The sequence below is a fragment of the Bufo bufo genome, chromosome 2 (assembly GCF_905171765.1).
Source record: "Bufo bufo chromosome 2, aBufBuf1.1, whole genome shotgun sequence".
Taxonomy (NCBI): domain Eukaryota; kingdom Metazoa; phylum Chordata; class Amphibia; order Anura; family Bufonidae; genus Bufo; species Bufo bufo.
This window is the reverse complement of record NC_053390.1, coordinates 686,895,499-687,039,190: the sequence shown is the minus strand read 5'-3', so window position 1 is coordinate 687,039,190 and position 143,692 is coordinate 686,895,499. Positions and strand designations below refer to the sequence as shown.

Here is a 143,692-nt window from a genome sequence, read left to right as displayed (position 1 = left end):
ATGAAATGAGAGTGAGTCTTGATGGGCCAGATGGATGGGCCCGTGGCTGGATTGGTAAAGGGCAGAGAGCTCCAGTCCGACTCAGACGCCAGCAAGGTGGAGGTGGAGTACTGGTTTGGGCTGGTATCATCAAAGATGAGCTTGTGGGGCCTTTTCGGGTTGAGGATGGAGTCAAGCTCAACTCCCAGTCCTACTGCCAGTTTCTGGAAGACACCTTCTTCAAGCAGTGATACAGGAAGAAGTCTGCATCCTTCAAGAAAAACATGATTTTCATGCAGGACAATGCTCCATCACACGCGTCCAAGTACTCCACAGCGTGGCTGGCAAGAAAGGGTATAAAAGAAGAAAATCTAATGACATGGCCTCCTTGTTCACCTGATCTGAACCCCATTGAGAACCTGTGGTCCATCATCAAATGTGAGATTTACAAGGAGGGAAAACAGTACACCTCTCTGAACAGTGTCTGGGAGGCTGTGGTTGCTGCTGCACGCAATGTTGATGGTGAACAGATCAAAACACTGACAGAATCCATGGATGGCAGGCTTTTGAGTGTCCTTGCAAAGAAAGGTGGCTATATTGGTCACTGATTTGTTTTTGTTTTGTTTTTGAATGTCAGAAATATATATTTGTGAATGTTGAGATGTTATATTGGTTTCACTGGTAAAAATAAATAATTGAAATGGGTATATATTTGTTTTTTGTTAAGTTGCCTAATAATTATGCACAGTAATAGTCACCTGCACACACAGATATCCCCCTAAAATAGCTAAAACTAAAAACAAACTAAAAACTACTTCCAAAAATATTCAGCTTTGATATTAATTAGTTTTTTGGGTTCATTGAGAACATGGTTGTTGTTCAATAATAAAATTAATCCTCAAAAATACAACTTGCCTAATAATTCTGCACTCCCTGTATATAAATAAAAAAAATTAAAATAGCAGACTGATGTACCAGCCCTGAAAAGGGCTTTTTGGGGTGCTGTCAGGATGTTGTCCTTACAGCAGATGAGTCTGTGAACACAGAACACTGCCCTAGCTAACGCTTTCCCTATTGAATCAGCAGCAACAGCACTGTCCCTCCTCTCACTGAGAATGCAGATTCCGAATGAATCTAAAATGGATGCTGTCCAGGAGGTGGGAGGGTCTGGGAGGGAGGGTCTGCTGCTGATTGGCTGGAATGTGTCTGCTGACTGTGAGGTACAGGGTCAAAGTTTACTCAATGATGATGTATAGGGGGCGGACCGAAGATCGTATATGTTTGCCCGCCGCGGCGAACAAGCTATGTTCGCCGGGAACTATTAGCCGGCAAACTATTCGGGCCATCACTAGTCGACTGGTGAGAGCATTCCACAGAGCTCATCCTGATAAGGTTGGTCCTGGGTGCCTGGAGGTCACCCGTAGAAGGGGGGGTACTGTCACACCAGTGACAGGTTTGAGAAGATCTGAAAGATTATCTGCTCATTAGTGATCTGACAGCATCTTTTGGTTTCACTTTGTCTTTGTGTTGTTTGTATGTCCACACCTCCTGTTCAGGTGTGGATCATGTGACCTTTACCTTCCCCTATTTAGTTGGACTCCACTCATCACTCCTGGCTCTGGATAGCTTCATTTGGTGTTGAAAGAGCTGGGGTGTGGTTCTAGTTGAAGTCCTGATCATCCATCATCCATCATCCTTAGAAGTTAGGTGTTCCTCTTGTTGTGTTTTGTATTCCTCCCCCCCCCCTCTGTTGTTTACTAGGCCTCATTGAGACGCTGGTTCCTTCACCAGGGAAGGAGCGGGTTGTCTCTGCCCGGTCATAAGTCTAGGGCATCTGAGGGCCACCAGGGTTTTCTAGGTTCCTGTGTATGGGCATCTCTACCACCGAGAGGTGCCCATACGGATAGGAATTAGGGCCAGGAGCAGGGTTTCATAGGTGGTGACCCTTTTCCTTTCCTAGCGGGGAGGCCTAGTGTCTTTTCCCTTCTATCTTATTGTCTTTTGGTGTTCTCTCCTACTACATTCGTGACACCACCTGCTGGTGAACAGGGAAAATGACAACAATAATTTACATTTCACATGGTTTATGCACATTTGTGAATGACATAATGTAAAATCATATCAGATGACAAGGTTAAGGCTCTTAACAGATAGTAGCGGGGTGGAAGAGTATAGTAACACAACTCTGGGGTGTTACACATCCTCCACATCATCTTCCACCCACTCTTTACCCCTGCACTCCTTGTCGGTCTGCAGACTGCAGAAAGCTGCAGCAGTTGGCACCTGTGTTTTGTCATCATCAGAGACGTGCTGCGGTGGTCTTCCCATGTCCTTATCCTGAAACATAAGTGGTTGGGCATCAGTGCACTCAATCTCTTCCACTTCTGGTGCAGGGCTATGTGGATGACCCACGGAAACCCTGCCAGCAGAGTCATCAAAAAGCATAACAGACTGCTGCATGACTTGGGGCTCAGACTGCTTGCTTGATTTGCAAGGGGGTGAGTTGAAAGACAGATGGCCATGGGCTGTAGGTGCCAACTCTGATCTTTCAGCAGGTGACTTGGTGGGAGACAATGCGAAGGAACTGTAGGCACTGTCAGCCCCCCAATCTACTATAGTCTGTAATTGTTCTGGCCTCATCATTCGTACTGTCCTAAATGCAGTGTAGGCCGCAAATGTACTTTCTAGCGCAAAAGATGAGCATTTGTCACCCAACAATGTAACAGACAAATAAGTAAAATGTATTTCCCTGTCTACTAGGTAGAGCAAGGGTATATAAAAGCCAAAAATTGGTGAATTTTACCTGACAATGTAACAGACAAATTAGTGAAATGTATTTCCCTGTCCACAATGTAGAGCAGGGGTATGTCACAGCAAGAAATTTGGGATATATCATCCAACAATCTATCAGACAAATTAGTAAAATGACTTAAAATAAAATACATAAAAATTAAAAATGTTAATCTTGATCTATGAGGTGGAGGTCCATATGGAGTAGGAGGTTGAGGAGGGGGTGGACGTAGCCATGTAGGTGGAAGCGGTGGTGAAGGAGGAGGAGGTAGCCAACACTGCATTATAATTATTTTTTGTTTAAATTAGGGTACACCCCAAAAGAGTGGGAAATATCAAAAATACAACAATGAGCAATTGCGCTGGAGCTAGTACTAGCTTCAAGTACTACATTAAGTACTAGTAAAGAGATATTGCAGCAGACTGAAGAGATTCAAGAGATACTGCAAGAGATTGGCTTAGAGTCTCCAACTGGCTCATCTGTGTTGTTTTTGCTGATCATTGCTTGAGAAGAGGTAAGGAATTCGGTCAGCTGTCCTAAATGCAGTGTAGGCCGCAAATGTACTTTCTAGCGCAAAAGATGAGCATTTGTCACCCAACAATGTAACAGACAAATAAGTAAAATGTATTTCCCTGTCTACTAGGTAGAGCAAGGGTATATAAAAGCCAAAAATTGGTGAATTTTACCTGACAATGTAACAGACAAATTAGTGAAATGTATTTCCCTGTCCACAATGTAGAGCAGGGGTATGTCACAGCAAGAAATTTGGGATATATCATCCAACAATCTATCAGACAAATTAGTAAAATGACTTAAAATAAAATACATAAAAATTAAAAATGTTAATCTTGATCTATGAGGTGGAGGTCCATATGGAGTAGGAGGTTGAGGAGGGGGTGGACATAGCCATGTAGGTGGAAGCGGTGGTGAAGGAGGAGGAGGTAGCCAACACTGCATTATAATTATTTTTTGTTTAAATTAGGGTACACCCCAAAAGAGTGGGAAATATCAAAAATACAACAATGAGCAATTGCGCTGGAGCTAGTACTAGCTTCAAGTACTACATTAAGTACTAGTAAAGAGATATTGCAGCAGACTGAAGAGATTCAAGAGATACTGCAAGAGATTGGCTTAGAGTCTCCAACTGGCTCATCTGTGTTGTTTTTGCTGATCATTGCTTGAGAAGAGGTAAGGAATTCGGTCAGCTGTTTGCTATTGTGCGTTTGCTAATGAGCCTAGCTCACTAAGGTGTTACATTTGTTGCTGGGGGAGGAGTTTGGGAAGGAGTGTGTGTATATATAGAGACAGACTCATTAGCTGGCCTAATTCATTAGCTTCAAGTACTACATTAAGTACTAGTAAAGAGATATTGCAGGAGATAGTCAGGAGGTAGGCTGGAAGGTGGAAACAATACAAAAAAAAAGAAGGTAAGATTTGTTTGATTTGTTTAATTTAAAGTTACAAATTTATTTTTTTATTTTTTTATTTTTTTTCTCCTCTTTAAAATGGCAGACTTGGTTCAGTGCAGGAATTGTTGTGCATTTATTTCATGTTCCACTCTTTGGAGATTCGGATGCTGTCAGATCTGTAGACAGTTCTCCTTACTGCAGCAGGAAATTGCATTTTTGAAAGCTGAAATATTTAAATTATCTGTTAAACAAACTCCAGCTAGGACTGCTGCAATGCCACTGCCACAGAGGACCCCCAGAAATGGCAGATGGGTTAATGTAGGTTCTGGAAGTCTTAGAGTGGTGGATAGAAGACATGTCCCACAGTCGGTGGTTCTCCATAATTCATTTGCAGCACTCTCAGAATGTAAGGACAACATGGATATGGACTCAAGCACAGAGGGTGAGAAACCATCGACTCCTATGTCTAATGTATGCAACAAAAAAGATAAAGTGAAGTCTCAAAGGATGCAGCTGTTGCTGGGTGATTCAATCATAAGAAGTGTGGAGCTTAAAGAAAATGGTTTTGTGAGATGTCTCCCTGGGGCTACTGCTAAAAGAGATAGAAGACGTATTATTAATATTGTTAAGCAAGCAAAGCAGGAAGGGGACGTGGATGTTCTTGTCCATCTAGGGACAAATGACCTGGCTTGCAATGAAGTGTCAGAGGTGAAAAAATCTTTTATCACACTTGGTAATGACGTACAGGATTTTGCATCCACCATTTCATTTTCTGAAGTTCTGCCTGTGCATAATGTTCAGAATGATAGGCAGAGGCGCATAAAGGAGTTCAACATATGGCTTGGTAAATGGTGTCAAGAGCAAGGATTTGGCTTTGTTTCTCATGATAGCTCTACTTGGAATAGAAAGGAACTGTACAAAAAAGATGGTTTGCATCTTTCTCTCAAAGGAACAAATGTACTTAGTGAACAACTCCAAGAATTTGCGAAAGAGTATTTAAACTAGGAAGGGGGGGGGCAAAAGAGTGAAAATAAAAGAGTCCAATTGCCCCCCGAAACAATGCCAGAACAGGTCAGAAGCACAGAGGTTAAGAAATGATAAGCTCAGAGTCCTGTCTACAAATGCTCGCAGTTTAGGTAAAAAAATCAATGAACTTGGGTCAATAATGGCATCTGAGAATGTAGATTTAGTGGCTGTTACGGAGACATGGTTTAATGAAAGAAATGACTGGGACATAACCATACCAGGGTACTCTTTATACAGAAGAGACAGAGAAGGCAAGAAAGGAGGAGGAGTGGCCCTGTATGTGAAAGATAGCATTAAATCTAACCTAATACAAGTTGGTGAGGCCAACATAGAGTCAGTTTGGGTTACGTTGCAGTTTGCTAACCATGCAGTAACTCGTGTAGGTGTGATATATAGACCACCTGGTCAAGTTAAAGAACTAGATGATCTACTAGTTGAAGAAATAGCTAAAATGACAATGAAAGGAGAAGTTATCATTATGGGAGATTTCAATCTTCCGGATATAAACTGGAAAACCAAAATAGCAAGTTCTACCAGGAGTACAGATATTCTAAATTCCCTACTGAGGTTATCTCTACAACAAGTGGTTGAGGAGCCAACCCGGAGGGAGGCCATTTTGGATTTGGTATTCACAAACGGGGATTCGGTATATGATGTCATTGTAGGCGAAACCTTGGGATCTAGTGATCACCAGTCAGTGTGGTTTAATATAAGAACTGTGAAAGAGTCCCACCACACAAAAACAAAAGTTTTTGATTTTAGAAAACCAGACTTTTCAAAAATGAAATTAGTCATAAATGAGTCCTTATCAGACTGGAACGGATTACATGGAGTCCAGGAGAAATGGGACTACTTAAAAGGTGCATTATTGAAGGCAACAGAAAATTGCATTAGACTTGTCAGTAAAAGCAAAAAAAGGAGGAGACCAATGTGGTACTCAGCAGAAGTGGCCCAAATCATTAAAAATAAAAAGCTTGCATTTTGTAATTATAAAAAAAACCAGAGCAATGAAGATAAGGAAATCTACAAGATTAGGCAGAGAGAGGCCAAGCAAGTTATAAGAACTTCTAAAGCGCAGGCAGAAGAAAAACTAGCTCAGTCTATGAAAAAAGGGGATAAGACATTCTTCAGATATATAAATGAAAAAAGGAAATTAAAACAAGGAATAACTAAATTAAAAACAAAGGACGGAAGGTATGTAGAAGAGAATAAAGGGCTAGCCGACTGCCTTAATGAATACTTCTGTTCAGTTTTTACAAAAGAAAAAGGAGAAGGACCTCCACTAGAAAGAATGACTATTAAATCGTTTGATGCATGTATCTTTACAGAGGAAGATGTTCTAAGTTTGCTGTCTAAGGTGAAGACAGATAAGTCACAGGGGCCTGATGAGATACACCCAAAATTATTAAAAGAGCTTAGTGGTGAGCTGGCAAAACCGTTAACAGATTTATTTAACCAATCATTAGTAACAGGAGTTGTCCCGGAAGATTGGAAATTGGCAAATTTCGTGCCCATTCACAAGAAAGGTAGTAGGGAGGAATCGAGCAACTATAGACCAGTGAGTCTGACATCAATAGTAGGCAAATTAATGGAAACCCTATTAAAGGATAGGATTGTGGAACATCTAAAATCCCATGGATTGCAAGATGAAAAACAACATGGGTTTACTTCAGGGAGATCATGTCAAACAAATCTTATAGATTTTTTTGACTGGGTGAATAAAATAATAGACGGTGGAGGTGCAGTAGACATCGCATATCTAGATTTTAGTAAGGCTTTTGACACTGTCCCACATAGAAGACTTATCAATAAACTGCAGTCATTGAGCATGGACTCCCATATTGTTGAGTGGATTAGGCAGTGGCTGAGTGACAGACAACAGAGGGTTGTAGTCAATGGAGAACATTCAAAACAAGGTAATGTTACCAGTGGGGTTCCACAGGGATCTGTACTGGGACCGATTTTGTTTAATATCTTCATAAGTGATATTGCAAAAGGCCTCGCTGGTAAGGTTTGTCTTTTTGCTGATGACACAAAGATATGTAACAGGGTTGATGTTCCTGGAGGGAAACGCCAAATGGAAAAGGATTTAGGAAAACTAGAAGAATGGTCAGAACTCTGGAAACTGAAATTTAATGTGGATAAGTGCAAGATAATGCACCTGGGGCGTAAAAACCCAAGGGCAGAATATAGAATATTTGACACAGTCCTGACCTCAGTATCTGAGGAAAGGGATTTAGGAGTAATTATTTCAGAAGACTTAAAGGTGGGAAGACAATGTAATAGAGCAGCACGAAATGCCAGCAGAATGCTTGGATGTATAGGGAGAGGTATAAGCAGTAGAAAGAGTGAAGTGCTTATGCCGCTGTACAGAACACTGGTGAGACCTCACTTGGAGTATTGTGCGCAGTACTGGAGGCCATATCTCCAGAAGGATATAGATACTCTAGAGAGAGTTCAGAGAAGAGCTACTAAACTAGTACATGGATTGCAGGATAAAACTTACCAGGAAAGGTTAAAGGACCTTAATATGTATAGCTTGGAAGAAAGAAGAGACAGAGGGGATATGATAGAAACTTTTAAATACATAAAGGGAATCAACTCGGTAAAGGAAGAGAGCATATTTAAAAGAAGAAAAACTACCACAAGAGGACACAGTTTTAAATTAGAGGGGCAAAGGTTTAAAAGTAATATAAGGAAGTATTACTTTACTGAGAGAGTAGTGGATGCATGGAATAGCCTTCCTGCAGAAGTGGTAGCTGCAAATACAGTGAAGGGGTTTAAGCATGCATGGGATAGGCATAAGGCCATCCTTCATATAAGATAGGGCCGGGGGCTATCCATAGTATTCAGTATATTGGGCAGACTAGATGGGCCAAATGGTTCTTATCTGCCGACACATTCTATGTTTCTATGTTTCTATAACAATGGCTGAGTAAGGCCGGTATACATGTCTACTCTGCACAAGGTACAGACAAGTCCTGTGGGATCCATGCCTGGTTTATTTTAATGAACGCGAGCTTGTCCACATTGGCTGTGGACAGGCGGCTGCGTTTGTCTGTGATAACGCCCCCTGCCGTGCTAAACACACGTTCAGACAATACACTGGCTGCAGGGCAGGCCAGCACCTCCAAGGCGTAAAGGTCAAGCTCAGGCCATGTGCCCAATTTGGAGACCCAGAAGTTGAAGGGGGCAGACCCATCATTCAGTACGTGTAGGCGTGTGCACACATACTGCTCCACCATGTTGCTGAAATGCTGCCTCCTGCTAAGACGTTCCATATCAGCTGGTAGTGCTGGTTGTTGTGGCGTGCTGACAAAGCTTTTCCACATTTCCTCTTCCTCCTCCTCTGCCTTGTGCTTCCACTGTGCCCCCGCTGTCAGGTGGGAATGCCACCAGCAATCTACCAGCGTGCGCTTGTACTCGCGCATCTTACGATCACGCTCCAATGACAGAATTAAGTATGTGTCACGGCTGAGGATGGGGGAAACCCTCAGCCGTGCGATGCCAGAAGATGGATGGTCGATGCAAGGCCAGGACAGGAATCAGGGAGCAGGTCACCTCCTATCAATCCCTAATTCTGACCCTGTCTCCTAGCCGTATGAGCCGACCCTGATGGTGGGAAGGCTCATACTCCGGAACCTTGTAGTCCCTTCTAGCCCTCAGGGTGGCCCTGGACTAGGAGCAGGGTAAGACGACCTGTTCCTTCTAGATATGGAGGAACAGGAGTCTCACTGGTCAAGCTACAAAGAAAGGGGAACATGAACAGCTTATGGCAATGGTAGGTAAATGCAACAACACAACACCTACCTGCCACAGACACAGAGCCTGGAACCTATGTGTAAGTGCTGCTGTCCACAAGAACTCAAACGGACACAGCACACTCCACACCTCACACAGGAACTCAGGACCATAAGCTGCAATAACAAGGAGACCAAACACACACCTTCATAACACCATGTAACATAACTTATGACCACAAGGGTGGCTCCCACTGGCAGATGGTATATCACAGGAGGATGACTCCAGCTAGCCATGGCTGAAGTACCCCTCAGACTACTGATCTAAACTGAGGCTTTATAGCCCATGTAGCCACACCCACACACAGACACACCCAGTGCACACATACTAGGAAGGAAGTTAACCCTTCCAACACAAGGCAAGGGAAGACGGCCACTTAAAGAGGAAGTACACATATAAACACAGACTTCACCTGTTGCCGCGGGCAACGGCATGCGTGGCAACCATGTCCTGGGGATCAGCCAGAAGGCCGAGACACTGCCACCACATGCATACAACACCAAACGTAGTCACGGGCAACCAAGTGAGAGAAAATGTCACTAAGCACACCATAGGCCATGACAGTATGGTACGTTGTCCTTGTAACGGGAATCCAGCAGTGTGGCCACCCAGTAATCAGCACAAGTTAGAATGTGGCCAACTCGGCGGTCATTGCGGAGACACTGCAGCATATAATCGCTCATGTGTGCCAGGCTGCACTTTAATGCCTGGTCATGCAGGTTGTGCTCAGGTTTAGAACGTTTATGCCTCGCTTCAGTCTCTGATTGCACAGCGTGCAAATCACTCGCGTCTTGTCGTAAGCACATTGTCTGAAGAACTGCCACGCCAGGGAACTCCTTGGAGCTGGCTTTGGTGTGCTCGGTCCCTTGGTGCGGTGGGCAGTAGCAGGCGTACTGTCTAGGGGACGGCCGCTCATTTGTGTACCCTGCTCCCTCTTCTGCTGTGCTGGTGGATCTGTGCGACCACCGCCTCTTCCTATGAACTACACAGGTCACTCGCATGACTTTGATTCCATGTGGGGTCGAGGACTAGAGATGTCGCGAACATAAAATTTTCCGTTCCCAAACGGTGAATGGGAATTTTCGCAAATGTTCGCGAACAGGCGAACCGCCATTGACTTCAATGGGCAGGCGAATTTTAAAACCCACAGGGACTCTTTCTGGCCACAATAGTGATGGAAAAGTTGTTTCAAGGGGATTAACACCTGGACTGTGGCATGCCGGAGGGGGATCCATGGCAAAACTTCCATGGAAAATTACGTAGTTGACGCAGAGTCGGGTTTTAATCCATAAAGGGCATAAATCACCTAACATTCCTAAATTGTTTGGAATAACGTCATTGAAGGTCTCTTCCTCCACCCAGCCACGTACAACACCAAGGGTCCCCGAAAGGTGACAACAAGCCCCCTGGGACGCCTGCTGTGGTTGGTCTTCCACCTCCTCAAAACTAATCTCTCTGTGTTGCCTCTCTCTGCATTATTATAAGGTGTGTTATGTTGTTCTATTCTTATCAGTTTAATCCCTGTTACGTCCCCTATCAGGGGACGTGTAGATGGCATTGATTTTAGGAACGGGGAGATGGAAAAAGATGCTTGGTCGGTCCTCCTACTTCAAATTTGGGGCACTGCGCGTGCAACCTAATGTGCCACCAGATAGTTGTGGTGTGTTATGTTGTTCTATTCTTATCAGTTTAATCTCTGGTACGTCCCCTATCAGGGGACGTATATATGGCATTGATTTTAGGAACGGGAAAATAGAAAAATATTCTTGGTCGGTCCTCCTACTTCAACTTTGGGGCACTGCTCGTGCAATCTAATGTGCCACCAGATAGTTGTGGTGTGTTATGTTGTTCTATTCTTATTAGTTTAATCCCTGTTACGTCCCCTATCAGAGGACGTGTATATGGCATGGATTTTAGGAACGGGGAGATGGAATAAGATGCTTGGTCGGTCCTCCTACTTCAAATTTGGGGCACTGTGCGTGCAATCTAATGTGCCGCCAGATAGTTGTGGTGTGTTATGTTGTTCAATTCTTATCTAATCAGACGCCTAGGCAAGGGGGTGACTTTGTGACATTGGTTTTTTATGCTCAAAAAAGTCCTTGACAGACACCTGACTGTGGGCAGATGAGCAGGAACTGCTCAAGGCGAGAGACGGAGTGGCGGATGGTTGAGAGGGGGCAAGGAGGACAGCAGTGGTTGACGTGGCTGAAGATGCTGGACCAGGAGGAGGATGGCGGCTTTGAGTTTGTGTGCTGCTTGTACTCGTCATCATGTGTTGATCCCATAGGCGTTTGTGATGTGCGATCATGTGCCTTCTCAAAGCAGTTGTACCTAGGTGGGTTTTGGACTTCCCACGACTCAGTTTCTTTTGGCACAGGTTGCAAATGGCATCGCTGTTGTCAGAGGCAGACACACACAAAAAATGCCACACTGCTGAGCTCTGCAATGACGGCATTCTGGTGGTGGCAACAGCATGCGTTGATTGGCGTGCTGTCTGGCTGACCCCGGGTGCCGATGCATGCTGTCTGACTGTGCCACTAGCTCCTTGCAACGACCTCCCCCTGCTTCCAACTCGTCTCCTCCTCCTCTCTGTCTCCCCATCTGAACTTTCCCCCTCTTCTTCTTCTCTTCGAGTGGGCACCCACGTGACATCTACGGATTCATCGTCATCATCAACCGCTTCACTTGTATCTGACAACTCAGCAAAGGAAGCAGCAGCGGGTACAACATCATCATCATCACACCGTACGTCCATGTGTGTAATGCTGCCTGACTGAGACATATCCCTGTTATCTACATCCTCTGGCAATAATGGTTGCGCATCACTCATTTCTTCCAACTGATGTGTAAATAACTCCTCTGACAGATCAAGTGAAGCGGCTGTGGTGCTAGTGTTGGTGGTGGCGGCAGGCGGGCGAGTGGTAACTTGAGAGGTGCCCAAAGCTGAGCTGGAGGAGGATGGTGCGTCAAAGTTCCAAGCGGAAGCTGTAGAAGATTGGGTGTCCTGTGTTAGCCAGTCAACTATGTCCTCAGAACTTTTCGAGTTCAAGGTACGTGGCCTCTGAACACTGGGCATTAGTCTAGGGCCAAAGGGAATCACAGCACCACGACCACAACGGCCCCTGCGGGGTGGCCTGCCTCTGCCTGTAATTTTTTTTAGATTAGTTAAAGGGAACCTGTCACCAGTTTTATGGTGTCCTAACTAAGGGCAACATAAATAAGTGACTGATTCTCTTAGCCCAATGCTGGGTCACTTTATTTAATTGACCCAGTCAATCTGCCAACATCTTGTATTGAAAAGCTCCAGCTGATAATCATGAGTCATGAATATTCATGAGCTCCTGACTCTCCCCGCCCACCTGCTACTGAATGACAGTTTGTTTCCATCCAGCAGCAGGTGGGCAGGGGAGTGGCTATAGCTCTGAATTAAATATATGCTGGACTCAATGACATCACGCCGGACTCGAATCAGCTCATTGGCATGCGGCATCTTTGTGTGTATATTATGAGGTAACCATCTGTCACACCAGTAAGTGAATACATCTAAGGTACTTTTTAGTAGTTAATGATTGTATATAATTAGTTAGATTATAATCAAATATCCACATGACAGGTTCCCTTTAAGTTGTACTATGCTGAAGTGACACTATGCACTGCACTGGGCCTTAAACACACAAACATGTGTGTGTAACTGACTGCTATTTATTCAGTCAAAATTGTTGTTTTTCTTTAAATGGAATCGAATGTGACACCAGATATGAATGGCGCTGAAGTGACACTATGCACTGCACTGGGCCTTAAACACACAAACACGTGTGTAACTGACTGCTATTTATTCAGCCAAAATAGTTTTTTTTTCTTTAAATGGAATCGAATGTGACACCAGATATGAATGGCGCTGAAGTGACACTATGCACTGCACTGGGCCTTAAACATACAAACATGTGTGTGTAACTGACTGCTATTTATTCAGTCAAAATTGTTGTTTTTCTTTAAATGGAATCGAATGTGACACCAGATATGAATGGCGCTGAAGTGACACTATGCACTGCACTGGGCCTTAGGCCTCATGCACACGACCGTTGTGTGCATCCGTGGCGGTTGTGCCATTTTCCTTTTTTTTTTCGCGGACCCATTGACTTTCAATGGGTCCGTGGAAAAATCGGAAAATGCACCGTTTTGCAGCCGAGACCGTGATTCGTGTATCCTGTCCGTCCAAAAAATATGACCTGTCCTATTTTTTTGACGGACAACGGTTCACGGACCCATTCAAGTCAATGGGTCCGTGAAAGAACACGGATGCACACAAGATTGGCATCCGTGTCCGTGATCCGTGGCCGTAGGTTAGTTTTTATACAGACGGATCCGAAAATCCGTCTGCATAAAAGCTTTTTCATAGCTGAGTTTTCACTTCGTGAAAACTCAGAACCGACAGTATATTCTAACACAGAGGCGTTCCCATGGTGATGGGGACGCTTCAGGTTAGAATATACTAAAGGAACTGTGTACATGACTGCCCCCTGCTGCCTGGCAGGTGCTGCCAGGCAGCAGGGGGCAGCCCCCCCCTGTAGTTAACACATTGGTGGCCAGTGCGGCCGCCCCCCCCTCCCTCCCCTGTAGTTAACTCATTGGTGGCCAGTGGGCCCTCCCCTCCCCTGTAGTTAACTCATTGGTGGCCAGTGGGCCCCCCTCCCTCCCCTGTAGTTAACTCATTGGTGGCCAGTGGGCCCTCCTCCCTCCCCTGTAGTTAACTCATTGGTGGCCAGTGCGGCCGGCCCCCCTTCCTCCCCTGTAGTTAACTCGTTGGTGGCCAGTGGGCCCCCCCTCCCTCCCCTGTAGTTAACTCATTGGTGGCCAGTGGGCCCCCCCTCCCTCCCCTGTAGTTAACTCGTTGGTGGCCAGTGGGCCTTCTCCCCTCCCTCCCCCTCCTAATTAAAATCTCCCCCCTATCATTGGTGGCAGCGGAGTGTACCGATCGGAGTCCCAGTTTAATCGCTGGGGCTCCGATCGGTAACCATGGCAACCAGGACGCTACTGCAGTGCCGGTTGCCATGGTTACTTAGCAATTTGTAGAACCATTATACTTACCTGCCTGCGAGCTGCGATGTCTGTGTCCGGCTGGGAGCTCCTCCTACTGGTAAGTGACATGACCTGTCACTTACCAGTAGGAGGAGCTCCCGGCCGGACGCAGACATCGCAGCTCGCAGGTAGGTAAGTATAATGGTTCTACAAATTGCTAAGTAATTATGGCAACCGGGACTGCAGTAGCGTCCTGGTTGCCATGGTTACCGATCGGAGCCCCAAAAAACTCCGATCCTATGGTATATTAACTCCTGACTTTACATTAAAAGTCAATGGGGGACGGATCCGTTTGAAATCGCACCATATTGTGTTAACGTCAAACGGATCCGTCCCCATTGACTTGCATTGTAATTCAGGACGGATCCGTTTGGCTCCGCACGGCCATGTCCGTGGATCCTCCAAAAATCAAGGAAGACCCACGGATATGAAAAAACGGTCACGGATCACGGAAAAACGGGTTCCGTTTTTCCGTGATCCGTGACCGTTTTTTCATGCGGACTGCAAAAAAATACGGTCGTGTGCATGAGGCCTTAAACACACAAACACGTGTGTAACTGACTGCTATTTATTCAGCCAAAATAGTTTTTTTTCTTTAAATGGAATCGAATGTGACACCAGATATGAATGGCGTTGAAGTGACACTATGCACTGCACTGGGCCTTAAACACACAAACATGTGTGTGTAACTGACTGCTATTTATTCAGCCAAAATTGTTTTTTATTCTTTAAATGGAATCGAATGTGACACCAGATATGAATGGCGCTGAAGTGACACTATGCACTGCACTGGGCCTTAAACACACAAACACGTGTGTAACTGACTGCTATTTATTCAGCCAAAATGGTTGTTTTTCTTTAAATGGAATCGAATGTGACACCAGATATGAATGGCGCTGAAGTGACACTATGCTTTGCACTGGGCCTTAAACACACAAACACGTGTGTAACTGACTGCTATTTATTCAGCCAAAATGGTTGTTTTTCTTTAAATGGAATCGAATGTGACACCAGATATGAATGGCGCTGAAGTGACACTATGCTTTGCACTGGGCCTTAAACACACAAACACGTGTGTAACTGACTGCTATTTATTCAGTCAAAATTGTTGTTTTTCTTTAAATGTAATCGAATGTGACACCAGATATGAGTTGCGCTGGTGACACTATGCACTTGCAGGGCTGTGAGCCTGACACACACGCTGGCAGGCAGGCAACTGCAATTTGATTACACAGGAAAAAAAAAAAAAAGCAGACTGATGTTCTAGCCCTAAAAAGGGCTTTTTGGGGTGCTGTCCTTACAGCAGAGATCAGATGAGTCCTTCAGGACTGCAGTGGACACTGAATACACTTGCCTAGCTATCGATTTCCCTATTAAATCAGCAGCAGCTACACTGTCCCTCCTCTCACTAAGAATGCAGCTTCCAAATGAATCTAAAATGGATGCTGTCCGGGCGGTGGGAGGGTCTGGGAGGGAGGGTCTGCTGCTGATTGGCTGGAATGTGTCTGCTGCCTGTGAGGTACAGGGTCAAAGTTTACTCAATGATGACGAATAGGGGGCGGACCGAACATCGCATATGTTCGCCCGCCGCGGCGAACGCGAACAAGCTATGTTCGCCGGGAACAATTCGCCGGCGAACTATTCGAGACATCTCTATCAAGGACCTCATCATCCTCCACATCATCTTCCACCTAGACTTCACCCCTGCCCTCCTTGTCGGTCTGCAGACTGCAGAAAGCCACAGCAGTTGGCACCTGTGTTTCTTCATAATCCGAGACGTGCTGCGATGTTCCTCTCATGTACTCATCCTGAAACATAAATTGTTGGGCATCGGTGCACTCAATCTCTTCCACTTTTAGGGCAGGGCTATGTGGATGGCCCTGGAAAATCCCTGCTAGCAGAATCATCAAAAAGCAGAAGAGACTGCTGCATGACTTGGGTCTCAGACTGCTTGGCTGATTTGCAAGGGGGTGAGGTGAAATACTGATGGCCATGGGCTGCAGGTGCCAACTCTGATCTTTTAGCAGGAGACTGGGTGCGAGACAATGTGGAACTGGAGGCATTATCAGCCACCCAATCTACTATCGCCTATACTTGTTCTGGCCTCACCATTTGTACAGCCGCATTCGGCCCTAACAAATAACGCTAAAGGTTCTGTCGCCTACTCGCACCTAAGGAAGGTGTTTCACTTGTGCGTGTAGCTGGCACAGATCGACCACGTCCTCTCCCAACAGGAGCTCCACCAGCAGCACCATGACGGGGGCAGATCCCTTTTTTGACGCTCTCTTCATTCTTTGTGTTGACCAACCAAACTAACAAATGGTTTATGGAAACAAATAGACTCAATGAAGAGCCACCCTAAGAATGCACATCCAACAATAATCATAGGTAATAAAAGTTTATATATAATGTTTATTAGACAACTAAAACAAACAGACACATTAAAAAATGGTATACAATATGAACAACGTGTCGACACGTTGTTCATATTGTATACAATTTTTTAATGTGTCTGTTTGTTTTAGTTGTCTAATAAACTTTATATATAAACTTTTATTACCTATGGTTATTGTTGGTTGTGCATTCTTAGGGTGGTTCTTTTGGCTCTTCATTGAGTATTTGTTACCGTATCAGATTCTAAACCACTCCTTTGCACTCCCTGTATTATTTGTATTTATTGGTGTGCCCCCTCCATCCACATTTCATAACAGATGGTTTATGTCGGGCGATTAACAATTAACAATTAAGTTCACTGATAGTAAGGCAGTGCTGGTGTCATAAAGAGGAAAAATTTCTTGAGGTCACACAACAGTGTGACAGGCGACTTTTATAAAATTACCTAACGGTCACAAAAAAATGTTAATTTGCCAACCAACAATGTAACAGCAGTGTTGACTGGTTGAACCGGACTGTCAGAAATGCAGCAAAGGCCGCAAATGTATTATCTTGCCCAAAATGAGTGTTTTTTTTAAATGCTAAAATAAAACAGCAGTATCTAACGCTTGTATTGGACTGTCAGAAATGTAGCTAAGTCTGCAAATGTATTATCTTGCCCAAAATGAGTGTTTTTTTAATACCAGAATATAACAGCAGTATCTAACGATTGTATTTGACAGTCACAAATGCAGCAAAGGCCGCAAATGTATTATCATGCTACAAAATGGGTGTTTTTTTAATATCAGAATATAATAGCAGTATCTAACGCTTGTATTGGACTGTCAGAAATGCAGCAAAAGCTGCAAATGTATTATGTTGCCACAAAATGGGTGTTTTTTTAATACCAGAATTTAATAGCAGTATCTAACGCTTTTATTGGACTGTCAGAAATGCAGCAAAAGCCACAAATATATTATCTTGCCACAAAATTGATGTTTTTTTAATACCAGAATATAACAGCAGTATCTATTGTTTGTATTGGACTGTCAGAAATGCAGCAAAGGCCGCAAATGTTTTATCCAGTCATAAAATGGGTGTTTTTTAATACCAGAATATAACAGCAGTATCTAACGCTTGTATTGGACTGTCAGAAATGCAGCAAAGGCCGCAAATGTATTATCTTGCCAGAAAATGGGTGTTTTTTAATACCAGAATATAAAAGCCGTATCTTTTTTTTCAATATTTATTTATTTTCCTTTTTTTTTAAAAATACACAATGAAATGAATAAACATTACAATAGCAAACACATCTGATACAGGATACCCCTTATGGGTAATGATCAACTACCATATAAAAAAGGTCAGTATTCTGCATAAATTATATATATCCTAATAAATTCTAAATTAATAAATAGAAACATAACTATGACCACCCCCCCTCCACCCCTATTGGCTGTCGTCACTGCAGCTCTATCAACCACAGCTATAAATACGGTTTAGATTGTGTCTAAGCAGTCTCGCGTGCCGCCCCCCCGTTCCCTTTCCATATCTTCATAAATCTTAATTTGTCTCATATACTGAATCCATTCATTTAGGGAGGGCGGGGAGACAGAACCCCAATGTTTAATTAAGATAACTTTAGCCACCATCAGACCCCTCATCCAGATCTGTCTGATCCGGACAGGAAGTACAGGGTGGGCCATTTATATGGATACACCTTAATAAAATGGGAATGGTTGGTGATATTAACTTCCTGTTTGTGGCACATTAGTATATGTGAGGGGGGAAACTTTTCAAGATGGGTGGTGACCATGGCGGCCATTTTGAAGTCGGCCATTTTGAATCCCACTTTTGTTTTTTCAATAGGAAGAGGGTCATGTGACACATCAAACTTATTGGGAATTTCACAAGAAAAACAATGGTGTGCTTGGTTTTAACGTAACTTTATTCTTTCATGAGTTATTTACAAGTTTCTGACCACTTATAAAATGCGTTCAATGTGCTGCCCATTGGGTTGGATTGTCAATGCAACCCTCTTCTCCCACTCTTCACACACTGATAGCAACACCGCAGGAGAAATGCTAGCACAGGCTTCCAGTATCCGTAGTTTCAGGTGCTGCACATCTCGTATCTTCACAGCATAGACAATTGCCTTCAGATGACCCCAAAGATAAAATTCTAAGGGGGTCAGATCGGGAGACCTTGGGGGCCATTCAACTGGCCCACGATGACCAATCCACTTTCCACGAAACTGTTCATCTAGGAATGCTCGGACCTGACACCCATAATGTGGTGGTGCACCATCTTGCTGGAAAAACTCGTGCCAGCTTCAGTGCATAAAGAGGGAAACACATCATCATGTAGCAATTTTGCATATCCAGTGGCCAGTGGCCTTGAGGTTTCCATTGATTCATCTAAAGGCAATTGTCTATGCTGTGAAGATACGAGATGTGCAGCACCTGAAACTACGGATACTGGAAGCCTGTGCTAGCATTTCTCCTGCGGTGTTGCTATCAGTGTGTGAAGAGTGGGAGAAGAGGGTTGCATTGACAATCCAACACAATGGGCAGCACATTGAACACATTTTATAAGTGGTCAGAAACTTGTAAATAACTCATGAAAGAATAAAGTTACGTTAAAACCAAGCACACCATTGTTTTCTTGTGAAATTCCCAATAAGTTTGATGTGTTACATGACCCTCTTCCTATTGAAAAAACAAAAGTTGGATTCAAAATGGCCGACTTCAAAATGGCCACCATGGTCACCACCCATCTTGAAAAGTTTCCCCCCTTACATATACTAATGGGCCACAAACAGGAAGTTAATATCACCAACCATTCCCTTTTTATTAAGGTGTATCCATATAAATGGCCCACCCTGTATAATCTGTGATTTTAAAGAATTCCCCCAGATTCCTATTCTCCCACAGAGGGGTGAAAGCAAAAGTGTGGGAAACTTTAAGTATAATCTTAAGCTTGTTCCAGACCCTCTGTAGGGTCCATGGTATCAATAGGGACTTTCTCAAACCCAAATAACCAGATTCCAAGCAAGTAAAAATATTCTCTAATGGTTTATCCATAACCTGTGTCAAATATTCTGCTAGTAAACTCTCTTTAGAATTACAGCATCGCTGCATTTGTGCACATAAAAAATATCCTTGAAAAAAAGGAAATGATAACCCACCCTCCGACTCTGACAACCATAGATATCTTTGTTTTATTCGCACCCTCTTCCTTCCCCATATTAGATCGTTAATAAGTTTCTCCAATCTATGGAAAAAGATATCGTCGATCCAAACAGGGGAAGCACACATCGGGTACATCACAATAGGCAAAATGATCATTTTAACCAATGCTATTCGATCAGTCTGTGCTAATATCAGTTTCTGCCAGGCACTAATTTTAGACTTAACTTTAATCAATACCGGGGCCAAATTAAGCTCATAAAACCTATCTATAGGGACACCAATCCTAACCCCCAGATAGTCCAAGGTTTCATTGGGAGAGAGAACCTGACCTCCACTACCCTCATCTACGGCCTTGCGGTTTAGCGGGAGGAGCGATGACTTTGTCCAGTTAATCAGATAACCCGAAAATCTGCCGAATTCCTCTATTACTTCCATCATATAAGGGAGGATTTTCTATCCCTGATCCAAAAACATAATAACGTCATCGGCGTAAAGGCTTATTTTGTTGCTCACTCCCGCCACCCCAAAGCCGTCTATGCGGTTATCCAAACTAATCTTACAGGCTAACGGTTCAATAAATAAAGCAAAAAGGAGGGGGGGAAAGGGGACACCCCTGTCTCATCCCTCGACGCATCATCACAGGAGAAGAATTAATACCATTAATATTAATGCAAGCTGTCGGCTGTTCATATAACATTTGGGACATTTCTATAAATACACTCCCCAGACCAAAGTGAGACATGGTAGACCACAGAAAAGACCACTCCATCCTGTCGAACGCCTTTGCAGCATCTAATGATAGGATGGAGAGGTCCAAACCACCCCCAACAGAGAGATGCAAGTACACCCTGTAAAGACTCATCTGTATTTGCCGCCCCGGAATGAACACAGTCTGGTTTGGATGGACCAGAGAGGCAATAACCCTCTTCAGACGATTAGCCAAAATTTTTGCAAAGATTTTATAATCTGTATTTAGGAGCGATATGGGTCTATATGACCCCACATCGCACCCATCTTTATCCTTTTTCAAAACCAAGGTGATCACTGCCTCTCTGAATGACGGAGGTAATGAACCAGATAAACAGGAATCATTCAAGACCCGCAAATAAATGGGGAGAAGCGAATTGGCGTGATACCTATATAGTTCAAACGGTAAATCATCCGGACCTGGGGAGGAGTTATATTTCAACAATGGGAGAGTCGATCACTACTCATCCAGAAGAATGGGGCGATCCAGCATGTCCCTATCCTGTGGGTCTAACTGGGGGAACCCCACTTGTTGTAGGTAATGATCCATATCATCCCATCTAGGAGTAGGATCGGACTGATAGAGAGCGGAGTAGTATTTCACAAACTCCTCCTTAATCAACTCTGGGGACCTCACCCCATTCCCTCTTGAATTCCTAATCTCCCTTATACTACAGTAATAGCCTCTCTCTGGTTGGCAACTAACCGAGCCAGAAACTTACCCGTTTTGCCCGATTCACAGAATCGGTTTTGACCTTGAAAAAGAAGCTTATGTTGAGCCTTACTATACACAAGTGTCTTAAAGGGTTTCTGTCACCCTGCAAAACTCATTATTTTTTTTTGGGATAGTTAGATTGCTCATAGTGCGATATAGCAGAATATAATGCTCTTACTTACTTTCATGCGGCCGATTCTTTATAAAACGAACTTTTATAATATGTAAATGAGGGCTCTACCAGCAAGTAGGGCGTCTACTTGCTGGTAGCTGCTGCAGAAATCCGCCCCCTCGCCGTGTTGATTGACAGGGCCAGCCGTGATCTCCTCCTCCGGCCGGCCCTGTCAGTAATTCAAAAATCGCGCGCCTCTGGTCATTCGGCGCAGGCGCTCTGAGACGAGGAGGCTCGTATCCTCAGCACTCCCTCAGTGCGCCTGCGCCGATGACATCACCGAAAGAGAAGACGTCATCGGCGCAGGCACACTGAGGGAGTGCTGAGGATACGAGCCTCCTCATCTCAGAGCGCCTGCGCCGAATGTCGCGAGGCGCGCGATTTTTGAATTACTGACAGGGCCGGCCGGAGGAGGAGATCACGGCTGGCCCTGTCAATCAACACGGCGAGGGGGCGGATTTCTGCAGCAGCTACCAGCAAGTAGACGCCCTACTTGCTGGTAGAGCCCTCATTTACATATTATAAAAGTTCGTTTTATAAAGAATCGGCCGCATGAAAGTAAGTAAGAGCATTATATTCTGCTATATCGCACTATGAGCAATCTAACTATCCAAAAAAAAAATAATGAGTTTTGCAGGGTGACAGAAACCCTTTAAGCTGTAAATTGGCCTCCTTTAACAGGGTTATATGTTCTTCATTGTGTTGAACAGCTAGTGCAGCCTGCAAGTTCCTAATTGTCTCTGTCAGCTGTTGCTCCTTTTGGCGAAGTTTGAATCTATACCTGTTAATCTTTGTAAAATATAGGCCCCTTATATGCGCCTTCAATGCATCCCATACATAGTGTATATGCGTTGAGCCTATATTGATGCACCAGAATTCCTGTATATCCAGATCAATTAGATGTTGCTCCGCTATCACATCGAACCAGTGCAAATTCAATTAAAAAATTCTACCTGGAGCTGGAAGATCCACCTCCCTGAACGATAGCAGGACTGGGGAATGATCTGAAATTCCATGAGGTTAATACTTCATTTTTACAATTTGATGACTCAAATTTCGACTTACAAAAGCCATGTCTATACGTGACATTGAGCCATAGGACTGGCTAAAGCAAGAAAATATTTTCTTATTTCCATAGAGGTGGCGCCAGATATCAACCAGCGCCAGCTCCTGGCAAATAGCGCTCAAAGGAGATCCAGTCCTGCCTCGCTCAGCGGAGGTGGAAAAGCGGTCCAACTCAGGATCAAGGACAGAGTTAAAGTCTCCAGCTACTAATAGTAAGCATTGATTCTTTGTAGCTATATATTTAGATAATAAAGCAAAGACAGTTGGTTTGAACGGTGGAGGAATATAAATAAACGCTAATATAATCTGCTGCCCGTTCCAGAAGCCATGCAAAAAAACAAATCTCCCTTCTTTGTCAATCATGTTATCAACCGGTTGAAACTCCATCCCACGGTGAATATATACGCTGACCCCTCTTCCATAAGAGGAAAAGTAAGCGTGATATTCGAGAGCAGCCCATTTTCTTTTCAATATATACAGCCTATCTATTGATGCATGTGTTTCTAATAATACCACAATTGCCGGCAAATGACGAGCCACCAGGTCAAAAACCACAGTTCTCTTAACTCTGTCTCCCAACCCTCTCACATTCCAAAACAAGATATTACGCTATGTATAAAAGAGAATCCCACTCTCCCATCTAGGAGCGAGACACGTGGACACATAGCACCAGTGACAGCCAATCCCTCCCTTATACCCACCCCCAAAAACCCCACTACATGGTTAATAAGGTATAACACATTACCCATCAACCTCTTTCAAACCACCCAAACCCCCCCCCCCCGCCTAATTCCCCCCCTAGCCTCCCTCCTCCCCACGTTTACATTCTGTATTATAGCCCCATCGAATCCAGCCATTGAACAACATCCACCTGTGCAGAAAAAAAACGAACAGAGTCATAGTGAACAACCCTCAGTTTTGCCGGGAACAACGACGAATACTTAATATTGGCCACAGCCAATCTATTTTTAACATCTAGAAAAGATCTTCTTTTAGTTTGGGTCTCTCGCGAAAAATCTGGATATATCGATATTAAATTAGTATCAAAATGGGTATCCAATACTTCTCTTTTACGTCTAAGGCCCCAATCCCGATCCTTTGAACAGACCAATTTCGCCACAATTGACCTAGGTGGAGCCCCTGGAGGTTTTTTGAAGGGGATTCTGTGGGCCCTATCCACACAAAAAGTAGATGAATCATGATCTGGACCTAGTTTTTCAATCAGCCATTTTTGAATAAAATTTGCAGGATTATCCTGTTCTACCCCTTCTGGGAAACCCACCAATCTCAAGTTGCATCTACGGGACCTCTCCTCCAGATCTATCACTTTCCTTCTGAGCCAAAAGCGGCCTTGATCTACCTCTTCTAGTCTCTTTTTTAATAAACTGTTCTCCGAGGTAACAGATATAACTGCTGATTCAAACTCCTTCACCTTCAGTCTCAATTTTGTAATTTCATCCCTAATTATCGTAACATCTCCTTGTACTACTGAAAGGGAGGAGGCCAGCTCTGCAACTGAGGTACTGGTGGAATTGACTACTCCCAATATATCTGAGAGTTCTTTATTAATAATATCCAAACCTTCACTCTGGGGAATAATAGATTTTGAGGTACCTAGTTCTAGCTGGTCCATATTAGCCTCTCCCGACTCAGCCTGTGGAACAGATCTCTGGACGCCTACCCTAGTTTTAGGTGGTGGTGACTTAAAAAATCTGTCTAATCGACCCTGGAGGCTACCCCCTAACCCTCCTTTCGGCGAGGGTACTCCTCCAGATCTACGGCACTTAGGCGGCATCCTATAGGACCCTCAAGGTGTGATCCAAACGTATAATATACCCCCAGAAAAAACTAGTATTAGTACAGGACTATATAGACTATAAAGGAGTTTCCAATACCAGACCCACTAATAGCACGGACCGGTATGACAAAAGCCCAACATTCACTGTAAAGACCCAACCAACCTATATCAAACTCAGGGTTAGATACATGTTCCGCACACAGGAATAACATAAACTGAGTGCTTATAGAGGTTGGCACATACAAAAGCTGAGTACATAGTAGAAAAGAACATATAAGCTGAGTACATATAGGCTAGGTACATATAGGTTAGGTAAAGATGTACATATAGGGCAGATACAAGCAGGGAGTGGAAGAAAAGGATTAGTATGCATGCATATACCCTCCGGCAAATGTAAAAGTAAGGGATGAAGCATACAGGGAGTGCAGAATTATTAGGCAAGTTGTATTTTTGAGGATTCATTTTATTATTGAACAACAACCATGTTCTCAATGAACCCAAAAAACTCATTAATATCAAAGCTGAATATTTTTGGAAGTAGTTTTTAGTTTGTTTTTAGTTTTAGCTATTTTGGGGGGATATCTGTGTGTGCAGGTAACTATTACTGTGCATAATTATTAGGCAACTTAACAAAAAACAAATATATACCCATTTCAATTATTTATTTTTACCAGTGAAACCAATATAACATCTCAACATTCACAAATATACATTTCTGACATTCAAAAACAAAACAAAAACAAATCAGTGACCAATATAGCCACCTTTCTTTGCAAGGACACTCAAAAGCCTGCCATCCATGGATTCTGTCAGTGTTTTGATCTGTTCACCATCAACATTGCGTGCAGCAGCAACCACAGCCTCCCAGACACTGTTCAGAGAGGTGTACTGTTTTCCCTTCTTGTAAATCTCACATTTGATGATGGACCACAGGTTCTCAATGGGGTTCAGATCAGGTGAACAAGGAGGCCATGTCATTAGATTTTCTTCTTTTATACCCTTTCTCGCCAGCCACGCTGTGGAGTACTTGGACACGTGTGATGGAGCATTGTCCTGCATGAAAATCATGTTTTTCTTGAAGGATGCAGACTTCTTCCTGTACCACTGCTTGAAGAAGGTGTCTTCCAGAAACTGGCAGTAGGACTGGAAGTTGAGCTTGACTCCATTCTCAACCCGAAAAGGCCCCACAAGCTCATCTTTGATGATACCAGCCCAAACCAGTACTCCACCTCCACCTTGCTGGCGTCTGAGTCGGACTGGAGCTCTCTGCCCTTTACCAATCCAGCCACGGGCCCAACCATCTGGCCCATCAAGACTCACTCTCATTTCATCAGTCCATAAAACCTTAGAAAAATCAGTCTTGAGATATTTCTTGGCCCAGTCTTGACGTTTCAGCTTGTGTGTCTTGTTCAGTGGTGGTCGTCTTTCAGCCTTTCTTACCTTGGCCATGTCTCTGAGTATTGCACACCTTGAGCTTTTGGGCACTCCAGTGATGTTGCAGCTCTGAAATATGGCCAAACTGGTGGCAAGTGGCATCTTGGCAGCTGCACGGTTGACTTTTCTCAGTTCATGGGCAGTTATTTTGCGCCTTGTTTTTTCCACACGCTTCTTGCGACCCTGTTGACTATTTTAAATGAAACGCTTGATTGTTCGATGATCACGCTTCAGAAGCTTTGCAATTTTAAGAGTGCTGCATCCCTCTGCAAGATATCTCACTATTTTAGACTTTTCTGAGCCAATCAAGTCCTTCTTTTGACCCATTTTGCCAAAGGAAAGGAAGTTGCCTAATAATTATGCACACCTAATATAGGGTGTTGATGTCATTAGACCACACCCCTTCTCATTACAGAGATGCACATCACCTAATATGCTTAATTGGTAGTAGGCTTTCGAGCCTATACAGCTTGGAGTAAGACAACATGCATAAAGAGGATGATGTGGTCAAAATACTCATTTGCCTAATAATTCTGCACGCAGTGTATAAAATGATAACAAATCTGGAAGCATATCAGGGAGGCAAATAAAACTTTGAGATAGTTAATTCCACTGAAGCACATCTCAGTTTCCACCCCCCTGGAACAGGTCTCACACAGAGACCACAGCTTTAAAGGCAAGATGACCTAATTGTATCAGGGACAGAATCCAAAGGTACGCTTGCCCTTTTACCCCAAACAGCAATAAGGTTCAACTTGAAGCAATTCATATGCGCTGAGATAGCTGTATAACCAGATGCCTTGCCAGGTAGCCAATTGTTATAGATTTCAAGTACGCCGGAGCCCTCACGGTCTTACCATGGAAGGGAAAAGCCCAAAACATCCACTCAGCCCAAAGAGCGACCCCATCCAGGCCACAATGGGCAGGCAAAGCAAGGCACCTGACAATCAGTGGGCATCCATGGAGACTTCAACGGGCGTCCATCAATGACCTCATCTCCTCCCAAGCACAGGACACAGGGCAGCAGGAGCAGGCTTCCACAAAAGACTCCCAGAGCACCAGAGACCTCATCCGCCGACGACCATAGCTGCTCACCACAATACCAGGTGTAAAGGCACCACAACTCCTGCTCGTCCAATCCACGAGACTTCCACCGCCTTCCACCACCGGCCGCAGGTACGTTACCACCAGGAGCCAGGAACCATGAAGCGTGCAAGAATACTTCTCAGTCAGCCAGCCGACTCCCCCCTGTCACAGTCCAGCCAGGTTACCACCAGATTACTACCAGGAGCCATGAAGCGTACAAGAAGCTTCTCAGTCAGCCAGCCGACTCCCCCCAGTCGCGATCCAGCCAGGCGAGATGCGAAATGGAGGGTACCTTGCCACACCTGCTATTGGATCAACTGCACGGCTATCCGGTCAACTTTTCACCGGCTACACTCGGCGTTCCTCATCAGAGCAGGAGGTTGGGAGGGAGGGGAGAAGAACGGCAAGAGGAGGAGCGCGGCACGCACACCTATGGCATGCCGCTTCGCTCGATAATAAAAGCCGTATCAAATGCTTGTATTGGACTGTCAGAAATGCAGCAAAGGCCACAAATGTATTATCTAGCCCAAAATGTGTGTTTTTTAATACCAGAATATAACAGCAGTATCTAACGCTTGTATTTGACAGTCACAAATGCAGCAAAGGCCACAAGTGTATTATCTTGCCCAAAATTGGTGTTTTTTTAATACCAGAATATAACAGCAGAATCTAATGCTTGTATTGGACTGTCAGAAATGCAGCAAAGGCCACAAATGTATTATCTTGCCCAAAATGGGTGTTTTTTTTATACCAGAATACAACAGCAGTATCTAACGCTTGTATTGGACTGTCAGAAATGTAGCAAAAGCTGCAAATGTATTATCTTGCTACAAAATTGGTGTTTTTTTTTATATCAGAATACTACAGCAGTATCTAACGCTTGTATTTGACTGTCAGAAATGCAGTAAAGGCCGCAAATGTATTATCTTGCCCAAAATGGGTGTTTTTTTAATACCAGAATATATCAGCAGTATCTAACGCTTGTATTGGACTGTCAGAAATGCAGCTAAGGCCGCATATGTATTATCTTGCCCAAAATGGGTGTTTTTTTTATTCCAGAATATAACAGCAATATCTAACGCTTGTATTTGACAATCACAAATGCAGCAAAGGCCGCAAATGTATTATCTTTCCCAAAATAGTTTTTTTTAATGCTATAATATAACAGCAGTTTCTAACGCTTGTATTTGACAGTCACAAATGCAGCAAAGGCCGCAAATGTATTGTCTTGCCCAAAATGGGTGTTTTTTTAATACCAGAATATAACAGCATTATCTAATGCTTGTATTGGACTGTCAGAAATGCAGCTAAGACTGCAAATGTATTATTTTGCCCAAAATAGGTGTTTTTTTAATACCAGAATATAACAGCAGTATCTAATGATTGTATTTGATTGTCAGAAATGCAGCAAAGGACCCAAAATGTATTATCTTGTAAAAAATTGTTGTTTTTTTAAACCCTGAATATAACTGCAGTATTTAAAGATTGTATTTGACTGTCACAAATGCAGAAAAGGCCCCAAATGTAGGGTCTTGTAAAAAATGGGTGTTTTTTTAAACCCAGAATATAACTGCAGTATTTACAGCTTGTATTTGAGTCTCACAAATTAAGCAAAGGGCCCAAAATGTAGGGTCTTGCAAAAAATGTGTGTTTTTTTTTAAACCCTGAATATAACTGCATTATTTAAAGCTTGTATTTGACTGTCACAAATGCAGCAAAGGCCCCAAATGTAGAGTCTTGCAATAACAATTGTGTTTCTTTAAACCAGAATATAACTGCAGTATTTACAACTTGTATTTGACTGTCACAAATTCATCAAAGGACCCAAAATGCATTATTTTGCAAAAATTGGGTGTTTTATAAATGCTGAATATAACTGCAGTATTTAAAGCTCGTATTTGACTGTCACAAATGCAGCAAATGGCCTCAAATGTAGGGCCTTGCAAAAAATGGGTGTTTTTTTAAACCCAGAATATAACTGCAGTATTTACAGCTTGTATTTGACTGTCAAAAATGCAGCAAAGGCCACAAATATAGGGTCTTGCACAAAATGCGTGTTTTTTTAAACCCAGAATATAACTGCAATATTTAAAGCTTGTATTTGACTGTCACAAATACAGCAAATGGCCTCAAATGTAGGGCCTTGTAAAAAATTGGTGTTTTTTTTAAACCCAGAATATGTAGAGGCTGGGTCACATGCTGAACTGGCCAATCACAGCCATGCCATTAGTAGGCATAGCTGTGATGGTTTCTAAGGTCACAAGAGTTAAACGCTTGTTAATTGGCTGCTCTGCAGCCTTTCAAAAAGTGCCATTAATTCACCGAACACCGAACTCGATCCCAAACTTTTACTGAAAAGTTCGGGTTCGGGTCCGGGGTTCAAAAATCCTAAAGTTCGCTACGAACCCGAACTTTACAGTTCAGGTTCCCTTAACCCTAGTGATAACCAATGAACCCCAGCAGTGACAGCAGAGGCCCCCCAACACTAGGTACTGAAAGCCAATATCCCAAGTTACACCAGAGTGCTACTCCAATAGTGACAGCTAGTGTCTCACCAACAGTGACAACTAGTGTGTCTCCAACAATGACAGCTGGTGTCTCTACAACAGTATCAACCAGTTTCCCCCAACAGTGATAGTCAGAGTACCCCCAAAAGTGACACCCGAGTGCTCCCCCAACAGTGACACCCGAGTGCTCCTCCAACAGTGACAGCTAACGTTTCCCAACAGTGACACCAGAGTGCTCCCTCAACAGTGACAGCTAATGTCCCCCAAAAGTGACAGCCAGTGTCCCACCAGCAGTGACAGCAGGAGTGCTACCCAATAGTGACAGCCAGGGTCCCCCCAAAAGTGACACCCGAGTGCTCCCCCAACAGTGACACCCGAGTGCTCCTCCAACAGTGACAGCTAACGTTTCCCAACAGTGACACCAGAGTGCTCCCTCAACAGTGACAGCTAATGTCCCCCAAAAGTGACAGCCAGTGTCCCACCAGCAGTGACAGCAGGAGTGCTACCCAATAGTGACAGCCAGGGTCCCCCCAACAGTGACAGCCAGAGTGCTCCCATCTGATGTTTATAACCAAGTCCTCTCAAGCAGGATGGTGCTGGGGCCCCTCATTGTACAACTGATACAGGGACTGAACTCTACCCAGTGACTACCTGAGCAGTCTTCTCATGGTGCTAGAAGACCAGACTGCTGTTGACACTGAGGGACTATGGAGGACATTACAGGCCAGGAGCACAGAGACTGCTGTGATGTCTCCTGACAGCGGGAGCCTGGCTTCAGTCAGTGATCTGGAGCACTGCATCAGGGCAACCTGTGAGATCAGACAGGCTGTGCTGATACAGCTCTCTGAACCAAGGAAAGTCTCATGTGTAAAAATATGCATGACACATTAGATAGTAAAATTGCCTGTACATACGCCTATGATGCTTGTACAGGCATTATTGCACCTCTGGGCCCCAGGATGACTTTCACTGGTGGGTCCTAAACACCCTAGTCAAACACCGAATATGGCATAGTAGCAACTTCATATTGGTGTGTAATTAAATATATTATGTAAAGTAATGTAATTTTGCAGATTTTATGACAGATTCAAGGAAGCATAACTTGCAAATCAGATGACATATAACTGTATAAGAGCTGTAACTGCAAAACATATTTTTTACACCAGTGGGCTATTTATCCACTGGTGTAAAGTAGAACAGGCTTTGTTGCCCATAGCAACCAATCAGATTTCACCTTTCATTTCTCAAAGGGCTGTCAAAAATGAAAGGTGAATTCTGATTGGTTGCTATGGGCAACTAAGCCAGTTCTGCTTTAAACCAGTTTGATAAATGACCTCATAAGACTTTTTTAAATTCTGATTTAAAATGACAGGTGAATCAGTTACTATGACATTATGCTTCCATTACATTAGAATACAAAGCTAGGATTCCAAAGCAGTACCACCACTGTGCTACACTGTACATTGATAAATAGGCTACATCAATCCTAGAAACATGTATTGTTTGTATAACAATGCTTTCTATATTAGATTAATCAGCCTCCATCCAGAAATTTTTTGGAATGTAAAGCCACTTGACTAATGCATTTTAAATAGTGTAATAGCACTGCATTAGATCTTACTGGTTTTAAATAGGGAGTAGCAGTGGGACACATGAATTGAATGGCTAAACAACAGTAATTAAAGAGCACTTTGTTGCTTTAAACAGACAGGAAAAAAATCAAGACAATGGAGCGTTCTGTGGCTTAGTGCAGATGGTACCTTATCATGCTGTTCTCCAGCACACTACAAAGTGACATAGTTCTTTCATTCTAAAACCCTTAGGCGATCATGTTATTTAAAATATCAATATTTGAGAAAAAAAGATTTGTGCTCTTACTCATTTTGTAAACTTATTGAATATTCAATCATGCCAGTGAGCAGGGAGCATAGAATGTTGTGCAACAAAACAATATAAAAATGTTTGTTTTGTGTATCATATGCATAGTTAAGTTAAAAACCTCCCTATGAAGAATATACACTTCTCAACATTAAAACCACCAAGAAGGAAAAGTCATGGATTTATGGAAATCACAGAATCGATAGACAATTTAATGATATGCAAATGATAAAAATTTAAACAAAATATTCAAAACATTTCACCTTGTTCAGTATGTACATGCACTTGCACATCTTGTCATGCTATCAATCAGGTTATTAATGGTTATCGGGGGGGGGGGGGGGGGGGGGTTGGTTGCAATACAAGGGTAAAACATGTGTTTTACAATCTAGTGAGTATGGTTTTAAATCTCTGAGAAAAATCACCTGAAATAATAGGTCGAAATCTGTTGCAGGCTATCTCCAGACAGTTCAAGTGTTGGTGTGGGGAGGAATAATCTCATGGTAGGTTGAGAACTTGTGTTTTACACTACAGAAAGCCTTTTTTCTGAATCTACGTATTTGAACGCACATAAGATATTAGGTCCAAATCTATTACTGGCAACAGGGTTTCATTATTCCCAAATAAATTGTCAATATCAGTTTCTCTAAGTTCCAGAAAGCTGACTTGCAAACTGTTCCTTATTTTTTGTCTCTGTGTACATTAAGCCAGATGTCTGGAATATGGAAGTGTTCCTAATAAAAGACTCAGGGCTAGACCTTGTCCTCCCAGAGCCAGAATGTGGTTATTAGCAGCAGCAGCAGCCATCCAGGCAGTAGTAGTAGTGTTATGACTAGAGATGAGCGAATTTCTCAAAAATTTGATTTGGCCACTTCGCCAAATTTTTCGAAAAGATTTGCTTCGATCTGAATATATATACGAATTACATTAAAAAACGGCTATTTCTGGGCTGCAGAGAGCCTTTATAGAGGTGTAGAACACTGTGCCTTGCAGTAACACGCATAGGGAGTCTGCTGTGGTAGTGAAATAATACTGTGAGTCAGTATGACATGCAGATGTCAGGGGTTGCTCTTAGAATCACTGCGTACTTCACTTATTTGGGCAGTCATGGGGCCAAAACTGACCAAAAAACTTAAGTATCAACTCAGCCTTACAGGTCGATGTTAGCTCCAAGAAGAAGCGCATTCCTTTTGACACCCTCATCAGCTGATTCCACATAGATGTCTACAGAACCTGTTCTATTAAACGCTTATACAAGTAGAGCCCCCCTGACAAAGTGGAGAGGGTGTCAGCAGTAAGTTTGTGTTGACGTCACTGATTAATTTGCTGATTAATTTTCCCTTCCTCTGATCTGTCAGAACAATTACCCACAAAAAGCGGATCCTGTCTGTGGAGCATACACCTTCACTCGGTCAGCATTTGCTCAATAATCCATCAGTATTGCTAGTGCCCAAAAAAACAGGAGTAGATCTAAAACAGAGATGACATGTGAATAGAATATTTGCACAGAGTATGGAGGTGGCAGCAGCATGAGTAGTCAAACAAAACAATGGCTGATCTTAGCGAGACCAGCTACAGAAAACACTGTGGAGCCTCATTTAAGAGTCTTGACACAGCAATCCAAAGTGAAAAGCTCCCTGGGAAACAGTTATATGCAAAATAGTTGTGGAGCCCCAGGTATGGGTCTTTAACACAATGATAGCCAGAAATCCCTCAAAAGAAGGAAAACCGAGCAAAGGGGTGTCCCCATTGCAGAGATCACCAAATCCACCATATTAAGTGGCCCCTATGTCAAGATCCCGCTCTTTTACAAGCTGTAAGGATGTGACGGGAAGGCCTAAGCCAGTTATCCATCCACAGACAGCTGTTTCGGGGTGTTGCCCCTCATCAGCTGTTTCCCAGGGAGCTTTGCACTTTGGATTGCTTTGTCAAGACTCTTAAAAGAGGCTTCACAGTGTTTTCTGTAGCTGGTCTCCCTAAGATCAGCCATTGTTTTGTTTGAGTAGTCTCCGAGGCAATGCTCCCGGTTAGTCAGAATCCTACTCCACACTGATGAGGGGGCAACACCCTGAAACAGCTGTCTGTGGATGGGTAGCTGGCTTAGGTCTTCCCCATCACATCCTTAAAGCTTGTAAAAAAGCTGGATCTTGACATAGGGGCCACTTAATATGGTGGATTTGGTGATCTCTGTAATGAGGACACCCCTTTGCTCGGTTTTCCTTCCTTTCAGGGATATCTGACTATCATTGTGTTGAAGACCCATAACTGGGGCTCCACAACTATTTTGCATATTACTGTTTCCCAGGGAGCTTTGCACTTTGGATTGCTTTGTCAAGACTCTTAAAAGAGGCTTCACACTGTTTTCTGTAGCTGGTCTCCCTAAGATCAGCCATTGTTTTGTTTAAATTGTCTCCAAGGCATTGCTCCCGGTTAGCCAGAATCCTACTTCACACTGATGAGGGGCAACACCCTGAAACAGCTGTCTGTGGATGGATAACTGGCTTAGGTCTTCCCCGTCACATCCTTAAAGATTGTAAAAGAGCGGGATCTTGACATAGGGGCCACTTAATATGGTGGATTTGGTGATCTATGTAATGGGGACACCTTTTTGCTCGGTTTTCCTTCCTTTGAGGGATATCTGGCTATCACTGGGTTGAAGACCTCTGAACCCTCTCTAGCTCTGCTATGTCTGCCTTGTTCACAGGAGCCCAGAACTGTACACAGTGCTCCATGTGTGGTCTGACTAGTGATTTGTAAAGTATTAGGACTATGTTCTCATCACGGGCATCTATGCCCCTTTTGATGCAACCCATTATCTTATTGGCCTTGGCAGCAGCTGCCTGGCACTGGTTTTTACTGCTTAGTTTGCTGTTTATTAAAATTCTTAGGTCTTTTTCCAAGTCAGTGGTACCCAGTGTTTTACCATTTAGTATGTACGGGTGTTTTGCATTATTCCTTCCCATGTGCATAACGTTACACTTCCCAGTGACGGGAAGACCTAAGCCAGTTATCCATCCACAGACAGCTGTTTCGGGGTGTTGCCCCACATCAGCTGTTTCCCAGGGAGCTTTGCACTTTGGATTGCTTTGGCAAGACTCTTAAATGAGGCTCCAGAGTGTTTTCTGTAGCTGGTCTCCCTAAGATCAGCCATTGTTTTGTTTAAATTGTCTCCAAGGCATTGCTCCCGGTTAGCCAGAATCCTACTTCACACTGATGAGGGGCAACACCCTGAAACAGCTGTCTGTGGATGGATAACTGGCTTAGGTCTTCCCCGTCACATCCTTAAAGCTTGTAAAAGAGCGGGTTCTTGACATAGGGGCCACTTAATATGGTGGATTTGGTGATCCCTGTAATGGGGACACCTCTTTGCTCGGTTTTCCTTCCTTTGAGGGATATCTGGCTATCACTGGGTTGAAGACCCATACCTGGAGCTCCACAACTATTTTGCATAGCAGCATGAGTAGGCCACAGAGTGGCACAATGACTAAATATGGAGGTGATGGCAGCATGAGGAGATGACAGAGCGGCACAATGACAGAGTCTGGAGGTGGCAGCAGAATCAGAAGGCCACAGAGTGGCACAATGACAGAGTGTGGAGGTGGCAGCAGCATGAGGAGACCACAGATTGAAACAATGACAGAGTGTGGGGTGGCAGCACCATGGGGAGACCACAGAGTAGCACAACAACTGAATAGGGAGGTGGCGGCAGCAGCAGCATTAGAAGGAGGCAACGGAGTGGTACAATGACAAAATCTGGAGGTGGCAGCAGAATCAGGAGGCCACAGAGTGGCACATTGCCAGAGTGTGAAGGTGGCTTCACCATGAGTAGGCCACAGAGTGGCACAATGACCGAGAATGGAGGTGGCTGCAGCATGAGGAGACCACAGAGCGGCACATTGACAGAGTCTGGAGGTGGCAGCAGAATAAGAAGGTCACAGAGTGGCACAATGACTGAGTGTGGAGGTGGCGGCAGAATGAGGAGACCACAGAGTGGCACAATAACAGAGTCTAGAGGTGGCGGCAGCATCAGTATCAGGAGGAGGCCACAGTGTGGCTCAATGACCGAGTGTGGAGGTGGCAGCAGCAGCATGAGGGGACCACAGAGTGTCCCAATAACAGAGTGTGGAGGTGGCAGCAGCATGAGTAGGCCACAGAGTGGTACAATGACCAAGTCTGGAGGTGGTGGCAGCATGAGGAAGCCACAGAGTGGCACAATGACCAACTATGGGGGTGGCGGCAGCATGAGGAGACCAAAGAGTGGCACAATGACAGAGTGTGGAGGTGGCAGCAGCATGAGGAGACCACAGATTGAAACAATGACAGAGTGTGGGGTGGCAGCACCATGGGGAGACCACAGAGTAGCACAACAACTGAATATGGAGGTGGCGGCAGCAGCAGCATTAGAAGGAGGCAACGGAGTGGTACAATGACAAAATCTGGAGGTGGCAGCAGAATCAGGAGGCCACAGAGTGGCACATTGCCAGAGTGTGAAGGTGGCTTCACCATGAGTAGGCCACAGAGTGGCACAATGACCGAGAATGGAGGTGGCTGCAGCATGAGGAGACCACAGAGCGGCACATTGACAGAGTCTGGAGGTGGCAGCAGAATAAGAAGGTCACAGAGTGGCACAATGACTGAGTGTGGAGGTGGCGGCAAAATGAGGAGACCACAGAGTGGCACAATAACAGAGTCTAGAGGTGGCGGCAGCATCAGTATCAGGAGGAGGCCACAGTGTGGCTCAATGACCGAGTGTGGAGGTGGCAGCAGCAGCATGAGGGGACCACAGAGTGTCCCAATGACAGAGTGTGGAGGTGGCAGCAGCATGAGTAGGCCACAGAGTGGTACAATGAGCAAGTCTGGAGGTGGTGGCAGCATGAGGAAGCCACAGAGTGGCACAATGACCAACTATGGGGGTGGCGGCAGCATGAGGAGACCAAAGAGTGGCACAATGACAGAGTCTGGAGGTGGCAGCAGCATGAGGAGACCACAGATTGGAACAGTGACAGAGTGTGGAAGTGGCAGCAGCATCAGGAAGCCACAGAGAGGCACAATGACAGAGTCTGGAGGTGGCATCAGCATGAGTAGGCCACAGAGTGGCACAATGACCGAGTATGGAGGAGGCTGCAGCATGAGGAGACCACAGAGAGGCCAAATGACAGAGTCTAGAGATGGCGGCAGCATCAGCATCAGGAGGAGGACACAGAGTGGCACAATGACAGAGTCTGGAAGTGGCAGCAGCAGCAGCATCAGGAGGAGGCCACAGAGGGGCACAATGGCCGAGTGTGGAAGTGGCAGCAGCATGACAAGACCACAGAGCGGCACAATGACAGAGTCTGGAGGTGGCAGCTGCATGAGGAAGCCACAGAGAGGCTTAATGACAGACTGTGCAGGTGGCAGCAGCATGAGGAAGCAACAGAAAGGCACAATGACAGAGTGTGGAGGTGGTGGCAGCAGCAGCATCAGGAGGAGGCCACAGAGTGGCACAATGACAGAGTGTGGAAGTGGAGGCACCAGCATGAGGAGACCACAGAGTTTCCCAATGACAGAGTGTGGAAGTAGCAGCAGCATGAGTAGGCCACAGAGCGGCACAATGACAGAGTCTGGAGGTGAAAGCAGAATTAGAAGGCCACAGAGGGGCACAATGACAGAGTGTGGAGGTGGCACCAGCATGAGGAGACCACAGAGTGGAACAATGACAGAATCTGGAGGTGGCAGCAGCATCAGCATCAGGAGGAGGCCACAGAGTTGCACAATGACCGAGCGTGCAGGTGGCAGCAGCATTAGGAGACCACAGAGCGGCACAATGACAGAGTCTGATGGTGGCAGCAGAATCAGGAGGTCACAGAGTGGCACAATGACAGAGTGTGGAGGTGGCAGAAGCATGAGGAAGCCACAGAGAGGCGCAATGACAGAGTATGGAGGTGGAAGCAGCATGAGTAGGCCACAGAGTGGCACAATGACCGACTCTGGAGGTGGCGGCAGCATGAGGAAACCAACTTAAGGCAACAACAGGCCATGTCACAATGACAGAGTGTGGAGGTGGCGGCAGCAGCAGCATCAGGAGGAGGCCACAGAGTGGCAAAATGACATAGTGTGGAATTGGCAGCAGAGCAGTGGGTGTAAAAAAGGCCCCCATTTTGGACAAGTAGCAAAGGTCCAACAAGTTGGAGAGGCAAAAATCATCCCTCTGCAGAATGGTGACAATTGGGCTGTTACTACGCAAGCAAGTAAGCATGCATCTGGCCATTTGTGCAAGTGACTCGGAGGGACTCCTGCCTCCATCTCCACTTCATACTTACAAGGTGTGTCTGGGTCCTCTGTCTCGTCTTCCTCATCGCCCTGTAGCTCCTCTGGCTGCTCCTGCTCCTCCCCTCCTGTCACCTGAGTAGAAAAACCACCCATTTTGCTACACATTGCCTGTGCTCCAATGTCCTCTTCCCCCTCCTCCTCATCTTCCAGTTCAGCCTCCACAGGGCTCATGTGACCGTGAGATCTAGGTGCCACGTCTCCAGTCCCCTGACCATTGTTACCACCATCTGTTCCAGGACATGTAGCAGTGTAATTACGTTGTTCATCACGTAGTCCTGGCGACTGACAAATAACGTGGCATCCTCTAAGGGCCTGAGCAAACGGCAAGTGTCACGCATGAGCTGCCACTGGCTGACATCGAAGTTACACAGGGGAGTACTCCTATCCGCTTGCATCATCAAGAAATCGTTGATGGCCTTTCTCTGTTCGTATAGTCGGTCCAACATATAGTAACATAGTATATAAGGCCGAAAAAAGACATTTGTCCATCTAGTTCGGCCTGTTATCCTTCAAGTTGATCCAGAGGAAGGCAAAAAAAACTGTGAATTACAAGTCAATTTTTCCCACTTAAGGGGGGGGGGGGGGGGAAATTCCTTCCCGATTCCAATAAGGCAATCAGAATAATTCCCTGGATCAACAACCCCTCTCTAGTAGCTATAGCTTGTAATATTATTACACTCCAGAAATTCATCCAAGCCCCTTTTTTATTGTACTCCCCATCACCACCTCCTCAGGCAGAGATGTTCCATAGTCTCACTGCTCTTACCGTAAAGAATCCTTTCCTATGTTTGTGTACAAACCTTCTTTCCTCCAGACGTAGAGGGTGTCCCCTCGTCACAGTCACAGTCCTGGGGATAAATAGATGATGGGAGAGATCTCTGTACTGCCCCCTGATATATTTATACATAGTAATTATATCTCCTCTCAGTCATCTTTTTTCTAAAGTGAATAACCCTAATATTAATAATCTTTCAGGGTACTGTAGTTGCCCCATTCCAGTTATTACTTTAGTTGCCCTCCTCTGAACCCTCTCTAGCTCTGCTATGTCTGCCTTGTTCACAGAAGCCCAGAACTGTACACAGTGCTCCATGTGTGGTCTGACTAGTGATTTGTAAAATATTAGGACTATGTTCTCATCACGGGCATCTATGCCCCTTTTGATGCAACCCATTATCTTATTGGCCTTGGCAGCAGCTGCCTGGCACTGGTTTTTACTGCTTAGTTTGCTGTTTATTCAAATTCGTAGGTCTTTTTCCATGTCAGTGTTACCCAGTGTTTTACCATTTAGTATGTACGGGTGTTTTGCATTATTCCTTCCCATGTGCATAACCTTACATTTGCCAGTGTTAAACCTCATCTGCCACTTCTCTGCCTAAGCCTCTAATCCATCCAGATCCATCTGTAGCTGTATAGTGTCCTTTTCAGTGTTAATTACTTTACACAGTTTAGTGTCATCTGCAAAAAATTATATTTTACTGTGCAAGCCTTCTACAAGAAAATATATTGAAGAGAATAGGGCCCAATACTGACCCCTGAGGTACTCCGCTAGTGACAGTGACCCAATCTGAATGTGTACCATTAATAACCTCTGTTTTCTATCATTGAGCCAGTTACTTATCCACTGTGGTAAGGTGAACAGAAAAGTGTATGGTAAAGTCCTGGAAGGGGTGTATATCCCGCCCAGCTTCCTCAACTGGGTGAGGTGAATAAAATCCAGGACAGGTTTTCCCCTAGCCTGAGGGATCCCCAGCTGAAGCCAGCTGGGATCATCAAGGGGAAATAAAGCACAGTCCAGGCTGTCAGTCTGAGGAGAGGAATGCCTGGAGAAAGCCTGGAGAAAGCCTGGGAAGATGGCTGCGCTGCTGGCTAGAGAAGCCGAGTTCTCTGTGTGACCTGTGTTCAATAGGTGAGCTAGGATCTTCACTGTATTAGCCAGGGCCCAGACGGGCAGATGTTTATTTCAGTTTGGTTTATGTTTTGTGGTGCTGGTCCTTCACCTTACCCAGTGAATTATAACTGGGACTGCCTGTATTGCCGGAGTGTGATAAATAAAGCAGCATTTGGACTTTAACCCTGCGGTCTGCAAGAGAATCTGTCATCGCCGCCCAGCCTGAGAGTTTAACCCCTTACAATTGGTGTCGGATGCGGGCAAGCGTCCCTGCTGAAAAAGGCAACAGTCGGTTGCTAAGGGCAACGGCGTGACAGTAAATGATTTAATGTCCTGGGTGAAAGCTGCTGCAGCTTTGCAAATTTCACCCAATACCATGGAGGAAATTATGAAACAGCTGGTTCAGGCTAACTTAAGGCAACAACAGGCCATGGAGCAACAGCAGAGGTTGCATGCAGAGGATAAAAAGAGACACGAAGAAGCCTTACGTGTCCAACAACAGGCTAATGCGCAGCAACAACAGGCTATAACGCAGCAACAACAGGCCATGGCACAGCAGCAGGAAACTAATCGTTTGTTGATGGAGCATATTGCTGCAATAAGAGAGACTGCTGTAACTCCAGCCCCACAAGTGGAGGTAAGCCCCCCAGAAACTTTGAATGTGAGGAGGGTTGTGCAGTGGGCCTTGCCAAAACTGACACTTGATGATGATATCGAGGCCTACCTGACCGTATTTGAGAGGGTGGCAGAAAGAGAGAGGCTGCCAATAGCAGAGTGGGCAGAGGTCCTTGCGCCCCTTTTTGTCCGGCGAACCACAAAAGGCCTACTATGACCTCAGGGAGAAGGATGTCCGGAACTATGGCAAATTAAAAATGGAGATCCTGGCTCGTTTGGGCGTTACATCAGCGGTTCGTGCCCGGAGGGTCCACACGTGGAGCTACACCATGGACAAGCCTGCCCGATCTCAGATGTTTGACCTCCTCCATCTTGTACTGAATTAGCTGGAACCTGAGACTTCTACACCAGACCAGATTGTGGAGAAAGTAATGGTGGATCACTACTTTAGAGCCCTCCCAGCGGAGCTGCAATGGTGGGTTGGACATGGAGACCCCAAAACTGCAGATCAGCTCGTAAACCTGGTGGAAAGGTTCCTGTCGACTGAGGACTACCTCCGTGATGTCCCTACCACACCATCACCTCCCCGGAGTGCCCGACCTGTGTCATCTGTGAGTAAGAGAGTTCCGGTTGTTGGGGGTGCGTGGAAGGGTGCAAGAGGAAATAAGGCTCTAGAGGTTGGGCGTGGGCATAAGACTGAGTCTCCTGGGCAGTCCGGACCCGGAGAGGTTTTCTCACCTAGAAGACCTGGGGCGACCCAGTGCTGGAGGTGCCGTGAGTGGGGACACATTGCTGCCTATTGCCCTCTGACCTCAGAGCCCATGGAGTGTGCCGGGAGCCGGAGACAGTCGCTGTATGCGGTGCCAGTGTGTGCGGCCTCCCCAGGACTAGAGACTGAGCCGCAGATGTGTACCCTGGTGATAAATGACTGCTCCGTCAGGGCTCTGTTGGACTCCAGTAGTCTGGTCACCTTAGTGCATGCCAGCTTCGTGGCTGGTAATTATGTGCCGGACAAAAGAGTAAGTGTGCTGTGCATCCATGGGGATGCAAAATCATACCCGGTGGCTTGCGTTAAGCTGGAGACTCCGGCTGGGACTGTATCCTATGAAGTCGGGGTCGTAAAAAGACTTATGCATGATATGATATTGGGCCGGGACTTCCCCTTGTTTTGGAAGTTGTGGGAGAAGAGAAACATTCCTGCAGAATCTGTGCCGTCTCCTTTAAATAATCATTGCTATGAGGGGCCCATTGAATCCAATGGTTTAAAGAAAAGACCATTGAAAACAATGGTGCTGATAAGGTGCAAAAGGAAGATGTCATGGTAACTGCAATGTTTGATGAATATGCAGGGTTATGTGACGAACCTGATAATGACACTTTTTCATTGCAGGTGTTAGCTGGTGAAGATGAAGCTTCCCCAACTGGGGAAAATGTGTTAGACTTAGGGGTGTCTCGGGGTAACTTTGGTACAGAGCAGTTGAGAGACCCCACTCTCATGAGTGCTTACGAAAATTTTACCGTGATAGATGGTGTACCACAGGTACCAGAAGCTGACCAGAAATTTCCGCATTTTGCCATGAATGGAAACCTGCTGCATCGAGTTAATAAATGCAACAATGAAATTGTGGAGCAGCTTCTGGTGCCAAAACCCTATAGACGTATGGTACTAGATCTTGCACATAACCACATACTTGAGGGTCATTTGAGTGTTAGCAAAACACAGGAGAGGGTATTACAAAGATTTTTATGGCCTGGAATATACAAGGAAGTGGAAATATACTGCGAGTCCTGCCCAACCTGCCAGATAAGTTCCCCGACCTCACATTTCCGGAGTCCCTTGGTGCCTCTTCCCATCATTGAGGTACCTTTTGAAAGAATTGCTATGGACTTTGTGGGTCCCATTGTTAAGTCAGCTAGGGGGCACCAGTATATCTTGGTTGTGTTGGACTATGCCACACGATACCCAGAAGCGGTACCCTTGCGAAACATGGCGTCCAAAAATATTGCCCGGGAATTATTTTTCATGTTCTCCCGCACGGGGATCCCTAAAGAAATTCTCACGGACCAGGGTACCCCCTTTATGTTGAAGGTCATGAAAGAGTTGTGCAAGTTATTCAAAATCACCCAGATACGTACCTCGGTGTACCACCCACAGACAGATGGGTTGGTCGAGAGGTTTAACAAGACGCTGAAACAAATGTTAAAAAAAGTAGTAGAAAAGGATGGTCGGGACTGGGACTGCCTCCTGCCATACCTTATGTTCTCTGTTAGGGAGGTGCCTCAGGCTTCTACAGGGTTCTCACCATTTGAGTTGCTATATGGCCGTCACCCGAGGGGTTTTCTCGATGTAGCTAAAGAAACCTGGGAGGCTGAGGCTACTCCCTATAAGAGCATCATTGAACATGTAGCTGACATGCAAGACAGGATAGCGACAGTAATGCTCATTGTTAAAGAACATTTGCAAAGAGCCCAGGAGGCTCAAAGCAAAATTTATAACAGGTCTGCCAAGGTAAGAGACTTTAATCCCGGGGACAGGGTCCTGATACTAGTTCCCACTGTAGAAAGTAAGTTTCTGGCAAAGTGGCAGGGTCCCTACGAGGTTGTGGAAAAAGTGGGCGAGGTGAACTATAAGGTGCACCAACCAGGAAGGAGAAAACCCTACCAGATTTACCACGTAAATCTGATTAAGCCATGGAAAGATCGGGAGTCATTGGTGGCCACACAGACCATGAGTAAGGAGGTGTCTCCACCAATTCCTCCGGTAAAAATGAGTGAGGCATTGTCAGTACCCCAGAAACAAGAAGTAAAGGAGTTTCTACAGAAAAATAGAGGAAGGTTTTCTGACCTACCAGGCCGTACCCACCTGATAGAACATTCCGTGAGAACTGAACCGCACAGTAAGGTGAATCTAAAGCCCTACAGGATACCAGAAGCACACAGAAAAGCAGTATCCTCTGAGGTCAGGCGCATGCTTGAGCTAGGGGTCATTGAGGAATCTACCAGTGAGTGGTCAAGCCCTATTGTCTTAATCCCGAAACCTAATGGGACTTGGAGATTTTGTAATGATTTCCGGAAGCTAAATGAGGTATCAAAGTTCGATGCGTACCCCATGCCCAGAGTAGACAAACTAATTGAGAGGCTTGGGAAAGCAAGGTACATCACGACCCTTGACCTTACAAAAGGGTATTGGCAGATACCATTATCAGATGATGCAAAAGAAAAGACGGCATTCTCCACTCCAGAGGGGCTGTTCCAGTACACAGTGATGCCGTTCGGGTTACATGGAGCCCCTGCTACATTTCAGAGGTTGATGGACCTGATCTTAAAGCCACATCGTGACTTTGCTGCCGCTTACCTTGATGATGTGGTCATTTTTTCATCTGATTGGAGAAGTCACCTCTGGAAGGTACAGGCCGTTATAGACTCCATTAGTGATGCTGGCCTAACCATAAACCCTGAGAAGTGTGCAGTGGGTCTAGAGGAAGCAAAATATCTGGGCTACATTATTGGTAAAGGGCTGGTTAAACCCCAGATCAATAAAGTAGAGGCGATACAAGACTGGCCTAGGCCCTTAACGAAGAAACAAGTCAGGGCCTTCCTTGGCATGACAGGGTACTACCGCCGATTCGTACCGAATTTTGCCTCGATGGCAACACCATTGACTGACTTAACGAAAGGCCCTAAGTCAGTAATGGTGAAGTGGACCCCAAAGGCAGAAAAGGCCTTTCAAAGCCTAAAGTCCGCTCTCTGTCAACAGCCGTTGCTCATTTTCCCGGATTTCAGAAAAGAGTTTCTGGTCCAGACTGATGCATCTGAGACAGGCTTGGGAGCGGTCCTGTCACAAGTGATAAATGGGGAGGAGCACCCAGTGATGTACCTAAGTAGGAAGTTGACCCCAGCAGAGAAAAATTATGCCATAGTGGAACGAGAGTGTCTAGCCATTAAATGGGCTCTGGAGTCACTTAAATATTACCTGCTGGGTAGGAAATTTCTGTTGGTAACAGATCACGCTCCTTTAACTTGGATGAAACAAAACAGGGAGAAAAACGCAAGAGTGACCAGGTGGTTTCTCTCCCTGAAAATTTTTAATTTCAAGGTTCAACATAGGCCGGGGAAATTACAGGGGAACGCAGATGCTTTGTCCAGGATACACTGCTTGTTGGCTAAAAATATCCAGACCTCCGGTCTGGAGAAGAGGGGGGGAATATGTGGTAAGGTGAACAGAAAAGTGTATGGTAAAGTCCTGGAAGGGGTGTATATCCCACCCAGCTTCCTCAACTGGGTGAGGTGAATAAAATCCAGGACAGGTTTTCCCCTAGCCTGAGGGATCCCCAGCTGAAGCCAGCTGGGATCATCAAGGGGAAATAAAGCACAGCCCAGGAGAGGAATGCCTGGAGAAAGCCTGGGAAGATGGCTGCGCTGCTGGCTAGAGAAGCCAAGTTCTCTGTGTGACCTGTGTTCAATAGGTGAGCTAGGATCTTCACTGTATTAGCCAGGGCCCAGACGGGCAGGTGTTTATTTCAGTTTGGTTTATGTTTTGTGGTGCTGGTCCTTTACCTTACCCAGTGAATTATAACTGGGATTGCATTGCCGGAGTGTGATAAATAAAGCAGCATTTGGACTTTAACCCTGTGGTCTGCAAGAGAATCTGTCATCGCCGCCCAGCCTGAGAGTGTAACCCCTTACACCACATACAGACGTTTTCTCTCAGTCCGAGCATTCTCATTTTATATACTAACCTTTTATGTGGTACAGTGTCAAATGCTTTGGAGAAGTCCAGATATACAACATCCATTGATTCGCCGCTGTCAAGTCTAGAACTTACCTCTTCATAGAAAATGATTAAATTAGTTTGACATGACCGATCCCTCATGAAGCCATGCTGATATGATGTTATTTGCTTGTTTTTATTGAGATCCTCCAAGATAGCATCTCTTAGAAAACAGTTTTCCCACGACAGATGTCAAACTTACCGACCTATAGTTTCCGGGGTCTGTTTTTGCACCCTTTTTGACTATTGGCACCACATTTGCTATGCGCCAATCCTGTGGAACACTCCCTGTCAGTATAGAGTCTGTAAATATCAGAAATAAGGGTCTGGCTATGACATTACTTAATTCTCTTAGGATACGGGGGTGTATGCCATCTGGACCTGGCGATTTGTCTATTTTAATCTTTTTAAGTCGCTGTTGTATTTCTTCTTGGGTCAGACAGGGCACTTTTAATGGGGAATTTACTTTTACATTCTGCATTTCATCTGACAGTTTATTTTCCTCAGTAAATACAGTGGAGAAAAAAATATTTAATAGCTTTGCTTTCTCCTTGCCGCTCTCTGCAACTCACCCGACATTGCTCTGTAAAGGGCCGACACCTTCAGATTTATACTTTTTACCATTTATATAATTGAAGAACATTTTAGGGTTAGTTTTGCTCTCTTTGGCAATTAATCTCTCGGTCTGTAGTTTGGCTGCTTTTATTTGTTTTTTACATATTCAATTTTTTTCCTTATAGTTTTTCAGTGCTTCCTCGCTACCCTCCTTTTTTAGTGATTTAAATGCTTTCATTTTGTAATTTATTGCCTTCTTTACAGTTCTATTTATCCACATTGGTTTCTTCTTTTCTTAACCTTTTATTCCCATAAGGTATGTACCTCTCACAATTAGATTTTAGTATGCTTTTAAAAATATCCCATTTTGTGGCTGTATTTGTCCCAGTTAGTTATGCCTATGGCCTGTCTTAGTTGGCTAAAGTTTGCTTTTTTGAAGTTTGATATTTTTGTTCCTCCCTGTAGAAACCCTCTTTTAAAGGATAATTGGAAGGTTATTACTTTATGGTCACTATTTCCCAGGTGTCCCCCAACCTGCACATCTGTTGTTCTGTCCGGTCTTGTTACGGCTGTATGTGAGCAACAAGAGTATACACAGTAAAAAGAGCTACTGACCGGACCCAAACTAGGGAGGATAAAGGGTGACCCCTGTCAGACCCTCAAAGCTCTCCCTATGCTGCTAAAGCACATGCCCGGATCCAAATGGCGGAACGAGGCATGCCCACGTACCTAAGACTGATGACCACTGTAACCCCTACAATAGTGGAAGGGGCACGTCTACCGGTGCCCTGCTCAGAATATGGAGGGAACCGTGGCCACCTCAGATCCAGTCAGAAAATAACCAGGTACACAACAATGTCTGCACACTTAGCTGAAGGAGCTGCAGCCGCAGAGAAGACGGATCCAAGGACAGCTGGCAATATCCGGAGTGCTTGCTGCAGCAGAACACAGGTCCAGTGAACTGATAGCTACAAGTGAAGATACTCAAGCAAGAGCTACAACTGAAATGAGAAATATAATCCACGCCCTACAATAGGAGGAGGGGTGATTTAAAGGCAGGGAAATCAACCGCAGGAGGAACAGCTGGGAGGAAGGAAACAGAAAGTAAAGACTTCATCACAGGGGCAGAGAAACAGAGCTGTGAGAACGTCCCAAAGCTCTGGTAGTGACAGTACCCCCCCCCTCTACGGGTGGACTCCGGACACCCAGGACCCACCTTCTCAGGATGAGCCCTATGAAATGCCCTGATGAGGCGAGTGGCTTTAATGTCCGACACCGGAACCCACATCCTCTCCTCAGGACCATAACCCTTCCAATGAACGAGGTACTGAAGAGAACCGCGGACAATGCGAGAGTCCACAATTCTGGAAACCTCAAACTCCAGATTGCCATCAACCAAAATCGGAGGAGGAGGCAAAGAGGAGGGTACCGTGGGCTGGACATATGGTTTTAAGAGAGATCTGTGAAATACATTATGTATCTTCCAAACCCGTGGAAGATCAAGACGGAAGGCAACAGGATTGATGACTGACAAGATTTTATAAGGCCCAATAAACTTGGGACCCAATTTCCAGGAGGGAACCTTCAGTTTAATATTTCTTGTAGACAACCACACCAGATCACCCACATTCAGGTCCGAACCAGGCACACGTCTCTTATCAGCCACACGCTTATACTTCTCACTCATCTTTTTAAGATTACTCTGAATCTTTTGCCAAATGGTAGACAAAGACGAGGAAAATCTCTCCTCCTCAGGTAAACCAGAAAGAGCCCCTCCCGAGAATGTCCCAAACTGCGGATGGAACCCATATGCACCAAAGAATGGTGACTTATCAGAAGATTCCTGACGACGGTTGTTCAGAGCAAACTCAGCAAGAGGGAGAAATGAACACCAATCCTCCTGGTTCTCTGCCACAAAACAGCGCAAATATGTCTCCAGATTCTGATTGAGGCGCTCAGTCTGACCATTCGACTGCGGGTGAAAAGCAGAAGAGAAGGACAGCCGAACCCCCAGGCGAGAACAGAAAGCCTTCCAGAACCTGGACACAAACTGCGTGCCTCTATCGGAAACAATATCAGAGGGAATGCCGTGCAATTTAACAATATGGTCGACAAAAGATTGCGCCAACGTTTTAGCATTGGGTAAACCAGGGAAAGGTACGAAATGAGCCATCTTGCTAAAACGGTCCACCACCACCAGGATCACCGACTTCCCTGAGGAACGAGGAAGATTCGTGATAAAGTCCATGGACAGGTGTGTCCAAGGACGGGAAGGTATGGGTAACGGGAGAAGGGAACCTGAAGGCCGTGAACGAGGGACCTTAGCGCGAGCGCACGTCTCACAAGCAGCCACAAAACCCTCCACCGACTTACGAAGAGCCGGCCACCAAAATCTCCGAGCAAAGAGATCTACCGTGGCTCTACTCCCGGGGTGACCAGCAAGAACCGTATCATGATGCTCCTTGAAGAGTTTGTGACGTAGCTCAGGAGGCACGAACAACTTCCCAGAAGGACAACGGGCAGGTGCCTCAGTCTGGGCAGCCTGGACCTCGGCCTCCAAATCGGAATATAGAGCAGAAACAACTACCCCCTCCGCCAAAATGGGACCCGGGTCCTCGGAGTTTCCTCCTCCTGGAAAACAGCGAGAGAGAGCATCAGCCTTCACATTTTTGATCCCAGGTCGGAATGTAACGACAAAATTGAATCTGGAGAAGAACAGAGACCATCTGGCCTGTCTCGGATTCATACGCCTGGCCGACTCCAAGTATGCCAGATTCTTATGGTCGGTAAAAACGGTGATAGGGTGCCTGGCCCCCTCCAACCAATGGCGCCATTCCTCGAAAGCCAACTTGATGGCCAACAACTCCCTATCTCCCACATCATAGTTTCTCTCTGCCGGGGAGAGTTTTTTAGAGAAAAAGGCACAGGGTCGCCATTTGGCAGGAGAAGGGCCCTGGGACAAAACTGCACCCACACCCACCTCGGAAGCATCCACCTCAACAATAAAAGGTAAGGAAACATCGGGATGCACCAAGACGGGAGCAGACGCAAAACTCTCTTTAATCTTAGAAAAGGCTGCAAGCGCCTCCTCCGACCAAGAGGAAAAATCCGCCCCCTTTTTGTCATGTCAGTAAGGGGTTTGACAACAGAGGAATAATTCAAAATGAACTTTCTGTAATAGTTCGCAAAACCCAGAAAGCGCATCAATGCCTTCTGATTCTCAGGAAGCTCCCACTCAAGTACAGCACGGACCTTCTCCGGATCCATGCGAAAACCAGAAGCAGAGAGGAGGAAACCCAGAAATTGAATCTCCGATACCATAAAAAGACATTTCTCCAGCTTGGCGTACAATTTATTTTCCCGCAGAATCTGCAGAACCTGAAAAAGATGATCCTGATGGGTCTGAACATCAGGGGAAAAAATCAAAATATCATCAAGATACACCAATACAAATTTCCCCATTAAATGGTAGAAAATACTATTAACAAAATGCTGAAAGACGGCCGGAGCATTCATCAGGCCGAAAGGCATAACGAGATTCTCGAAATGCCCGTCAGGGGTATTAAAGGCCGTTTTCCATTCATCCCCCTCTCTGACCCTGACCAGGTTGTACGCGCCTCTCAAATCCAATTTGGAAAACACCTTGGCCCCAACAATTTGGTTGAAGAGGTCCGGGATCAGAGGAAGGGGATAGGGATCGCGAATCGTGATACGGTTCAGCTCCCTAAAATCTAGGCAAGGTCTCAGAGAGCCATCTTTTTTTTTAACAAAAAAAAAACCCGCGGCCACAGGTGACTTTGAGGGACGAATATGCCCCTTATCGAGACTCTCGGAGATATAAGTTCGAATTGCGATTCTTTCCGGTTGTGAGAGATTGTAGAGGCGTGCTTTTGGCAGCTTGGCGCCGGGAATGAGGTTAATGGGACAGTCAAACTCCCGGTGAGGAGGTAGCTCCTGAACACCGCTCTCGGAAAACACGTCCGAGAAATCAGAGAGAAATGATGGCACAGTTTTAGTAGACACCTCTGCAAAAGTCGCTGTGAGACAATTCTCTCTACAAAAGTCACTCCACTCATTTATTTGCCTTCCTTGCCAATCAATAGTGGGGTTATGTCTAGTGAGCCAGGGTAACCCCAAAACTAGAGGAGAAGGCAATCCGTTAAGGACAAAACAAGATATATCCTCCACATGAGTGTCACCCACAGCTAGCCGGACATTGTGAACAATGCCCCTCAGAGATCTCTGTGAGAGTGAATAGCAAAAACAGGTATATCCTTTTCTAATGTGCAAACCTGAAAACCATGCATGGCTACAAATTGAGTGTTAATAAGATTGACGGCCGCTCCACTATCGACAAAAATCTCACAAGAAATGACTTTGCTCTCTAGCGCCACCCTGGCAGACAGGAGAAAACGGGAACTGCAGGTCAGAGGAAAAGCATCAATTCTTACATCAACTTTGCCCAAAGTAGCAGATGAAGCAGAATTTGATGATTTACCTTTTGAGGTTTTTCTCTTATTATCGCTCTTAGTACAGTTCAAGAATCTCCTAGACGGACAAACATTTGCCAAATGACCTATGCCCCCACAACAAAAACACACCATACTCTGAGGACTAAATCCTCTTTTATCAGGGGCAAGTCGACCTAGCTGCATGGGCTCCTCCTCAGAGGGGAGCGAGACAGGATGAGGCCCCTGCACACTGAATGAGTCCGCACCATTGCCCCTAGACTGACAATGGCTGGACAGAGAGGTCTTGTTTCTTTCTCTTAGACGCCTGTCAAGGCGTACCGCCAATGACATGGCAGATTCTAAGGACGTTGGTCTCTCATGGAAAGCAAACGCATCTTTCAATCTCTCTGAGAGACCATGACAGAACTGACTCCGGAGTGCAGCATCATTCCAACCTGAATCAGCTGCCCATCTCCGAAATTCAGAACAATAAAGCTCCGCAGACAGTATGTTCTGGCATAAAACACGTAAGTTAGATTCGGCCAGAGCAACACGATCCGGGTCATCATATATCTGCCCCAGGGCCACAAAAAATCTTTCCACGGATCGAAGGGAGGGATCCCCTGATGGCAGCGAAAAAGCCCAAGTCTGAGCATTACCCCTGAGCAGGGAGATGACAATCCTCACCCTCTGCTCCTCCTTACCAGAGGAGTGGGGACACAAGCAAAAATGGAGTTTGCATGCCTCTCTGAAGCGAACAAAATTCTCACTGCCCCCGGAGAACGTTTCCGGAAGTGAGACCTTTGGCTCGCAACAGACTCCATGAGCTGGAGCAGAGCCCAATGCTTGAAGCTGAGTCATAGATTGACGGAGATCCGCTACTTCCAAAGAAAGACCCTGCATGCGGTCAACCAGGCCAGAAAGCGAATCCATGTCAAAAAAGGACGGTTTTGGTGGATTATAATGTCACGGCTGTATGTGAGCAAAAAGAGTATACACAGTAAAAAGAGCTACTGACCGGACCCAAACTAGGGAGGATAAAGGGTGACCCCTGTCAGACCCTCAAAGCTCTCCCTATGCTGTTAAAGCACATGCCCGGATCCAAATGGCGGAACGAGGCATGCCCACGTACCTAAGACTGATGACCACTGTAACCCCTACAATAGTGGAAGGGGCACGGCCACCGGTGCCCTGCTCAGAATATGGAGGGAACCGTGGCCACCTCAGATCCAGTCAGAAAATAACCAGGTACACAACAATGTCTGCACACTTAGCTGAAGGAGCTGCAGCCGCAGAGAAGACGGATCCAAGGACAGCTGGCAATATCCGGAGTGCTTGCTGCAGCAGAACACAGGTCCAGTGAACTGATAGCTACAAGTGAAGATACTCAAGCAAGAGCTACAACTGAAATGAGAAATATAATCCACGCCCTACAATAGGAGGAGGGGTGATTTAAAGGCAGGGAAATCAACCGCAGGAGGAACAGCTGGGAGGAAGGAAACAGAAAGTAAAGACTTCATCACAGGGGTGGAGAAACAGAGCTGTGAGAACGTCCCAAAGCTCTGGTAGTGACAGGTCTATTGGTTAATACTAAGTCCAGTATGGCCGTCCCTCTAGTCGGGTCCTGAACCAGTTGGGAAAGGTAATTGTTTTTGGTTATTGCCAAGAACCTGTTTCCATTATAAGATGTACCGCTTTCAGTCTCCCAGTCTATATCTGGGTATTTGAAGTCCCCCATAATAACCACCTCATTATGATTTCCCGCCATGTCTATCTCGTTTAGCAGTAGATTTTCTGTGGACTCTAGTATATTAGGTGGTTTATAATAAACTCCTATTAGTAATTTATTATTATTTTTGCCTCCATGTATTTCTACCCACAGTGACTCCACAGTTCATGTCGCTCACTTATATCTTCTCGCACTATGGGCTTTAGACAAGACTTTACATAAAGGCAGACCCCTCCCCTTCTCCGGTTTTGACGATCCTTTCTAAACAGACTGTAACCTTGTACATTAACTGCCCAGTCAAAGCTATCATCCAGCCATGTCTCAGTTATTCCCGCTATGACATAGTGCTCTTCACACATCACTAATTTCAGTTCACCAGTTTTATTAGTCAGGCTTCTGGCATTAGTATACATACAATTAAGAGGTTTATGTATTTTTTGTATCCTACACCTTTCCTTCTAAACTGTTCTAGTCCCTTCTTCCATTCCTCCCCCAGTCCCACTACCTTGCCCCCGGTCTCTATCTGCCCGATGTTCCTATCCTATAACATAATTACCCTCCCCCGATTCCAACAGGTGGAAACTTAACATATTAGCATCTGTTAGGGGGTGCCGTTATGCTGCTGCAGCTCAAGGAGGGTGTGCTTTGCAGTGTAAGAGTGGCAGAAGTGCATGCAAAGCTTCTTGCCCATTTTTAGGATGTTTTGCAGATGGGTGGAAGACTTCAGGAACCTCTTGTCAACCAGATTGAACACGTGTGCCATGCAGTGCACATGGCTCAGCCTTCCTTGATGCAGCGCCGACACCATGTTCTTCCCATTGTCGGACACCATCGTTTTGATTTTCAGTTGTCGCGGAGAAAGCCAGAATTTGAATCACACAGAGCAGTTCCTCCCTTGTGTAACTCCGTTCGCCAAGGCAAATGGGATGCAGAACAGCATGACACTGCCGTGCCCTGCACATTTGGTATGCTGGAGGAGCATTGTGCAATGTCCCTGCAGTGGAGGCTGAGGACATGGTGGTGAATGAGGAGGCAGAGGCGGACATTGTCGCAGGACCAACGGCGTGACAATGTAGAGGCGGAAGCTGCATCACCCGGCCAAGTTGCTGATGTGGCTGTGCAGGAACCAGACTTTAAAATAAAGGAAATTGTGTTATTCTCTCATGCTAGATCTTTAGCTGCAGTACCAAAAAGGAAGGTAGGTCCTCACTTCCTATAAAACATGTAAAAAGTGTATATATATACAGTACAGACCAAAAGTTTGGACACACCTTCTCATTCAAAGAGTTTTCTTTATTTTCATGACTATGAAAGCATCAAAACTATGAATTAACACATGTGGAATTACTGTATATACATAACAAACAAGTGTGAAACTACTGAAAATATGTCATATTCTAGGTTCTTTGATTACTGCTTTGCACACTCTTGGCATTCTCTTGATGAGCTTCAAGAGGTAGTCCCCTGAAATGGTCTTCCAACAGTCTTAAAGGAGTTCCCAGAGATGCTGAGCACTTGTTGGCCCTTTTGCCTTCACTCTGCGGTCCAGCTCACCCCAACCCATCTCGATTGGGATCAGGTCCGGTGACTGTGGAGGCCAGGTCATCTGGCGCAGCACCCCATCACTCTCCTTCATGGTCAAATAGCCCTTACTTTCAAAGTTTTCCCAATTTTTCGGCTGACTAACTGACCTTCATTTCTTAAAGTAATGATGGCCACTCGTTTTTCTTTACTTAGCTGCTTTTTTCTTGCCATAATACAAATTCTAACAGTCTATTCAGTAGGACTATCAGCTGTGTATCCACCTGACTTCTCCTCAACGCAACTGATGGTCCCAACCCCATTTATAAGGCAAGAAATCCCACTTATAAAACCTGACAGGGCACACCTGTGAAGTGAAAACCATTTCACGGGACTATCTCTTGAAGCTCATCAAGAGAATGCCAAGAGTATGCAAAGCAGTAATAAAAGTAAAAGGTGGCTACTTTGAAGAACCTAGAATATTACATATTTTCAGTTGTTTCACACTTGTTTGTTATGTATATAATTCCACATGTGCTAATTCATAGTTTTGATGCCTTCAGTGTGAATCTACAATTTTCATAGTCATGAAAATAAAGAAAACTCTTTGAATGAGAAGGTGTGTCCAAACTTTTGGTCTGTACTGTAATATATATATATATATATATATATAATATTTTTTTTTTTTTATTGGTCCACGCTGAAACAACTTTGATAGAAGATTGCACAAAAACTACAGATTTTTCAGGTGACAGTTCCACTTGATTTCCTTTCTCTAACTCCTCAGACTCTGAACCAACCAGCAACGAGCATATTCATCATTCCTCCCCAGTATATAAATCAGCCGGCAGAAAATGTTTGCGTATGTTCCGTAGCAGACCCGTAGGTAAAAGCATTCAGTATACTTTATTATACTCACAGAGTTTTGCTTTTACAACAATGCAAATACAATAAAAAAAAACTGCCCAACCCGGGTTTCCCTCCTGCTTCATCTGGGGTGTCTCGGTTTCAGTTATTTTGGGAGGGTTTTATAGCCACATCATAAAGACACATGACTTACACACATTTAGCGTCTCAATTTCGTTAATTTATAGCCGCATCACATTATAAGGTTTTATAACCGCATTACAAAATCACATAAATTATACACATTTTGCATCTTTTCAGACTCATTCTTTACAAAAAAGGATATATATATATATATATATATATATATATATATATATATATATATATATATCTCTTTCACATTTATTCTCTTATATCTTTACACTAAAAACTACTAAAAATCACAATTATAAACCAATGAGAGAATATTTTAAACCATAAACTTTAATTTCATTATATCTAATAATTAAAAAACCTTTTTCCTATGGTAATCTTCTCTATATTTATCCTAAAATTCTTAAAAACGTATCTAAAAAAAATTCTATCTCATATATCTTTGCCGCGAATAAGCTCTGGAACTTCAATTATTTTTCAGTACTATACACAGAAGCAACTATCATTATATCCATGGTCCTCATTAAAAACAAATGCGCTACAACTGAGCTCTACCCCCAAACTCTGACTTTTTATGCAAGCTAAAGGTCAGAGTTTTTAGGTGTAGCTTAGTCATCTTTAAATATACTTAAATGGGTTGTCTCACTTAAGCAAGTGGCATTTAACATGTCAAAATTCATGAAACCACCTTTCTATTTTCATTAGGAAATCATGATTTCCCAAAGAGTTTTCCCTTTTTAATCCAAAAATATGTAGTAGACTTACAAAGGCACAGCTCAGAGCACGGTCACACAATCTTTAAATTTGAGTTTTGCCACTTTCATACAGTTAGTATTTGGTCAGTATTTCTGTTTTCAAAATCTATTTATTGTTTTCAAAGTAAGATAGAACAAACAGCGCAAAAGAGGAAATAAACTCATTGTGTCAGTGCATGTTTTGCACCCACTCCTGATTTGGGCTTGCAAATACTGTTTAAAGGAAACCTGTCACCTGGATTTAGTGCATAGAGCTGGGGACATGGGCTGCTAGATGGCCACTAGCACATCTGCAATACCCAGTCCCCAAAGCTCTCTGCGCTTTTATTGTGTTAAAAAACTTTTTTGATCAATATGCAAATGACCTGATATGAGTCCTGTATTCGGAGATTAGTCAAGCGGAAAGGAGCCCAGCACCGCCCCCCGTCCTCCAAATCTCCTCCTTGCTGGCTGACGTCACAAAGCTGGAGCGCCGAAATCTCGTGATGCGCGAGCTAGCGCATGCGCAGTGTCGGCCTCATGTAAATTCCCTGTGCTGGCATCAGCACAGGGAACGAACTACGCATGCCAGCACAGGAAACCATATTTCTATTTTCATTAGGAAATCAGTATTTCCCAAAGAGTTTTCCCTTTTTACTCCAAAAATATGGTGATGTTGGGAGATGAGAAGGAGCCGGTGTCTCTTGGATAAGCCTTAGGACACTGGTTTATTGCAAAATCTATGAAGGGACAATAGTCAGTATTTCTTATAAATATTTATAAGCCAAAACTGAGGGGTGTAACAAAGAGGAAAATGTGTCATGCTAAGATTTGAAATGATTCATTTCCATGTTTTGCACCCACTCCTGGTTTGGGCTTGCAAATACTGTTGAAAAAAAATAGTGTCCTAACACTGATGGCCTGAAAGAGGCCTTTTAAGGCTCCATTCACACGTCCGCAATGTGTTTTGCGGATACACGGAGTCACGCATTTTGCGGACCGCACATTGCCGACATAATAGAATATGCCTGTTCTTGTCCGCAATTGCAGACAAGAATAGGACATGTTCTATTTTTTTGCGGAAACGAAAGCACGGATGCGGAAGTGCGGATCCGCAAATGTGGATGCGGACAGCACATTCCGTCCCCATAGAGAATGACTGGGTCCGCATTTTGCGGAAAGGATGCGGACACATTTTGCGGATGTGTGAATGGAGCCTAACCATGTGTGAATTCTCTAATCTCCTCCAGTTTCATCATAAAATGCTAAAGATTGTTAATTTCAAATACCTCTAAGAGTATCACAAATATACACTTTCTAATATAGTGACACCTTATTTAACGCTGACATTCTGTGATTTCTTATTCCCTATGATTAATTGGTTACAAATAACTAGTTTAGTTCTTGAGTCAAAACTATGCAAGGGGGCACTCGGATTTGAACCAAGGACCTCTTGATCTGCAGTCAAATCCTCTACCACTGAGCTATACCCCCAAATTCTGCCTTCTTATGCAAGCTAAAAGTCAGAGTATTTAGGTGTAGCTTTGTCTTTCTTTAAATATGCTTAAAGGGGGTTGTCTCCCTTTAGCAAGTGGCATTTAACATGTCAAAATTCATGAAACCATATTTCTATTTTCATTAGGAAGACTATACTATATTAGGTGCCCAGAGGGGCGTTTTTTTCAGTCTCCGGTGCCCAGTGACGCCCCCCTGCAGTACCCAGTGACACCTCCTGATCATTAAAACACCTCCCACAGTCCGGCAAACGGTTCTGCCCCTCCGTACGTAATAATCTACCTTTATAGATATGCCCCGTCCTCCTTCCTGTCTGCGGACAGAAAACTCGCGCAGGCACAGTATCGCCTGCAGCCTGCGCGATCATCAACGTCCTGAGGGCAACAGCGTTTAGATCACATTACTGGGCTCGGCGCATGCCCAGTGAGACTTTTGACGCTGTTGCCCTTAGGAGGTTGATGATCGCGCAGGCCGCAGGCGTTACTGCGCCTGCGCGAGTTTTCTGGCCGCAGACAGGAAGGAGGACGGGGCATATCTATAAGGTAGACTATGACGTGTGGAGGGGGCAGAACCATTTGCCGGGCTGTAGGAGGTGTTTTGATGATCAGGAGGCGTCACTGGGCACTGCAGGGGGGCGTCACTGGGCACCGAAGACTGAAAAAAACGCCCCTCTGGGCACCTTGCACCCTAATTAGCATTACATAAAAATCACTTTTGTAACAAAACTACCAAACGAAAATAAGTAAAAAGAAGAGTCCTGGAAATAAGGTTCTTTAGTCAACATAGCGATGGTGCCAGCTTAAAATCGTAAAAGGAGGTGACAGAATCCCTTTAAAGGGGGTTGACTCCCTTTAGCAAGTGGCATTTAACATGTTAAAATTCATGAAACCATATTTCTATTTTCATTAGGAAATCATGATTTCCCAAAGAGTTTTCCCTTTTTACTCCAAAAATATGGTGATGTTGGGAGATGAGGGGGGAGCCGCTGTCTCCTGGATAAGCCCTAGGAAACTGGTTTATTGGAATATCTATGAAGGGACAATAGTCAGTATTTCTTATGAATATTTTTAAGCCAAAACTGAGGGGTGTAACAAAGAGGAAAATGTGTCGTGCTAAGATTTGAAATTATTCATTTCCATGTTTTGCACCCTCTCCTGGTCTGTGCTTGCAAATACTGCTGATAAAAATAGTGTCCAAACACTGATGGCCTGAATGAGGCCTTTTAACCATGTGTGAATTCTCTAATCTCCTCCAATTTCATCATAAAATGCAAAAGATTGTTCATATCAAATACATCTAAGAATATCACAAATATACACTTTCTAATATAGTGACACATTATTTAACGCTGACATTCTGTGATTTCTTATTCCCTATGATTAATTGGTTACAAATTACTAGTTTAGTTCTTGAGTAGGAATGAATACCGAATTTTGGGGTGTCTGTGACACGGACCCGAACATTTTCGTAAAAGTCTGGGTTCGGGTTCGGTGTTCGGCGCTTTCTTGGCGCTTTTTGAAAGGCTGCAAAGCAGCCAATCAACAAGCGTCATACTACTTGCCCCAAGAGGCCATCACAGCCTTGCCTACTATTGGCATGGCTGCGATTGGCCATTGAGGCATGTGACCCAGCCTCTATATAAGTTTGGGTCACGTAGCGCTGCCCGTCACTCTGCTGATTCAAGCATAGGGAGAGGTTGCTGCTGCGAAGTTAGGGCGAGATTAGGCAGATTAACTCCTCCAAAAGACTTAATTCAGTGATCGATCTCCAGCTGTGGATCATTAAAGTGCTAATATTGAATTGCTCACTTTTTTTAGGCTGCCCAGAGCGTTTTTATATCACTTTTTTCTGGGGTGATCGGCGGCCAATTTGTGGCTTGTGGTGCGCCAGCACAAGCTACCACCAAGTGCTTTTAACCATCAATAGTGTGGTTATTTTTTGCCATATCCTACATCAGCTGCAGGCTGAGCCTGTGTCACCGAAGTGCATTTAACCATCAACAGTGTGGTTATTTTTTGGCCACATACTACATCAGGTGCAGGCTGAGCCTGTGTCACCCAAGTGCATTTAACCATCAACAGTGTGGTTAATTTTTGGCCATATACTACATCAGGTGCAGGCTGAGCCTGTGTCACCCAAGTGCATTTAACCATCAATAGTGTGGTTATTTTTTGGCCATATACTACATCAGGGGCAAGTTGAGCCTGTCACCCAGTGCCTAAAAAATAGACCTGACATTTATATTCCTCCAAATCAGTACTGTTTTAGCTGGTCAAGTTATTTGTAGTGACCGTAGAAGCACAGTTTTTGTTCTGGGTTGAAAAACTATTCCCAAATTTGCCATTCTCAAAATTAGTGGTTTCTGCTATATCAGGCCTACTTTAAATCTATCCCAAAAAGGATATCTTAGATTCAAGGTGCTGATAGTGTCATTCTGAAAAACTTAACACACACGCTACCGTGCAGATACAAGTCTAATTCTGTGATTAAAGGTATATCTGTCACACAGCGCAAAAAAAATAGGCCTCACATTTCTATTCCTCCAAATCAGTACAGTTTTAGCTGGTCAAGTTATATTTAGTGACCGTAAAAGCACAGTTTTTGTTCTGGGTTGAAAAACTATTCCCAAATTTGCCATTCTCAAAATAAGTAGTTTCTGCTATATCAGGCCTACTTTAAATCTATCCCAAAAAGGATATCTTAGATTCAAGGTGCTGATAGTGTCATTCAGAAAAACTTAACACACACGCTACCGTGCAGATACAAGTCTAATTCTGTGATTAAAGGTATATCTGTCACACAGCGCGTAAAAAATAGGCCTGACATTTCTATTCCTCCAAATCAGTACAGTTTTAGCTGGTCAAATTATTTGTAGTGACCGTAAAAGCACAGTTTTTGTTCTGGGTTGAAAAACTATTCCCAAATTTGCCATTCTCAAAATAAGTAGTTTCTGCTATATCAGGCCTACTTTAAATCTATCCCAAAAAGGATATCTTGAATTCAAGGTGCTGATAGTGTCATTCAGAAAAACTTAACACACACGCTACCGTGCAGATACAAGTCTAATTCTGTGATTAAAGGTATATCTGTCACACAGCGCGAAAAAAATAGGCCTCACATTTCTATTCAACCAAATCTGTACTGTTTTAGCTGGTCAAATTATTTGTAGTGACCGTAAAAGCACAGTTTTTGTTCTGGGTTGAAAAACTATTCCCAAATTTGCCATTCTCAAAATTGTGGTGAACGGGAACAATGAGGAAAACATTAATTAAGGGACGCGGACGTGGACGTGGACATGGACATGGTCGTGGTGGTGTTAGTGGACCCTCTGGTGCTGGGAGAGGACGTGGCTGTTCTGCCACAGCCACACGTCCTAGTGAACCAACTACCTTAGGTCCCAGTAGCCAGCAGAATTTACAGCGATATTTGGTGGGGCCCAATGCCGTTCTAAGGATGGTAAGGCCTGAGCAGGTACAGGCATTAGTCAATTGGGTGGCCAACAGTGGATCCAGCACGTTCACATTATCTCCCACCCAGTCTTCTGCAGAAAGCGCACAGATGGCGCATGAAAACCAAGCCCATCAGTCTGTCACATCACCCCCATGCATATCAGGGAAACCTTCTGAGCCTCAAGTTATGCAGCAGTCTCTTATGCTGTTTGAAGACTCTGCTGCCAGGGTTTCCCAAGGGCATCCACCTAGCTCTTCACCAGGGGTGGAAGACATAGAATGCACTAACGCACAACCACTTATGTTTCCTGATGATGAGGACATGGGAATACCACCTCAGCACGTCTCTGATGATGACGAAACACAGGTGCCAACTGCTGCGTCTTTCTGCAGTGTGCAGACTGAACAGGAGGTCAGGGAGGAAGACTGGGTGGAAGACGATGCAGGGGACGATGAGGTCCTAGACCCCACATGGAATGAAGGTCGTGCCACTGACTTTCAGAATTCGGAGGAAGAGGCAGTGGTGAGACCGAGCCAACAGAGTAGCAAAAGACAAAGAGGGAGCAGTGGGCAAAATCAGAACACCCGCCGCCAAGAGACTCCGCCTGCTACTGACCGCCGCCATCTGGGACCGAGCACCCCAATGGCAGCTTCAAGGAGTTCCCTGGCATGGCACTTCTTTAAACAATGTGTTGACGACAAGACCCGAGTGGTTTGCACGCTGTGCCATCAGAGCCTGAAGCGAGGCATTAACGTTCTGAACCTTAGCACAACCTGCATGACCAGGCACCTGCATGCAAAGCATGAACTGCAGTGGAGTAAACACCTTAAAAACAAGGAAGTCACTCAGGCTCCCCCTGCTACCTCTTCTGCTGCTGCCGCCTCGGCCTCTTCTGCTGCTGCAGCCTCGGCCTCTTCCTCCGCCTCTGGAGGAACGTTGGCACCTGCCGCCCAGCAAACATGGGATGTACCACCAACAACACCACCTGCGTCACCAAGCATCTCAACCATGTCACACGGCAGCGTTCAGCTCTCCATCTCACAAACATTTGAGAGAAAGCGTAAATTCCCACCTAGCCACCCTCGATCCCTGGCCCTGAATGCCAGCATTTTTAAACTACTGGCCTATGATATGCTGTCATTTAGGCTGGTGGACACAGACAGCTTCAAACAGCTCATGTCGCTTGCTGTCCCACAGTATGTTGTTCCCAGCCGCCACTACTTCTCCAAGAGAGCCGTGCCTTCCCTGCACAACCAAGTGTCCGATAAAATCAAGTGTGCACTGCGCAACGCCATCTGTGGCAATGTCCACCTAACCACAGATACGTGGACCAGTAAGCACGGCCAGGGACGCTATATCTCTCTAACTGCACACTGGGTAAATGTAGTGGCGGCTGGGCCCCAGGCGGAGAGCTGTTTGGCGCACGTCCTTCCGCCGCCAAGGATCGCAGGGCAACATTCTTTGCCTCCTGTCTCCTCCTCCTCCTACTCAGCTTCCTCCTCCTCTTCTTCCATCTGCTCATCCAGTCAGCCACACACCTTCACGACCAACTTCAGCAAAGCCCGGGTTAAACGTCAGCAGGCCGTTCTGAAACTCATATGTTTGGGGGACAGGCCCCACACCGCACAGGAGTTGTGGCGGGGTATAGAACAACAGACCGACGAGTGGTTGCTGCCGGTGAGCCTCAAGCCCGGCCTGGTGGTGTGCGATAATGGGCGAAATCTCGTTGCAGCTCTGGGACTAGCCGGTTTGACGCACATCCCTTGCCTGGCGCATGTGCTGAATTTGGTGGTGCAGAAGCTCATTCGCAAATACCCCGACATGTCAGAGCTGCTGCATAAAGTGAGGGCCGTCTGTTCGCGCTTCCGGCGTTCACACCCTGCCGCTGCTCGCCTGTCTGCGCTACAGCGTAACTTCGGCCTCCCCGGTCACCGCCTCATATGCGACGTGCCCACCAGGTGGAACTCCACCTTGCACATGCTGGACAGACTGTGCGAGCAGCAGCAGGCCATAATGGAGTTTCAGCTGCAGCATGCACGGGTCAGTCGCACTGCGGAACAGCACCACTTCACCACCAATGACTGGGCCTCCATGCGAGACCTGTGTGCCCTGTTGCGCTGTTTCGAGTACTCCACCAACATGGCCAGTGGCGATGACGCCGTTATCAGCGTTACAATACCACTTCTATGTCTCCTTGAGAAAACACTTAGGGCGATGATGGAAGAGGAGGTGGCCCAGGAGGAAGAGGAGGAACTTCTCAGGCCAGGCACTTTCAGGCCAGTCTCTTCGAAGTGACTCAGAGGGAGGTTTTTTGCAACACCAGAGGCCAGGTACAAATGTGGCCAGACAGGGCCCACTACTGGAGGACGAGGAGGACGAGGATGAGGAGGAGGTGGAGGAGGATGAGGATGAAGCATGTTGACAGCGGGGTGGCACCCAAAGCAGCTCGGGCCCATCACTGGTGCGTGGCTGGGGGGAAACACAGGATGATGACGATACGCCTCCCACAGAGGACAGCTTGTCCTTACCACTTGGCAGCCTGGCACACATGAGCGACTACATGCTGCAGTGCCTGCGCAACGACAGCAGAGTTGCCCACATTTTAACGTGTGCGGACTACTGGGTTGCCACCCTGCTGGATCCCCGGTACAAAGACAATGTGCCCAACTTACTTCCTACACTGGAGCGTGATAGGAAGATGCGCGAGTACAAGCGCACGTTGGTAGACGCGCTACTGAGAGCATTCCCAAATGTCACAGGGGAACCAGTGGAAGCCCAAGGCGAAGGCAGAGGAGGAGCAAGAGGTCGCCAACGCAGCTGTGTCACGGCCAGCTCCTCTGAGGGCAGGGTTAGCATGGCAGAGATGTGGAAAAGTTTTGTCACCACGCCACAGCTAACTGCACCACCACCTGATACGGAACGTGTTAGCAGGAGGCAACATTTCACTAACATGGTGGAACAGTACCTGTGCACACCCCTCCACGTACTGACTGATGGTTCGGCCCCATTCAACTTCTGGGTCTCCAAATTCTCCACGTGGCCAGAGCTAACCTTTTATGCCTTGGAGGTGCTGGCCTGCCCGGCGGCCAGCGTTTTATCTGAACGTGTATTCAGCACGACAGGGGGCGTCATTACAGACAAACGCAGCCGCCTGTCTACAGCCAATGTGGACAAGCTGACGTTCATAAAAATGAACCAGGCATGGATCCCACAGGACCTGTCCATCCCTTGTGCAGATTAGACATTAACTACCTCCCCTTAACAATATATTATTGTACTCCAGGGCACTTCCTCATTCAATCCTATTTTTATTTTCATTTTACCATTATATTGCGGGGCAACCCAAAGTTGAATGAACCTCTCCTCTGTCTGGGTGCCGGGGCCTAAATATGTGACAGTGGCCTGTTCCAGTAGTGGGTGACGTGAAGCCTGATTCTCGGCTATAACATTAAGACTGATTCTATGCTGACATGAAGCCAGATTCTCTGTTACGGGACCTCTCTCCTCTGCCTGGGTGCCTGGGCCTAAATATGTGACAGTGGCCTGTTCCAGTGGTGGGTGACGTGAAGCCTGATTCTCTGCTATGACATGAAGACTGATTCTCTGCTGACATGAAGCCTGAATCTCTGTGACGGGACCTCTCTCCTCTGTCTGGGTGCCAGGGCCTAAATGTGTGACAGTGGCCTCTTCCAGTGGTGGGTGTCGTGAATCCTGATTCTCTGCTATGACATGAAGACTGATTCTGTGCTGACATGAAGCCAGATTCTCTGTTACGGGACCTCTCTCCTCTGCCTGGGTGCCTGGGCCTAAATATGTGACAGTGGCCTCTTCCAGTGGTGGGTGACGTGAAGCCTGATTCTCTGCTATGACATAGAGACTGATTCTGTGCTGACATGAAGCCAGATTCTCTGTTACGGGACCTCTCTCTTCTGTCTGTGTGCCAGGGCCTAAATGTGTGACAGTGGCCTCTTCCAGTGGTCGGTGACGTGGAGCCTGATTCTCTGCTATGACATGAAGACTGATTCTGTGCTGACATGAAGCCAGATTCTCTGTTACGGGACCTTTCTCCTCTGTCTGGGTGCAGGGCCCTAAATATGTGACAGTGGCCTCTTCCAGTGGTGGGTGACGTGAAGCCTGATTCTCTGCTATGACATGAAGACTGATTCTGTGCTGACATGAAGCCAGATTCTCTGTTACGGGACCTCTCTCCTCTGTCTGGGTGCCAGGGCCTAAATGTGTGACAGTGGCCTCTTCCAGTGGTGGGTGACGTGAAGCCTGATTCTCTGCTATGACATGAAGACTGATTCTGTGCTGACATGAAGCCAAAATCTCTGTTACGGGACCTCTCTCCTCTGACTGGGTGCCTGGGCCTAAATATGTGACAGTGGCCTGTTCCAGTGGTGGGTGACGTGAAGCCTGATTCTCTGCTATGACATGAAGACTAATTCTCTGCTGACATGAAGCCTGAATCTCTGTTACGGGACCTCTCTCCTCTGTCTGGGTGCCAGGGCCTAAATGTGTGACAGTGGCCTCTTCCAGTGGTGGGTGACGTGAAGCCTGATTCTCTGCTATGACATGAAGACTGATTCTGTGCTGACATGAGGCCAGATTCTCTGTTACGGGACCTCTCTCCTCTGTCTGGGTGCCGGGGCCTAAATATGTGACAGTGGCCTGTTCCAGTGGTGGGTGACGTGAAGCCTGATTCTCTGCTATGACATGAAGACTGATTCTCTGCTGACATGAAGCCAGATTCACTGCTATGGCATGAAGAGACTGATTCTCTGCTGACATGAAGCCAGATTCTCTGCTATGGCATGAAGAGACTGATTCTTTGCTGACGTGAAGCTAGATTCTCTGCTATGGGACCTCTGTCCAATTGATATTGGTAAATTTTTTATTTTTTTTATTTTAATTCATTTCCCTATCTACATTTGTTTGCAGGGGATTTACTTACATGTTGCTGCCTTTTGCAGCCCTCTAGCCCTTTCCTGGGCTGTTTTGCAGCCTTTTTAGTGCCAAAAAGTTCGGGTCCCCATTTACTTCAATGGGGTTCGGGACGAAGCTCGGGTCGGGTTCGGATCCCGAACCCGAACATTTCGGGAAGTTCGGTTCATGAAACCATATTTCTATTTTCATTAGGAAATCATGATTTCCCAAAGAGTTTTCCCTTTTTACTCCAAAAATATGGTGATGTTGGGAGATGAGGGGGGAGCCACTGTCTCCTGGTTAAGCCCTAGGAAACTGGTTTATTGGAATATCTATGAAGGGACAATAGTCAGTATTTCTTATGAATATTTTTAAGCCAAAACTGAGGGGTGTAACAAAGAGGAAAATGTGTCGTGCTAAGATTTGAAATTATTCATTTCCATGTTTTGCACCCTCTCCTGGTCTGTGCTTGCAAATACTGCTGAAAAAATTAGTGTCCAAACACTGATGGCCTGAATGAGGCCTTTTAACCATGTGTGAACTCTCTAATCTCCTCCAATTTCATCATAAAATGCAAAAGATTGTTCATATCAAATACATCTAAGAATATCACAAATATAAACTTTCTAATATAGTGACACCTTATTTAACGCTGACATTCTGTGATTTCTTATTCCCTATGATTAATTGGTTACAAATAACTAGTTTTGTTCTTGAGTCAAAACTTTGCAAGGGGGCACTTGGATTTGAACCAAGGACCTCTTGAGCTGCAGTCAAATGCTCTACCACTGAGCTATACCCCCCACATATGCTTTTATCTAGCAGGGAGACTTTGACAATTTCCAGCTATACATTTGTAGCCTTAAAATGTGCTTAACATGTTCAAATTCATTGAACTACCCTTCCATTTTCATTAGGAAATCATGATTTCCCAAAGATTTTTCACTTTTTACTCCAAAAATATGTAGGAATATTAGAAAGGAACAGCTCAGAGTGTAGTGACATGTTCTTTAAATTTGAGTTTTTCCACTTTCACATAGTTTTTTTTTGTCAGAATTTCATATTAGTATTTGTAAACCATAACCAAAAGTAGAACATTGATCTGCAGTCAAATGCTCTACCACTGAGCTATACCCCCAAATTCTGCCTTCTTATGCAAGCTAAAAGTCAGAGTATTTAGGTGTAGCTTTGTCTTTCTTTAAATATGCATAAAGGGGGTTGTCTCCCTTTAGCAAGTGGCATTTAACATGTCAAAATTCATGAAACCATATTTCTATTTTCATTAGGAAATCATGATTTCCCAAAGAGTTTTCCCTTTTTACTCCAAAAATATGGTGATGTTGGAAGATGAGGGGGGAGCCACTGTCTCCTGGATAAGCCCTAGGAAACTGATTTATTGGAATATCTATGAAGGGACAATAGTCAGTATTTCTTATGAATATTTTTAAGTCAAAACTGAGGGGTGTAACAAAGAGGATAATGTGTCGTGCTAAGATTTGAAATTATTCATTTCCATGTTTTGCACCCACTCCTGGTCTGTGCTTGCAAATACTGTTAATAAAAATAGTGTCCAAATACTGATGGCCTGAATGAGGCCTTTTAACCATGTGTGAATTCTCTAATCTCCTCCAATTTCATCATAAAATGCAAAAGATGGCCTGGACGTCTGCAGAGATGGCAGCGTGATCCCTGAGCTCCGCTGCTCTTGCTACTAAAACAGGCCGATTCAGCTTACAGCGGCGCGTCACATGGGGAAAAAGCTACCCCTGAAGAAGCCCTTTACCCACCCGTCCTCCCGAGGGGAAAGAACACTGGACACATACCTCACTCGCGGCTCCCAGCTTCCGTCCTCTCAGAGCGGCCCTCTCCAACGGTCAGCAACAGGCGCCATTACAGTGCAGACGGCCGCCGAATCCTCAGCCACAGCAGGTGAGCGCAACAGTAAGGTAGCAGGGGAACCCTCTCTTTGCCCCTTAGCTGCGGAGTTTGTACCGGAGCGGTCCACAAGCACTCCAGACCTAGGCTTGGAGTTCCCTGGCTGGCTACAGGGATCCCAGGATACTCACATTAACATGCCGCCTAAAATGGCGCTTAAACAGGCTAAACAGCCTGCGGCTACAGCACGCCGCCGTGAGTGGGGAGACAGCCCTGAAGTGGAAGCAGACACAGCTTCTGCCATTTTACACCCACCTGAGGAAACAAATATATGGAGCCAACTCTCAGTGTCTGGGGATGAGAATGGGGATGAGCCCCCTTGTGCCTCTCAGGATATGAAATCCCTACAGCAAGCATTACAGCAGATGCCCACAAAAGAAGATTTTAAAGTGATAGTAGCAGGGGTGCATGATGCCTTTAAAGCTGAAATTTCTTCTCTAAGAGTGGACTTTCAACAAGTCTCTGCCCGAGTAGATCAGATTGAAACTGAGCATGATGACACCAGAAGATATGTGTCCAAATTACAGTTTATTATAGCCACTCAATCCCAAGCTATTAAAGAAAATACTAATCATCTAGAGGATTAGGACAACAGAGGACGCTGTAATAATATACAGGTTAGGGGTTTGCTAGAATCGGAGTCTGATGAGGATTTAGACATTATATTGAACGAACTGTTTAATCTGATTTTGGCGCCCCAAACACGACTAGCCATCAAACTTGATAGGGCCCACAGAGCGCTTAGGCCGAAAAATATAACGTCACAACCACGAGATGTGATTTGTTGTCTGCATGACTTCCGCCTGAAAGAATCCATTATGGCCAAGGCGCGTACCTTACGTACGATTTCTTTTAAGGGTTCAAGTGTACATCTATACCAGGACTTATCTTGGCTGACCTTACAGAAAAGGAGAAGCCTTCAACCTCTATTAGCATGTTTGAAGGATCTCAAAATCCCATATCGTTGGGGCTTCCCCTTTGCCTTGATTGCTACGAAGAATGGCAAGACCTCTGTATTACGCACCCACGCGGACTTATCCCGTTTTTGTTCCTCTTTGGGCCTTAACACTCCGGCCCTTGATAATTGGGAAATCCCAGACCCTCCTCCAGCTCCAGGTCCATCATGGCACACAGTCCAGCGGAAAAGAAACCGACCCCCATCCCAACCGGGAGCATATGGATTTCCCCTACGTGACGCGCCTCCTTGAAAGTTTATATTTGAGGGATTGAATCCCTCTGAGGCCTTCAGATAACTATTTTTTTGAGCAGCAGCTCTTACAATTGGTGCAATTGTTTTCATTGCATTTTTTCTCTCTTTTATTTGATCTTTCTTGTTTCAGATATTCTCTGAGTTACCATTCTGACCTCGCCTGTTATGGCGTCCAGTCAGGTCCCTACCAACAGGACTCTATTTGTTGCCCTCTCTCTGTCCCTCACTCTAGATCTTGAGGTGGGACAGACGTGGGCTTTACTTTTCATTTTTGCGCACGTTATATTGAGTCTTGACTGGGTGATCACACCCATTGTTCAGAATTGTATATCATGTTCTTTGTCGTATATGTTGTCCTTTGTCTTCCCCTTTTCCCTTATGTTTCTTCCTCTTAGGTTCCTTATTGCTTGTATACCGAGACAAACTTCAGTGTATGGAGACGGGTGTTCGTTAGGGGATACCTCTCTGGTCATTGGCAAGTACTATTACACCACATACACCCATGATTAAGTGCATTTCCTTGAACGTTAAAGGACTCAACTCTAACGCAAAGCGACGTCTAGCCCTCACTGAGTGTAAATCTCATAGGGCAGACGTTGTTTTCCTGCAGGAGACACATTTTGACAGAGAGGGCTCCTTCAAATTTGCGGCCAGATCCTATCCACGAATATATTCAGCTAGTGCTGATACAAAAACTGCTGGAGTCGCTATCCTTTTATCTAATACATGTCCGGTGCAAGTGGAATCTGCACAGATTGATGATCATGGTAGATATGTAATACTTAAGGCCTCTCTCCATGGTGCCCCACTTATTTTATGCAATATTTATGCCCTAAATTCAAACCAGATTTCGTTCCTGAAGAAGGTCTTTCGAGAATTGGAAAAATATTTACCGGCAGCGCTTGTTGTCGCCTTTTCAGAGTATTGGGATAGATTGACCCTCGGAGAAGTGCCACCGTCTAGAGCCCAGCGAAAATTATCACTTCTCTTTAGAAAGCTCATTAGGCAATATGCCCTGTATGATCTATGGAGGGTCAATAATCCTTCGGCTAGGACTTATTCGTTTTATTCCCACCCTCACAGGACTCATACTCGTATAGATTATTTCTTTGGGAATACACCTGCCCTTAGGATGCTGACAGATGCTGAATTAGGAAATATCACGTGGTCAGATCACGCGCCAATTTCGGTCACGTTTAACCCAAAGAATGCTCATCCTAGGATATGCCACTGGTGACTTAATGAGTCCTTATTAACTAAATTACCGACCAGACAAGAGCTGGGTAGTTCCTTGGAAGAGTATTTTACCTTTAACCAACCCTCGGCCCCATCTGTAGCTATATTGTGGGAGGCACATAAGGCCGTTTTCAGAGGTAAATGTATTAGTGTTAGCACTAGATTGAAAAGGGATTACAATCTCCGATATAATAACACCCTTGCCCAATTAAAACAGTTAGAAACCCGGTTAGGGACTCATCGCTCCTGTCACTTATTACGACGTATAGTACTTCTCCGTGCCCGTTTACGTGAAATGGCTTTTGGAAAAACTGGTAAACTCCTATTGTACTCACGCCAACGGTTTTATATGTGGGGGAATAAATCACACACTATTTTAGCTCGTCAACTGCGGGAGTCAACCGCGACTACTACTCCAATGTCTCTGAGAAAGAGCAATGGAGACATGATATATGACCCTAAAGCGATACTTGACCAATTTCAGCAATACTATGCTTCCTTATATTCCCTTACACCACAGACACCCTCTGACCCAGTCGACCGCCAAGCACTATTTGATTCTTTTTTGGCTCAAAGTAATATACCCAAATTATCGCCAGAGGCAGGATCTGCACTTAATGCTCAGATCACAGCTGAGGAGATTCAAGGTGTAGTCTCCCAATTACCTAATGGCAAGTCGCCTGGGCCAGATGGGTTACCCTATTCTTATTATAAGACCTTCTCATCACTCCTTACACCTCATTTATGTACACTTTTTAATTCATTTCTACAAGGTTCAGCTATACCAGAGACCATGCTCCATTCCCATATAACTCTCATTCCAAAGCCGGGAAGAGATCCCCTAGATTGCGCAAATTACCGCCCTATTGCTCTTCTAAATTCTGATTTAAAAATATTCACCAAGATATTGGCGGATAGGTTGGCATATTGGCTCCCGCGATTGATACACTCAGATCAGGTTGGCTTTGTGAGGGGCCGGCAGGGCGGGGATAACACGAGAAGACTTATTAATCTGATAGACATTGCCAACAGGAAACATCAACAGGCACTACTACTGAGTTTAGACGCTGAAAAAGCGTTTGATCGCTTAAGCTGCCGTTTATGTTTTCCACCCTGCGGGCCTTTGGATTCTCTGTTCCCTTTATCTCAGCCCTCCACTCGTTATATAGCCATCCTACAGCGACAATTAAATTACCATATGCAAATTCAGCTCCTTTACCGATTAAAAACGGCACCAGGCAGGGATGTCCGCTCTCCCCTCTCCTGTTTGTGCTTTGCATTGAACCCTTAGCCGCAGCAATTAGGTCCCACCCGGATATTCATGGAATCCTGGTTAACCAAGTGGAGTATAAGATATCATTATTTGCAGATGATGTTTTGCTTACCTTATCAGACCTACATTTTACTCTGCCCAACTTATTTAACTTATTAACACTGTATAGTCGGCTTTCCGGATATAAGATTAATTCCTCGAAAACAGAAGCCCTCCCCTTAAACTTACCAGTAGATGTATTAACCACGTTACGATCTAACTACCGTTTTCGTTGGCAGGATGCTGCCCTGCGTTATTTAGGTGTAAATTTAGCAGCGACATATTCTTCTACATACTCCCATAATTTCCCCGCCCTTTTTCGAGAGCTTAGGTGTCTAATGACTAAATGGATGTCTCTTCCCATATCCATGTTTGGCCGCGTAGCGGCAGTTAAGATGTCCATTCTGCCAAAATTACTCTACCTATTTGAGACCCTCTCGGTACATGTACCAAGGACGGAATTACGAGCATTACAGGCGGGTATATTTAAATTCATATGGAATGGGAAGAGACATAGGATAGCTAGTAGTACCCTTATGGCCCTGAAATCTCAAGGGGGGTTGGCGGTTCCAGACATTACCAAATATTATTGGGCCACACATCTTAGACGGATTCCAGCATGGTCTAAACTTTATGCCTATTCTAGGTGGATGTAAATTGAAAAATTGGGGATTGCTCCTATACATCCTAACTCTTTGTTATGGTCTCCAATTCCACACACTCAATTGCCAGAGTTATTGGGACCAATGTTACATACATACAGAATATGGCAGCATTGTAAACACCGTTTTTCCCTGGTTTCTGAGAAATCCTCCATGACATCTTTTCTGTTTACACCACTTTTCGATGCTGGATTGCAGGTCTCCTTTTTTAAACCTTGGTTTTCCAGGAAGATATTTAGGTTTGCAGATATGATCGACTATAGAACGTTACAATTACTTTCACTAGATGAGCTTAGAAGATCTAGGTCACTTACGGAAGTCACTGAGTATCAATACTTACAGATCCAGCATTTGTTCACTACATTATTTCACTCAAAACAGATATCTGTCCCCACGTCTTTTGAGAAGACATGTAAACTTTCGGAGTCTACTAAAGGTCTTATATCTGAAATATATGTGCTCCTCTCCTCCCCGGCCTCTCCAGCGGCTGTACGCCACTCATATATGTCTAAGTGGGAATCGCTCTTACACGGTTCCATTTCAGTAGATGAGTGGAGGAAAATTTGGCAAAGAGCTGCGTTGACATCAACATGTGCTATTCATAGGGAAAATACTTACAAAATAATGATGTTTTGGTACCACACCCCTCAGTTATTACATAAGTTTAACCCTGATATTTCAGATCGTTGCTGGAGATGTAACGTGGAGGTGGGGTCGCATATCCATATCTTTTGGGAATGCCAGATTTTAAATCCATTCTGGAGTATGGTACAGGAAATTCTATACAGTTTGTTTGAAATAAGATTTCCCTTAGACCCTTATATATATTTATTAAATGTTCCACACGTACCTTTGAAGAAACATTTATTAAAACTAATGTTATACGTCCTGACTGCGGCTAGACGTTTTTTGGCAAGATTCTGGAAAAGAGTAGATTGCCCATCACGGGTTGAGCTCATAAATAGTATATTAGAAGTTAGACGCCTCGAACATATGTCGGCTACATTGCTTGCCTCGGTTGATAAGTTTGACCAGGTTTGGAAGCAGTGGGACATGGTATTTGAAGTCTCAAATTGAATAAGTCTATACCTTACCCATCCTAACCCTAATGTGTCAAGTCTTGTCATTCCCCTTTGTATGTCTGAATCCTTCTTATAGTAAATTTTATATAGCTTTACATAGTTAAAGCGAAAAATAGAAATTTTGTTACTTTATTAGCCTATAGGCTTTTAGTATATCTATGATCACCATGTGTGCACTTTCTCAAAATTACTCAGTATAGAGATATACACACACAAAAAATATGATGTGTGCTAATCTTTTCTTTGTTGTTCAAATGACTTCAGTTATATTTTTATATCAGGAATAATGTGCACCAAAGTCATGTTCTCTTGTATGTATGCACATGTTTATTCTTGTAAAAATCGTCAATAAAAAGACAATTGATAAAAAAAATGCAAAAGATTGTTCATATCAAATACATCTAAGAATATCACAAATATACACTTTCCAGTGGCGTACCGCCAATAGAGGCAGGGTACGCCACTGCTATGGGGCCCGCGGCACCGGAAGGCCCGGAGCGCTCAGAAGGCCCCGCCCCCTGCAACTGCGCTCACTGCAGGGCCGGCTCAGAGGCGGTCTGCACACTTATAATTGGCTCCGAGTCCCAGCGCCGCCGATAATACACGCCCCCCCCCCCCCCGACTTCTCATTGACTCACTGACACTGTGCGCTCCCTAGGACCCAACCGCGCTCCCTCGGCTCGTGCGTCTGCTGCGCCTGCACTGCTTCACATACTGGGCCAATCAGCATTAGCAGTGTGTTAAGATCCTGCTGCTGATTGGCCCAGCCAGTGCAGGCAGCAGGCGCGCACCCAGCAGCATGGAATGGTAGAACTTTAGAGTGAGTTGTGCTGCCCGGCCGCGACAGACGCCAGTGCCTTTTCCATCATCTCACAGCCAGTCCGGACCTGTGCCACTGCCAGCCGTCGTCCACACAGTAGGACTATCTTTACAACCGGGATCATTAATGAAAAAAATGTCTGTAGTGTACTAATAACAGTCTGTACTAATAACAGTCTCCTAGCACTGGCGTAACTAGAAATGACTGGGCAGTGGGCCCCACAGGAAATTTTTGAAGGGCCCCCCCCCAGCTGTTTGGCACCTCTGACCGGCAGAGACACTTGACTTCTTCCCTAATACAGTCCAAATTCTAATTATCGTCCAAAAGACAAGTCATGGAAATATATGTATACTGTGTAGTATGATATTTTGAAAGTAAAGGTAAGAATAAAGGTCTTCTGGTTAGTACAGTATACTTTCTATATTTCCATGACTTGTCTATTGGACGATAATTGGACTGTATTAGGGAAGTCAAGTGTCTCTGCTGGTCAGAGGTGCCGGACAGCTGGGAGAGGGGCAATTCAAAAATTTCCTGTGGGGCCCGTTCAAAAATTTCCTGTGGGGCCCAGTCATTTCTAATTACGCTAGTGCTAATAGAGACTGTATAAAACGTTCCAGTTCCAGAACTTCACGTATAGGACTTTCTGAGGGCAGCAGCAAGCAGAGTTCCTGTGGGGGTGGGCGGTACTGTAGGCTCATAGAGGACTCAGGAATGTGCCCTTCCCCTCGCCCCCCCATGAACTCTGCTTGCTGTTAAAGGGAACCTGTCACCTCAAAAACACAAATAAAACCGCCAGCATTAGTCGTCCCGAGTCTGTTCATAATTAGAGATGAGCAAATTTCATATTTTAAAATTCGTTCATGCTTCGTTTGGTGGTAAATAGTGAATTGCATTATGGATTCCGTTACCATGGACCATAATGCAATTCCATGACGGAATGCCTTTATAGGCATTCCATTATTCATTCTGTCATAATAGAAGTCTAGGGCCTGCATAACGGATCCGTCCGGTTTGCGTTATGCTGGAGTCCTCAGTAGGTCATGTATAAGTTTCTATATAGGCAAATGGGGGTGTGGCAGGAGAGAAGCCAGGGCAGGAGGTGGGATGGGCCAAGGTAGTGGGCGGGGTTAAGGGGCCCAATTCAGATTCTTGCTATGGGGCCCAATGATTTCTATGTACGCCCCTGACACTTTCTAATATAGTGACACCTTATTTAACGCTGACATTCTGTGATTTCTTATTCCCTATGATTAATTGGTTACAAATAACTAGTTTAGTTCTTGAGTCAAAACTTTGCAAGGGGGCACTCAGATTTGAACCAAGGACCTCTTGATCTGCAGTCAAATGCTCTACCACTGAGCTATACCCCCACATATGCATCTATCTAGCAGGCAGACTTTGACAATTTTCAGCTATACATTTGTAGCCTTAAAATGTGCTTAACATGTTCAAATTCAATGAACTACCCTTCCATTTTCATTAGGAAATCATGATTTCCCAAAGATTTTTCACTTATTACTCCAAAAATATGTAGGAATATTAGAAAGGAACAGCTCAGAGTGTAGTGACATGTTCTTTAAATTAGAGTTTTGCCACTTTCACATAGTTTTTTTTGTCAGAATTTCATATTAGTATTTGTAAACCATAACCAAAAGTAGAACATAGAGGGAAAAAGTGTCCTGGAAAGATTCTGAATTTTTCTGTGTTCTGTAGCCACTCCTGATTTGGGCTTATAGGTATTGATAAAACAAAAATGTGTCCAAACTCTGATGGCTTGATAGTGGCCTTATAACATGTGAGAATACTCTAAGCTGCCCTGTTTTCATCATGAAATCCAAAAGATTGTTCAATTAAAATACCTCTTAGTGTATCAGAAATATACACTACCTAATTTGGTGACACCATATTTAATGTTGACTTTCTGTGATTTCTTATTCCCTGTGATTAATTGGTTGCAAATTATCTGCTGGATCTTAAATCAAAACTTCACAAAGGGGCACTCGGATTTGAACCAAGGACCTCTAGATCTGCAGTCAAATGCTCTTCCACTGAGCTATACCCCCAAATTCTGCCTTCTTATGCAAGCTAAAAGTCAGAGTATTTAGGTGTAGCTTTGTCTTTCTTTAAATATGCATAAAGGGGGTTGTCTCCCTTTAGCAAGTGGCATTTAACATGTCAAAATTCATGAAACCATATTTCTATTTTCATTAGGAAATCATGATTTCCCAAAGAGTTTTCCCTTTTTACTCCAAAAATATGGTGATGTTGGGAGATGAGGGGGGAGCCACTGTCTCCTGGATAAGCCCTAGGAAACTGGTTTATTGGAATATCTATGAAGGGACAATAGTCAGTATTTCTTATGAATATTTTTAAGTCAAAACTGAGGGGTGTAACAAAGAGGAAAATGTGTCGTGCTAAGATTTGAAATTATTCATTTCCATGTTTTGCACCCACTCCTGGTCTGTGCTTGCAAATACTGTTAATAAAAATAGTGTCCAAATACTGATGGCCTGAATGAGGCCTTTTAACCATGTGTGAATTCTCTAATCTCCTCCAATTTCATCATAAAATGCAAAAGATTGTTCATATCAAATACATCTAAGAATATCACAAATATACACTTTCTAATATAGTGACACCTTATTTAACGCTGACATTCTGTGATTTCTTATTCCCTATGATTAATTGGTTACAAATAACTAGGTTAGTTCTTGAGTCAAAAGTTTGCAAGGGGGCACTTGGACTTGAACCAAGGACCTCTTGATCTGCAGTCAAATGCTCTACCACTGAGGTATACCCCCAAATTCTGCCTTCTTATGCAAGCTAAAAGTCAGAGTATTTAGGTGTAGCTTTGTCTTTCTTTAAATATGCATAAAGGGGGTTGTCTCCCTTTAGCAAGTGGCATTTAACATGTCAAAATTCATGAAACCATATTTCTATTTTCATTAGGAAATCATGATTTCCCAAAGAGTTTTCCCTTTTTACTCCAAAAATATGGTGATGTTGGGAGATGAGGGGGGAGCCACTGTCTCCTGGATAAGCCCTAGGAAACTGTTTATTAGAATAGCTATGAAGGGACAATAGTCAGTATTTCTTATGAATATTTTTAAGCCAAAACTGAGGGGTGTAACAAAGAGGAAAATGTGTCGTGCTAAGATTTGAAATTATTCATTTCCATGTTTTGCACCCACTCCTGGTCTGTGCTTGCAAATAATGTTAATAAAAATAGTGTCCAAATACTGATGGCCTGAATGAGGCCTTTTAACCATGTGTGAATTCTCTAATCTCCTCCCATTTCATCATAAAATGCAAAAGATTGTTCATATCAAATACATCTAGGAATATCACAAATATACACTTTCTAATATAGTGACACCTTATTTAACGCTGACATTCTGTGATTTCTTATTCCCTATGATTAATTGGTGACAAATAACTAGTTTAGTTCTTGAGTCAAAAGTTTGCAAGGGGGCACTCGGATTTGAACCAAGGACCTCTTGATCTGCAGTCAAATGCTCTACCACTGAGCTATACCCCCACATATGCATTTATCTAGCAGGCAGACTTTGACAATTTTCAGCTATACATTTGTAGCCTTAAAATGTGCTTAACATGTTCAAATTCATTGAACTACCCTTCCATTTTCATTAGAAAATCATGATTTCCCAAAGATTTTTCACTTATTACTCCAAAAATATGTAGGAATATTAGAAAGGAACAGCTCAGAGTGTAGTGACATGTTCTTTAACCCCTTAAGGACACAGCGTTTTTACGCCTTAGGACCAGGCCATTTTTTGAAAATCTGACCAGAGTCCCTTTAAGTGCTGATAACTTTAAAACGATTTGACTTATCCAGGCCGTTCTGAGATTGTTTTTTCGTCACATATTGTACTTTATGACACTGGTAAAATGGAGTAAAAAAAAAAATTTTTTTTGCACCAAAAAATACCTAATTTAACAAAAATTTGGAAAAATTTGCAAATTTCAAAGTTTCAGTTTCTCTACTTCTGTAATACATAGTAATACCCCCAAAAATTGTGATGACTTTACATTCCCCATATGTATACTTCATGTTTGAATAGTTTTGGGAATGATATTTTATTTTTTGGGGATGTTATAAGGCTTAGAAGTTTAGAAGCAAATCTTAAAATTTTTCAGAAATTTACAAAAACTCAATTTTTAAGGACCAGTTCAGGTCTCAAGTCACTTTGCGAGGCTTACATTATAGAAACCACCCAAAAATGACCCCATCTAAGAAACTACACCCCTCAAGGTATTCAAAACTGATTTTGCATACGTTGTTAACCCTTTAGGTGTTGCACAAGAGTTATTGGCAAATGGGGAGGAAATTTGAGAATTTCATTTTTTTGTCTAATTTTTCATTTTAACCCATTTTTTCCACTAACAAACCAAGGGTTAACAGCCAAACAAGACTGTATCTTTATTGCCCTGAATCTGCCGTTTACAGAAACACCCAATATGTGGCCGTAAACTACTGTACGGCCACACAGCGGGGCGTAGAGGGAAAGGTGCGCCGTATGGTTTTTGGAAGGCTGATTTTTATGGACTGGTTTATTTACACCATGTCCCATTTGAAGCCCCCTGATGCACCCCTAGAGGAGAAACTCCCTAAAAGTGACCCCATCTAAGAAACTACACCCCTCAAGGTATTCAAAACTGATTTTACATACATCGTTAACCCTTTAGGTGTTGTACAAGAGTTATTGGCAAATGGCGATGAAATTTGAGAATTTCATTTTTTTGCCTAATTTTCCATTTTAACCCATTTTTTCCACTAACAAAGCAAGGGTTAACAGCCAAACAAGACTGTTTCTTTATTGCCCTGACTCTGCTGTTTACAGAAACACCCCATATGTGGCCGTAAACTACTGTACGGCCACACAGCAGGGCGTAGAGTGAAAGGTGCGCCGTTTGGTTTTTGGAGGGCTGATTTTGCTGGACTGTTTTTTTGGCACCATGTCCCATTTGAAGCCCCCCTGATGCACCCCTAGATTATAAACTCCATAAAAGTGACCCCATCTAAGAAACTACACCCCTCAAGGTATTCAAAACTGATTTTACAAACTTTGTTAACCCTTTAGGTGTTGCACAAGATTTAATGGAAAATAGAGATACAATTTCAAAATTTCACTTTTTTGGCAGATTTTCCATTTTAATAGTTTTTTTCCAGTTACAAAGCAAGGGTTAACAGCCAAACAAAACTTATTATTTATGGCCCTAATTCTGTAGTTTACAGAAACACCCCATATGTGGTCGTAAACCGCTGTACGGGCACACGGCAGGGCACAGAAGGAAAGGAACACCATATGGTTTTTGGAAGGCAGGTTTTGCTGGACTGTTTTTTTTTACACCATGTCCCATTTGAAGCCCCCCTGATGCACCCCTAGAGTAGAAACTCCAAAAAAGTGACCCCATTTTAGAAACTACGGGATAGGGTGGCAGTATTGTTGGTACTAGTTTAGGGTACATATGATTTTTGGTTGCTCTATATTACACTTTTTGTGCGGCAATGTCACAAGAAATAGCTTTTTTGGCACCGTTTTTTTTTTTGTTATTTACAACATTCATCTGACAGGTTAGATCATGTGGTAATTTTATAGAGCAGGTTGTCACGGACGTGGCGATACCTAATATGTATACAATTTTTTTTATTTATGTAAGTTTTACACAATGATTTCATTTTTAAAACCCAAAAAATGTTTTAGTGTCTCCATAGTCTAAGAGCCATAGTTTTTTCAGTTTTTAGGCGATTATCTTAAGTAGGGTCTCATTTTTTGTGGGATGAGATGACGGTTTGATTGGCATCTATTTTGGGGTGCATATGACTTTTTGATTGCTTGCTATTACACTTTTTGTGACGTAAGATGACAAAAAATGGCTTTTTTTACACCGCTTTTATTTTTATTTTTTTCCGGTGGTCATCTGAGGGGTTAGATAATGTGATATTTTTATAGAGCCGGGCGATACGGACGCGGCGATACCTAATATGTATACTTTTTTTTTATTTATGTAAGTTTTACACAATGGTTTCATTTTTGAAACAAAAAAAATCATGTTTTAGTGTCTCCATAGTCTAAGAGCCATAGTTTTTTCAGTTTTTGGGCGATTATCTTGGGTAGGGTATGATTTTTGCGGGATGAGATGACGGTTTGATTGTTACAATTTTGGCGTACATGCGACTTTTTTTGATCACTTTTATTACCTTTTTTGGGAAGTAAGGTGGGCAAAATTTCAATTTCATCATAGTTTTTTATTTTTTATTTTTATGGTGTTCACCGTTCGGGTAAAGTAACATGACCGTTTTATAGATCAGGTCGTTACGGACGCGGCGATACCAAACATGTGTAGGGAATTTTATTTTTTTCATTTTTTATCAGTGATAAATGTGTTTTTTGATTTTTACTTTTTTTTCACTTTTATTCACTTTTTTTTGACCCAGACCCACTTGGTTCTTGATGATCCAGTGGGTCTGATGTCTGTATAATACAGTACAGAACAATATATATTGTACTGCACTGTATTTTACTTACACTGAACAGATCTATGCCTTTCAGCACAGATCTGTTCAGCACCATGGACACCATGGACAGCAGAACTTCGCAGACGGGGAAGGGTAAGGAGGGGATCTCTCGGGGGGCTGTCTGGGGGCTCTCTCCCTCTCCATCGGGGGGCTGCATGGGAGAGGGAGGGAGCTCCCTGCGCTGTTAACCTTTTCCATACAGCGGTCCGTACGGACCGCTGTATGGAAAGGGTTAAACGGCTGACATCGCATCGCACCCTGGTATACCTGGTATACCCACTGAACACCAATGAATTTTCAAGGGGAGGCGGGCGGGGGATCGCGATCCCGCCTGCCGCACCGCCCGCCTCCCGCACCGCCCACACCGCCCGCAACCCTCCCCCTGCACCTACCGCCACCATAAAAATCATTCGGGTGTGCAGGGGGGGTGAATAAAACTTTTTTTAGGCATATAAAGTTTCTGGTCCCCGCGGTCAGGTACCGCGGGGACCAGAAACTGCAGAAATCGCAGCAAACCGCAGGTCTGAATTGACCTGCGGTTTGCCGCGATCGCCGACATGGGGGGGTCACGGGACCCCCCCGCGCATTTAGCCTAGGTGCCTTCTCAATGATTTGAGCAGGCACAGGGTTCCGATCACTGCCAGCCGCACGGCAGTGATCGAAAATACACAGGGCGTACATGTACGCCCTGTGTCCTTAAGTACCAGGGCACAAGGGCGTACCTGTACGCCCTATGTCCTTAAGAGGTTAAATTTGAGTTTTGCCACTTTCACATAGTTTTTTTTGTCAGAATTTCATATTAGTATTTGTAAACCATAACCAAAAGTAGAACATAAAGGGAAAACGTGTCCTGGAAAGATTCTGAATTTTTCTGTGTTCTGTAGCCACTCCTGATTTGGGCTTATAGGTATTGATAAAACAAAAATGTGTCCAAACTCTGATGGCTTGATAGTGGCCTTATAACATGTGAGAATACTCTAAGCTGCCCTGTTTTCATCATGAAATCCAAAAGATTGTTCAATTAAAATACCTCTTAGTGTATCAGAAATATACACTACCTAATTTGGTGACACCATATTTAATGTTGACTTTCTGTGATTTCTTATTCCCTGTGATTAATTGGTTGCAAATTATCTGCTGGATCTTGAGTCAAAACTTCACAAGGGGACACTTGGATTTGAACCAAGGACCTCTTGATCTGCAGTCAAATGCTCTACCACTGAGCTATACCCCCAAATTCTGCCTTCTTATGCAAGCTAAAAGTCAGAGTATTTAGGTGTAGCTTTGTCTTTCTTAAATATGCATAAAGGGGGTTGTCTCCCTTTAGCAAGTGGCATTTAACATGTCAAAATTCATGAAACCATATTTCTATTTTCATTAGGAAATCATGATTTCCCAAAGAGTTTTCCCTTTTTACTCCAAAAATATGGTGATGTTGGGAGATGAGGGGGGAGCCACTGTCTCCTGGATAAGCCCTAGGAAACTGGTTTATTGGAATATCTATGAAGGGACAATAGTCAGTATTTCTTATGAATATTTTTAAGTCAAAACTGAGGGGTGTAACAAAGAGGAAAATGTGTCGTGCTAAGATTTGAAATTATTCATTTCCATGTTTTGCACCCACTCCTGGTCTGTGCTTGCAAATACTGTTAATAAAAATAGTGTCCAAATACTGATGGCCTGAATGAGGCCTTTTAACCACCTCCGGACCGCCTAACGCAGGATCGCGTTCCGGAGGTGGCAGCCCTGCGCACAGTCACGCATATACGCGTCATCTCGCGAGACGCGAGACTTCCTGTGAACGCGCGCGCGCTCACAGGAACGGAAGGTAAGAGAGTTGATCTCCAGCCTGCCAGCGGCGATCGTTCGCTGGCAGGCTGGAGATGTGTTTTTTTTAACCCCTAACAGGTATATTAGACGCTGTTTTGATAACAGCGTCTAATATACCTGCTACCTGGTCCTCTGGTGGTCCCCTTTGTTTGGATCGACCACCAGAGGACACAGGTAGCTCAGTAAAGTAGCACCAAGCACCACTACACTACACTACACCCCCCCCCCGTCACTTATTAACCCCTTATTAGCCCCTGATCACCCCTAATCACCCCTGATCACCCCATATAGACTCCCTGATCACCCCCCTGTCATTGATTACCCCCCTGTCATTGATCAACCCCCTGTAAAGCTCCATTCAGACGTCTGCATGATTTTTACGGATCCACTGATAGATGGATCGGATCCGCAAAACGCATCCGGACGTCTGAATGAAGCCTTACAGGGGCGTGATCAATGACTGTGGTGATCACCCCATATAGACTCCCTGATCACCCCCCTGTCATTGATTACCCCCCTGTCATTGATTACCCCCCTGTAAAGCTCCATTCAGACGTCCGCATGATTTTTACGGATCCACTGATAGATGGATCGGATCCGCAAAACGCATCCGGACGTCTGAATGAAGCCTTACAGGGGCATGATCAATGACTGTGGTGATCACCCCATATAGACTCCCTGATCACCCCCCTGTAAAGCTTCATTCAGATGTCCGCATGATTTTTACGGATGCACTGATACATGGATCGGATCCGCAAAACGCATCCGGTCGTCTGAATGAAGCCTTACAGGGGCATGATCAATGACTGTGGTGATCACCCCGCTGTCATTGATTACCCCCCTGTAAAGCTCCATTCAGATGTCCGCATGATTTTTACGGATGCACTGATAGATGGATCGGATCCGCAAAACGCATCCGGACGTCTGAATGAAGCCTTACAGGGGCATGATCAATGACTGTGGTGATCACCCCATATAGACTCCCTGATCACCCCCCTGTCATTGATTACCCCCCTGTAAAGCTCCATTCAGACGTCCGCATGATTTTTACGGATGCACTGATAGATGGATCGGATCCGCAAAACGCATCCGGACGTCTGAATGAAGCCTTACAGGGGCGTGATCAATGACTGTGGTGATCACCCCATATAGACTCCCTGATCACCCCCCTGTCATTGATTACCCCCCTGTAAAGCTCCATTCAGACGTCCGCATGATTTTTACGGATGCACTGATAGATGGATCGGATCCGCAAAACGCATCCGGACGTCTGAATGAAGCCTTACAGGGGCATGATCAATGACTGTGGTGATCACCCCATATAGACTCCCTGATCACCCCCCTGTCATTGATTACCCCCCTGTCATTGATTACCCCCCTGTAAAGCTCCATTCAGATGTCCGCATGATTTTTACGGATGCACTGATAGATGGATCGGATCCGCAAAACGCATCCGGACGTCTGAATGAAGCCTTACACGGGCGTGATCAATGACTGTGGTTATCACCCCATATAGACTCCCTGATCACCCCCCTGTCATTGATCACCCCCCTGTCATTGATCAACCCCCCTGTCATTGATCAACCCCCCTGTCATTGATCAACCCCCCTGTCATTGATCAACCCCCCTGTCATTGATCACCCCCCTGTCATTGATCACCCCCCTGTCATTGATCACCCCTCTGTAAGGCTCCATTCAGATATTTTTTTGGCCCAAGTTAGCGGAATTTTTTTTTTTTTTTCTTACAAAGTCTCATATTCCACTAACTTGTGTCAAAAAATAAAATCTCACATGAACTCACCATACCCCTCACGGAATCCAAATGCGTAAAATTTTTTAGACATTTATATTCCAGACTTCTTCTCACACTTTAGGGCCCCTAGAATGCCAGGGCAGTATAAATACCCCACATGTGACCCCATTTCGGAAAGAAGACACCCCCAGGTATTCCGTGAGGGGCATATTGAGTCCATGAAAGATTGAAATTTTTGTCCCAAGTTAGCGGAACGGGAGACTTTGTGAGAAAAAAATTAAAAATATCAATTTCCGCTAACTTGTGCCAAAAAAAAAAAATTTCTATGAACTCGCCATGCCCCTCATTGAATACCTTGGGGTGTCTTCTTTCCAAAATGGGGTCACATGTGGGGTATTTATACTGCCCTGGCATTCTAGGGGCCCCAAAGCGTGAGAAGAAGTCTGGTATCCAAATGTCTAAAAATGCCCTCCTAAAAGGAATTTGGGCACCTTTGCGCATCTAGGCTCCAAAAAAGTGTCACACATCTGGTATCGCCGTACTCAGGAGAAGTTGGGGAATGTGTTTTGGGGTGTCATTTTACATATACCCATGCTGGGTGAGAGAAATATCTTGGTCAAATGCCAACTTTGTATAAAAAAATGGGAAAAGTTGTCTTTTGCCAAGATATTTCTCTCACCCAGCATGGGTATATGTAAAATGACACCCCAAAACACATTCCCCAACTTCTCCTGAATACGGCGATACCACATGTGTGACACTTTTTTGCAGCCTAGGTGGGCAAAGGGGCCCATATTCCAAAGAGCACCTTTAGGATTTCACAGGTCATTTACCTACTTACCACACATTAGGGCCCCTGGAAAATGCCAGGGCAGTATAACTACCCCACAAGTGACCCCATTTTGGAAAGAAGACACCCCAAGGTATTCCGTGAGGGGCATGGCGAGTTCCTAGAATTTTTTATTTTTTGTCACAAGTTAGTGGAAAATGCTTATTTTTTTTTTTTTTTTTTTTTTCATACAAAGTCTCATATTCCACTAACTTGTGACAAAAAATAAAAATTTCCATGAACTCACTATGCCCATCAGCGAATACCTTGGGGTCTCTTCTTTCCAAAATGGGGTCACTTGTGGGGTAGTTATACTGCCCTGGCATTCTAGGGGCCCAAATGTGTGGTAAGGAGTTTAAAATCAAATTCTGTAAAAAATGACCTGTGAAATCCGAAAGGTGCTCTTTTGAATATGGGCCCCTTTGCCCACCTAGGCTGCAAAAAAGTGTCACACATCTGGTATCTCCGTAATCGGGAGAAGTTGGGGAATGTGTTTTGGGGTGTCATTTTACATATACCCATGCTGGGTGAGAGAAATATCTTGGCAAAAGACAACTTTTCCCATTTTTTTATACAAAGTTGGCATTTGACCAAGATATTTATCTCACCCAGCATGGGTATATGTAAAAAGACACCCCAAAACACATTCCTCAACTTCTCCTGAATACAGAGATACCAGATGTGTGACACTTTTTTGCAGCCTAGGTGGGCAAAGGGGCCCACATTCCAAAGAGCACCTTTCGGATTTCACAGGTCATTTACCTACTTACCACACATTTGGGCCCCTAGAATGCAAGGGCAGTATAACTACCCCACAAGTGACCCCATTTTGGAAAGAAGAGACCCCAAGGTATTCGCTGATGGGCATAGTGAGTTCATGGAAGTTTTTATTTTTTGTCACAAGTTTGTGGAATATGAGACTTTGTATGAAAAAAAAAAAAAAAATCATCATTTTCCACTAACTTGTGACAAAAAATAAAAAATTCTAGGAACTCGCCATGCCCCTCACGGAATACCTTGGGGTGTCTTCTTTACAAAATGGAGTCACTTGTGGGGTAGTTATACTGCCCTGGTATTCTAGGGGCCCAAATGTGTGGTAAGGAGTTTGAAATCAAATTCAGGAAAAAATGAGGAGTGAAATCCGAAAGGTGCTCTTTGGAATATGGGCCCCTTTGCCCACCTAGGCTGCAAAAAAGTGTCACACATCTGGTATCCCCGTACTCAGGAGAAGTTGAGGAATGTGTTTTGGGGTGTCTTTTTACATATACCCATGCTGGGTGAGATAAATATCTTGGTCAAATGACAACTTTGTATAAAAAAATGGGAAAAGTTGTCTTTTGCCAAGATATTTCTCTCACCCAGCATGGGTATATATAAAATGACACCCCAAAACACATTCCCCACCTTCTCCTGAGTACGGAGATACCAGATGTGTGACACTTTTTTGCAGCCTATGTGGGCAAAGGGGCCCATATTCCAAAGAGCACCTTTCGGATTTCACAGGTCATTTTTTACAGAATTTGATTTCAAACTCCTTACCACACATTTGGGCCCCTAGAATGCCAGGGCAGTATAACTACCCCACAAGTGACCCCATTTTGGAAAGAAGAGACCCCAAGGTATTCGCTGATGGGCATAGTGAGTTCATAGAATTTTTTATTTTTTGTCACAAGTTAGTGGAATATGAGACTTTGTAAGAAAAAAAAAAAAAAATCATCATTTTCCGCTAACTTGTGACAAAAAATAAAAAGTTCTATGAACTCACTATGCCCATCAGCGAATACCTTAGGGTGTGTACTTTCAGAAATGGGGTCATTTGTGGGGTGTTTGTACTGTCTGGGCATTGTAGAACCGCAGGAAACATGACAGGTGCTCAGAAAGTCAGAGCTGCTTCAAAAAGCGGAAATTCACATTTTTGTACCATAGTTTGTAAACGCTATAACTTTTACCCAAACCATTTTTTTTTTACCCAAACATTTTTTTTTTATCAAAGACATGTAGAACTATAAATTTAGAGCAAAATTTCTATATGGATGTCGTTTTTTTTGCAAAATTTTACAACTGAAAGTGAAAAATGTCATTTTTTTGCAAAAAAATCGTTAAATTTCGATTAATAACAAAAAAAGTAAAAATGTCAGCAGCAATGAAATACCACCAAATGAAAGCTCTATTAGTGAGAAGAAAAGGAGGTAAAATTCATTTGGGTGGTAAGTTGCATGACCGAGCAATAAACGGTGAAAGTAGTGTAGGTCAGAAGTGTAAAAAGTGGCCTGGTCTTTCAGGGTGTTTAAGGACTGGGGGCTGAGGTGGTTAACCATGTGTGAATTCTCTAATCTCCTCCAATTTCATCATAAAATGCAAAAGATTGTTCATATCAAATACATCTAAGAATATCACAAATATACACTTTCTAATATAGTGACACCTTATTTAACGCTGACATTCTGTGATTTCTTATTCCCTATGATTAATTGGTTACAAATAACTAGTTTAGTTCTTGAGTCAAAAGTTTACAAGGGGGCACTCGGATTTGAACCAAGGACCTCTTGATCTGCAGTCAAATGCTCTACCACTGAGCTATACCCCCACATATGCATTTATCTAGCAGGCAGACTTTGACAATTTTCAGCTATACATTTGTAGCCTTAAAATGTGCTTAACATGTTCAAATTCATTGAACTACCCTTCCATTTTCATTAGAAAATCATGATTTCCCAAGATTTTTCACTTTTTACTCCAAAAATATGTAGGAATATTAGAAAGGAACAGCTCAGAGTGTAGTGACATGTTCTTTAAATTTGAGTTTTGCCACTTTCACATAGTTTTTTTTGTCAGAATTTCATATTAGTATTTGTAAACCATAACCAAAAGTAGAACATAGAGGGAAAAAGTGTCCTGGAAAGATTCTGAATTTTTCTGTGTTCTGTAGCCACTCCTGATTTGGGCTTATAGGTATTGATAAAACAAAAATGTGTCCAAACTCTGATGGCTTGATAGTGGCCTTATAACATGTGAGAATACTCTAAGCTGCCCTGTTTTCATCATGAAATCCAAAAGATTGTTCAATTAAAATACCTCTTAGTGTATCAGAAATATACACTACCTAATTTGGTGACACCATATTTAATGCTGACTTTCTGTGATTTCTTATTCCCTGTGATTAATTGGTTGCAAATTATCTGCTGGATCTTGAGTCAAAACTTCACAAGGGGGCACTCGGATTTGAACCAAGGACCTCTTGATCTGCAGTCAAATGCTCTACCACTGAGCTATACCCCCAAATTCTGCCTTCTTATGCAAGCTAAAAGTCAGAGTATGTAGGTGTAGCTTTGTCTTTCTTTAAATATGCATAAAGGGGGTTGTCTCCCTTTAGCAAGTGGCATTTAACATGTCAAAATTCATGAAACCATATTTCTATTTTCATTAGGAAATCATGATTTCCCAAAGAGTTTTCCCTTTTTACTCCAAAAATATGGTGATGTTGGGAGATGAGGGGGGAGCCACTGTCTCCTGGATAAGCCCTAGGAAACTGGTTTATTGGAATATCTATAAGGGACAATAGTCAGTATTTCTTATGAATATTTTTAAGCCAAAACTGAGGGGTGTAACAAAGAGGAAAATGTGTCGTGCTAAGATTTGAAATTATTCATTTCCATGTTTTGCACCCACTCCTGGTCTGTGCTTGCAAATACTGTTAATAAAAATAGTGTCCAAATACTGATGGCCTGAATGAGGCCGTTTAACCATGTGTGAATTCTCTAATCTCCTCCAATTTCATCATAAAATGCAAAAGATTGTTCATATCAAATACATCTAAGAATATCACAAATATACACTTTCTAATATAGTGACACCTTATTTAACGCTGACATTCTGTGATTTCTTATTCCCTATGATTAATTGGTTACAAATAACTAGTTTAGTTCTTGAGTCAAAACTTTGCAAGGGGGCACTCGGATTTGAACCAAGGACCTCTTGATCTGCAGTCAAATGCTCTACCACTGAGCTATACCCCCACATATGCATTTATCTAGCAGGCAGACTTTGACAATTTTCAGCTATACATTTGTAGCCTTAAAATGTGCTTAACATGTTCAAATTCATTGAACTACCCTTCCATTTTCATTGGGAAATCATGATTTCCCAAGATTTTTCACTTATTACTCCAAAAATATGTAGGAATATTAGAAAGGAACAGCTCAGAGTGTAGTGACATGTTCTTTAAATTTGAGTTTTGCCACTTTCACATAGTTTTTTTTGTCAGAATTTCATATTAGTATTTGTAAACCATAACAAAAAGTAGAACATAGAGGGAAAAAGTGTCCTGGAAAAATTCAGAATTTTTTTGTGTTCTGTAGCAACTCCTGATTTGGGCTTATAAATATTGATAAAACAAAAATGTGTCCAAACTCTGATGGCTTGAGAGTGGCTTTATAACATGTGAGAATAATCTAAGCTGCCCTGTTTTCATCATAAAATCCAAAAGATTGTTCAATTAAAATACCTCTTATTGTATCAGAAATATACACTACCTAATTTGGTGACACCATATTTAATGTTGACTTTCTGTGATTTCTTATTCCCTGTGATTAATTGGTTGCAAATTATCTGCTGGATCTTGAGTCAAAACTTCACAAGGGGGCACTTGGATTTGAACCAAGGACCTCTTGATCTGCAGTCAAATGCTCTACCACTGAGCTATACCCCCAAATTCTGCCTTCTTATGCAAGCTAAAAGTCAGAGTATTTAGGTGTAGCTTTGTCTTTCTTTAAATATGCATAAAGGGGGTTGTCTCCCTTTAGCAAGTGGCATTTAACATGTCAAAATTCATGAAACCATATTTCTATTTTCATTAGGAAATCATGATTTCCCAAAGAGTTTTCCCTTTTTACTCAAAAATATGGTGATGTTGGGAGATGAGGGGGGAGCCACTGTCTCCTGGATAAGCCCTAGGAAACTGGTTTATTGGAATATCTATAAAGGGACAATAGTCAGTATTTCTTATGAATATTTTTAAGCCAAAACTGAGGGGTGTAACAAAGAGGAAAATGTGTCGTGCTAAGATTTGAAATTATTCATTTCCATGTTTTGCACCCACTCCTGGTCTGTGCTTGCAAATACTGTTAATAAAAATAGTGTCCAAATACTGATGGCCTGAATGAGGCCGTTTAACCATGTGTGAATTCTCTAATCTCCTCCAATTTCATCATAAAATGCAAAAGATTGTTCATATCAAATACATCTAAGAATATCACAAATATACACTTTCTAATATAGTGACACCTTATTTAACGCTGACATTCTGTGATTTCTTATTCCCTATGATTAATTGGTTACAAATAACTAGTTTAGTTCTTGAGTCAAAACTTTGCAAGGGGGCACTCGGATTTGAACCAAGGACCTCTTGATCTGCAGTCAAATGCTCTACCACTGAGCTATACCCCCACATATGCATTTATCTAGCAGGCAGACTTTGACAATTTTCAGCTATACATTTGTAGCCTTAAAATGTGCTTAACATGTTCAAATTCATTGAACTACCCTTCCATTTTCATTAGAAAATCATGATTTCCCAAGATTTTTCACTTTTTACTCCAAAAATATGTAGGAATATTAGAAAGGAACAGCTCAGAGTGTAGTGACATGTTCTTTAAATTTGAGTTTTGCCACTTTCACATAGTTTTTTTTGTCAGAATTTCATATTAGTATTTGTAAACCATAACCAAAAGTAGAACATAGAGGGAAAAAGTGTCCTGGAAAGATTCTGAATTTTTCTGTGTTCTGTAGCCACTCCTGATTTGGGCTTATAGGTATTGATAAAACAAAAATGTGTCCAAACTCTGATGGCTTGATAGTGGCCTTATAACATGTGAGAATACTCTAAGCTGCCCTGTTTTCATCATGAAATCCAAAAGATTGTTCAATTAAAATACCTCTTAGTGTATCAGAAATATACACTACCTAATTTGGTGACACCATATTTAATGTTGACTTTCTGTGATTTCTTATTCCCTGTGATTAATTGGTTGCAAATTATCTGCTGGATCTTGAGTCAAAACTTCACAAGGGGGCACTCAGATTTGAACCAAGGACCTCTTGATCTGCAGTCAAATGCTCTACCACTGAGCTATACCCCCAAATTCTGCCTTCTTATTCAAGCTAAAAGTCAGAGTATGTAGGTGTAGCTTTGTCTTTCTTTAAATATGCATAAAGGGGGTTGTCTCCCTTTAGCAAGTGGCATTTAACATGTCAAAATTCATGAAACCATATTTCTATTTTCATTAGGAAATCATGATTTCCCAAAGAGTTTTCCCTTTTTACTCCAAAAATATGGTGATGTTGGGAGATGAGGGGGGAGCCACTGTCTCCTGGATAAGCCCTAGGAAACTGGTTTATTGGAATATCTATAAAGGGACAATAGTCAGTATTTCTTATGAATATTTTTAAGCCAAAACTGAGGGGTGTAACAAAGAGGAAAATGTGTCGTGCTAAGATTTGAAATTATTCATTTCCATGTTTTGCACCCACTCCTGGTCTGTGCTTGCAAATACTGTTAATAAAAATAGTGTCCAAATACTGATGGCCTGAATGAGGCCGTTTAACCATGTGTGAATTCTCTAATCTCCTCCAATTTCATCATAAAATGCAAAAGATTGTTCATATCAAATACATCTAAGAATATCACAAATATACACTTTCTAATATAGTGACACCTTTTTAATGCTGACATTCTGTGATTTCTTATTCCCTATGATTAATTGGTTACAAATAACTAGTTTAGTTCTTGAGTCAAAACTTTGCAAAGGGGCACTTGAATTTGAACCAAGGACCACTTGATCTGCAATCAAATGCTCTACCACTGAGCTATACCCCCACATATGCATTTATCTAGCAGGCAGACTTTGACAATTTTTAGCTATACATTTGTAGCCTTAAAATGTGCTTAACATGTTCAAATTCATTGAACTACCCTTCCATTTTCATTAGAAAATCATGATTTCCCAAGATTTTTCACTTTTTACTCCAAAAATATGTAGGAATATTAGAAAGGAACAGCTCAGAGTGTAGTGACATGTTCTTTAAATTTGAGTTTTGCCACTTTCACATAGTTTTTTTTGTCAGAATTTCATATTAGTATTTGTAAACCATAACCAAAAGTAGAACATAGAGGGAAAAAGTGTCCTGGAAAGATTCTGAATTTTTCTGTGTTCTGTAGCCACTCCTGATTTGGGCTTATAGGTATTGATAAAACAAAAATGTGTCCAAACTCTGATGGCTTGATAGTGGCCTTATAACATGTGAGAATACTCTAAGCTGCCCTGTTTTCATCATGAAATCCAAAAGATTGTTCAATTAAAATACCTCTTAGTGTATCAGAAATATACACTACCTAATTTGGTGACACCATATTTAATGTTGACTTTCTGTGATTTCTTATTCCCTGTGATTAATTGGTTGCAAATTATCTGCTGGATCTTGAGTCAAAACTTCACAAGGAGGCACTCGGATTTGAACCAAGGACCTCTTGAACTGCAATCAAATGCTCTACCACTGAGCTATACCCCCAAATTTTGCCTTCTTATGCAAGCTAAAAGTCAGAGTATGTAGGTGTAGCTTTGTCTTTCTTTAAATATGCATAAAGGGGGTTGTCTCCCTTTAGCAAGTGGCATTTAACATGTCAAAATTCATGAAACCATATTTCTATTTTCATTAGGAAATCATGATTTCCCAAAGAGTTTTCCCTTTTTACTCCAAAAATATGGTGATGTTGGGAGATGAGGGGGGAGCCACTGTCTCCTGGATAAGCCCTAGGAAACTGGTTTATTGGAATATCTATAAAGGGACAATAGTCAGTATTTCTTATGAATATTTTTAAGCCAAAACTGAGGGGTGTAACAAAGAGGAAAATGTGTCGTGCTAAGATTTGAAATTATTCATTTCCATGTTTTGCACCCACTCCTGGTCTGTGTTTGCAAATACTGTTAATAAAATGAGTGTCCAAATACTGATGGCCTGAATGAGGCCGTTTAACCATGTGTGAATTCTCTAATCTTCTCCAATTTCATCATAAAATGCAAAAGATTGTTCATATCAAATACATCTAAGAATATCACAAATATACACTTTCTAATATAGTGACACCTTATTTAACGCTGACATTCTGTGATTTCTTATTCCCTATAATTAATTGGTTACAAATAACTAGTTTAGTTCTTGAGTTAAAACTTTGCAAGGGGGCACTTGGATTTGAACCAAGTACCTCTTGATCTGCAGTCAAATGCTCTACCACTGAGCTATACCCCCACATATGCATTTATCCAGCAGGCAGACTTTGACAATTTTCAGCTATACATTTGTAGCCTTAAAATGTGCTTAACATGTTCAAATTCATTGAACTACCCTTCCATTTTCATTAGAAAATCATGACTTCCCAAGATTTTTCACTTTTTACTCCAAAAATATGTAGGAATATTAGAAAGGAACAGCTCAGAGTGTAGTGACATGTTCTTTAAATTTGAGTTTTGCCACTTTCACATAGTTTTTTTTGTCAGAATTTCATATTAGTATTTGTAAACCATAACCAAAAGTAGAACATAGAGGGAAAAAGTGTCCTGGAAAGATTCTGAATTTTTCTGTGTTCTGTAGCCACTCCTGATTTGGGCTTATAGGTATTGATAAAACAAAAATGTGTCCAAACTCTGATGGCTTGATAGTGGCCTTATAACATGTGAGAATACTCTAAGCTGCCCTGTTTTCATCATGAAATCCAAAAGATTGTTCAATTAAAATACCTCTTAGTGTATCAGAAATATACACTACCTAATTTGGTGACACCATATTTAATGCTGACTTTCTGTGATTTCTTATTCCCTGTGATTAATTGGTTGCAAATTATCTGCTGGATCTTGAGTCAAAACTTCACAAGGGGGCACTCGGATTTGAACCAAGGACCTCTTGATCTGCAGTCAAATGCTCTACCACTGAGCTATACCCCCAAATTCTGCCTTCTTATGCAAGCTAAAAGTCAGAGTATTTAGGTGTAGCTTTGTCTTTTTTTAAATATGCATAAAGGGGGTTGTCTCCCTTTAGCAAGTGGCATTTAACATGTCAAAATTCATGAAACCATATTTCTATTTTCATTAGGAAATCATGATTTCCCAAAGAGTTTTCCCTTTTTACTCCAAAAATATGGTGATGTTGGGAGATGAGGGGGGAGCCACTGTCTCCTGGATAAGCCCTAGGAAACTGGTTTATTGGAATATCTATAAAGGGACAATAGTCAGTATTTCTTATGAATATTTTTAAGCCAAAACTGAGGGGTGTAACAAAGAGGAAAATGTGTCGTGCTAAGATTTGAAATTATTCATTTCCATGTTTTGCACCCACTCCTGGTCTGTGCTTGCAAATACTGTTAATAAAAATAGTGTCCAAATACTGATGGCCTGAATGAGGCCGTTTAACCATGTGTGAATTCTCTAATCTCCTCCAATTTCATCATAAAATGCAAAAGATTGTTCATATCAAATACATCTAAGAATATCACAAATATACACTTTCTAATATAGTGAAACCTTATTAAATGCTGACATTCTGTGATTTCTTATTCCCTATGATTAATTGGTTACAAATAACTAGTTTAGTTCTTGAGTCAAAACTTTGCAAGGGGGCACTCGGATTTGAACCAAGGACCTCTTGATCTGCAGTCAAATGCTCTACCACTGAGCTATACCCCCAAATTCTGCCTTCTTATGCAAGCTAAAAGTCAGAGTATGTAGGTGTAGCTTTGTCTTTCTTTAAATATGCATAAAGGGGGTTGTCTCCCTTTAGCAAGTGGCATTTAACATGTCAAAATTCATGAAACCATATTTCTATTTTCATTAGGAAATCATGATTTCCCAAAGAGTTTTCCCTTTTTACTCCAAAAATATGGTGATGTTGGGAGATGAGGGGGGAGCCACTGTCTCCTGGATAAGCCCTAGGAAACTGGTTTATTGGAATATCTATAAAGGGACAATAGTCAGTATTTCTTATGAATATTTTTAAGCCAAAACTGAGGGGTGTAACAAAGAGGAAAATGTGTCGTGCTAAGATTTGAAATTATTCATTTCCATGTTTTGCACCCACTCCTGGTCTGTGCTTGCAAATACTGTTAATAAAAATAGTGTCCAAATACTGATGGCCTGAATGAGGCCGTTTAACCATGTGTGAATTCTCTAATCTCCTCCAATTTCATCATAAAATGCAAAAGATTGTTCATATCAAATACATCTAAGAATATCACAAATATACACTTTCTAATATAGTGACACCTTATTTAATGCTGACATTCTGTGATTTCTTATTCCCTATGATTAATTGGTTACAAATAACTAGTTTAGTTCTTGAGTCAAAACTTTGCAAGGGGGCACTCGGATTTGAACCAAGGACCTCTTGATCTGCAGTCAAATGCTCTACCACTGAGCTATACCCCCACATATGCATTTATCTAGCAGGCAGACTTTGACAATTTTCAGCTATACATTTGTAGCCTTAAAATGTGCTTAACATGTTCAAATTCATTGAACTACCCTTCCATTTTCATTAGAAAATCATGATTTCCCAAGATTTTTCACTTTTTACTCCAAAAATATGTAGGAATATTAGAAAGGAACAGCTCAGAGTGTAGTGACATGTTCTTTAAATTTGAGTTTTGCCACTTTCACATAGTTTTTTTGTCAGAATTTCATATTAGTATTTGTAAACCATAACCAAAAGTAGAACATAGAGGGAAAAAGTGTCCTGGAAAGATTCTGAATTTTTCTGTGTTCTGTAGCCACTCCTGATTTGGGCTTATAGGTATTGATAAAACAAAAATGTGTCCAAACTCTGATGGCTTGATAGTGGCCTTATAACATGTGAGAATACTCTAAGCTGCCCTGTTTTCATCATGAAATCCAAAAGATTGTTCAATTAAAATACCTCTTAGTGTATCAGAAATATACACTACCTAATTTGGTGACACCATATTTAATGCTGACTTTCTGTGATTTCTTATTCCTTGTGATTAATTGGTTGCAAATTATCTGCTGGATCTTGAGTCAAAACTTCACAAGGGGGCACTCGGATTTGAACCAAGGACCTCTTGATCTGCAGTCAAATGCTCTACCACTGAGCTATACCCCCAAATTCTGCCTTCTTATGGAAGCTAAAAGTCAGAGTATGTAGGTGTAGCTTTGTCTTTCTTTAAATATGCATAAAGGGGGTTGTCTCCCTTTAGCAAGTGGCATTTAACATGTCAAAATTCATGAAACCATATTTCTATTTTCATTAGGAAATCATGATTTCCCAAAGAGTTTTCCCTTTTTACTCCAAAAATATGGTGATTTTGGGAGATGAGGGGGGAGCCACTGTCTCCTGGATAAGCCCTAGGAAACTGGTTTATTGGAATATCTATAAAGGGACAATAGTCAGTATTTCTTATGAATATTTTTAAGCCAAAACTGAGGGGTGTAACAAAGAGGAAAATGTGTCGTGCTAAGATTTGAAATTATTCATTTCCATGTTTTGCACCCACTCCTGGTCTGTGCTTGCAAATACTGTTAATAAAAATAGTGTCCAAATACTGATGGCCTGAATGAGGCCGTTTAACCATGTGTGAATTCTCTAATCTCCTCCAATTTCATCATAAAATGCAAAAGATTGTTCATATCAAATACATCTAAGAATATCACATATATACACTTTCTAATATAGTGACACCTTATTTAATGCTGACATTCTGTGATTTCTTATTCCCTATGATTAATTGGTTACAAATAACTAGTTTAGTTCTTGAGTCAAAACTTTGCAAGGGGGCACTTGGATTTGAACCAAGGACCTCTTGATCTGCAGTCAAATGCTCTACCACTGAGCTATACCCCCACATATGCATTTATCTAGCAGGCAGACTTTGACAATTTTCAGCTATACATTTGTAGCCTTAACCCCTTAAGGACCGGGCTCATTTTCACCTTAAGGACCCGGCCATTTTTTGGAAATCTGACCAGTGTCACTTTAAGTGCTAATAACTTTAAAACGCTTTGACTTATCCAGGCCATTATGAGATTGTTTTTTCGTCACATATTGTACTTCATGACACTGGTAAAATGAAGTCAAAAAAAATTTTTTTTTTGCACAAAAAAATACCTAATTTACCAAAAATTTGGAAAAATTTGCAAATTTCAAAGTTTCAGTTTCTCTACTTCTGTAATACATAGTAATACCCCAAAAAATTGTGATGACTTTACATTCCCCATATGTCTACTTCATGTGTGAATTGTTTTGGGAATGATATTTTATTTTTTGGGGATGTTATAAGGCTTAGAAGTTTAGAAGCAAATCTTGAAATTTTTCAGAAATTTACAAAAACTAAATTTTTAGGGACCAGTTCAGGTCTGAAGTCGATTTGCGAGGCTTACATAATAGAAACCACCCAAAAATGACCCCATCTAAGAAACTACACCCCTCAAGGTATTCAAAACAGATTTTGCATACATTATTAACCCTTTAGGTGTTGCACAAGAGTTATTGGCAAATGGGGAGGAAATTTGAGAATTTAATTTTTTTGTCTAATTTTTCATTTTAACACATTTTTTCCACTAACAAAGCAAGGGTTAACAGCCAAACAAGATGGTATCTTTATTGCCCTGACTCTGCCGTTTACAGAAACACCCAATATGTGGCCGTAAACTACTGTACGGCCACACAGCGGGGCGTAGAGGGAAAGGTGCGCCGTATGGTTTTTGGAAGGCTGATTTTTATGGACTGGTTTTTTGACACCATGTCCCATTTGAAGCCCCCTGATGCACCCCTAGAGGAGAAACTCCCTAAAAGTGACCCCATCTAAGAAACTACACCCCTCAAGGTATTCAAAACTGATTTTACATATGTCGTTAACCCTTTAGGTGTTGCACAAGAGTTATTGTCAAATGGGGATGAAATTTGAGAATTTCATTTTTTTGCCTAATTTTCAATTTTAACCCATTTTTTCCACTAACAAAGCAAGGGTTAACAGCCAAACAAGACTGTATCTTTATTGCCCTGACTCTGCTGTTTACAGAAACACCCCATATGTGGCCGTAAACGACTGTACGGGCACACAGTAGGGCGTAGAGTGAAAGGTGCGCCGTTTGGTTTTTGGAAGGCTGATTTTGCTGGACTGTTTTTTTGACACCATGTCCCATTTGAAGCCCCCCTGATGCACCCCTAGAGTAGAAACTCCATAAAAGTGACCCTATCTAAGAAACTACACCCCTCAAGGTATTCAAAACTGATTTTACAAAGGATGTTAACCCTTTAGGTGTTGCACAAGATTTAATGGAAAATAGAGACACAATTTCAAATTTTCAAATTTTTGGCAGATTTTCCATTTTAATATTTTTTTTCCAGTTACAAAGCAAGGGTTAACAGCCAAACAAAACTCATTATTTATGGCCCTGATTCTGTAGTTTACAGAAACACCCCATATGTGGTCGTAAACAGCTGTACGGGCACACGGCAGGGCGCAGAAGGAAAGGAATGCCATAAGGTTTTTGGAAGGCAGATTTTGCTGGACTGGTTTTTTTGACACCATGTCCCATTTGAAGCCCCCCTGATGCACCCCTAGAGTGGAAACTCCAAAAAAGTGTCTACATTTTAGAAACTACGGGATAGGGTGGCAGTTTTGTTGGTACTAGTTTAGGGTACATATGATTTTTGGTTGCTCTATATTACACTTTTTGTGCAGCAAGGTAACAAGAAATAGCTTTTTTGGCACGTTTTTTTTTTTTGTTATTTACAACATTCATCTGACAGGTTAGATCATGGGGGAATTTTATAGAGCAGGTTGTCACGGACGCGGCAATACCTAATATGTATACATTTTTTTTTATTTATGTAAGTTTTATACAATAACTTCATTTTTAAAACCAAAAAAATGTTTTAGTGTCTCCATAGTCTAAGAGCCATAGTTTTTTCAGTTTTTGGGCGATTATCTTGAGTAGGGTCTCATTTTTTGCGGGATGAGATGACGGTTTGATTGGCACTATTTTGGGGTGATTATGCCTTTTTGATCGCTTGCTATTACACTTTTTGTGACGTAAGATGGCAAAAAATGGCTTTTTTTTACACTGTTTTTATTTTTATTTTTTTACGGTGGTCATCTGAGGGGTTAGGTCATGTGATATTTTTATAGAGCCGGTCGATACGGACGCGGCGATACCTAATATGTATACTTTTTTTTTATTTATGTAAGTTTTACACAATGATTTCATTTTTGAAACAAAAAAAAATCATGTTTTAGTGTTTCCATAGTCTAAGAGCCATAGTTTTTTCAGCTTTTGGGCGATTATCTTGAGTAGGGTCTCATTTTTTGCGGGATGAGATGACGGTTTGATTGGTACTATTTTGGCGTACATGCGACTTTTTTGATCACTTTTATTACCTTTTTTGGGAAGTAAGGTGGGCAAAATTTCAATTTTCTCATAGTTTTTATTTTTTTATTTTTATGGCGTTCACCGTGCGGGGAAAGTAACATGACCATTTTATAGATCAGGTCGTTATGGACGCGGCGATACCTAATATGTGTAGTTTATTTTATTTTTTTAATTTTTATTCAGTGATAAATGTTGTTTTTTTATCTTAACTTTTTTCACTTTTTTAAAAAAAAAAATTGACCCAGACCCACTTGGTTCTTGAAGATCCAGTGGGTCTGATGTCTGTATAATACAGTACAGTACAATATATATTGTTCTGTACTGTATTTTACTTACACTGAACAGATCTATGCTTTCAGCATAGGTCTGTTCAGCACCATGGACAGCAGGACGCCTGAGCAGGCGTCCTGTTGCCATGGGAACCCTCCCCGTCTGCTCAGAACTTCGCAGACGGGGAAGGGTAAGCACGGGGCTAAGGGGGGCTCTCTGGGGGCTCTCTCCCTCTCCATCGGGGGGCTGCAAAGGCACAGCAGCCCCCCGATGGAGAGGGAGGGAGCTCCCTGACCGATGACAGATAACTTTTTCCATACAGCGGTCCGTACGGACCGCGGTATGGAAAGGGTTAAACGGCTGACATCTGCACAGATGTCAGCCGTTTATACCAGGGTGCCAGCAATGTGCTGGCACCCTGGTATAACCACTAGAAGCCAACGATCATTCATGGGGAGGCGGGCGGGGGATCGCGATCCCGCCTGCCGCACCGCCCGCCTCCCGCAACGCCCCCACCGCATGCGACACCCCCCCCGCACCACCCGCCGGCATCAAATCATGCAGGGGTGCAGGGGGGGGTGAAAAATATAGATTATAGGCACTCAAAAGTTTCTGATCCCCGCGGTCAGGGACCGCGGGCATCAGAAACTGCAAAAAGCGCAGCAAACCGCAGGTCTGAATTGACCTGCGGTTTGCTGCGATCGCCGACACGGGGGGGTTACATCACCCCCCCTGGCGTTGTCACAGGATGCCGGCTGAAGGATTTCAGCCGAAATCCCGTTCCGTTTAACCCCTCGGGCGCCGGAATCCCGATTTAAAAGTTAGGACGTACCGGTACGTCCTTGGTCCTTAAGGACTCGGGAAATAGGGCGTACCGGTATGTCCTATGTCCTTAAGGGGTTAAAATGTGCTTAACATGTTCAAATTCATTGAACTACCCTTCCATTTTCATTAGAAAATCATGATTTCCCAAGATTTTTCACTTTTTACTCCAAAAATATGTAGGAATATTAGAAAGGAACAGCTCAGAGTGTAGTGACATGTTCTTTAAATTTGAGTTTTGCCACTTTCACATAGTTTTTTTGTCAGAATTTCATATTAGTATTTGTAAACCATAACCAAAAGTAGAACATAGAGGGAAAAAGTGTCCTGGAAAGATTCTGAATTTTTCTGTGTTCTGTAGCCACTCCTGATTTGGGCTTATAGGTATTGATAAAACAAAAATGTGTCCAAACTCTGATGGCTTGATAGTGGCCTTATAACATGTGAGAATACTCTAAGCTGCCCTGTTTTCATCATGAAATCCAAAAGATTGTTCAATTAAAATACCTCTTAGTGTATCAGAAATATACACTACCTAATTTGGTGACACCATATTTAATGTTGACTTTCTGTGATTTCTTATTCCCTGTGATTAATTGGTTGCAAATTATCTGCTGGATCTTGAGTCAAAACTTCACAAGGGGGCACTCGGATTTGAACCAAGGACCTCTTGATCTGCAGTCAAATGCTCTACCACTGAGCTATACCCCCAAATTCTGCCTTCTTATGCAAGCTAAAAGTCAGAGTATGTAGGTGTAGCTTTGTCTTTCTTTAAATATGCATAAAGGGGGTTGTCTCCCTTTAGCAAGTGGCATTTAACATGTCAAAATTCATGAAACCATATTTCTATTTTCATTAGGAAATCATGATTTCCCAAAGAGTTTTCCCTTTTTACTCCAAAAATATGGTGATGTTGGGAGATGAGGGGGGAGCCACTGTCTCCTGGATAAGCCCTTTAAATTGAGTTTTGCCACTTTCACATAGTTTTTTTTGTCAGAATTTCATATTAGTATTTGTAAACCATAACCAAAAGTAGAACATAGAGGGAAAAAGTGTCCTGGAAAGATTCTGAATTTTTCTGTGTTCTGTAGCCACTCCTGATTTGGGCTTATAGGTATTGATAAAACAAAAATGTGTCCAAACTCTGATGGCTTGATAGTGGCCTTATAACATGTGAGAATACTCTAAGCTGCCCTGTTTTCATCATGAAATCCAAAAGATTGTTCAATTAAAATACCTCTTAGTGTATCAGAAATATACACTACCTAATTTGGTGACACCATATTTAATGTTGACTTTCTGTGATTTCTTATTCCCTGTGATTAATTGGTTGCAAATTATCTGCTGGATCTTGAGTCAAAACTTCACAAGGGGGCACTCGGATTTGAACCAAGGACCGCTTGATCTGCAGTCAAATGCTCTACCACTGAGCTATACCCCCAATTCTGCATTTAGCTAGCAGGCAGACTTTGACAATTTTCAGCTATACATTTGTAGCCTTAAAATGTGCTTAACATGTTCAAATTCATTGAACTACCCTTCCATTTTCATTAGAAAATCATGATTTCCCAAGATTTTTCACTTTTTACTCCAAAAATATGTAGGAATATTAGAAAGGAACAGCTCAGAGTGTAGTGACATGTTCTTTAAATTTGAGTTTTGCCACTTTCACATAGTTTTTTTTGTCAGAATTTCATATTAGTATTTGTAAACCATAACCAAAAGTAGAACATAGAGGGAAAAAGTGTCCTGGAAAGATTCTGAATTTTTCTGTGTTCTGTAGCCACTCCTGATTTGGGCTTATAGGTATTGATAAAACAAAAATGTGTCCAAACTCTGATGGCTTGATAGTGGCCTTATAACATGTGAGAATACTCTAAGCTGCCCTGTTTTCATCATGAAATCCAAAAGATTGTTCAATTAAAATACCTCTTAGTGTATCAGAAATATACACTACCTAATTTGGTGACACCATATTTAATGTTGACTTTCTGTGATTTCTTATTCCCTGTGATTAATTGGTTGCAAATTATCTGCTGGATCTTGAGTCAAAACTTCACAAGGGGGCACTCGGATTTGAACCAAGGACCTCTTGATCTGCAGTCAAATGCTCTACCACTGAGCTATACCCCCACATATGCATTTATCTAGCAGGCAGACTTTGACAATTTTCAGCTATACATTTGTAGCCTTAAAATGTGCTTAACATGTTCAAATTCATTGAACTACCCTTCCATTTTCATTAGAAAATCATGATTTCCCAAGATTTTTCACTTTTTACTCCAAAAATATGTAGGAATATTAGAAAGGAACAGCTCAGAGTGTAGTGACATGTTCTTTAAATTTGAGTTTTGCCACTTTCACATAGTTTTTTTTGTCAGAATTTCATATTAGTATTTGTAAACCATAACCAAAAGTAGAACATAGAGGGAAAAAGTGTCCTGGAAAGATTCTGAATTTTTCTGTGTTCTGTAGCCACTCCTGATTTGGGCTTATAGGTATTGATAAAACAAAAATGTGTCCAAACTCTGATGGCTTGATAGTGGCCTTATAACATGTGAGAATACTCTAAGCTGCCCTGTTTTCATCATGAAATCCAAAAGATTGTTCAATTAAAATACCTCTTAGTGTATCAGAAATATACACTACCTAATTTGGTGACACCATATTTAATGTTGACTTTCTGTGATTTCTTATTCCCTGTGATTAATTGGTTGCAAATTATCTGCTGGATCTTGAGTCAAAACTTCACAAGGGGGCACTCGGATTTGAACCAAGGACCTCTTGATCTGCAGTCAAATGCTCTACCACTGAGCTATACCCCCAAATTCTGCCTTCTTATGCAAGCTAAAAGTCAGAGTATTTAGGTATAGCTTTGTCTTTCTTTAAATATGCATAAAGGGGGTTGTCTCCCTTTAGCAAGTGGCATTTAACATGTCAAAATTCATGAAACCATATTTCTATTTTCATTAGGAAATCATGATTTCCCAAAGAGTTTTCCCTTTTTACTCCAAAAATATGGTGATGTTGGGAGATGAGGGGGGAGCCACTGTCTCCTGGATAAGCCCTAGGAAACTGGTTTATTGGAATATCTATGAAGGGACAATAGTCAGTATTTCTTATGAATATTTTTAAGCCAAAACTGAGGGGTGTAACAAAGAGGAAAATGTGTCGTGCTAAGATTTGAAATTATTCATTTCCATGTTTTGCACCCACTCCTGGTCTGTGCTTGCAAATACTGTTAATAAAAATAGTGTCCAAATACTGATGGCCTGAATGAGGCCGTTTAACCATGTGTGAATTCTCTAATCTCCTCCAATTTCATCATAAAATGCAAAAGATTGTTCATATCAAATACATCTAAGAATATCACAAATATACACTTTCTAATATAGTGACACCTTATTTAACGCTGACATTCTGTGATTTCTTATTCCCTATGATTAATTGGTTACAAATAACTAGTTTAGTTCTTGAGTCAAAACTTTGCAAGGGGGCACTCGGATTTGAACCAAGGACCTCTTGATCTGCAGTCAAATGCTCTACCACTGAGCTATACCCCCACATATGCATTTATCTAGCAGGCAGACTTTGACAATTTTCAGCTATACATTTGTAGCCTTAAAATGTGCTTAACATGTTCAAATTCATTGAACTACCCTTCCATTTTCATTAGAAAATCATGATTTCCCAAGATTTTTCACTTTTTACTCCAAAAATATGTAGGAATATTAGAAAGGAACAGCTCAGAGTGTAGTGACATGTTCTTTAAATTTGAGTTTTGCCACTTTCACATAGTTTTTTTTGTCAGAATTTCATATTAGTATTTGTAAACCATAACCAAAAGTAGAACATAGAGGGAAAAAGTGTCCTGGAAAGATTCTGAATTTTTCTGTGTTCTGTAGCCACTCCTGATTTGGGCTTATAGGTATTGATAAAACAAAAATGTGTCCAAACTCTGATGGCTTGATAGTGGCCTTATAACATGTGAGAATACTCTAAGCTGCCCTGTTTTCATCATGAAATCCAAAAGATTGTTCAATTAAAATACCTCTTAGTGTATCAGAAATATACACTACCTAATTTGGTGACACCATATTTAATGTTGACTTTCTGTGATTTCTTATTCCCTGTGATTAATTGGTTGCAAATTATCTGCTGGATCTTGAGTCAAAACTTCACAAGGGGGCACTCGGATTTGAACCAAGGACCTCTTGATCTGCAGTCAAATGCTCTACCACTGAGCTATACCCCCAAATTCTGCCTTCTTATGCAAGCTAAAAGTCAGAGTATGTAGGTGTAGCTTTGTCTTTCTTTAAATATGCATAAAGGGGGTTGTCTCCCTTTAGCAAGTGGCATTTAACATGTCAAAATTCATGAAACCATATTTCTATTTTCATTAGGAAATCATGATTTCCCAAAGAGTTTTCCCTTTTTACTCCAAAAATATGGTGATGTTGGGAGATGAGGGGGGAGCCACTGTCTCCTGGATAAGCCCTAGGAAACTGGTTTATTGGAATATCTATAAAGGGACAATAGTCAGTATTTCTTATGAATATTTTTAAGCCAAAACTGAGGGGTGTAACAAAGAGGAAAATGTGTCGTGCTAAGATTTGAAATTATTCATTTCCATGTTCTGTAGCCACTCCTGATTTGGGCTTATAGGTATTGATAAAACAAAAATGTGTCCAAACTCTGATGGCTTGATAGTGGCCTTATAACATGTGAGAATACTCTAAGCTGCCCTGTTTTCATCATGAAATCCAAAAGATTGTTCAATTAAAATACCTCTTAGTGTATCAGAAATATACACTACCTAATTTGGTGACACCATATTTAATGCTGACTTTCTGTGATTTCTTATTCCCTGTGATTAATTGGTTGCAAATTATCTGCTGGATCTTGAGTCAAAACTTCACAAGGGGGCACTCGGATTTGAACCAAGGACCTCTTGATCTGCAGTCAAATGCTCTACCACTGAGCTATACCCCCAAATTCTGCCTTCTTATGCAAGCTAAAAGTCAGAGTATGTAGATGTAGCTTTGTCTTTCTTTAAATATGCATAAAGGGGGTTGTCTCCCTTTAGCAAGTGGCATTTAACATGTCAAAATTCATGAAACCATATTTCTATTTTCATTAGGAAATCATGATTTCCCAAAGAGTTTTCCATTTTTACTCCAAAAATATGGTGATGTTGGGAGATGAGGGGGGAGCCACTGTCTCCTGGATAAGCCCTAGGAAACTGGTTTATTGGAATATCTATAAAGGGACAATAGTCAGTATTTCTTATGAATATTTTTAAGCCAAAACTGAGGGGTGTAACAAAGAGGAAAATGTGTCGTGCTAAGATTTGAAATTATTCATTTCCATGTTTTGCACCCACTCCTGGTCTGTGCTTGCAAATACTGTTAATAAAAATAGTGTCCAAATACTGATGGCCTGAATGAGGCCTTTTAACCATGTGTGAATTCTCTAATCTCCTCCAATTTCATCATAAAATGCAAAAGATTGTTCATATCAAATACATCTAAGAATATCACAAATATACACTTTCTAATATAGTGACACCTTATTTAACGCTGACATTCTGTGATTTCTTATTCCCTATGATTAATTGGTTACAAATAACTAGTTTAGTTCTTGAGTCAAAACTTTGCAAGGGGGCACTCGGATTTGAACCAAGGACCTCTTGATCTGCAGTCAAATGCTCTACCACTGAGCTATACCCCCACATATGCATTTATCTAGCAGGCAGACTTTGACAATTTTCAGCTATACATTTGTAGCCTTAAAATGTGCTTAACATGTTCAAATTCATTGAACTACCCTTCCATTTTCATTAGAAAATCATGATTTCCCAAGATTTTTCCCTTTTTACTCCAAAAATATGTAGGAATATTAGAAAGGAACAGCTCAGAGTGTAGTGACATGTTCTTTAAATTTGAGTTTTGCCACTTTCACATAGTTTTTTTTGTCAGAATTTCATATTAGTATTTGTAAACCATAACCAAAAGTAGAACATAGAGGGAAAAAGTGTCCTGGAAAGATTCTGAATTTTTCTGTGTTCTGTAGCCACTCCTGATTTGGGCTTATAGGTATTGATAAAACAAAAATGTGTCCAAACTCTGATGGCTTGATAGTGGCCTTATAACATGTGAGAATACTCTAAGCTGCCCTGTTTTCATCATGAAATCCAAAAGATTGTTCAATTAAAATACCTCTTAGTGTATCAGAAATATACACTACCTAATTTGGTGACACCATATTTAATGTTGACTTTCTGTGATTTCTTATTCCCTGTGATTAATTGGTTGCAAATTATCTGCTGGATCTTGAGTCAAAACTTCACAAGGGGGCACTCGGATTTGAACCAAGGACCTCTTGATCTGCAGTCAAATGCTCTACCACTGAGCTATACCCCCAAATTCTGCCTTCTTATGCAAGCTAAAAGTCAGAGTATGTAGATGTAGCTTTGTCTTTCTTTAAATATGCATAAAGGGGGTTGTCTCCCTTTAGCAAGTGGCATTTAACATGTCAAAATTCATGAAACCATATTTCTATTTTCATTAGGAAATCATGATTTCCCAAAGAGTTTTCCCTTTTTACTCCAAAAATATGGTGATGTTGGGAGATGAGGGGGGAGCCACTGTCTCCTGGATAAGCCCTAGGAAACTGGTTTATTGGAATATCTATAAAGGGACAATAGTCAGTATTTCTTATGAATATTTTTAAGCCAAAACTGAGGGGTGTAACAAAGAGGAAAATGTGTCGTGCTAAGATTTGAAATTATTCATTTCCATGTTTTGCACCCACTCCTGGTCTGTGCTTGCAAATACTGTTAATAAAAATAGTGTCCAAATACTGATGGCCTGAATGAGGCCTTTTAACCATGTGTGAATTCTCTAATCTCCTCCAATTTCATCATAAAATGCAAAAGATTGTTCATATCAAATACATCTAAGAATATCACAAATATACACTTTCTAATATAGTGACACCTTATTTAACGCTGACATTCTGTGATTTCTTATTCCCTATGATTAATTGGTTACAAATAACTAGTTTAGTTCTTGAGTCAAAACTTTGCAAGGGGGCACTCGGATTTGAACCAAGGACCTCTTGATCTGCAGTCAAATGCTCTACCACTGAGCTATACCCCCACATATGCATTTATCTAGCAGGCAGACTTTGACAATTTTCAGCTATACATTTGTAGCCTTAAAATGTGCTTAACATGTTCAAATTCATTGAACTACCCTTCCATTTTCATTAGAAAATCATGATTTCCCAAAGATTTTTCACTTTTTACTCCAAAAATATGTAGGAATATTAGAAAGGAACAGCTCAGAGTGTAGTGACATGTTCTTTAAATTTGAGTTTTGCCACTTTCACATAGTTTTTTTTGTCAGAATTTCATATTAGTATTTGTAAACCATAACCAAAAGTAGAACATAGAGGGAAAAAGTGTCCTGGAAAGATTCTGAATTTTTTTGTGTTCTGTAGCCACTCCTGATTTAGGCTTATAAATATTGATAAAACAAAAATGTGTCCAAACTCTGATGGCTTGAGAGTGGCTTTATAACATGTGAGAATAATCTAAGCTGCCCTGTTTTCATCATGAAATCCAAAAGATTGTTCAATTAAAATACCTCTTAGTGTATCAGAAATATACACTACCTAATTTGGTGACACCATATTTATTGCTGACTTTCTGTGATTTCTTATTCCCTGTGATTAATTGGTTGCAAATTATCTGCTGGATCTTGAGTCAAAACTTCACAAGGGGGCACTCGGATTTGAACCAAGGACCTCTTGATCTGCAGTCAAATGCTCTACCACTGAGCTATACCCCCAAATTCTGCCTTCTTATGCAAGCTAAAAGTCAGAGTATTTAGGTGTAGCTTTGTCTTTCTTTAAATATGCATAAAGGGGGTTGTCTCCCTTTAGCAAGTGGCATTTAACATGTCAAAATTCATGAAACCATATTTCTATTTTCATTAGGAAATCATGATTTCCCAAAGAGTTTTCCCTTTTTACTCCAAAAATATGGTGATGTTGGGAGATGAGGGGGGAGCCACTGTCTCCTGGATAAGCCCTAGGAAACTGGTTTATTGGAATATCTATAAAGGGACAATAGTCAGTATTTCTTATGAATATTTTTAAGCCAAAACTGAGGGGTGTAACAAAGAGGAAAATGTGTCGTGCTAAGATTTGAAATTATTCATTTCCATGTTTTGCACCCACTCCTGGTCTGTGCTTGCAAATACTGTTAATAAAAATAGTGTCCAAATACTGATGGCCTGAATGAGGCCGTTTAACCATGTGTGAATTCTCTAATCTCCTCCAATTTCATCATAAAATGCAAAAGATTGTTCATATCAAATACATCTAAGAATATCACAAATATACACTTTCTAATATAGTGACACCTTATTTAACGCTGACATTCTGTGATTTCTTATTCCCTATGATTAATTGGTTACAAATAACTAGTTTAGTTCTTGAGTCAAAACTTTACAAGGGGGCACTCGGATTTGAACCAAGGACCTCTTGATCTGCAGTCAAATGCTCTACCACTGAGCTATACCCCCACATATGCATTTATCTAGCAGGCAGACTTTGACAATTTTCAGCTATACATTTGTAGCCTTAAAATGTGCTTAACATGTTCAAATTCATTGAACTACCCTTCCATTTTCATTAGAAAATCATGATTTCCCAAGATTTTTCACTTTTTACTCCAAAAATATGTAGGAATATTAGAAAGGAACAGCTCAGAGTGTAGTGACATGTTCTTTAAATTTGAGTTTTGCCACTTTCACATAGTTTTTTTTGTCAGAATTTCATATTAGTATTTGTAAACCATAACCAAAAGTAGAACATAGAGGGAAAAAGTGTCCTGGAAAGATTCTGAATTTTTCTGTGTTCTGTAGCCACTCCTGATTTGGGCTTATAGGTATTGATAAAACAAAAATGTGTCCAAACTCTGATGGCTTGATAGTGGCCTTATAACATGTGAGAATACTCTAAGCTGCCCTGTTTTCATCATGAAATCCAAAAGATTGTTCAATTAAAATACCTCTTAGTGTATCAGAAATATACACTACCTAATTTGGTGACACCATATTTAATGTTGACTTTCTGTGATTTCTTATTCCCTGTGATTAATTGGTTGCAAATTATCTGCTGGATCTTGAGTCAAAACTTCACAAGGGGGCACTCGGATTTGAACCAAGGACCTCTTGATCTGCAGTCAAATGCTCTACCACTGAGCTATACCCCCAAATTCTGCCTTCTTATGCAAGCTAAAAGTCAGAGTATGTAGGTGTAGCTTTGTCTTTCTTTAAATATGCATAAAGGGGGTTGTCTCCCTTTAGCAAGTGGCATTTAACATGTCAAAATTCATGAAACCATATTTCTATTTTCATTAGGAAATCATGATTTCCCAAAGAGTTTTCCCTTTTTACTCAAAAATATGGTGATTTTGGGAGATGAGGGGGGAGCCACTGTCTCCTGGATAAGCCCTAGGAAACTGGTTTATTGGAATATCTATAAAGGGACAATAGTCAGTATTTCTTATGAATATTTTTAAGCCAAAACTGAGGGGTGTAACAAAGAGGAAAATGTGTCGTGCTAAGATTTGAAATTATTCATTTCCATGTTTTGCACCCACTCCTGGTCTGTGCTTGCAAATACTGTTAATAAAAATAGTGTCCAAATACTGATGGCCTGAATGAGGCCGTTTAACCATGTGTGAATTCTCTAATCTCCTCCAATTTCATCATAAAATGCAAAAGATTGTTCATATCAAATACATCTAAGAATATCACAAATATACACTTTCTAATATAGTGACACCTTATTTAACGCTGACATTCTGTGATTTCTTATTCCCTATGATTAATTGGTTACAAATAACTAGTTTAGTTCTTGAGTCAAAACTTTGCAAGGGGGCACTTGGATTTGAACCAAGGACCTCTTGATCTGCAGTCAAATGCTCTACCACTGAGCTATACCCCCACATATGCATTTATCTAGCAGGCAGACTTTGACAATTTTCAGCTATACATTTGTAGCCTTAAAATGTGCTTAACATGTTCAAATTCATTGAACTACCCTTCCATTTTCATTAGAAAATCATGATTTCCCAAGATTTTTCCCTTTTTACTCCAAAAATATGTAGGAATATTAGAAAGGAACAGCTCAGAGTGTAGTGACATGTTCTTTAAATTTGAGTTTTGCCACTTTCACATAGTTTTTTTTGTCAGAATTTCATATTAGTATTTGTAAACCATAACCAAAAGTAGAACATAGAGGGAAAAAGTGTCCTGGAAAGATTCTGAATTTTTCTGTGTTCTGTAGCCACTCCTGATTTGGGCTTATAGGTATTGATAAAACAAAAATGTGTCCAAACTCTGATGGCTTGATAGTGGCCTTATAACATGTGAGAATACTCTAAGCTGCCCTGTTTTCATCATGAAATCCAAAAGATTGTTCAATTAAAATACCTCTTAGTGTATCAGAAATATACACTACCTAATTTGGTGACACCATATTTAATGCTGACTTTCTGTGATTTCTTATTCCCTGTGATTAATTGGTTGCAAATTATCTGCTGGATCTTGAGTCAAAACTTCACAAGGGGGCACTCGGATTTGAACCAAGGACCTCTTGATCTGCAGTCAAATGCTCTACCACTGAGCTATACCCCCAAATTCTGCCTTCTTATGCAAGCTAAAAGTCAGAGTATGTAGATGTAGCTTTGTCTTTCTTTAAATATGCATAAAGGGGGTTGTCTCCCTTTAGCAAGTGGCATTTAACATGTCAAAATTCATGAAACCATATTTCTATTTTCATTAGGAAATCATGATTTCCCAAAGAGTTTTCCCTTTTTACTCCAAAAATATGGTGATGTTGGGAGATGAGGGGGGAGCCACTGTCTCCTGGATAAGCCCTAGGAAACTGGTTTATTGGAATATCTATAAAGGGACAATAGTCAGTATTTCTTATGAATATTTTTAAGCCAAAACTGAGGGGTGTAACAAAGAGGAAAATGTGTCGTGCTAAGATTTGAAATTATTCATTTCCATGTTTTGCACCCACTCCTGGTCTGTGCTTGCAAATACTGTTAATAAAAATAGTGTCCAAATACTGATGGCCTGAATGAGGCCGTTTAACCATGTGTGAATTCTCTAATCTCCTCCAATTTCATCATAAAATGCAAAAGATTGTTCATATCAAATACATCTAAGAATATCACCTACTAGAGACCCATGCAACAGAAGATAGGATCTATACATTGAAAAGGAAATGGGCTTCTCTGGAGTACCACGCTTGTTATTCTTCTTATGCAAGAGGTGTTAGTGCAGTGTTTCCCAACCAGTGTGCCTCCAGCTGTTGCAAAACTACAACTCCCAGCATGCCCGCACAGCCAAAGGCTCTCCGGGCATGCTGAGATTTGTAGTTTTGCAACAGCTGGAGGCACACTGGTTGGGAAACACTGTGTTAGTGTATATATTCATCGAGGGATGGAGTTCCAACCGTTAGATAGTACTACTGATAAAGAAGGGCGATATGTATTCCTTCATGGGTACTGGAAAGGGCAGGAGGTTATATTGGCTTTTATTTATGTCCCCCCTCCATTTAAATCAACGTTTTTTTCTCATTTGGCCCAATATATATCTACCAAAAAACAATGTGCCTTATTGGTGGCAGGTGATTTTAATGCGGTACCAGACCCTGAGTTGGACCGGTTCTCTTCACTTTCTGGGCGCGGTCGCAGTGGGTCCCCTTTGACTCCTGTGTGCCAGGAGCTGGCGCTGGTGGATATCTGGCGCCACCTCTATGGCAATAAAAAAATCTTTTCTTGCTTTAGCCAGTCATACGGGTCTATGTCCCGTATTGATTTGGCCTTTGCAAGTCGGGATCTGTGCGGTCGCGTCCTGAGGATGAAATATGAACCTCACGGAATATCGGATCACTCCCCAGTTCTGATTGTGTTCGCGGAGGCTCCATCCGCAGGAAGAATGTTTAAATTGAACCCGCATTGGTTTGAGGTGATAGGGGAGCAATCCCGACTAGACCAGGATATTAAGGAATTTTGGGGCTTCAACATAAGTTCAACACACATTCATTATGTGTGGGACGCGTTGAAGGCCCATATTAGGGGTTTGTACTTCAATAAAATCCATAGATTTAGAAAGGAACTACGACAAAGGGAAAAACAACTGACAGACTCAATAAGGAGTCTGCGTGCCGCATAGATTGACTGTCACAAGGAGCAATTTATCACCCAATTAAAGGAGGCTAATTTTCAGCTTAAGACACTTTTATATAAAAAAGCACAACACAAGCTTCTATTTCAAGGCCAGAATCGTTTCTGCGAGTCCGGTAAAACGGTCAGGTTTTTGGCTCGGTTGGTGGCGAACCAGAGAGAGGATACCAGTATAAAAGAAATTAGGAATCCACAGGGAACTGGAGTGATATCCGCAGAGGAGATTAGAGAAGAATTTGTGAAATATTATTCTATCCTCTATAAATCTGAGTCGTCGGTTAGTCGTACTGACATGGACCAATATCTTCAACAACTGGCTCTTCCCCAGTTATCTACCCAAGATAGAATGATGTTGGATTCCCCTATTCTTTTGGAGGAACTTCAGGCGATTCTCCCATCCCTAAAGTACAGTTCATCTCCCGGCTTTGATGGTTTCCCATTTGAAATCTATAGGTACCACGTCAAATCACTCCTGCCGATCCTTCTTCAGGTTTTTAATGAATCCTGCGCACTCGGCTCTTTACCACCATCATTTAGAGAGGCAGTATTTGTTTTGGTCTTAAAGAAGGATAAGGACCCATGCGATGTGGGGTCATATAGACCTATATCGCTCCTAAATACGGACTATAAGATTTTCGCTAAGATTCTGGCTAGTCGCTTGAAGAGGGTTATAGCTGGTCTGGTACACCCTGACCAGACGGGCTTTATTCCGGGCCGCCAAATACAGACGAGTATATATAGGGTCTATTTGAATTTGTCTGTTGGGGGCAGTGTGGACCACTCCATTCTGTCATTAGACGCCGCTAAGGCGTTTGATAGGATGGAGTGGTCGTTTTTGTGGGCTACAATGTCTTATTTTGGCCTTGGGAAATTTTTTCTGGAAATGACTCAAATGCTATATGAACAGCCGGTTGCTTATATTAATATCAATGGTATTGGTACTTCTCCCCTTATGATGCGGAGAGGGATGAGACAGGGTTGTCCCCTGTCTCCCCTCCTCTTCGCTCTTTTTATAGAACCGCTGGCTTGTCGGATCCGCTTAGATAATTGTATAGATGGCTTTGGGGTCAGGGGAGTGAGCGATAAAATAAGTCTATACGCAGACGATGTGATTCTGTTTCTGGACCAGGGCTGGAAAATCCTCCCGTATGTTATAGAGTTGATAGAATATCATGGTAAATTGTCAGGCTATATGATTAACTGGACAAAGTCATCGCTCCTCCCGCTGAACCGGAAAGCTGTAGTTGTAGGGAGCCGAGTCCGTGTTTTGGCTCCTAATGATACCTTAAACTACTTGGGGGTTAAGATTGGTGTTCCTATAAGTAGGTTTTATGAGCTCAATCTGGCCCCAGTTTTGGAGAAAGTTAGGATCAAGGTTGGCGCTTGGCGCAAATTGATATTCGCACAGATAGATCGAATCGCACTGATCAGGATGATTATTTTGCCTATGGTTCTGTTCCCGATGTGTGCTTCTCCTATTTGGATTGATGATATCTTCTTTCACAGATTGGAGACCTTAATTAATGACTTAATTTGGGGCAGGAAGAGGGTGCATATAAAGCAGAGGTATCTATGGTTATCGGAGAAAGATGGTGGGTTGTCACTACCTTTTTTTTCAATTGGAAAGAGAGTTTACTTTCACGGTATTTGAATAAAGTCTTTAATAAGACGATAGAGAATATATTTGCATGTTTGGAAACGGGGTTTATGGGAATGAGGAATTCCTTGCTGATCCCTTTCTCAATACAGAGGGTGTGGAATAGGCTAAAGGAGTTTCTTAAAGTCCCCGGCCTGTTTGTTTTCACCCCTCTGTGGGGGAATGGGGGGGCTGGAGGAATTTTTCAAAATTACTGATTTTGGTTATTGGTTACGTAATGGCATCAATAGGGTGTCTCACCTATTTTACTTAGGTCGTTTTAAATCACTTTCGGAATTTGGGTTAACTGATACTTCACCATTAGATTTATTTATGTATGCACGTCTGAAACATATATTTGAAGCCTCTAGGAATAGGGGCCGCATTTTTCCACGAGAGAATACATTTTTGGATTATTGTGACGCTCAGAAGGATGAGAGGGTGAAATTATCTAGATTATATGCTAAACTGCGTATGGCACTGGCAACTGTAACACCTTTTAACAGCCCAAGTAAATGGGAGCAAGAGTTGAATTGCCCTCCTTTACAGTGGCCCACTATCTATAGGAACGTGAGAAAGGCGACAGTTTCCAGTGCTCATAGATTAATTCAATTTAAGATCCTTCATAGACTGTACTATACGCCCAAAATCCAAGGGAGATTTCCCCAAAATAGGGATCGGGACTGTTGCTGCCCTAAATGTGGAAATGTGAATGCGAACTATGTTCATATCCTTTGGAGCTGCAGCAAAATAAAAAAAATTTGGGATGAGGTGTTCTCTGCCCTACAAAAGGAATCCTCAATGAATTATAACCCAGGGATCTTGATAGTGATCTTTGGAGACTATGGTGCAGAAACGGAAGTTCCCCCCCAGGTTAGATGGATCTGGATGAGAGGAGTGATGGTAGCAAAAGCTATATTGGTCAGGCACTGGGGTTCTGTCTCCCAGCCCTCGTTAAGGGAGTAGGGTCTATATTATCAACAAATTAAAATATATGAGGATATTGAAAGGAAGCGGAGAGTTGCACGCAGAGCCACGTAGAAATAACTAATATATTTGTTGTATGCCGTACTTGATTGCACTGAGGGGAACGACAGCCAATGGGGGGGGGAGGGCTATAAGGATGTTTATGATTCCTATATTATATACACGGTTGTGATGGATATGTGATATATTGTTATATTATATATATTAACGTGATTGATATTGGTATATGTACTAATTTTATAAAAAAAAAAAAAAAGAATATCATAAATATACACTTTCTAATATAGTGACACCTTATTTAACGCTGACATTCTGTGATTTCTTATTCCCTATGATTAATTGGTTACAAATAACTAGTTTAGTTCTTGAGTCAAAACTTTGCAAGGGGGCACTCGGATTTGAACCAAGGACCTCTTGATCTGCAGTCAAATGCTCTACCACTGAGCTATACCCCCACATATGCCTTTATCTAGCAGGCAGACTTTGACAATTTTCAGCTATACATTTGTAGCCTTAAAAAGTGTTTAACATGTTCAAATTCATTGAACTACCCTTCCATTTTCATTAGGAAATCATGATTTCCCAATGATTTTTCACTTTTTACTCCAAAAATATGTAGGAATATTAGAATGGAACAGCTCAGAATGTAGTGACATGTTCTTTAAATTTGAGTTTTGCCACTTTCACATAGTTTTTTTGTCAGAATTTCATATTAGTATTTGTAAACCATAACCAAAAGTAGAACATAGAGGGAAAAAGTGTCCTGGAAAGATTCAGAATTTTTCTGTGTTCTGTAGCCACTCGTGATTTGGGCTTATAAATATTGATAAAACAAAAATGTGTCCAAACTCTGATGGCTTGATAGTGGCCTTATAACATGTGAGAATACTCTAAGCTCCCCTGTTTTCATCATGCAATCCAAACGATTGTTCAATTAAAATACCTCTTAGTGTATCAGAAATATACACTACCTAATTTGGTGACACCATATTTCATGTTGACTTTCTGTGATTTCTTATTAATTGGTTGCAAATTATCTGCTGGATCTTGAGTCAAAATGTCACAAGGGGGCACTCTGATTTGAACTAAGGACCTCTTGATGTGCAACCCGTGTCATTGAAAAGCCCCTCTCAGTCCACGACTATAATTTGCTCATGGGAGGGGTGGACTTCAATGACCAGATGTTGTCTCCGTATTTAGTTTCCCGACGCACCAGACGCTGGTATAAGAAGGTGTCTGTATATTTGATTCAATTGGCTCTGTACAATAGTTTTGTTCTCTACAGTAAGGCTGGGAGAACAGGATCCTTCCTCAAATTCCAGGAAGAGATCATTGAGAACCTCCTGTATCCAGAAGGTTCCGTGACCCCATCCACCAGTGTAGTTAGCCGTCTACACGAGCGACATTTCCCCAGTGTCGTTCCTGGTACCTCAACCCAACCGTCACCCCGAAAAAGATGTCGTGTCTGTAGCAGGAGTGTAAGAAGGCGTGACACCCGCTATTTCTGTCCTGACTGTCCTGACCACCCTGCCCTATGCTTTGGTGAGTGTTTCCGGAAGTACCACACACAGGTACACTTAGCATAGGGATTGCATCTCACAGGACAGGCACACAGGGCTATTAGGGCCCTTTTACTCACAGCTGCTGCAAACCTCTCCTTTCACCTGGGATAAAGTGCATAACGTACTTCGCCACATCTTTGGGCGATTTGCGCTTTGCACATTGTCCCATGGGGAAGGAGAGGTTTGTTCTATAAAAGATAAAAAAAACTAAACAAAAAAAAAAATACCGGTAAGTAAAAAAGTTAACGTTCAGTTAAAAAAGTTAAAAAAAGTTTATATGTTTGGTTCAAAAGTTAATAAATTTATTGCGTTGCGGCCTGGTTTTTTCTTTTTTGTTTTGTTTTTTTTACCTTCCAGGTGGACCAACCGATCGACTAGCTGCAGCACTGATGTGCATTCTGACAGAAGCATTGCGCTGCTGTCAGATTACACGCAAGTCGGTGTATGCGGCGCTGCAAGACGAAAATTCTCCTCTGCAGTAAAAGATACGTTTGCCGAGGCATATGAGCTGAGGAGGTGGCGGTGTTCATATACTTTGGCAAACACTTTGTATATATATTAAAAAAAAAATCCCGGCAAGGATTTATTCATCCACATCGATTGATATGAATGGAGAAATCTGGTTTGCCAGGGCATACGAGCTAAGTGGGTATGGATGTTGGGCGGAGCTCCTATGTCCTGGCAGACGCCTTTCCCCTCCTTTTTCTTTTTTTGGCAGAGATTTTTTCATCCACATTGATCGATGCAAATGAAGAAATCTGTGCCGTTCATTTTTTTCTTTCAGCCCAGAGGCTGAACGGAAAAAAAAAATCTCATTACCCGTATGCTCAATATAAGGAGAATAGCAGAAACTCCTAATGCTGGCCATACATGTAATGATTGCGGAGACCCTCAAATGCCAGGGCAGTGCAAACACCCCACAAATGACCCCAATTTGGAAAGAAGACACCCCAAGGTATTTGCTGAGGTGCTTATTGAGTCCATGAAAGATTGAAATTTTTGTCCCAAGTTAGCGGAAAGGGAGACTTTGTGAGAAAAAAATCCAAAAAATCAATTTCCGCTAATTTGTGGCAAAATTTTTTTTTTCTATGAACTCGCCATGCCCCTCATTGAATACCTTGGGGTGTCTTCTTTCCAAAATGGGGTCACATGTGGGGTATTTATACTGCCCTGGCATTTTAGGGGCCCCAAAGCGTGAGAAGAAGTCTGGTATCCAAATGTCTAAAAATGCCCTCCTAAAAGGAATTTGGGCCCCTTTGCCCACCTAGGCTGCTAAAAAGTGTCACACATGTGGTATCTCCGTATTCAGGAGAAGGTGGGGAATGTGTTTTGGGGTGTCATTTTACATATACCCATGCTGGGTGAGATAAATATCTTGGTCAAATGCCAACTTTGTATAAAAAAATGGGAAAAGTTGTCTTTTGCCAAGATATTTCTCTCACCCAGCATGGGTATATGTAAAATGACACCCCAAAACACATTCCCCAACTTCTCCTGAATACGGAGATACCACATGTGTGACACTTTTTTGCAGCCTAGGTGGGCAAAGGGGTCCACATTCCAAAAAGCGCCTTTCGGATTTCACAGGTCATTTACCTACTTACCACACATTTGGGCCCCTAGAATGCCAGGGCAGTATAACTACCCCACAAGTGACCCCATTTTGGAAAGAAGACACCCCAAGGTATTCCGTGAGGGGCATGGCGAGTTCCTAGAATTTTTTATTTTTTGTCACAAGTTAGTGGAAAATGATGATTTTTTTTCTTACAAAGTCTCATATTCCACTAACTTGTGACAAAAAATAAAAACTTCCATGAACTCACTATGCCCACCAGCGAATACCTTGGGGTGTCTTCTTTCCAAAATGGGGTCACTTGTGGGGTAGTTATACTGCCCTGGCATTCTAGGGGCCCAAATGTGTGGTAAGGAGTTTGAAATCAAATTCTGTAAAAAATGACCAGTGAAATCCGAAAGGTGCTCTTTGGAATATGGGCCCCTTTGCCCACCTAGGCTGCAAAAAAGTGTCACACATGTGGTATCTCCGTATTCAGGAGAAGTTGGGGAATGTGTTTTGGGGTGTCATTTTACATATACCCATGCTGGGTGAGATAAATGTCTTGGTCAAATGCCAGTCCCTCAGTGACGTCACTTGTCTGCGCCGCCTGCTTCATTCATAAAGGAGGCAGCGCAGGCACGTGACATCAGGGAGTTACGCTGCCGCCCGCCCGTCCCGCCTGCCGGCATTATACAGAAGAAATTCGCATATACGGTACTATTAGGAGTGAGGGGGGCATGTTTAATAACTTTTAATTCAATAATACATTTTATATTAGTATACCGGAGCGGTGGGGCGGGGCTATAGTACAGTGACCACACCGCCCCACCGCTATTGCCGGCCCCCAGCTCCTCCTCCCAGTCCCTCCCCCGGCCCCTGCTCCATTCATCGCATCCAGCGATGTAAAACTGCCAGCATTCGCCCCATAAGACGCAGGGGCATTTTCCTCCCATTTTTTGGGAGGAAAAAGTGCGTCTTATGGGGCGAAAAATACGGTAGTTTAGTTCTTGAGTCAAAACTTTGCAAGGGGGCACTCGGATTTGAACCAATGACCTTTTGGTCTGCACTCAAATGCTCTACCATTGAGCTATACCCCCACATACGCCTTTACCTAGTAGGCAGACTTTGAGAATTTTCAGCTATATATTTGTAGCCTTAAAATGTGCTTAACATGTTCAAATTCATTGAACTACCCTTCCATTTTTATTAGGAAATCATGATTTCCCAAAGATTTTTCACTTTTTACTCCAAAAATATGTAGGAATATTAGAAAGGAACAGCTTATAGTGTAGTGACATGTTCTTTAAATTTGAGTTTTGCCACTTTCACATAGTTTTTTTGTCAGAATTTCATATTAGTATTTGTAAACCATAACCAAGAGTAGAACATAAAGGGAAAAAGTGTCCTGGAAAGATTCAGAATTTTTCTGTGTTCTGTAGCCACTCCTGATTTGGGCTTATAAATATTGATAAAACAAAAATGTGTCCAAACTCTGATGGCTTGATAGTGGCCTTATAACATGTGAGAATACTCTAAGCTGCCCTGTTTTCATCATGAAATCCAAAAGATTGTTCAATTAAAATACCTCTTAGTGTATCAGAAATATACACTACCTAATTTGGTGACACCATATTTAATGTTGACTTTCTGTGATTTCTTATTCCCTGTGATTAATTGGTTGCAAATTATCTGCTGGATCTTGAGTCAAAACTTTGCAAGGGGGCACTTGGATTTGAACCAAGGACCTCTTGATCTGCAGTCAAATGCTCTACCACTGAGCTACACCCCCAAATTCTGCCTTCTTATGCAAGCTAAAAGTCTGAGTATTTAGGTGTAGCTTTGTCTTTCTTTAAATATGCTTAAAGGGGGTTGTCTCCCTTTAGCAAGTGGCATTTAACATGTCAAAATTCATGAAACCATATTTCTATTTTCATTAGGAAATCATGATTTCCCAAAGAGTTTTCCCTTTTTACTCCAAAAATATGGAGATGTTTGGAGATGAGGGGGGAGCCGCTGTGTCCTGGATAAGCCCTAAGAAACTGGTTTATTGGAATATCTATGAAGGGACAATAGTCAGTATTTCTTATGAATATTTTTAAGCCAAAACTGGGGGGTGTAACAAAGAGGAAAATGTGTCGTGCTAAGATATGAAATTATTCATTTCCATGTTTTGCACCCACTCCTGGTCTGTGCTTGCAAATACTGTTGAAAAAAATAGTGTCCAAACACTGATGGCCTGAATGAGGCCTTTTAACCATGTGTGAATTCTCTAATCTCCTCCAATTTCATCATAAAATGCAAAAGATTGTTCTTATCAAATACATCTTAGAATATCACAAACATACACTTTCTAATATAGTGACACCTTATTTAACGCTGACATTCTGTGATTTCTTATTCCCTATGATTAATTGGTTACAAATAACTAGTTTAGTTCTTGAGTCAAAACTTTGCAAGGGGGCACTCGGATTTGAACCAAGGACCTCTTGATCTGCAGTCAAATGCTCTACCACTGGGATATATCCCCACATACACCTTAATCTAGCAGGCTGACTTTGAGATCTTTCAGCTTTACATTTGTAGGTTTACGCCTCCAATTATAGTGTGGTAATTCAGGGCTCAAAATAAACAACATAGTCCTCCCACAACTAATCCTATATGTGCAGGGGACTATACAACCACTTCGGTCCAGGTATTTTGGCCAAATCAATAGTTGCTGAGAAGTATATACATACCAGGAACTTCCAGCTTTGCCGGCCGCATATGCGTTCCAATATGCGTTCCAAGGACCGGAAGTGATGCATCGCGTCATTGTGATGCGGTCCACTTACCGGAAGTACCTTCTCCTTGGCGTCCGGAAACACGTGTCAGCACCAGCGCTTAAAAAGCAAGTGCTGACACAGTGCCATGAGCCCTCCAGCCTCCTAGCATACGAGCTTCACTTTCTACAGGGCCCCCCTCTGTCTGGTGAGTACACAGCATCATTTTCATCATGGACCTGTTTTGTTCTTTGCTCTATGTTCAAGCACCGATTGACATAAAACTAATTTACTATAGATTCAGTATACTACTGCTATGAATGTCTTACACACAGCGTCTATATCTTCAGATTTTGCATAAACCCTGTGTGAGTACATAGCATTACCTATACCATGGACCTTATACTATAGATCAGTATATTACTGCAATTAATGTCTGACATACAGTGTCTATATCTTCTGACTTGCATAATTATCTGACATAGAGTACCTTTTACCCCCAGACTTCATCATACATACGGACAAGAGGTACATATCTGTATATACATCGCCATCAAGTATGCTAAGGAGCTAAGTATCAACCTTTTTTTTTGAAGCACCATCTTCTTGCTTTCTCCATTCCCTACGTATAGTACATTGTCATCACCTCCTGATGAGCTGCTATATGCAGCCGAAACGCGTTGGGGTTGTGTCTTTATATATTTTCATATTAGACTTATTCTTTTTGTTTTTTTCACTGGATCAATATTTCCCGATCCAGCTTTTCTAAGTAGGGCATCACTAGGGCCATATCTAGGCCTAGGTACGGGGGCAGGGTGTCTCCACCATTAGGGGACATCCCTGTGCTAAGGACATAGTTCCATAGGGTCGTCTAGGGAGAGCAACCTTCCACAGACTTACCCAATATTACCCCCGTCCCTATAGTGATTCAGTATTTCACCACCTATCCACTATAGGAGGTTCGTTTTTCCTTTTATATATCAGAGCATCTGAGCATATCGACCACTCTTGCTCATACCCATTCATTAATAAAGGTATCAAGTTTTCTAATTAAGCACGTTAAATTTCAATTTTTTCTTCCAAACCTATTTTTCCTACGTGTAATTTATCAAATAGATATCCTTCCAAGTGTTTTCAAACTTTACATTTGTAGCCTTAAAATGTGCTTAACATGTTCAAATTCATTGAACTACCCTCCCATTTTCATTAGGAAATCATGATTTCCCAAAGATTTTTCACTTTTTACTCCAAAAATATGTAGGAATATTAGAAAGGAACAGCTCAGAGTGTAGTGACATGTTCTTTAAATTTGAGTTTTGCCACTTTCACCTAGTTTTTTTGTCAGAATTTTATATTAGTATTTGTTAACCATAACCAAAAGTAGAACTAAGCTCCCCTGTTTTCATCATGAAATACAAAAGATTGTTCATTTCAAATACCTCTTAGTGTATCAGAAATATACACTACCTAATTTTGTGACACCATATTTAATGTTGACTTTCTGTGATTTATTTCTTGTGATTAACTGGTTGCAATTTATCTGCTGGATCTTGAGTCAAAACTTTGCAAGGGGGCACTCTGATTTGAACCAAGGACCTATTAATTAGAGATGTCGCGAATATAAAATTTTCCGTATGCGAACGCGAATTTCCGCAAATGTTCTCGAATGGGCGATCCGGGCGAACCGCCATAGACTTCAATAGGCAGGCGAACCTTAAAACCCACAGGGACTCTTTCTGGCCACAATAGTGATGGAAATTTTTTTTAAAGGGGACTAACACCTGGACTGTAGCATGCCGGAGCGGGATCCATAGCAAAACTCCCATGGAAAATTACGTAGTTGACGCAGAGTCGGTTTTTAATCCATAAAGGGCATAAATTACCTAACATTCCTAAATTGTTTGGAATAACGTGCTTTAAAACATCCAGTGTGTGTATGCGATCAGGTATGATGTTGTAACGATCAGGCAGTGTAAGAGTTACGTACGCTTCACAGTGACAGACCAAACTCTGACAGACCAAACTCCCCTTTTAATGCACCGTAAACAACCGCAAAGAGTTGTCAATAGTTGACACACTCATGACATAAATTGTATTCCTCTATGCGTCAATCTTGGTGTAGTGATGACTGTGCTCGTGCGCACGTTTGGGAGATTGCAGGCGATGGCGGTTTTTCAAAGCCTATGGTCGTGCTGAGGTATTTGAGTGACAGTTAAGTGACCTAGAAAACAATGATTCTGCAGTGTGGGCCCATTGTTGGCCTAGTAGGCTTTAATGATCACCTTAGATGATCACAAAGAAAATTAATGTTTTTTCTATGAAAAATTATCCAGCCGATCGCTTTTGGTCTGTTCACAATGAAGCAACGACCTTATCATCTGGGGTGTGCCAACTTTGCCAACACACTCATAGAGGTGATCGCTTTATTGTGATATGCAAGCCCCTTCACCACAACAAGGTTACGATCACGAAGGGGAATTGACACATGTATGTGCCTTTTTTTTGTTTTGTTTTTGCAGCCACAGTGCAGCACCAGAGGCCAGAAAAATTAGGCATGTACTCATGCCTGAAAAACTAGGTATTGTTGCTGTAGCAGCGGCCGGAAAAATTGATGTTTTCCAGGCAGAAAGTGCACTAAAACATTGCGGCTTGAACACTAGTTGGTTGCGGAGAAGTCACGCAAGTCATCCGGCATGCAGAGATTAAATACAGCAGCAAGGGGACCATTTTTAGCCCAAGGCATCTCATCAGGCTTTTTTTTGTCAAATGCATCCCCCACTGTCAGTCTCTTAGGGATCCATGCCTCATTCATCTTAATAAAGGTGAGGTAATCTAGACTTTTTTGACCTAGGCGACTTCTCTTCTCAGTGACAATACCTCCTTTTGCACTAAAGGACCTTTCTGACAGGACACTTGAAGCGGGGCAGGTCAGAAGTTCTATCGCAAATTGGGATAGCTCAGGCCACAGGTCAAGCCTGCACACCCAGTAGTCAAGGGGTTCACCGCTCCTCAGAATGTCGATATCTGCAGTTAAGGCGAGGTAGTCTGCTACCTGTCAATCGAGTCGTTCTCTGAGGGTGGACCCAGAAGGGCTGTGGCGATGCGTAGGACTTAAAAAGCTCTGCATGTCCTCCATCAACAACACGTCTGTAAAGCGTCCTGTCCTTGCCGGCGTGGTCGTGGAAGGAGGAGGATTACTTTCACCTCTTCCCCTGTTAGATTCCCGTTGTGCTGTGACATCACCCTTATACGCTGTGTAAAGCATACTTTTTAACTTGAAAATGTAAAATATGTCGCACTAGAATGAGCAGGGTACCACGTGAGGTGCACCAACTCACAGATCACCAAATCTGAAAAGGGGGTACAAATATAATAAAAGTAGAAGGGCACTCTCTGAAGTAAATGGGAACAGTGGATATTAATAAATGCAAATTTATTGATATCTTTATAATATATGGCTCAACGATAAAATTCACAATATTATTAGTGTGATAAATAAAACTTCATTACAGACAAATTCGAGCACCAGTAAGATCAACAATCCACACAGAATCAATAATAATCGATAAAAAACAATATTCGATAAAAAATATTCGATAAAATTCGATAATCGCTAGTTGTTCGGATGAATCAAAGGTTCCTAAAAACAACTCTGAAAGTCCACATTAATGATGGTAATACAGTCTCGAATGTTTAGGTCCCAATTTTCGATTAATGACACTTTAATATTCGAGTCTCAGTTATTTAACAGCTGTACATAGAGCGGTGTCCCGCTCCTTAGGCTGCAACAGCTGTGTCTCGCTGTATAGTATTCAAAAGCAATCGCTTACTTCAAGGACAATTCGGTCTTACCCGGAGGTTTCTTAGTAGGGGTCTCCTACCTTCATCTTGTTGCACCTGTTGAATGTATCGGTGCCTTGTACATGAGCGCTGTTTGTTCCTCCAAAGGCTCCCCACGCTCCTGCCGGAAGTTCACGTAGTCTCGCTGAAGGTGAGTTTCCCTTGTCAAGCGAAGACCTCCTACAGAGGGCGTTCACAGGATCAATTTGGATTTAAAGTCCTCGCCTCCAAAATCGACCGAAAGTCTTAGTTTCTTCCAAATGTGGGCCACTGATTAAGGGGTCAACTGCTCTAACCGCGAAACGCGTATGGTAAACGGACCCCACATTTGGAAGAAACTAAGACTTTCAGTCGATTTTGGAGGATTACTTTCACCTCTTCCCCTGTTAGATTCCCGTTGTGCTGTGACATCCCCCTTATAAGCTGTGTAAAGCATATTTTTTAGTTTTCTTTTGAACGGCTGCATCCTTTCTGACTTTCGGTAATTTGGTAACATTTCCGCCACTTTCTGCTTATACCGGGGGTCTAGTAGCGTGGCCACCCAGTACAGGTCGTTTCCCTTCATCCTTTTTATACGAGGGTCCCTCAACAGACATGACAGCATGAAAGACCCCATTTGCACAAGGTTGGATGCCGAGCTACTCATTTCCCGTTCCTCGTCCTCACTGATGTCATTGACGGTCTGTTCTTCACCCCAGCCACGTACAACACCACGGGTCCCAGATAGGTGACAACAACGAGCACCCTGGGATGCCTGCTGTGGTTGGTCTTCCTCCTCCTCAAAGCCACATTCCTCCTCTGACTCCTCTTCCTCATACTCCTCTTGTAGCGTTGACGCAGGTCCGGCAAGCGATGATGACAAGGCTATTTCTGGTGGTGATGGTGACCACAACTCTTCCTCTTCCTCTTCACGCTCATCTACAGCCTGATCCAGCACTCTTCGCAGGGCACGCTCCAGGAAGAAAACAAATGGAATGAGGTCGCTGATGGTGCCTTCGGTGCGACTGACTAGGTTTGTCACCTCCTCAAAAGGAAGCATGAGCCTATAGGCATTGCGCATGAGCGTCCAGTAACGTGGCAAAAAAAACTTAGCTCCGCAGAGGCTATCCTAGCACCCCGGTCATACAATTACTTGTTGACTGCTTTTTCTTGTTGGAGCAGGCGGTCGAACATTAGGAGTGTTGAATTCCAAGGTATCAGACTGTCGCAAATCAAGCGCCTCACTGGCATGTTGTTTCGCCGCTGAATATCAGAAAAATGCGCCATGGCCTTGTAGGAACGCCTGAAATGGCCACACACCTTCCTGGCCTGCTTGAGGACGTCCTGTAAGCCTGGGTACTTATACACAAAGCGTTGTACGATCAGATTCAACACATGTGCCATGCACGGCACATGTGTCAACTTGCCCAAGTTCAATGCCGCCAACAGATTGCTTCCGTTGTCACACACCACTTTGCCAATCTCCAGTTGGTGCGGGGTCAGTCACTGATCCACCTGTGCGTTCAGGGCGGACAGGAGTGCTGGTCTGGTGTGACTCTCTGCTTTCAGGCAATTCAACCCCAAGACGGCGTGACACTGTCATATCTGGGATATGGAATAGCCCCTGGGGAGCTGGGGGGGTGCAGTTGATGTGAAGCAAGACGCTGCAGCAGAAGAGGACTCAGCCGAGGAGGTTAGCGAAGAGGATAGAGTAGGAGGAGTAGAGGAGGTGGCAGCAGGCCTGCCTGCAAGTCGTGGCGGTGTCACCAACTCTGCTGCAGAGCCACGCATTCCATGCTTGGCAGCCGTCAGCAGGTTTACCCAATGCACAGTGTACGTGATATACCTGCCCTGACCGTGCTTTGCAGACCAGATATCAGTGGTCAGATGGACCCTTGCCCCAACACTGTGTGCCAGACATGCCATGACTTCCTTTTCCACAATAGAGTACAGGTTGGGGATTGCCTTTTGTGAAAAAAAAAATTCCTTCCACTGCGGTGTCCCAATAGCTACACATTTTTTGAAAGCCTCAGACTCCACCAGCTTGTATGGTAAAAGCTGGCGGGCTAAGAGTTCCGCCAAACCAGCTGTCAGACGCCGGGCAAGGGGGTGACTCTGTGACATTGGCTTCTTACGCTCAAACATGTCCTTGACAGACACCTGACTGTGGGCAGATGAGCAGGAACTGAAGGTGAGAGGCGGAGTGGCGGGTGGTTGAGAGGGGGCAAGGAGGACAGCAGTGGTTGACGTGGCTGAAGATGCTGGACCAGGAGGAGGGTGGTGTATTTGAGTTTGTGTGCTGCCTGTACTCATGTGTTGATCCCATAGGCGTTTGTGATGTGAGATCATGTGCCTTCGCAAAGCAGTTGTACCTAGGTGGGTGTTGGACTTCCCACGACTCAGTTTCTTTTGGCACAGGTTGCAAATGGCATCGCTGTTATCAGAGGCAGACACACAAAAAAAATGCCACACTGCTGAGCTTTGCAATGACGGCATTCTGGTGGTGGCAACAGCATGCGTTGATTGGCGTGCTGTCTGGCTGACCCCAGGTGCCGATACATGCTGTCTGACTGTGCCACTAGCTCCTTGCGACGACCTCCCCCTGCTTCCAACTCGTCTCCTCCTCCTCTCTGTCTCCCCATCTGAACTTTCCCCCTGTTCTTCTTCTCTTCGAGCGGGCACCCACGTGACATCCATGGACACATCGTCATCATCAACCGCTTCACTTGTATCTGACAACTCAGCAAAGGAAGCAGCAGCGGGTACAACATCATCATCATCATCACACCGTACGTCCATGTGTGTAATGCTGCCTGACTGAGACATATCCCTGTTATCCACATCCTCTGGCAATAATGGTTGCGCATCACTCATTTCTTCCAACTGATGTGTAAATAACTCCTGTGACAGATCAAGTGAAGCGGCTGTGGTGCTAGTGTTGGTGGTGGCGGCGGGTGGGCGACTGGTAACTTGAGAGGTGCCCGAAACTGAGCTGGAGGAGGATGGTGCGTCAAGGTTCCAAGCGGAAGCTGTAGAAGATTGGTTGTCCTGTGTAAGCCAGTCAACTATGTCCTCAGAATTTTTTGAGTTCAGGGTACGTGGCCTCTGAACACTGGGCATTATTCTAGGGCCAAAGGAAATCACAGCACCACGACCACGACGGCCCCTGTGGGGTGGCCTGCCTCTGCCTGTCATTTTTTTTTAGATTAGTGGTACAATGCGTGCAAGGTACTGTGCCACCCTATATGAGTGGTGGGCAGTGGGCACAGTACAGTCAGTGGGCCTGACACTCACTGGCAGGCAACTGCAATTATATTACAGAGAAAAAATTTAATGACTTTTTTATCTGCAAGGTACTGTGCCACCCTATATGAGTGGTGGGCAGTGGACACAGTACAGTCAGTGGGCCTGACACTCACTGGCAGGCAACTGCAATTATATTGCAGAGAAAAAATTAAATGACTTTTTTATCTGCAAGGTACTGTGCCACCCTATATGAGTGGTGGGCAGTGGGCACAGTACAGTCAGTGGGCCTGACACTCACTGGCAGGCAACTGCAATTTTATTACAGAGAAAAAATTAAATGACTTTTTTATCTGCAAGGTACTGTGCCACCCTATATGAGTGGTGGGCAGTGGGCACAGTACAGTCAGTGGGCCTGATACTCACTGGCAGGCAGGGGCGGGCTGGGCCGGGGGGCAGGGACGCAATTGCCCCCCAGGCCGCCCTAAAAAAATAAATATATATATATTTTTTTGTATTCCTCAAGGCTGCACCGCCGATCACCACAGGCGGCGCGGCCCTGTATGTAATTGCGGCGGTGGTGGCGGCGGGCAGTAGGAGATGAGCGCTTCCATCGTGGAAGCGCTCATCTCCATATTCATCTGTATCGCCGTCCTCAGGACAGCGATACAGATGGCTGTGTTGTGGGGCAGGGGAGGGAGAGGCGTGTCCCTCCCCTGTTCTTCTGATAGGCCGCAGGCACTAATGCCTGCAACCTATCAGAGGCAGGCTCAGGCAGCGCGATTATTATTATTATTATTATTATCATCGCGCCACCTGAGCCGGGCTACACACAGCAGGGACACAGGCTGGAAGAGGCCTGCATCGCTGCTGATGGAGGTAAGTATAAGTGTTTTTTTTTTTTTTCTTTGCGGGGGGAGCTGTCACTATGGCTATGGGGGAGCTGGCACTATGGGGGGAGCTGGCACTACGGCTATGAGGGAGCTGGCACTATGGGGGGCTTGTACTATAGGGGGAGCTGGCACTATAGGGGGGACTGGAACTATGGGGGAGCTGGCACTATGGGGTGGGCTGGCACTATAAGGGGGCTGGCACTATGGGGGGGCTGACACTATGGGGGGCTGGCACTGTGGGGAGGCTGGCACTATGGGGGGGCCTGGCGTTATGGGGGGAGCTGGCACTATGGGGGGAGCTGGCACTATGGGGGGAGCTGGCACTATGGCTATGAGGGAGCTGGCACTATGGCTATGGGGGAGCTGGCACTATGGGGGGGCTTGCACTATGGGGGGGAGATGGCACTATGGGGGGAGCTGGCACTATGGGGGGAGCTGGTACTATGGGGGAGCTGGCACTATGGGGAGCTGGCACTATGTTTGGGGCTGACACTATGGGGGGCCAGCACTATGGGGGGAGCTTGCACTATGAGAGGAGCTGGCACTATGGGAGGAGCTGGCACTATGGGGGGCACTATGGGGGCATTTCTTACCGGCACATTATGGGGGGCACCATGGGGGAGAGGAGCACTATGGGGGTATCTGGGGGCTCGAAAGGGGCTTTTTTAAAAAATTATTGGCACATTATGGGGGGCACTATAGGGGAGAGCAGCACTATGGGGCATCTGGTGTTACTATAGGGGCATTATTTGGAGGCACTATGGGGAAGTGGGGGTTCTAAAGGGTGCTTTTGTATTGGCACATTATGGGGGGCACTATGGCATTTGGTGGCACTAAGGGGGCATTTTTTACTGGCACATTATGGGAGGCACTATAGAGGAGAGCGGCACTATGGGGCATTATTTGGGGGCACTATGGGGGAGTGGAGCACTATTGGGGCATATGGTGGCACTAAGAAGGGCCATTTTTTACTGGCACATTGTGGGGGAGAGGACCACTATAGGGACATCTGCTGGGGGCACTAAAAAGGGGCATTTTTTTACTGGCATATTATGGGGGACACTATGGGGAAGGGGGAGAGGAGCACTATGAGGGAATTTACTGGGGCACTATATAGGGGTATCAACTGCGGGCACTAAGCGGGGGTATTTCATGTACTGTCATATTATAGGGAGAATTAGTACTACTAGGGGGTATTATGGGGAACTTTACTACTACTGGGGGGCTATGAGGAACATGATTACTAGGGCACTATAAGGGCATTATTACTACTAAGTGTGCTCTGGCAGAGAATTATTTCTATTGGTGGGATTTTGGGGAGCACTGTTACTTTGGGGGCACCCTGGCATAGTATCAGCTTAGCACAATTATTTTTGGGGGACATTATCTTTATACTATTAGTGTCTGGGCGCAGTTATTTTTTAGAGCACTGTGTGCCAATAATTGTTTAAGGGGGCACTATCTGTGTGGTAGTAGTATTTCCAGGGGGACTGTTTCTGCAGTATAGTATTGGGGAGCACAGTGGGCACAGTATTGGGGGCACTATCTGTGTGGTAGTAGTATTTCCAGGGGGACTGTTTCTGCAGTATAGTATTGGGGGCATAGCGGGCACAGTATTAGGGCACTATTTGTGTGGTAGCAGTATTTCCAGGGGGACTGTTTTTGCAGTATAGTATTGGGGGCACAGCGGGCATAGTATTGGGGGCACAATCTGTGTGGTAGTAGTATTTCCAGGGGGACTGTTTCTGCAGTATAGTATTGGGGGTGGCAGGAAAGGGTGTTCAGAAGATGTGAAGATGATGGAAATGTGGGAAACTAATGTCTGTTTGTCAATCTCTGCAGAGACGGGAGATGGCTGAAATATTATCATGGCGGTCTGGTCTGAATGGAGAAGATGAGGAAAGAGAACGTCTACAACAAAGGTGACATCACTGGATGTAAGAGGTATGGGGCGCTATATAGGAGAGGAGATGCTTCGGCTCCTCCCCCTGCCATTTGCAGAAGGAGGATTCAGAGCTGGGTGAGGACGGCGAAAAGGGGCAGCAGGCCACGAGCGGGTGGCAGATGGTGGGGGGGAACCACAGGCCTTGAGCAGGATAAGGGGAGGGAGGAGAGCGGAGGAGCTTCCTGGCTGTAGCCTGCTGTTTATTGTATAATGTGAAGCAGGCAGTGCAGCCAGGACAGGCCTCCCCTCTACGTATGATGTGTAGAGACAAGCCTCAACTATAGAATTTCAGCTGTACAGTGTTTGTTGGGAGTGGCCTATTATATGTAGGAGGGGCTTTTAATAATGGGTGGGGCTAAAAATGGGCCACTTGACTGGATTTGTCCCCCAGGACTAAGGCTGCCAGCCCTCCCCTGCGTGGCAGGCAACTGCAATTATATTACAGAGGAAAAATTAAATGACTTTTTTATCTGCAAGGTACTGTGCCACCCTATATGAGTGGTGGGCAGTAGGCACAGTACAGTCTGTGGGCCTGACACACACTGGCAGTCAACTGCAATTATATTACAGAGAAAAAATTAAATGACTTTTTTATCTGCAAGGTACTGTGCTACCCTATATGAGTGGTGGGCATTGGGCACAGTACAGTCAGTGGGCCTGACACTCACTGGCAGGCAACTGCAATTTTATTAAAGAGGAATAATTAAATGACTTTTTTATCTGCAAGGTACTGTGCCACCCTATATGAGTGGTGTGCACACATTACAGTCTGTGGGCCTGTGGCCTCTCACACACGGGCAGGCAACTGCAATATATATATAGAAAAAAATAAAATAAAAGCAGACTGATGTACCAGCCCTAAAAAGGGCTTTTTGTGGTGCTGTCAGGATGCTGTCCTTATAGCAGATGAGTCCTTGAGGACTGGAGTGGACACAGAAAACTGGATTAGCTAACGCTTTCCCTATTAATTCAGCAGCAGCAGCACTCTCCCTGCTCTAACTAACACTGCAGCTTCAGAATGAATCTAAGAAGGCTGCCGTCCTTGCTTTTTTAAAGGAGGTGGGAGGGTCTGGGAGGGAGGGTATGCTGGAATGTGTCTGTTGACTGTGAGGTACAGGGTCAAAGTTTGCTCAATGATGACGTATAGGGGCGGACCGAACATCGCATATGTTCGCCCACCGCGGCGAACGCGAACAAGCGATGTTCGCCGGGAACTGTTCGCCGGCGAATAGTTCGGGACATCTCTACTCTTGATCTGCAGTCAAATGCTCTACCACTGAGCTATACCCCCAAACTCTGCCTTCTTATGCAAGCTAAAAGTCTGAGTATTTAGGTGTAGCTTTGTTTTTCTTTAAATATGCTTAAAGGAGGTTGTCTCTCTTTAGCAAGTGGCATTTAACAAGTCAAAATTCATGAAACCATATTTACAGTATATTTTCATTAGGAAATCATGATTTCCCAAAGATTTTTCACTTTTTACTCCAAAAATATGTAGGAATATTAGAAAGGAACAGCTCAGAGTGTAGTGACATGTTCTTTTGCCACTTTCACATAGTTTTTCGTTAAAATTTCACATTAGTATTTGTAAACCATAACCAAAAGTAGAACATAGAGGGAAAAAGAGTCCTGGAAAGATTCAGAATTTTTCTGTGTTCTGTAGCCACTCCTGGTTTGGGCTTATAAATATTGATAAAACAAAAATGTGTCCAAACTCTGATGGCTTGAAAGTGGCCTTATAACATTTGAGAAAACTCTAAGCTCCCCTGTTTTCATCATGAAATCCAAAAGATTGTTCATTTCAAATACCTCTTAGTGTATCAGAAATATACACTACCTAATTTGGTAAAACCATATTTAATGTTGACTTTCTGTGATTTCTAATTCCTTGTGATTAATTGGTTGCAATTTATCTGCTGGATCTTGAGTCAAAACTTTGCAAGAGGGCGATTGTATTTGAACCAAGGACCTCTTGCTCTGCAGTCAAATGCTCTGAGCTATACCCCCAAATTCTGCCTTCTTATGCAAGGTAAAAGTCAGAGTATTTAGGTGTAGCTTTGTATTTCTTTAAATATGCATAAAGGGGGTTGTCTCCCTTCAGCAAGTGGCATTTAACATGTCAAAATTTATGAAACCGCATTTCTATTCTCATTAGGAAATCATGATTTCCCAAAGAGTATTCCTTTTTTACTCCAAAAATATGGTGATAGTTGGGAGGTGAGGGGGGAGCCGCTGTCTCCTGGATAAGCCCTAGAAAACTGGTTTATTGGAATATCTATGAAGGGACAATAATCAGTAGTTCTTATGAATATTTATAAGCCAAAACTGAGGGGTGGAACAAAGAGGAAAATGTGTCATGCTAAGATTTAAAAAAAATAATTTCCATGTTTTGCACCCACTCCTGGTTTGGGCTTGCAAATGCTGTTGAAAAAAATAGTGTCCAAACACTGATAGCCTGAATGAGGCCTTTTAACCATGTGTGAATTCTCTAATCTCCTCCAATTTCATCATAAATCGCAAAAAATTGTTCATTTCAAATACCTCTAAGAGTATCACAGAAATACACTTTCTAATATAGTGACACCTAATTTAACGCTGACATTCTGTGATTTCTTATTCCCTATGATTAATAGGTTACAAATAACTAGTTTTGTTCTTGAGTCAAAACTTTGCAAGGGGGCACTCGGATTTAAAGCAAGGACTTCTTGATCTGCAGTCAAATGCTCTACCACTGAGCTATAACCCCACATACACCTTTATTTAACTGGCTGACTTTGAGAATTCTTCAGCTATACATTTGTAGCCTTAAAATGTGCTTAACATGTTCAAATTCATTGAACTACCCTTCCATTTTTCACTTTTTAATCCAAAAATATGTTGAAATATTAGAAAGGAACAGCTCAGAGTGTAGTGATAAGTTCTTTAAATTTGAGTTTTGGCACTTTCACGTAGTTTTTCGTCAGAATTTCACATTATTATTTGTAAACCATAACCAAAAGTAGAACATAGAGGGAAAAGGTGTTCTGTAAATATTAAAAAATTTTCTGTGTTCTGTAGCCACTCCTGGTTTGGGCTTATAAATATTGATAAAACAAAAATATCTCTAAACTCTGATGGCTTGAAAGTGGCCTTATAACATGTGAGAATACTCTAAGCTGCCCTGTTTTCATCATGAAAACCAAAAGATTGTTTATTTCAAATACCTCTTAGCGTATCAGAAATATACACTACCTAATTTATCTGCTGGATCTTGGTTCAAAGCTTTACAAGGGGGCACTCGGATTTGAACCAAGAACCTCTTGATCTGCAGTCAAATGCTCTACCACTGAGCTATACCCCTAAACTCTGCTTTGTTATGCAAGCTAAAAATCTGAGTATGTAGGTGTAGCTTTGTCTTTCTTTAAATATGCATAAAGGGGGTTGTCTCACTACAGTAAGGGGCATTTAACATGTCAAAATTAATGAAACGACATTTCTATCTTCATTAGGAAATCATGATTTCCCAAAGAGTTTTCCTTTTTTACTCCAAAAATATGGTGATGTTGGGAGGTGAGGGGGGAGCCGCTGTCTCCTAGATAAGCCCTAGGAAACTGGTTTATTAGAATATCTTTAAAGGGACAATAGTCAGTATTTCTTATGAATATTTATAAGTAGAGTTGAGCGGACACCTGGATGTTCGGGTTCGGCAGGTTCGGCCGAATTTGAAAAAAAAGTTCGGGTTTGGGACCCGAACTTGACCCGAACTTGACCCTGAACCTGAACCCCATAGAAGTCAATGGGACCCGAACTTTAGGGCTCTAAAATGGCTCTTAAATAGTCCTGGAAACGGCTAGAGGGCTGCAAAAGGCATCAAAATGTGCTTAAGAGCATGGCAACTGTTCTGCAAACAAATGTGGATAGGGAAATTACTTAAAATAACAAAAAATACAGAAAAATTAAAAATAATAATCTGGATCTAGGAGTAGGAGATTGTGGAAGCGGTGGATGGGTGGATGTGGCGGTGTAGGTTGACGTGGTGGTGTAGGTGGAAGCGGCGGTGAAGGAGGAATAGGTAGCCAACACAGATTTTTGTTATTTTTTATTTTTAAATTGGGGTATCCCACAAAATATTGGGACATATAACAAAATAAAACAAAGAATAAGTGCACTTGAGTACAAGAATGGATGGTTGAGGCTGGTATAAATGTCTATTCTGCACAAGGTACGGACAAGTCCTGTGGGATCCATTCCTTGGTCATTTTAATAAACGTAAACTTGTCCAAATTGGCTGCGGCCTGTGATAATGCTCTCTGCCGTGCTAAACACACGTTCACACTATACACTGGCTGCAGGGCAGGTCAGCACCTCCAAGGCTGACAAAGCTTTTCCACATTTTGGCCATGCTACCCCTGCCTTCTCAGGTGCTGGTGGTGCCCCAGCTGCATTGGCGACCTCTTCCTTCTCCTCTGCCTTCGCCTTGTGCTTCCACTGTGCCCCCGCTGTCAGGTGGGAATGCTATGATCAGCAGGGGTTCATTCACAGCAGGGATTCATTCACGGCAAAAGGGGGTTCATGTCACCCAGCAATACAACAGAGGATTTTGAGAGATTTGGGCCCCTGTCACCCAGGCACAGCAGGGGCTCATTCACGGCAAAAGGGGGTTCATGTCACCCAGCAATACAACAGAGGATTTTGAGAGATTTTAGGCCCCTGTCACCCAGGCACAGCAGGGGTTTATTCACGGCAAATGGGGGTTCATGTAAACCAGCAATAGAACAGAGAATTTTGAGAGATTTAGGCCCCTGTCACCCAGGCACAGCAGGGGTTCATTCACGTCAAAATGGGGTTCTTGTCACCCAACAATAGAACAGAGGATTTTGAGAGATTTAGGCCCCTGTCCAACAGGCACAGCAGGGGTTCATTCATGGCAAAAGGGGGTTCATGTCATCCAGCAATACAACAGAGGATTTTGAGAGATTTAGGCCCCTGTCACCCAGGCACAGCAGGGGTTCATTCATGGCAAAAGGGGGTTCTTGTCACCCAGCAATAGAACAGAGGATTTTGAGAGATTTAGGCCCCAGTCACCCAGGCACAGCAGGGGTTCATTCACGGCAAAAGGGGGTTCATGTCACCCAGCAATACAACAGAGGATTTTGAGAGATTTAGGCCCCTGTCCAACAGGCACAGCAGGGGTTCATTCACGGCAAAAGGGGGTTCTTGTCACCCTGCAATAGAACAGAGGATTTTGAGAGATTTAGGCCCCTGTCACCCAGGCACAGCAGGGGTTCATTCACGGCAAAAGGGGGTTCATGTCACCCAGCAATACAACAGAGGATTTTGAGAGATTTTAGGCCCCTGTCACCCAGGCACAGTAGGGGTTCATTCACGGCAAAAGGGGGTTCATGTCACCCAGCAATAGAACAGATGATTTTGAGAGATTTAGGCCCCTGTCACCCAGGCACAGCAGGGGTTCATTCACGGCAAAAGGGGGTTCATGTCACCCAGCAATACAACAGAGGATTTTGAGAGATTTTAGGCCCCTGTCACCCAGGCACAGCAGGGGTTCATTTACGGCAAAAGGGGGTTCTTGTCACCCAACAATAGAACATAGGATTTTGAGAGATTTAGGCCCCTGTCCCCCAGGCACAGTAGGGGTTCATTCACGGCAAAAGGGGGTTCATGTCACCCAGCAATACAACAGAGGATTTTGAGAGATTTAGGCCCCTGTCACCCAGGCACAGCAGAGGTTTGTATACGCCAAAAATGGTAAAGTGTCACCCGACAATTGAAAATAAGAATTTTTTCAATTTAGGGCACTAAATTTAAATTTTTTTGCATTAAAATGGCTCTAAAATAGTCCTTGAAAAGGCTCGAGGGATGTAAAAGGCAGTAAAATGTGCTTAAGAGCATGGCAACTGCTCTGCAAACAAATGTGGATAGGGAAATAACTTAAAATGAAATAAAATAACTAAAAATTACAAATTATTAACCTGCAACTCAGAGAAGGAGGTGGATATGGAGTCGGAGGTTGAGGAGGCGGTGAATATGGTGTTGTAGGTGGAGGCAGCAATGGAGGAGGAGGATGTAGCCAACAATGTATTTTTTATATTTTTTATTGGGGTAGGTAGCCCACAAAATATTGGGACAAATAAAAAAAAAGAAAACAAAGAATTATTGCACTTGACTTGAGTACAAGAATGTATGTTTGATGGTGGTATAAATGTCTATTCTGCACAAGGTACAGACAAGTCTTGTGGGATCCAAGCCTGGTTCATTTTAATGAACGTGAGCTTGTCCACGTTGGCTGTGGACAGGCGGCTGCGTCTGTCTGTAATAACGCCTCTTGCCGCGCTAAATACACGTTCAGAGAGTACACTGGCTGCAGGGCAGGCCAGCACCTCCAAGGCATATAGGGAAAGCTTTGGCCATGTGGACAATTTGGAGACCCAGAAGTTGAATGGGGCAGAACTATCAGTCAGTACATGTAGGTGTGTGCACAGGTACTGTTCCACCATGTTGATCAAATGCTGCCTCCTGCTAACACGCTCCATATCAGCAGTTGGGGTCGGTTGTTGCGGCGAGGTGACAAAGCTTTTCCACATGTCGGCCATGCTAACCCTGCCTTCTGAGGTGCTAGCGCTTATACAGCTGCGTTGGCGACCTCTTCCTCCTCCCCTGCCTTCGCCTTGTGCTTCCACTTGTATCCCGGCGTCAGTTGGGAATGCTCTCAGGAGCGCGTCTATCAGTGTGCGCCTGAAGTCGCGCATCTTCCGATCACGCTCCAGTGAGGGAATTAAGGATGGCATATTGTCTTTGTAATGGGGATCCAGCAGGGTGGCCACCCAGTAGTCAGCACAAGTTAAAATGTGGGCAACTCTGCAGTCGTTGCGCAGGCACTGCAGCATGTAATCGCTCATGTGTGCCATGCTACCCAGAGGTAAGGACAAGCTGTCCTCTGTGGGAGGCGTATCGTCTGCGTCCTCCGTATCCCCCCAGCCACTCACCAGTGATGGGCCCAAGCTGCGTTGGCTACCACCCCGCTGTGAACATGCTTCATCCCCATCCTCCTCCTCATCCTCATCCTCCTCGTCCTCCAGTAGTTGACCCTGGCTGGCCAAATTTGTACGTGGCCTCTGCTGTAGCAAAAATCCTCTTTCTGAGCCACTTCTGAAAGTCTGGCCTGAAAGTGTTAGAGATGACCCCTCTTCCTCCTCCTCGGCCACATCCTCTTCCATCATTGCCCAAAGTGTTTTCTCAAGGAGACATAGAAGTGGTATTGTAATGCTGATAACGGCATCATCGCCACTGGCCATGTTGATGGAGTACTCAAAACAGCACAACAGGGCACACAGGTCTCTCATGGAGGCCCAGTCATTGGTGGTGAAGTGGTGCTGTTCCACAGTGCGACTCACCCATGCGTGCTGCAGCTGAAACTCCACTATGGCCTGCTGCTGCTCGCCCTGTCTCTCCAGCATGTGCAAGGTGGAGTTCCACATGGAGGGCACGTCGCATATGAGGCGGTGAGCGGGAAGGCCGAAGTTACGCTGTAGAGCAGACAACCGAGCGGCGGCAGGATGAGAATGCCGGAAGCGTGCACAGACGGCCCGCACTTTATGCTGCAGCTCTGACATTAATTGATTGCAATTTATCTGCTGGATCTTGAGTCAAAACTTTGCAAGCGGGCACTTGTATTTGAACCATGGACCTCTTGATATGCAGTCAAATGCTCTACCACTGAGCTATACCACCACATACTCCTTTATTTAGCAGGCTAACTTTGAGAATTTTCAGCTATACATTTGTAGCCTTAAAATGTGCTTGACATGTTCAAATTCATTGAACTACCCTTCCATTATTATTAGGAAATCATGATTTCCCCACGTTTTACTCCAAAAATATGTAGGAATATTAGAAAGCAACAGCTCAGAGTGTAGTGACATGTTCTTTAAATTTGAGTTTTACCACTTTCACATAGTTTTTTGTCAGAATTTCATATTAGTATTTGTAAACCATAACCAAAAGTAGAACATAGAGGGAAAAAGTGTCCTGGAAAGATTCAGAATTTTTCTGTGTTCTGTAGCCACTCCTGATTTGGGCTTATAAATATTGATAAAACAAAAATGTGTCCAAACTCTGATGGCTTGAAAGTTGCCTTATAACATGTGAGAATACTCTAAGCTCCCCTGTTTTAATTATGAAATCCAAAATATTGTTCATTTCAAATACCTCTTAGTGTATCGGAAATATACACTACCTAATTTAGTGACACCATATTTAATGTTGACTTTCTGTGATTTCTTATTCCCGGTAATTAATTGGCTGCAATGTATCTGCTGGATCTTGAGTCAAAATTTTGCAAGGGGAGCATTTGAATTTGAACCAAGGACCTCTTGAGTTGCAGTCAAATGCTCTACCACTGAGCTAAATGACTTTCTGTGATTTCTTATTCCCTGTGATTAAATATCTGTGACATACACTGCCCCACTTCTCCTCTGTAATGTGTGCGCATTCATAAAATATGTGACATCCAGTGTACTTTTTTCGTAGACGGTATCCGCTACGGACAGTGACATTAGCGTTGCCAATTCTCCTGTGTAAAGTGTGCGCATCCAAATAATATTTGTGACATACAGTGTACTTTTTCAATAGACGGTGTCCACTGCGGACAGTGACATTAGCTATGCCACATCTGCAGTGTAACGTGTGCGCTTCTAAAATTTATCTGTGACATACATTGTACTTTTTCCTTCGACGTTGTCCTCTGCAGACAGTGACATTAGCTGCAGCACATCTGCTGTGTAAAGTATCTGCATCCCAAAAATATCTGTGACATACAGTGTCCTTTTTCCATAGATGGTGTCTGCTGCGCACAGTGACATTAGCTGCCCCATATCTCCTGTGTAAAGTGTGCGCATCAAAAAATTATCTGTGACATACTGTATACTTTTTCAATAGACGGTGTCCGCTGCGGACGGCTGCTCCAAATCTCCAGTGTAAAGTGTGCCCATACAAAAAATATCTGTGACATACAGTGTATTTTTTCTGTAGACGGTGTCCGCTGTGGACAGTGACATTAGCTGCGCCACATCTCCTGTGTAAAGGTGGTGGACGATGAAGTCACTGACCCAACCTGGGAAATTGGAAAGCCGAGCGAGGATAGCAGTACAGAGGGGGATGGATCTGCTGCACTTCAACAGACTGGAAGAGGCAGTGGGGTGGCGAAAGGGAGAAGGCGGGCCACACCAAACAGGCCCGCAACTGCTCCATGGAGCACCCCCTTGCGGAAATCTCCCTTGCCAAGGGGTAGGTGTTCCGCAGTCTGGAGCTTTTTTGAGGAAAGTGCGGACGACAAAAGAATTTTAATTTGCAACCTGTGCCATACAAAAATGAGCAGGGGCGTGAACACTAGCAACCTCACCACCACCAGCATGATTCATCACATGGCATCAAAGCATCGTAATAGGTGGTATGAACGCCTGGGTCCACAATCTGTGTCTGCGGGTCACACCATTGCCTCCTCTTCCCCTGTGTTATGTGCTGTCCCATCCCCTTTTGAAGGCACAGGCCCGGTTGCCTCCTGCCCAGCATCTGGACCTTTGCAAGCACCATCAGCGACCACATCCACTTCCGTGTCCCAGCGCTGCGTACAAATGTCCTTACCCCAGGCATTTGAATGCAAGCGCAAATACCCAGCCACCCACCCACAGGCCATAGCACTAAATGCGCAGCTTTCCAAATTTAATGGCCCTGGAAATGTTGCCATTCAGGCTTGTGGACACTGATGCCTTCCGCAGCCTCATATCGGCGGCCATCCCGAGTTACACAGTCCCCAGCCGCCACTATTTTTCAAGGTGTGTCATGCCCGACTTACACCAACATGTGTCCCGTAACATTACACGTGCCCTGACCAATGCAGTGACTGGGAAGGTCCATTTAACCACAGAAACATGGACAATTGCATTCTGCCAAGGATGCTACATTTCCCTGACGGCACATTGGGTGAATGTTGTGGAGGCTGGGAGCGAGTCGTACCCTGGGATGGCATAGGTGCTACCAACGCAAAGGATTGCAGGCCCTAGGGTTTCGGCCAGAACCTACGTTAGTGGATCCAACCCCCACTTCTCCTTCTCCGCTTCCTCCTCCACTTCCATCAACGTGCAGCACTAGTCAGCCATCAGTCAGTAGCTGGAAGCAGTGTAGCACTGCATTGGGGAGGCGACAACATGCCGAGCTGAAGCTCATATGCTTAGGGGACAAACAGCACACCGCCGCAGAGCTGTCGCAGGGGATAAGAGACCAGACTGAGCTGTGGCTCTCGCTACTCAGCCTAGAACCAGGCATGTTGTGTCTGATAATGGCGGTAACTTGGTGGCGGCTTTGGAGCTCGGCAAGCTCACACACATCCCATGCCTTGCCCACGTCTTAAACTTAGTGGTTCAGTGGTTTCTCAAAACCTACCTCAATTTGCCTGAGCTACTGGTGAAGGTGCGCCGCATGTGTGCACAAAGTCAAAATGTAGAATCTGTGGGCAGAAGGTGAAGCATGGCCAGGGTGCCAATGTTGGCACCATAGCCCTGAGTCAACATATGCAGCGTCACCATAAAGTGGCCTAGGAGAACCGTGGCTCCGATGTGGTGGTCCAGCCTGCCGCAGCAACCACTATATCACTTAGTGGCACGCAGGGGATTTCAGGCAGTCAAGGCTCCACCACCTCACCCAAACTGAGCTGTCTGTCCTTCCCATCATCTACTGGTCCTGATGCTCCTGCTCCTCAGCCACACCAGCAGCTTGGCCAGGTGATGCCGCTTCCACCTCCAGGTTGTCACGCTATTGGTCCTGTAACAATGTCCGCCTCTGCCTCCTCCTTCTCCACCGTGTCCTCAGCCTCCACTGCAGGGACAATTCACAGTGCCCCTCCAGAATATCACATGTGCAGGGCACGGCGTCTCATACTGTTCTGCACCTCGTGTGCTCCACAGACAGGATCCGTTTTTTGGGGGTTATTGTTCTGACGGATCAGAGGAAGGGCAAAATAATCAGTGACGTCAACACAAACTTACTGCTGACACCCTCTCTACTCTGTCGGCGGGGGCTCTACTTGTATAAGCATTTAATAGAACAGGTTCTGTAGACATCTATGTGAAATCAGCTGACGACTTTGTAAAAGGAGTGCGCTTCTTCTTGGCGCTGACATTGACCTGTAAGGCTGAGTTCATACTTGAGTTATTCGGTCAGTTTTGGCCCCATGACTGCCCAAATAAGTGAAGTGTGCAGTGATTCTAAGAGCAACGCCTCTTATCTGCATGTCATACTGACTCACAGTATAATTTCACTACCACAGCAGACTCCCTATGCGTGTTACTAAAAGGCACAGTGTTCTACACCACTATAAAGGCTTTCTGCAGCCAGGAAATAGCCATTTTTTTAACACGATTCACCATTAATACATTCGGATCCAAGCAAATTTAGTTTTTTAAATTCAACGAATTTTTTAAAAATTTGCTCATCTCTAGTGAATACAAATGCAATCACAACTTATCAGTTTTTTTTTATTTTTTTCATTCTATTGTAGGTATTTGGATTATTTTCTCAGTTCTATTACATAAAATCTAAATTAAAATCCATTTTATTTTAAATTTGTAAGGTTGTAATGCAACGAAATAGGAAAACGCAGAGGGAAGAAAGGGGTAAATATTTTTGCAAAGCACTGACTGTATTTAAACACTGCAATTTCAGGTTAATGAGGAAGTGATTGATACAGTATTACATCTCTATGAACACGTTTTTACAATATGCTTAGCGTAGGTGTAACTATGAGAATAATGTTCAGTTATTTATACCTCCGTGCATTGGGTGGGATTAGATATAAATACAAGTAAAATAAAATATAGCTTATAAAGCTATCTCGGGATAGACATATTTCATATTTAATGGATCACATACTTACCTGCAATAAATGAGTTTTTGACCTTGTGTCTTAAGCTGATTTATGAATTCTGGACACATATGCTCTATGCTACATTCATTATTATTGAGTCAGACTGTGCAGACATCACACAGAGTATGAGAGCAGATAGAAGCTAGGGTGAAGAAATGAGACAGCTGTACAAAAGCAGCATGGGTGTTTGAAATAAAAAGCTGTGGCCTATTGTCAGCAAGTTTAGAAGGTGCTCAAAAATAGGTGGGTTATAATGACAGAGGACATAACTCCAAATTTATAGTCTGTAGTGCTAATGGAAAAATTAGAACTCAGCATTTATAGAAGTCAGACATGTGGTTTATTTCTATTAAGGAGCACCTTATTACTTACATATTTTTATCTAGGTACAAAATATTAAGCTATTCATGTGCCATCTTATGCAAAAAAATTTCTTACTGTGATGGTTCATGTGTATTTATCCCTGGTCCCCAACAATTGTGGGAAAGGCCAAGAATGTTGTAATAAATAAAACATACGCATCTGCTCAATCCCCCCGCTATTCCAGCGCTACCGGTAGTATATGCTTCCAGAGCAGTAGCAATGACGAGTCCAGTTAGTCCAGAGAGTACTTTTAGTCCGGCTGCCTGTCCAGGGGGCAGCTCAGAGCGGCAGTCCGGGGGTACACGTGAACTAGCAGCAGGACGGATCCGGCAGGCTGTTCACCTGCCGTGACAGCCTGCCAGAGTCCCCTGCCGCTAGTGTGAAAGTACCCTTAAGCCTTATTCACACATCAGTGCTAGGCCTAGTTCACACGAACGTGTGTGATCCGTGGCCGTATACACGGCCACAGTTCCGTGTGCATTCCGCATCACGGATGCGGACCCATTCACTTCAATGGGTCTGCAAATCCGGAATGCTTTCGTGGGGTTGCGTCCCGTACTTCCGTTCCGCAAAAAGATAGAACGTGTCCTATCTTTTTGCAGAACGGGCGGATCGCGGACCCATTAAAGTGAATGGGTCCGCGATCCAATGCGGCTGACCTACGGCCGGCGATCGTGCATTGCGGCCCGCAATTTGCGGGCCGCAGCACGGGCACAGGTCACACACGTTCGTGTGAACTCGGCCTTATGGTCAGTGATTTCCATCAGTGATTGTGAGCCAAAACCAGTATTGGAGCCTCGACAGACATAAAGGTATAAGGGAAAGATGTGCACCTGTTCTGTGTTTAGAGCCACACCTGGTGGTTTGGTCAGTGATGGAAATCACTGACCAAAACACTGACGTGTGAATGAGGCATTATTAGTTTCCGTTTGTCTGTAACTTGGATTTTCCTGCTTAAACTACAGTTTTCATTCTTGTGTGCAGTTTTGAAGTTTACTGTACTATGATGAGGTCCAAGAACAAGCTATAAGGAAACAAGGAAAAAAAGGTCCCAGTCTGAGCATACAATTTGTTTAAAGCTTACTGGCAAGGCAACAGCATTGAAAATTACACTGAATTGAATTTGTTAAAGGGCATCTCTGAGGAGATCTGTACCTATGAAACCGGCTGATTTTGCTCTAAAGACACAGTTTTCTGATGCAGGACAGTATATGTCACAGAAACACACAGAATATGGACACTAGATTAGGCACCAATTTTTGGATTTTGCCCTAAAGATACTGTTTTCTTATGCAGGACAGTATATGTCACAGAAACACACAGAATATGGACACTAGATTAGGCACCAATTTTTGGATTTTGCCCTAAAGATACTGTTTTCTTATGCAGGACAGTACACTGCGTGCAGAATTATTAGGCAAATGAGTATTTTGACCACATCATCCTCTTTATGCATGTTGTCTTACTCCAAGCTGTATAGGCTCGAAAGCC

General features: G+C 43.1%; 41 non-coding genes across 41 annotated transcripts; all 41 read right to left on the bottom strand.

Moving 5' to 3' along the window:
• Nucleotides 1-56,048: 56,048 nt before the first annotated feature.
• On the bottom strand, nt 56,049-56,120 carry TRNAC-GCA. Its single transcript has one exon. It is a non-coding gene; the product is annotated as a tRNA-Cys (tRNA).
• Nucleotides 56,121-65,248: 9,128 nt separating this feature from the next.
• TRNAC-GCA lies at nt 65,249-65,320 on the bottom strand. The gene has a single exon. It is a non-coding gene; the product is annotated as a tRNA-Cys (tRNA).
• An 8,752-nt stretch (nt 65,321-74,072) lies between these two features.
• On the bottom strand, nt 74,073-74,144 carry TRNAC-GCA. The gene has a single exon. It is a non-coding gene; the product is annotated as a tRNA-Cys (tRNA).
• Nucleotides 74,145-74,765: 621 nt separating this feature from the next.
• On the bottom strand, nt 74,766-74,837 carry TRNAC-GCA. The gene has a single exon. It is a non-coding gene; the product is annotated as a tRNA-Cys (tRNA).
• A 666-nt stretch (nt 74,838-75,503) lies between these two features.
• On the bottom strand, nt 75,504-75,575 carry TRNAC-GCA. Its single transcript has one exon. It is a non-coding gene; the product is annotated as a tRNA-Cys (tRNA).
• Nucleotides 75,576-76,240: 665 nt separating this feature from the next.
• Nucleotides 76,241-76,312, bottom strand: TRNAC-GCA. Its single transcript has one exon. It is a non-coding gene; the product is annotated as a tRNA-Cys (tRNA).
• A 4,165-nt stretch (nt 76,313-80,477) lies between these two features.
• Nucleotides 80,478-80,549, bottom strand: TRNAC-GCA. The gene has a single exon. It is a non-coding gene; the product is annotated as a tRNA-Cys (tRNA).
• Nucleotides 80,550-86,242: 5,693 nt separating this feature from the next.
• Nucleotides 86,243-86,314, bottom strand: TRNAC-GCA. Its single transcript has one exon. It is a non-coding gene; the product is annotated as a tRNA-Cys (tRNA).
• A 620-nt stretch (nt 86,315-86,934) lies between these two features.
• Nucleotides 86,935-87,006, bottom strand: TRNAC-GCA. Its single transcript has one exon. It is a non-coding gene; the product is annotated as a tRNA-Cys (tRNA).
• Nucleotides 87,007-87,671: 665 nt separating this feature from the next.
• TRNAC-GCA lies at nt 87,672-87,743 on the bottom strand. Its single transcript has one exon. It is a non-coding gene; the product is annotated as a tRNA-Cys (tRNA).
• Nucleotides 87,744-88,363: 620 nt separating this feature from the next.
• Nucleotides 88,364-88,435, bottom strand: TRNAC-GCA. Its single transcript has one exon. It is a non-coding gene; the product is annotated as a tRNA-Cys (tRNA).
• A 665-nt stretch (nt 88,436-89,100) lies between these two features.
• TRNAC-GCA lies at nt 89,101-89,172 on the bottom strand. The gene has a single exon. It is a non-coding gene; the product is annotated as a tRNA-Cys (tRNA).
• A 620-nt stretch (nt 89,173-89,792) lies between these two features.
• Nucleotides 89,793-89,864, bottom strand: TRNAC-GCA. Its single transcript has one exon. It is a non-coding gene; the product is annotated as a tRNA-Cys (tRNA).
• A 665-nt stretch (nt 89,865-90,529) lies between these two features.
• Nucleotides 90,530-90,601, bottom strand: TRNAC-GCA. The gene has a single exon. It is a non-coding gene; the product is annotated as a tRNA-Cys (tRNA).
• A 620-nt stretch (nt 90,602-91,221) lies between these two features.
• TRNAC-GCA lies at nt 91,222-91,293 on the bottom strand. Its single transcript has one exon. It is a non-coding gene; the product is annotated as a tRNA-Cys (tRNA).
• A 666-nt stretch (nt 91,294-91,959) lies between these two features.
• Nucleotides 91,960-92,031, bottom strand: TRNAC-GCA. The gene has a single exon. It is a non-coding gene; the product is annotated as a tRNA-Cys (tRNA).
• Nucleotides 92,032-92,651: 620 nt separating this feature from the next.
• TRNAC-GCA lies at nt 92,652-92,723 on the bottom strand. The gene has a single exon. It is a non-coding gene; the product is annotated as a tRNA-Cys (tRNA).
• Nucleotides 92,724-93,389: 666 nt separating this feature from the next.
• TRNAC-GCA lies at nt 93,390-93,461 on the bottom strand. The gene has a single exon. It is a non-coding gene; the product is annotated as a tRNA-Cys (tRNA).
• A 666-nt stretch (nt 93,462-94,127) lies between these two features.
• On the bottom strand, nt 94,128-94,199 carry TRNAC-GCA. Its single transcript has one exon. It is a non-coding gene; the product is annotated as a tRNA-Cys (tRNA).
• A 619-nt stretch (nt 94,200-94,818) lies between these two features.
• Nucleotides 94,819-94,890, bottom strand: TRNAC-GCA. Its single transcript has one exon. It is a non-coding gene; the product is annotated as a tRNA-Cys (tRNA).
• Nucleotides 94,891-95,556: 666 nt separating this feature from the next.
• TRNAC-GCA lies at nt 95,557-95,628 on the bottom strand. The gene has a single exon. It is a non-coding gene; the product is annotated as a tRNA-Cys (tRNA).
• A 4,262-nt stretch (nt 95,629-99,890) lies between these two features.
• Nucleotides 99,891-99,962, bottom strand: TRNAC-GCA. The gene has a single exon. It is a non-coding gene; the product is annotated as a tRNA-Cys (tRNA).
• Nucleotides 99,963-100,620: 658 nt separating this feature from the next.
• Nucleotides 100,621-100,692, bottom strand: TRNAC-GCA. The gene has a single exon. It is a non-coding gene; the product is annotated as a tRNA-Cys (tRNA).
• Nucleotides 100,693-101,312: 620 nt separating this feature from the next.
• TRNAC-GCA lies at nt 101,313-101,384 on the bottom strand. The gene has a single exon. It is a non-coding gene; the product is annotated as a tRNA-Cys (tRNA).
• A 620-nt stretch (nt 101,385-102,004) lies between these two features.
• TRNAC-GCA lies at nt 102,005-102,076 on the bottom strand. Its single transcript has one exon. It is a non-coding gene; the product is annotated as a tRNA-Cys (tRNA).
• Nucleotides 102,077-102,742: 666 nt separating this feature from the next.
• On the bottom strand, nt 102,743-102,814 carry TRNAC-GCA. Its single transcript has one exon. It is a non-coding gene; the product is annotated as a tRNA-Cys (tRNA).
• A 620-nt stretch (nt 102,815-103,434) lies between these two features.
• Nucleotides 103,435-103,506, bottom strand: TRNAC-GCA. The gene has a single exon. It is a non-coding gene; the product is annotated as a tRNA-Cys (tRNA).
• A 665-nt stretch (nt 103,507-104,171) lies between these two features.
• Nucleotides 104,172-104,243, bottom strand: TRNAC-GCA. The gene has a single exon. It is a non-coding gene; the product is annotated as a tRNA-Cys (tRNA).
• Nucleotides 104,244-104,909: 666 nt separating this feature from the next.
• Nucleotides 104,910-104,981, bottom strand: TRNAC-GCA. Its single transcript has one exon. It is a non-coding gene; the product is annotated as a tRNA-Cys (tRNA).
• Nucleotides 104,982-105,601: 620 nt separating this feature from the next.
• TRNAC-GCA lies at nt 105,602-105,673 on the bottom strand. Its single transcript has one exon. It is a non-coding gene; the product is annotated as a tRNA-Cys (tRNA).
• A 666-nt stretch (nt 105,674-106,339) lies between these two features.
• On the bottom strand, nt 106,340-106,411 carry TRNAC-GCA. The gene has a single exon. It is a non-coding gene; the product is annotated as a tRNA-Cys (tRNA).
• Nucleotides 106,412-107,032: 621 nt separating this feature from the next.
• On the bottom strand, nt 107,033-107,104 carry TRNAC-GCA. Its single transcript has one exon. It is a non-coding gene; the product is annotated as a tRNA-Cys (tRNA).
• Nucleotides 107,105-107,770: 666 nt separating this feature from the next.
• TRNAC-GCA lies at nt 107,771-107,842 on the bottom strand. Its single transcript has one exon. It is a non-coding gene; the product is annotated as a tRNA-Cys (tRNA).
• Nucleotides 107,843-108,462: 620 nt separating this feature from the next.
• On the bottom strand, nt 108,463-108,534 carry TRNAC-GCA. The gene has a single exon. It is a non-coding gene; the product is annotated as a tRNA-Cys (tRNA).
• A 665-nt stretch (nt 108,535-109,199) lies between these two features.
• On the bottom strand, nt 109,200-109,271 carry TRNAC-GCA. The gene has a single exon. It is a non-coding gene; the product is annotated as a tRNA-Cys (tRNA).
• A 620-nt stretch (nt 109,272-109,891) lies between these two features.
• TRNAC-GCA lies at nt 109,892-109,963 on the bottom strand. Its single transcript has one exon. It is a non-coding gene; the product is annotated as a tRNA-Cys (tRNA).
• Nucleotides 109,964-114,531: 4,568 nt separating this feature from the next.
• Nucleotides 114,532-114,603, bottom strand: TRNAC-GCA. Its single transcript has one exon. It is a non-coding gene; the product is annotated as a tRNA-Cys (tRNA).
• Nucleotides 114,604-118,290: 3,687 nt separating this feature from the next.
• On the bottom strand, nt 118,291-118,362 carry TRNAC-GCA. The gene has a single exon. It is a non-coding gene; the product is annotated as a tRNA-Cys (tRNA).
• Nucleotides 118,363-118,982: 620 nt separating this feature from the next.
• Nucleotides 118,983-119,054, bottom strand: TRNAC-GCA. The gene has a single exon. It is a non-coding gene; the product is annotated as a tRNA-Cys (tRNA).
• A 666-nt stretch (nt 119,055-119,720) lies between these two features.
• TRNAC-GCA lies at nt 119,721-119,792 on the bottom strand. Its single transcript has one exon. It is a non-coding gene; the product is annotated as a tRNA-Cys (tRNA).
• Nucleotides 119,793-133,189: 13,397 nt separating this feature from the next.
• On the bottom strand, nt 133,190-133,261 carry TRNAC-GCA. The gene has a single exon. It is a non-coding gene; the product is annotated as a tRNA-Cys (tRNA).
• Between the last annotated feature and the right edge of the window lie 10,431 nt (nt 133,262-143,692).